The sequence below is a fragment of the Tinamus guttatus genome, unplaced genomic scaffold (genome assembly GCF_059628265.1).
Source record: "Tinamus guttatus ecotype Peru unplaced genomic scaffold, ASM5962826v1 Tinamus_guttatus_pri_ptg000404l, whole genome shotgun sequence".
Classification (NCBI taxonomy): Eukaryota; Metazoa; Chordata; class Aves; order Tinamiformes; family Tinamidae; genus Tinamus; species Tinamus guttatus.
Window position 1 is genome coordinate 8,039 of NW_028288938.1, and position 144,179 is coordinate 152,217.

The 144,179-nt window shown below is 40.4% G+C and overlaps 1 protein-coding gene across 1 annotated transcript; it reads left to right on the top strand.

Annotated features, from left to right (window-relative positions):
• Positions 1–3,237: 3,237 nt before the first annotated feature.
• TBX15 (T-box transcription factor 15) lies at positions 3,238–98,742 on the top strand. Its single transcript, XM_010225827.2, has 8 exons — positions 3,238–3,510; positions 62,802–63,015; positions 69,421–69,522; positions 71,038–71,209; positions 71,561–71,728; positions 77,341–77,405; positions 84,670–84,767; positions 97,958–98,742. The coding sequence occupies exons 1-8, from the start codon at positions 3,309–3,311 to the stop codon at positions 98,740–98,742; spliced, it is 1,806 nt and encodes a 601-aa protein (XP_010224129.2). The 5' UTR covers positions 3,238–3,308.
• The last annotated feature ends 45,437 nt before the right edge of the window (positions 98,743–144,179 follow it).

The following is a 144,179-nucleotide window of genomic DNA, read 5'->3' on the forward strand; positions in this document are numbered from 1 at the left end:
TTGCTCCTGCCACTTTATTCCAGGGAGTAGTTTCCTGGATTTAATGGGGGCTACTCCTGCGAGCCAGAGTCTGGAAGAAAGACCCAGCAAAGGGCTGCATTCATCTCTAGCGGCCAAGGGTCAGAGCGGGATCTAAGTGTCGTGTCCAAAAGCAGACTGACTCCAGGCCAGCTCCAGATTGACGCCGCTTGCAGCGGGCAGGTGGGACATGGACCTTAGCAGGGCTCTCGTCACGCAGGACCAGGTGCCTTGTGCTACTGCAGGGATGCTCTGCCCAACCGGCTTGGCCACAGAGGCACCAAGGAGGGATTGAAACTCAACTCCCTATGTGGATTTCTCTGCACGAGGCCCCTAAATGCAGAGAGCTTTCTCCCTCAAACACTCTTCATCTTCTCTCACCTCGGCTAATCTCCTGCCCCGGGTGTATGGGCCCGCACTGCTCGGGTCTGGCCAGGACGGTGCACTGGCTGTCTGCTCCTCTGCTCTTAACTTGCACATAGCGCTGCAACTTGTGCTTATTCCTTACTCTTGCCGCAAAACGCGGGCAGTGGAACCCTGATCTAGGCAGAATCTCCTGGGCGCTGGCGGAGGGACAGGAAAGGAGAGTGCGGCAATCGGTAGCCCTGAGTCGCCCCGGCCTCCACTCTGCCCCACCAGCGGCACCGTGGGGAGCTGAGCGCCGGGCCCTGCAAGACGGCCCGATCCCAGGGGTCTGCTAAGTAGCGGCCGGTCGGACATGAAAACACTGTTGCGCTTTTGCCTGCTCTTTGAGCAGTGCCTCTGCCCGAGCTGGGCAGGAGGTGGTCCCTCAAGCAACGTCGACATATTTAGATCTCGAGCAGCGGCGCGCATAACCCGTAGGTAAGACAGGGGAAAGGGATCGCGACTGCTTTAAATTGTCGGCCCGTGAAAACGTATTTTTAAGAGGAAAAAAAGTGTTTCTGGGAGTCCTTACATCAGTCCCCAAATTTCATTTATATCGCTCTGCCTTTAAACGCACAGTTTCCTCTCGCGAAAACGCTATAAATAATCCTGTGTTTTCCCTCCCTCTCTTTCTAAAAATGTTGCTGTAAGCACCTTCCTCGGTGTCTCTTTTCCCGACGAGAGTTTCCGAGGCTTTCGGAAGTGAGGAAACGCTTTTTTATTTGGGGGTCACTTCTTCGCCGCGGGAGACTCATTCGAGAGACGCGCTCGAAACGCGTGTGCCCTCTGCGGCTCCCAACTCCTCAGGCCGGTGCCGTATTTAAAATCCGAGCCTCCTCCTCAAGCGTCTTTGGCTATCCTCTTCCCCCCGCACTGCTTTCTCTGGAGCCAGGAAACAGGCTTCCTGCGCAGCGGGGCGAGATGAGAGCGGGACAGTACGAGGAGGGAAGCACCCCTCTTTCGGGAGTGCTTTCTATGCCCGGCGTGGAGCCCAGTGCAAGGGATCCGTCAAAGGCGATGTGCAAGAGGGGAGGGGAAAGAATCAGCGGGGTGGGGAAGGAGGAGGAATGATGGAGATGCACAAAATTTGCTCCTCAGTCTAGATAGACTGCTCTCAGTCACTTAGCTTTCCCGGGATTTCGCGAAGAATCCATTTTTCATCCGACATTCCCTTTGCTTCCATAGCCGTTTGAACCCGGACAGATCGCTGAATTTTAGGCTGGGAAAGCATGTCTGGAAGTATCTGATCTGCCACACAAATATGAAGATCACAGGGTGCCTCTGGCAGCTTGAGGACCTGCCCCACATTTGCTCCCTTCAGTTAGTGCTCAGCCCCATAGCTGAAAAATTAGCTCGCCCGAGGTCCCTTGCTTTCTTCAGGTCTGCTTAAAGCAACGCCGACCCTTCAGGGAGCCTGAAAGAAACAACAGTCAGAAATGCTCTATTCCGAAATAGAGCATCTCATCCTCTTTTTCTTCTTGACTTGAACCATATCCACGCCAACTTTTATTATTTCGTTATTTATTGTTTCGTTATTTATTATTTATTTTGAATCTGCATTCGATCCTGGATATTGAATTAACTCCTGACGCCTTGTTATATTTTCCCTAGATAGTGTTTTGCTTGACTTCATATATTCTTTTCCTCTTGGCCTGAACACGGGGAAAACACACGGTGCTTCACCGCTGTGAATGTGGCCCTTCCTTGTTTGTGCTATGAGTCCCCCGCACCCCGCACGATCAAGGGCTATGTGAGAAGCTACGATCCCTCCTCAGCTTGCGAGGCACAGTGAAGAGATGAGCAGAAATGAAAGGCTGAATACCCCCCAGACAACTGTCCGGCAGCTGTACCTAGTGGCTTGTACTCTCTGTAGAGCTATAGTGGCAAAAAGGAACAGTAAAGGGAGGGAAAAAAAAGTATGGCGATACTAACACTACCTATTTCCAAATAAAAGGTGCTCCTGGTGCCAGAGGCTGTCTGGACCTCTCTGTCTCTGCTGCAGCTCGCCCCGCTCCAGCACCAGCTTTGTGCCGCACCACCGGCCCGGACATACCACTTCGGACACGCATCATTTTGAAGGGAAACTTCAAAAACAGTGAGACAGCACTGTTACAAGGGCCGAGAAGGTTGGTTCCACCGGGAAACACAAGTAATACATCACATGAACGACGTTTTCCCCCTCATCCTGCAGCCCCCTTTTCGATTTTTTTTTCTTCTTAATGGGGCGGAGGTGGGGGGAGGGAAAGATTTAGTTACCCAGTAGTCTCTGGGAAACCTGGGTGAGGAGAATTGTGAGTGTTGTTACCTCTCTGTATTTAGAACTATGTGCACTAAATGGCGCCCCGGTCTTCAAATAGTTAATTCTCTCGAACGGTGTCCCAGGATTCAGATGGCCAAAATTCTTAGCCTCGAAGGCCGAGTCTCCCTCTCCTTCCCATTGGGCTGCAGCTTTTGGGTTTCTCCCGATCTCTCCCTCCTATTGGCCGGGGACACTTTTTTTTTTTTTTTTTTTTTCTCCCCTTGACAGGCGCACGCAGCCTGCCTAACTCTGGGAGAAAAAAATACCAGAAGTTTGGATCAATCAGAGAGAGACAGAAGGAAAGGGGAGAAAAAAAAAGAAAAAAAAAGAAAGATGAAATCCAGCCTACAGCCCCTCTGAGCAAGTGCTGGGGACCTAGGCTGTGCACACTCTCTCGGCTCTGCCTACGGAGTATCTGCAATCTCATGTAGTTCGTTTGGGAGACTGAGGGCTGGTTCTTCTTGGGGTGCAGCTGGGGAGAGGTGGAGGGGGAGAAAGAAGAGAGAGGTTCTGCCTCTGGTCCCCGAGCTCCGCGCTCCCAGCCACTGGTTGCTCTTCTGGCCAAGGGTCTGGGCTGGGGGATAAGATGAGCGAGAGGCGAAGATCGGCGGTGGCCCTCAGCTCCCGAGCACACGCTTTCTCAGTAGAAGCCTTGATCGGGACAAATAAAAAGAGGAAACTGCGAGACTGGGAGGACAAGGGGCTGGATTTGTCCATGGAAAGCCTCAGTCCCAATGGCCAGCTAGGAGACAATGAAGACCCGACTCAGTGCCTGGACCTCAACCCCGGTCAGTGTAACTCCTTTCTCTACGCCGACCCCCCTCCCCCACTTTCCCTGACTTTCTCCCACCGCCGACCCAGCCGCAGCCCCTTTGCTCCGTTAGCGGGGCTGGCGCGGGCGCAGCGCTCCTCCATTCTACACGGTCTCGCGTCCATGAAAATATCCGGCGTCGGGGAAACTCTTCGGAGATTACGATTATTATTTTCGGTTTACAGGGACTTTTCTCTCACCCATCGCGAGCCCCCCCCCACCGCTTCTCCCCCCCCCCCGCCTCAATTCATGACTTCCCGAGAGGGAACGGCGGGACCCCTAGCTCCTTTTCCCTTTCTCCTCCCTTTCTCCGTGTCCGCGTTCGCGTTCGCGCTGCAACTTCCTGGGTGTCTTGGGACATGCGTTTCGCCTTGCTCTGTGCAACTCCGGAAAGCTCCGACCAAGGGCGCGTCGGGGGCAAAAGTCGGGGGCCAAGATTCACATCACTGCGGGACAGATCTTATGTACGGCTCTCTGAAAGTCTGCCCCGTGGAAACCGTGCTGATCTAACCGGAGATTCTCGTGGAAGAAGAGGCGGGCTCCTCGGATCGACGTCGTCCCACTGCGCGGCTCCAGCGCTAAGCGGCGGCGAGGCCGGGGCTCCGGACTCGGGGCACCCGCGCACCCCGCGGTCCTGCGCGCCTGACTCGGACAGCGCGGGGGCTTGGGACTGGAGCTCCGGGACCTGATTCTGCCCTGCCAGGGCTGGTCGGGACCAGATCGGGTCCGCTGAGGCCCCTGCGCTCAGCGCCCGAGGGAGCGCGGCCGGAAGCTGTGTATTCCCCGCGTGCAGGGACAGGCAGCGGGCTGGCTCCGGCCTTGTCTTCGCTTTTCCTGACAGGGAAAGGCTTTTAGAAGAGGGAAGCGGGCAGCGGGGAACGGGAGGTTCCATAGAGTCCCGCTTGAAGGCAACAGGGAAAATTAAGAGAAGCGTCGGGTCCGGTCCGTAACAATTATTTGTCCATCGAGGCAAATTATTTGTCCCTTAAAACGAGAGCCCCACCGAAATAGTCGCCAAGCCGCGGGGTCTGCGAGAGGCGAAGCGAGAGCGGCGCGCGGGGATTTGCGCTGTCTCCTGTCCCGCGCAACGCCGCGCAGGGCCCGCGCTCTCGCCGTCCTCCCTCCCCGCTCCCCCATACCTTGAAACGGGACCGAGCAGGCGCCCCTGAGCACAGAAGTGCCGTGATCGGAAAAAGGGTACTGCGGGAAAAGTTCTCGTCATTTTTTTTATTTTAAATATTGAAAGTGGGAGAAAAGTTCAAGCAATTTCTCTTCGTTATCCCACAAGAGAAATGGCAGCACTTTTTAAACTCCACTTGCTCCATTCCAACCAATGTACTTGGAGAAAAAAAAAACGTGTGTGTGAGAGGTTGTCCCAGATATCGGCAAGAGCCGACTGCCCAAAACCCATCACTAAAAGCAGAGAAACAATCAGGAATCGAAGAGAGAGATAATAATAATAATAATAATAATAATAATAATAATAATAATAATAATAATAAAACAACTATTCTAAAAAATCTCTTAAGTATTTTTGGGGAGACGCTAAAGACCGGGAACTTCGGAGAGCTTCTCGCCCGGCTCCACGCTCAAGGAACCGCATTTCATTTGGCTTGTAGCAACAGCAGCTCTTCCCGATGAAGATCCAAAGGTAACATAGGAATAATCCTCTTCCCGGAGCTCTCTCTTAGTGGGGCGACAGGCGTTAAGGAAAAAGGAAAAGCGCTGTCAAAATAACAGCCGGGAAAAGGTAAAGTGTTCCAAGTAAAAAATAATAAATGGGTGACCCAAATGACGAAAAAATCGTTTTCCAAAGCAGCAGATATGTGAAAAAATTTCGTTTTTAGAACCGTTCGGCATTAATTTCCAGGTACTGCAGGATATATTTATTTTCGTTGGTCTGGAAGTTAATTCGCATATTTTTTTTTTCATGAATCCGAAATAAATAAAAAAAAAGAAAAAAAAAAAAGAAAAAAAAGAAGGAAAATGCCCTCAGGTGCCAGACCAGAAAATGGGAGAGAAAGGCTGCTAATGCCGGAGAGCTTAGAAATCAAATATGGTGTTTTTCATAATGCAAGGGAAATCAAGAACAGTTTGAGAAATAATTCTTAGGACCTTAATAGACTTTAAATAAAGTCCGCGAGTGTAATTGCACAGTCACTTCATTAAACCTAACCGCCGCAATATAACTTTGCTCCTGGGTGAAAATTGATTAGCAGATATATAATACCCACCGAATTCAATCTTTACAAGTTCCAATTAAGAATGAATTTACATCTAAAGTATTTTAAACTTGTCAAATCTCTAGTGATATAACAAAAACAACATTTGAAAGAGAAGTTTTACAATATCCTAAGCGTTCAAAACTGAAAATCGCTGCTCTCGAAGAGCATAGGAAATGAGTGGAAACGCGGGTCTTTATTTCTTTCCCCCCCCCTTTTTTTCCCGATATTATTGGTACAGGTGTGACTACAGAGAGGCCCCAGACATCACCGGGAAGAATGGAAAAAAAATAGTTTGGCCAATAGAGCCAGTCAAAAATATCGATTTATCCTAACAAAACTGTCAATTCAAATTGACAAGTCGCCTTAAGGGATCAAACGCGGGGAAAAGGAGTGACGAGTGTTCGTACTCTTTTTTCCAGATCTTCCCCGCTCAAGGAGCTGTTCGGTTCACCTAGCGGGCCCTAGGTTGCCGAGGCGAAAGGCGAGCGGCGAGCGGCACCGCGGAGGAGGGAGACCTTGGGCGCGGTTCATTGCTCCGCAGCCCGGCTTGGCACCCGTTTCTTTTGGCTTCTCTGTTTCATGAAAAACAATGCCGGGGTCTGCACTTTTAAACCTCCCCCTACACCCCCCCGCCTCCCTTTGCACGCGTTCTCTGCGTCTGTTTACGAAAGGTGGCCTTCGAGGAGGGTTCAACACGCAGCACTCCTCGCGTGCGCGTTTCTCCGTTTTGACGAAGTCCATCTCCTTGTAGCTGCGATTTCCCAGACGCGCCCAAGCCCTTGACTAGCCAGGTTTGTAGCGACTCCGAGTCTCCTCGGGCGGCCGAGGGAGCGGTAGCTTCCCGGCAGAGGCGAAGGGAATCGCAGGAAGTTGTGTGTTGGGGAGGGAGAAGATGACAGACGTGAGTGGGTGAATGCTTTGTGTTTGCAAAAATATCGCCGGCATCTCCAACTTACACGCCTGGGATGAATTTTGTCGCCGGGGTTAATGCACTGGTTTACGATGCTCGTGTAGAAGGGCGGATAGATCTGTATTTTAAGCACACGTGGGTTTTAGTCGCCAAGCTACGAAAGTCAATTCTCCATCAGAGCGGCTCCCTCAGCCCCGTGACCACTCGCGGCTCGAGGCCTGCGTGGGCCCCTGTGGTGGCTCCTGCGCGGTCTCCCGGAGATGCGGCCGGTGTCGGTCCTGGCCCCAGGACTGCGGCGGCGGCGGAGGGGAGAGGGGCCACGCGCGAACCCGATGGCCCGAGCACCGCCCTCCCTTCGCAGGTTTGATTTTCTCAGAGGGCAACAAAACAATGGGCTCGGATGTCCTCTGGGTATTTATAGTTTAAACCTAAGCCGAGAAAGGTCACGGGACGGCGCGGGGAGAGGAGAAGGGCAGGCACGGCCGTCCTCAATGTATGCACTGTTTACCATCGCCTATCGCGGTGACTTTCACTAGTCCTTGCCTCTTGCACGGCCGCAGGCCCAGTATGAGCTTTGCTGGCTCCTTGGCTCGACACAAGTTTGTCGCGGGCGTGTTGTGGAATTTGTCCCCTCCTTTGAAATGCAGTGCCTTTAGCTATGCACAAGCGCTTCAGAGGGACAGTCATACGTTGTTGGTACAAAATGCACTTTCGAGTGTCCAGAAGGGCCCTATACCTTGCAAAGAGAAAAAGGATGCAGTGATTTGGAGCCTCATAAACGAATTTTGCCAACAGGGTCTCTGCATCATGCACCGCGTGGGTATTTCTCATGGCACATATTGAAAATACACAAATCGGTTTCAAAAAACTTCTCTGGGAGTTTTTTTCTTTTTCTTTTTTTTGGTCTATCTGTAAAGAGATTGATTACAAAAGTGTGTTTTATACCCTACATTATATAAAACTATGTTAATGAATTACTGTGAGGCTTTGCAATAAGAGAAAACAATACGGCATACATTTATGACCCACAATGTGTTTATTACAACTACTTATCTGTCAGACTAGCTTCGTGACAAAGCCTTACGTTGCTGGCATGAGTAAAACTCCTATCTATTTTGCTATAGTATGAAATTTTTCAATTTAAACTGAGTCATCGTAATGCTGCCTACACTCCTGTAAGGAGTACCTGGGTCTCAAACTTACCGCAGGCAAGTCAAGACTGCCTGCAGCAAAAACAACTGGGAGAAATGTAGGCTGACTAAAAGTGCCTGGAGGTTTTGGACTGGATGTAATGTCAGCAGAGATGAATCCCAAAGAAGGAGGTGGATAACAAATTTTGAGGAAGTGCAATTGCAGGGAATGATAAAAATAGAGTGCCACATGCCACCTCATTTTATTGAAGAGCCATGTGCAGACCATATATTCCATATAAATCCATTTGCTGCATGTAGTGGACCTTGGAAAAGACAAACTAGAATTTTCAGACTACTATGATTTGCATTATCATAATTCACTTTGCATTTTATTATAATAATGCAAAATGATAATAATACTTTTTCTTCTCTTTCATATGCTATGAATATCAATATTAATGAATTCCCATTTCTGACTAATGCCTATTAGGTCTGCAAATAGTGAGGGACTTAATTTGATTCCAGATGTACTTTCTTTGTTAAACTTTTGTCTGAGTGCTCAGTGCATGGAACTAGGATTTCAGGAACTGGCAGAGGACTATTTGTCGTCTCTTTTCTCTGCTCCAGTTTTCTGAGGTAAAGTACATTGATGAACATCATCCTTTGCATGGTCTTTGAGAATTGCTGAGGAGATATGCTCCATAACACTGATGTGTAAGAGGATATTAGCTTGATTTTTGGCAGAAGAGTTTAAGATTGGAGTTTACTTATGCTATGTCTTTCTAACAGACTTTTGTGTGTCTGGGACTCCATGAGTGAATTCATCCCACTTGTTAGATCATTGGTTGCCCTCCTAAGGAGAGGATTTGGGGAGTCATGGGGGCAGCTAAGGGAGGCTCAGACCCATTTCTCCCTGATGTTTTTGATGGAAGGGAAAATAAAAACCCGACTGACATAATGCCTATACTGTTGCTATATTTTTGTCGCAGAGTTAACGATCTTGCCTTAATCAGATGACACGATTGCAGGAGGCATATGGAGCTGTCCAGATAAGGGCAAGAAGAGCTGTGAGGGGTTCAGAAAGGGGTTTGTGTTGGTCAGGTTCACACAACTTTGACCTTGGAGTCTGAGGAGACAGAGAGTGAGAAGGATTTGTTTCTGTGGTAATATGTGTCTTACTGAATCGGTGAACTCCTGCTGTTAGGTTTGTTAAACTTTTCCTGCCGAGAGAATTACTCACATTGTACGAAGACAGCAGGTAACGAAGTAATGGAGACAAATCTTACAGATTAGCAGTTTCAGAAAAAAAAAGACAACACGTTGGACAATGTTTTCTTTTCTATTTATTTTAAATCTGCAGCAATTTTATATGAGTTTATTCTATCTGCACAGAAGGGGGAAACAGCACTTTCAAAAGACATTTCTTGTCTTTAAGAAGAACTTTGGGAGAATCCAAAAAGCTTCTGTTACAAGCAAAATTCAAGTAATTCCTTACAAATCATCAATCACTTCTCCCTCCTTCCACCGGGAACTGAGCACCTATATCAAATATCAGTCCAGGTAGTCTCTCCTCAGGCAGAAGTGTACTGCTATATCTTATCTGCCTTTAAGGAAAACTGATGCTTTTTCTTTTTTTTCAGATGGAGAAGTCAAAAGAGGTCTTCCAAGAGTACTACATTCAGAAAAGAGCATTTGCATTATTTTGCAACACAGTCAGGATCACTCAAGCCACCTGTAGTCACACAGACCAGGGTTCCCATTTTAAGCTGTTGACTTCTTGTAAGAATCAGTGCTTGCAAGGCTTTAAGGGTCAAAATATGGTCTTGTTTTGTTTTGTTTTTATTTCTTTCTGGTCTACATTAATAAGCTTATGGTAGTTTAAAAAATGTGCTAAACTCAGTCTGAGAACACTGGGAAAATTCCTAGGTGGACTTGAGACCAGTTCATATAGCTTTTACACTGGTTTCTCTTTTAAACAAAATCTGTTCCAGTGCAATTTAAATCAGCCTAAGTGTATAAATTTAGATCTGTATTTTACAATGGTGATAAAAAATCAGCTTCACTGTAAGAAGCTTAAATTTTCTAAACTGACCAAGTTTAAGTGAACAAAACACTTTCGCAAGCAGACTAATCCCGCTAGTGTCTGTTTAACAACACCTGCAATGGGCTGGGAAGGTATGTTGCAATCCTGACAGTGAAAGTGCAGTGGGCAAACAGAAAAATGATCCATCTGAGAACTGTACAGCTTCATCGGTAAGCGCAGCAATGGATACTCCAGTATACATGGTAAACCAGGCAGCCATGGGCTTTTCAGCGCTCCAGTGCCAAACTTTGCCCAGAGCAGGCCAGGAGAAATGTTGTCTTTTCTGGATTCATATTTTCCACAGATAGATAGGGAGTACTGTGCAACAGCACCTGGAAATATTTTTCAGTGAAAAGATTGGTGTGCAGTAGCTCTTTGCTGTTCCTACATGAGTGAATATATTTTACGATTCCAGCCTTTCTGATTGCTAAGCAGCTGTTTTTTCCAAACACATCTTTGCCTTTGTCATGATAAGGTCTGTAGCATGCTTTGGTGAGAATAGCTAGAGAAAGATAAAGTGGTGTTATGAAAAAAATAATTTGAAATCACTTTGAAAGCTAATTAAGAAATTTTTAAACCCCAACAGGAAACACAGCACCTAGCAACACTGTTCATGCCAGTGGCATCTTTTAAAAGAGTACTCTGCAAGATCCGTGAACCAGTAAATGAAACAAGGAGTGACAAAAGCACTTGTTGCAATAATATTTTGAAAGACCATTTCCTAAGATGAGCTATTCATCTGAGGGTATTGTGAAGGTAGTGAAAGGACCATCCAAATTTCCCCTCCCCACTCGCTTTTGAAAAATTAGTTGTCTAATGTTTACTTTATAGTTGCAAACGCAAACTTGCAACTGCTAGAAGGAAGGTTGAACCTAGGAAATGTCTTAGACCAGCACATAATAATTCACACAATGGAGCAATTTAGAGAAGAATCCCCACCTAGGACTGGGCAATAAAGGATTTTGGGGACTGAGGTGAAAAAAAAAGTGAAGAGAGTGAGGAGAGTTTCATATTTTTTTCTTTATTAAGAAATAGGAAAATATAAATTCTGCATGTGTAACTATTTTTAAAATGGATTCCTTTCTCTCTCTCCTTTTTTCCCCCCTATGCTTTATATAAATAATTTGAAAATAGATTTTGAAACGAGTTTGGAATTACTAAAGACATTTTGATTTGGATAACAGTGAAATTAAGCATGTGGACATTAGAACCACTCCCAGATTTTTCTTCTTTTATCAACCAAAGTTATTTGCCAGATTCTGCATGATTTCATAAATAATTTTACATTTCCTCAAATCCTCATTCTTTAACTACTAAGAAAAAAAAAGGGGTTCAACTAAGTTTTTGCATGATAGAGTTCAGTTCCTGTCATAGCAAAGAGTTTTACTGCATCATATTGGCATCTGGTCATCCTTCTTAAGACTTCTGCTTTTAATAGGAAGTATAGGATTTTTTTTTGGTATTGTTAAACAGACATATTCAGCAATGTCCTTGCATGTATCTCTTGGAAAGAAACTTGGAAAGAAATTATTGCAAACCACCTTTAAAAGAAGCAATTTACAGGTTCTAAAGAGCACTTATGAGCTAGTTAAGGACTAACACAAATCATATTAATAATCAGCACATTTATATGAACACAGTCACAGCAAAAATTGTTTGAAAATCACTGGGACAGATCATACAGAATAATTATGAATGTCTTACAATTCTTTGACTTAATTAAGTGACTAGATGCACTCTTGGCTAACATTAACATTTTTCCCCACGACCAGTGAAATAACAAAACCAGGCCTCTGTTTCTAGGAGCTTCAGGATATAGGTAACGGCCTGATCAGAAATATACCTCCAAAGTAAGGAAAGAATTGAAGAGAGCAAGAGTCCCTTTGCTTTTACTGAGAGTAAGAATATGTGTATTACGGACTCCTTAAGAATCCACATCAGTTTAACAGCAGCATCCCTTATCAAGCTGTCAAAAGAGCTGATTGACTATCAAAACTCTAAGAACAGCAGGGTAGTCTCTAAGAACAAATTATTGCTGTTTTATCCCCCCAGGTACCTGCAGGTCGTCTGTAAGTTGGAATCTGCCAAGAAAGAAGCTACACTGAGAACAGATAGATTCATAAGCAGATTCCCCACCTTCTTGCCTCATATGATTGTCCTTGATTCTGTGAAAAGCATGATGATGAAAAATCAGTTATGAACTGATTGTTTTTGTTATGATCATTAACCATTTCATTATGATCTGTAAGCATCAGTTTGACTATGAAATTATCCCACTGCTGCCCTGCCATCCCTGTCATCTTTGCACTTAGCTGCAGTTTGCACTGATAAAGGCTTTCTTTTTTTCTTTCTTTTTTCTTTAAGCCACTCTGCTTATCAGGGTGAAAGAAACAGGAGGAAGACTGCTGTTGAGCACTCTCTTCTACATTTCAAAGGACTTTATGGCATTGATTTTTAAAAGGTGACCTTATTTTCAGTGACATTGAGAAAGTGTAATTCCCGTGGAGATCTTGACCTATTCCTTGAGTTGTGTTTATGCTCTGAGATGTCCTAGCCAGACCTTCACAACCAGAGAGCATCCTCTCCTTCAGTACAACTGTCAAGACTGGAAAATTTCTGAATTTCCCTTCTTGGTGTGCTGCGTTATCCTGGCTGAATAGAATAATTGTAACAGCGAAATCAATGCCTAGGTGTTCACTCTTACACTTTGAAAAGATCATGTTTTCCTCTGGTCTCCAGTGTGTGGCAAATTTCTGAGAGTTCAGTCCCTTATACAATGAAAACTGACAGATGAGCTCAGCTTAATGTTTATGGAATATGGCCATCTTTGCACTCCCTAAGTGTTTTTGCTTTTTTTAATGTGCAGTTCAGTACAATAACGTTCCATACAGGACGAGGCTGTTATTCTTAAACTGAAACTTTTTTTTTGTTTGTTTTGTTTTGTTTTTTAACTTTGGTCAACTTAATGTTTTTATGCTGGAAGGATGTAGAAAGCTCTAAAAATACAAGAGACAGCTCATGGATGTGGATGCCTAGTGTTTTTTATTTTGCTCTAGAAATTAAAAGATAAATAGAAGATTTATTATTTTAGGATTTGGGGCTTCCTGTGCCAGGCTCCATGGAGCGAATAGAGAGAACGTCTTCATTTACCATCAAAACAGTCTCCATCTGCCTAGTTCCAAGCTAGTCATGTTATTCACTTCAATGCTGTAGAGTGTTACTTGCATAAGACACAGTTTGGCTACGCAGGTTCCTCTAACGCTGGCTGAGCAGCAGAAAGCTTTCATTGCCCTTCTAGAAACTGCTTAGTTTATTCTGTACATAGCAATTCTGTATGTGCCATAACTCAGGAAATTGCTCTTGGGCTGGGAGGAGAGTGGCTGTGGAGATTGCTGGCTGTGTGCTATTACAGAAAGGGGCAATAATTAATACCTTTTGTGAGAATGTAATTATATAGTGGAACATCAAGAAAATTTCCCCGTCTGCTCCTTGAATGAAAGACTCAATTGTGAACCAGCTATTTATTAAGAGTGCTTCAGGTTGATTGCCTGAGTAATGTTAACATTAAAGTTCAATAATTTTTTACCTATTTGAGAATAATTTGCAATTTGGCAATAACTGTTTTTTAAAAATGAAGAGATACATAAATATATAAACCCATACGTTTATAGGATTTAACAATAACAAAAGAAAAAAACCAGTTCAGTCCCTCATACAATGAAAAATGGTGGGGGGCACTTGCTGCCTCTGTGGCTTTGCCATGGGAAATGCTATACTTCTAATTGGGTTCACGAACATCAAGTGGACTGCCGTGTTGGTGGGTGTCTGTGAGTGCTACCTCCTCCTCAGGCTGGGATGGCACACAGAGAGAATAAAGAGAAGAGTGTGCAAGTGCTGTGGAGCTAGGGAGAAGGGAAACACTCAGAACTGGGGATGAATTTGGAAGAGGAAAATGAAGATGGAGGCAGAAACGGTCAAAAAAGAAAAGGAATGGAAGCATGTAGGATTTTGTTTTTGACCCCAGCAGGCAAGTCATGGTAGAGGAATTAGAAAAAATTAGACCCTCTCTACAACACCCCTCCCCAAATGTGGGTATCCTCATGGCTTTCTTTTTCTGGATAATGAATGGCATGTTTCCTAAAGATAACATATATCAATTATGGTCCGATATGTTTTATGTAGGCCCTAGAAATCAACTCATTATTTTGTACTGGACAAATGCACAATACTTAGTTGATATGGCTTAGGCCTGGTGCAGGGAAGGAAGGAAAAATCTGAAAAAGCAAAGGCATTAATGAAAAAGAGCAAGGTTTGCTTTCCACAGCTTGGTGTGAAAAAAAAAAAAGTGAATTTCAGGAAAAATTGGAAAGGCTCATTTAGATGGAATCATCTGTCTTCCAGTGAACACTGTAGAATTTTTTAGAATAATTTTAAAAATACTGTTTATTGTTATTTCTGGTTAAGTAATTAATTACCAGTTGAATTAATGGTTAATTAAATTCAGCATAGCAAATTTCTTATTGTTAAGAACATTAAACATTCCTTGCAATAACCAACTACTGTAGATAATTCAGGTTCAGTTCTACTCTAAATCATGAATCGTGCCTTTGTCATTCTATTTATAAATAATCAGACTCTTCCTGAATATCCATGGAAATATTTGACATTGCAATATTGCAATATAAATTATTACACTATGATTTTTTTTAATATGCTGTAGCATTTACATAATGCTGTGAGTAGTACAGATACATAGGAAGAAAAAAACTTATTACTATGCCATCTAACAAAGTGAATACTAGTTATTTTGTATTGTTTTCTTGAAAAATACAAGGTTTTCATGGCTTTTTTTCCCTACTTTTCCTTTTCTTTTTACTTTACTCTGGATTCACAGCTGGAATATATATATATATATATATACACACATATATACATATATATTTACATGGCTGAGTCCCAGCTTTTTGTCTGCAAATCAGGATGCTCATCTAACTTTATCAAGGAAGAAATGATTTTTCTTTAGCATTTAGGATGTTACACATACTTAGACTGTTGACTTTTTGGAACAGCCCCATTTTTTTGTTCTATTCATGTTTAACAGCACAGTGGAGTGTCAATTCACATCGAGGGCTTCTGGACATTACAGGTCTATGAAGAATAATGTTTTGAAGGTGTTTCTGGTTAGTCACCTTCCGTTAATAAGGCAACATTTACGCCAACCGTTTACACTGTGATTGGCTTCATTTTTTTCCCATTTACATAATAAGATGTGCTCTTCAGGTCGTGTGCCAGAATCTACTGCTTTGAGCACAGAGGATCCAATGTGCTAACTGTTCCCTGGTAACTCCATGGTTAGGAGAATGGAGACTTCAACTAGACTTTGTCATTATTTTCTGAGTTTGATGTCATTTAATAATAACTTCAAAAGAACTCTTGGTATTGGAGTAGGAACTCAAAATCTTAGTGTATTGGAAACTCTAAATAAATAAATAATTTATCTGTGGATAGAATAGTTCTGTGGAGTAAAATAGAGGTCTCATGTTTTATCAGCACATGACTAATCACGGGCTAAATCTTCTTTTTCTGGTGAAGTATTTTGTGGAAAAAAAAAGAAAAACAAACAAACAAACCAAAAAAAAAAAAAAAGCAACATGAACCCAGAAATTCCTGAGATATATTTCCTCTTTGTCTGTCTCAGATATTGTGGAAAAAAAAAATCCTTAATCTGTATTTCTTAAAAATAAGTGAATAGAAAGCAGTGATTTCTCACTTGTGACTATAAAGAGCATTCTGAAAAAGAAAGTTTTAGTTTATAGAATTCTGTCATCTTTTTTAAAATCAAACAGAATTAACAATTGGTATCGTTCACTCCCAGTTTAGCAAGGAACATACAGGAATCAGTTAGTGTTTGAATCCTTCACATAAAGGACCTGAATAATTCGAGCTCTAAAAATTTCATTTTTTAAAATTAAATTTCAGCAATCCTCAGATAAAATTATTATTTTTAATGAGGATGTGAGTTGGTTTTCCTTTTTTTTGAGTTATTTTTAAAAATGTCATTTCCTTTGTTTTGTTTTGCGGAAGTCCATAGATCCTTATGTGGGGCTAGATTCAGCAATAACTGAGAAGTTCAGCCTGTTCTATTACTGAATTGAAATGAAAGCTTAGCAGCGACAATGACATTCAGCAAATATCTACTATCCTTTATTTGTAGTCCTCTTTTTATTTTTTGTTTTAGGATTTCTCTTCTTCAGGAACTGGTGATTTTTGAAGGGAAGAAATTCTGCTCTTAATAATTAAGGAGACTGAATGTTTAAGATTATCAGCAAAGAATTTGGTTGATCTACCCTGTCCCTGCCTTGCATACATGTATAAATGTATCAAGAAGAGATTTATAGTATATATACATAATTACTAATTATATATTAGCTACAAAGCCGACTATTACTAATATTATGAATTACTACAACTATAAAATATTACTAATATTTTGGATTTAATGTACTGTTTTTTTCTGTAGAATGTAGTCTAAACCTTTTCTAGGTCCACTAAAGTTCTGAATTTAATAATTTAAAATATTTTAAGCATTTTAGAATGAGCAATCTTTTCTATTTCTATTTTATTGTCTGCTATATCAATAAGTGTTTAATATTAGCACTAGGTTTGATGGCTAGAAATAGGAGACTCCTGCTCTGCAAGATATTTCAGGAATTTGATAATGAAAGCTACTTTCATTTTGGTATTTGTATTACTAAGGAATTTAAACACTTTTTTATATAGTGTAGAGAAGAACTGCCTTGTTTTTTATTAGGGAAATATCATTTTATCAATTATATTAATGCAATTAAGTAAGTTTGCACCAAGTATTTCACGCTCATGACTACTTCTAAGTAGTGCTTTTTAAGAGTGGGAGATGTTGATAGAACACTACTATATTTTCTCAGAGCCAAGCTACAAATACACCACTCCTACTTACCTATTAACTGTGCTTTAACAAAGCCAACATTTCCCTCAAGGCAAAAGTAGAGGTGAAATTCTCCCCTAGAAGGGCAATTCAAAAAATTCTGTGTTAAACAGAAGTCTGAAAAACCCTTTTAATGAAAGACAGATTGTAAGCGTTTGCCTATGATTATTACTCTGCTAAGCTCAGGCAGAAAGCTCTGTATCGTTTACATCCAGGGAATGAGGAAAGGGCAAACCTGGAGGAAAAATGTTCAATAATACAGGAGCAAACAGCTGCGAGAACAAAAAAATCTCCACTTCCAGTGGCTGAGTCTTTTAGCAAAAGAAAATAATAGTTTACTAAAAGCCAAACTAAGCAAACCCTGGGCTGTGTCATGCCATAAATCCTTAAAGGGACACTCAACTGGAATTAAAAAAAATGACCACTTCTGAAGTCTTACAATTTTTGACAGAACTTTCTTTGAATGCTTTGGATGACATTTAAAAATATATTAGGCTTGAATTTTTGTTCCTGGGAACTCTTATGCTTCCCTCTTTCCATTAGCCAAAGCAGTTTTCTGTTAGCCAGATTGCAACTTGCTATCTGAGGCCCTGATCCTTCCAAAATGTATTTGTGTTCTTTTTTTGCAGCAAATGTCCCTTTGCAATCAGTCCCAGCAGGAAAGGTGAACTCATGTTTCTGTGCCTCTAGGATCAGCACCTAACTATAAGGTAAATTGAAACTGCAGGATTCTGCCAGTGGCACAAAGCAAATGTCAGGAATGTGGCCTACAAGATATTTCTCTGATATTTCAGTTATGGAAATCCTAGATGTGAAGTGTGAGCCTCATAAGGAATAAATCTTTCAGAAATGAATGTAATTTCTCATGTTATAAGTACATACTTTTATCCAGAACTATCCACTAAAATAGCACATTTTAAAAAGGTTATTGTTGTGAGGTGAGGACTCAGATTCTTTATTTTAAATTCTACATTTTCCTTTCAATGTAAATTTGTCATCCTCTTTTATTACTTGCCTCTGAATTCCAGTGGGACTATCTTTTAATCTTCTCTGGCACATGAGATTGCTTCATATATTTGGCAAATCTGATGATGGAACTTAGAATAAGAAATTGTCATATTTATTAAATCACATTTTATGGTGTCAGGACAAGTCAAGATGTTAAACAAAATAAAATTGGGACTCAATCGATATACTTTTTTTTAAGAAAACTGTCTCACTGAACTCATAGATAGCAGGAAAATGCATCAGATGAAACACGTACATTGACTCCAAGCTATAACCCTAACTTATATTTGAAATTAAGAAATGGGTGGTTAAATTATTTCTGTGCTTTCAAAATGCTATTGAGATTTAAAGTGTGACACTGGCATGCATGAACATAATTTAAAATTGCATTTTAGCCAAAGTGTGTTGCTTTTAGCTTGCACTGCAAGCCTAGGTAAAGCCATTGCACACATCTGTGCTAGTCTGAACATGAAGAATGGTAATCAATAGGGACCAAATTTTTAACTCCCATAAAAATATCTTTCTCTCTGAGTATCTATTTGAGATAAAAGCCCAAGGTGAGGAAAGATGGTTTGCTTTTATTCCATTTTTGGACTTCAATTGCAGGAAATTTAGTGAGAAAATGGGCAATCATTATTTCTTCTCTCTCGCCTTGCACAACAGCGTGACTATTTTATTGAAAGCTATTTGCTAAGCACAAGCAAGATGTTAGTTTTTAGACTTCAATGTAGAAATCAAGAACAACTAGAGAGCAGCACTTCACGAAGGTTTTAGTAGCATTTTCCACTCCAAAGACCTAGTTTGCACTGCCACTGATCCCCGATGTCTCAATGACTTTTAAGGGCATTTCAGTAAAAAAAGGAAGCACCTGGATAAATACCTTGTCTTGACGCCCTCAGTGCAGTAATGTTAGTTTCTTCTGTTACCTTCCCAATGACTATATCAAAATTTCCAGCTCCACATATTTTACCCTGAAAGTCCCATAACAATAGTGCCATGTGAATGTAAAGCTTAAGGCTTATTTCATGTTTTAAAAAGTCCAGTATAGTAAACAATGTTATAAAAATATTTCTGGGGTTTATGAATGCCATTTCATTTGCTTGATTTTTATGGAAGGAGATAGGAGTTGCACATTCAAATGGTGCCCTGTAATGTTATCTTAATGTCTTTTCTGACAAACTGTCAAGAAGTATTTTCCCAGATGTTTCTCTGCCTTCGCCACTGCCCCTTCTGTGGGGGTGTTTTTGAAGTCCTGACAACTCAAGAGGAAGCATTTGCCTGCATTTGGTCAATGTGAACATTTTTTTCTAATGGTAATTAATCCAGAATTAACATTTCATAAAACTTTTCACTGGGTAGCTATAAATAGCCAGATCCCATGAATAAAAATCTCCCTGGTAGGCCAACACACATCAAGAAACCATTTACCACATAAAACCAATTTAAACCCCATATTAAGGGTTTAGTGCCATGTGTTGCCTCTGGTGAGAAGCCCTGGATATGAATTTCATCAGAATATTTATAGATACTGCATTCCTCCTTGTATCACCATCTGTTTGCCACCTCTGTTTCTCTGAGCTTCAGTGTCTGTACCACCACTGTTATCGGAAACTTTAAAATCTGCCATTAAAATACTAACAAGAGCAGAGATCTGCTGTTAAAATAATAGCAACAACATCCCTCAGTGGGATGCTGAGCAATATGCTACAGCGGACAGAACTGATCCAGCATTCCTTTCCTGCCCAGGGGGCTTTTTTTTTTGAGTGGGGATATAAATGCATGCACTGGTTCCATTTCTATGGACATAGGTAAAAATGTGGAACTACTTTCTCCTGTTGTTCCTCTATCTGAAGAGTGGGGGAACAATAGAGCAATGCATATAACTACACAGTGAATATTAAGAAACAGAGCTAAAACTATTGATAATGTTAATTTATAGGTTGCACGTAAGACTGTGACTAAACCAAGCTCTGTGCCTATACAGTAAATGGTAGCAGAATTAAGGTCTTATATTTGGGAACAATGGGACTGAATTTACGGTCACACGCAAAACACCTTGAAAACAGATGTACAACTGGAATAGAATAGGTTGAGGAATATTCCTGTATCACATCTCAGCACATGCACGCATCTAATGAACTCTTATCACATTCAGCAACGTGATTTTCTAGCACACTTTAACATGTTTGACTGGGAGAACTTCAGAGACATTGCAATTCTGACATGAAAGTAAGATCACAACATCATTAGCCACTAATATGTGTTTGCTTTTGATTGTTAAGAGTGAAAATTGTGCTAATATTTCTAAGTGGCATCTAAGAGAGTATTCTCAGGTGCACCCCAAAAGCTGTGAATAGCTTACCTTAATGAATTTACATCCGTAAACAAAAGGCAGTTTGTGTTGCCCGTGTACAAGCTTGAACGAACTGGAGTTCTGTAGAGGAAATGATGCTTTGTGTGCAACTTTAAGGGCTTTTTGGGGGTCTAAACAGTGGAGGACTGCCTTTTTTTTTTTCTTCTTCTCACCGCAGAACCTCTGAATCTTCTAAAATCTGGAGGATCCAAACTGTTGCTAAATATCAACTGTATGACAATAATGTGACTTAATATATGGAAATATTAGTCATATTTGGTAACTGTCATTTCAGAATAGCAATGTTGTTATTGATAAAGTGTCCTTTCTCTAAAATATTACAGATCCTGCATGGCTGTTACAAAATACAAATACCCACCCGCAGTTTCATTGCATAATAAGGATATACATTGAATTAAATAGCAAAGAGCAACAGCAAATGGCAGCATGTGGCATAGGAAGTTGATTAAAATTAAATATTATAACTATGTTGAATAGTAGCTGGAGTACTAGCTCTCTGTGATGACAATTTGCTCTTACACTGATTGCGTGTATTGTTTTTTCATTTTCAATTGCTTTTATTCTGCATTCATAGAGCATGGTTGGTAAACTGGAATATCAGATAAAGATGTGAACTGCTAACTTCTCTACTATGAGAGGGAAAAAAAAGCTGCTGCATTTTGTTTTGATTTACACTCTAAGTTTGTTAGCAGGAATAGAGGAAATGAATAAGGCACCAAAACAAAGGAATAAGGTAAGCGTTCTTCACAAGATAGGGTAGGCCAATTTATTATTTTTAATGACAGGCATATGGAAGAAAAACCATTATGACAGTGGTAATAAGAAACAGTCTATCATTTAATATGTACAGAATATGTCATTTTTAAAAATGTCATCTTAAGGGTCTGATTCAAAAATCACAGGAAACTTTGCCCTCATGAAGTCTTCAGACCAGACACATACAATACAAGGCAAGACTGGAGTTGGCTCAGTCTTTGAAGTTAGTTTTATCTGTCTTTGCAGTATCAGGTACATGAAACCTAAGAGTGCCAGAAAGCAAAATCTTAAAAAAAATAGTATGGAGAAAATACAGGATGAAAAGGAAATGAAGAAGTAGCAAAAAGGAAAACAAAGGCAAAACCCACATTTTTGTGGCTATAAATCAGTTCCAGTCACCTGAGTGAATTTTCACTTGTTGATACTATGTGAGACTGAAAGGCAGCTGGATGAAAATAGCAGCCAATTGGCCAGAATAGCAGAGAGATAGACATTATCTATGTAATCTGAGATGTTCCTTCTATTTTTGTTCAACAAACTAAGAGTTGCACAGTGAAAGCCATGCAGATGAGGTCACAGTGTCTCTTCTGTGTTCCTATGACTGCCCACCATAATCCAAAAGCATTTGAGACATGAGTTCAAAACTTTATTTCCATCTTGCACATTTAATGCCTCTGGCTTCCCTGTGTTAAGGCACATAAGGCATAAGCATATTAAAGCACTGTAGTCTATTAAGACAATGCGGATCTCTCCTACACACTACAAACAAGACATACAATATAATAATATGCCTGTTAACAGATGTAAAGGAAAGTAATATGTAAATGGAATTTTTATATGCATAATATATAAGTAGCTAGTATTATTCATTAGCTGTCAAAAATCCAAAGCAAAACAAAAAAATAGCCTATTTAGGGACTCATAATAATTACCTGGTGAAGTTCTGTCTTTTTGTATGTAAGGAACAGGATCTGTGCTTATAAGTACTTTTACTTTGACTCGCTTCTAGAAATGTGACCTGATGAAATACTCCCTGTGTTACCAAGATATCCTACAATTGGCAGGCTATGTTTTTATGCTGATTGCAGGAGAACAATTCGTATTCTCCATATGAATTCACAGTTGAGAATGGTAAAAAGAAACATCTTTTCCTTTTGCACAAAGTGAGTTTCCTTGAAAAGAGCAAGTAGTGTGGAGCACAGCAGATCTGAAGGGATAAGTGATAAATAATAACCATTGTCTGCCACATCGGTTATTACTTCGGTCAGGTCCACCCAGAATATTTGGGCCTCCAACACAATCCAAGGAGAAAAAAGGAGCTTGCCTCTCAAAAGGATCTCCACCAGGGAAAGTCACCGCTATGCACTACAGGTTGAATAGTACTGAGACCTATAGTTGAAGGCAGAACATTGTTTTATTAAAATTTTCTTTGAGCATATCATGCATGGAAGATGAATAACCTATGTCCTCTTTCTACCTCGTTTTAGCTCAATATAAAAGATACTTTATTTGCTTAGTACTCTTTTATATATACTTTTCTATTCAAGTTACATATATTTTAGAAATTATTCTATTATTTCTTGAGTTCATATATATCCATTGCTCAAAAGAGCTTAAAGATCGGATAAGACTAGCTATAAGATTATTGCTGATTGCTATTGTTGACAAAAGAGAGGGACTCTTACTTAGTTATCAGAAAATTATTTGTAATTTGTCATATCAGAAAAAGATAATCCAAATGGGTGACAGGTGTCATAATGCACACAGAGCTACACTTTAGACAGCTTTGTGTGAAAAATCATTCATTTTTAAACAAGACGGTAAATGGGAAAAGATAAAGGGAGAATAGCTTTTCTTATTTAGCTTGGTATCTCAAGGTAGCCCAAGTAAAAGAGGTGGCTTTATTTTTTTGCTTTTGTTCCTGATTTCTTTCTTATGTTGCAATCCTCTCAGAGATTTCCTCACATCTTTCTCATTCTACATCAACCCATATCTATGCATATAGCTTTGCACACATATGTAAAACATTCTTCATCTGAGTTCTGTAAAAATAGACCACTTTTTTTTTAAGGTCTCTCTGACTTCCCACTGTGGGAGGTCCTTTTACCACTAACTGTTTGATTTCGGCTTTGCATTTCCAGATGAAGCTGCCATATTATCCATTCTTCTTCAAGGCTCTCCACCATGTTTCTCCTTACATAGCATTTTGTTTTAAGCCTCCTAGGTTGATTCTGCTTTACAGATTTGTAGTAAAACCAGTCCTTCCAATACTTGTAGATTTACATTTTTTTTCCCTAAAGAAACATTTTAGAACCTTTCTGCTTACTCCAGAATAAAAGCGATTTCATCAGGCCTTTTTTTCTTCACTGGTGGTTGATTTTTTAAGGTGGGAATCTTTACTCCTTATGTTATCTTTTATCATTTTTTTGCAAGCATTCCATAGAGTTTTTTATCTCCTTGAACTTATTATTCTCTGTTAGATAATCCTGAAAAGCTGCATATACTTGTCATTCTCTAGATAGGTTATACAGCAGAGTTCTATCCAGTTACCAAAAATACAATTTGTTTTAAAATTCACAGCCTTTAAGAAACAGGCACCAGAAGTAAGGAGACCAGCCGATTACTTCCAGACATGCTGAGGTAGCATGGCTAAACAAGTTACCAGTGGCAAGGAGCACACCAGTGCTAGAATATGTTTCATATGATTGCCAAGTGTAACTGTAGCCCCTGAGAGAAGAGCCTATCATCTTTTAAACCTTGCTCAGGATCTAACAAGCTGACAAGCTCTAAGCTATCTTATGTGCAAATCTTGATCATTTGCTCTGTTAAGGGCTGGATTAATCAACTGACTGAAATGGTGTCCTCTTGCCATCACTCCTTTCCTAAATTTTATTTAAAAAATCTTTTTTTTTTTAAGAAATGAAATGAAAGAGCCTTGACCCTAAATGGGAGAATATGCAGTAAATGTTCTTTTAAGTTGCTCTCTTAGCAGCCTCTAATGAGAATATTTCTACCATCTTCAACCACTAATCATTTAAGATGAAAAGGAGATATTTGATTAATAAAACTGCCACCCTTTTCTTTTTGACTGGCCTGAGAAGCAATATTACATCTTAAGCAGATAAAATTGCTGGCCTTCTGATGAGTTTCTTCCAGTTGCACAATAGTGTTATTATTAATACTGCTTGTTTTACTTGTAAACAGCAAGAAAAGACCCTCTTTTCAAAAAGCTGCTCAGTCATTAAAGACATCATTTTAAGTGGCCAGCTAGCCAGCCTGTACTTTTTAATATTTACATTTTCATGATATTATTTTACCTCTTTAGTTGATGCTTTTATAAACTTTTCCATGCTATCTGCTACCATGCAAAAACAGGCATCCCCTCTTTTCTGATAGAAGAAATGATAATCTGTTGGATGACTTTCGAGACTTCTTAATATACTTATTTTACTTTCTTGCTTCTTACTGTTGTATTTTACATCTTTGCCCTAATATTTACTTCATTAACTACACACTGAATTTCTCCTTTCCGTTACCTCTCTATTAAATGTCCTATATCTACCCTTCTGGATCTCCAGGCTATCCCTTTGCTATATCCTGTGCCTGTTGTAGGACAATCAAAGCAAATGTTAGGTACCACCTAAAGCGCCGGCCAAGCCCTAGCAGCAATGTGTCCAATGCAGAATTTCATCTCAGCGTGTTGCCTGCCTGCTGTAAATAGAAAGACATCAACCATGAATTTTATTTCCTAAACAGCGGCCTTGTCATCTGGGATAACTTGGCAGCTCAGAAGACTTTGGGTGTCACCAAAGCTTTTGCTGTCTTTGAAAGTCAAGACAAGGAAGGCACCCTGCCTTGTCAGAGATTTCTGCTACCCAGATGGGGGAAGTGCTGCTTGTTAATAAGTTTCTTGAAACTGTGAGCGGTTGTGAAAGCATATTTGAAAGCAGGATATGCTCTACAATGCTATCCAACGTTCAAAAGAGAGTTTTAAAAGAGTTGAAAGAGGAAACTGGACCTGATCGAGAGTGTCTGAAGATGGTAATTTAACAGGGGAACTCTATACAGTTTGGGGGGTGTTGCTTTCCTGTATATTAATTTTTCTGTGATTCTGAACCGAAAAGAATGCATTAGGATATTAAAACCAGAGCTTCTGGAGTATGCTTTGGATGAAATCATTAAGTGGGAAAATATGGCAAATTTGCCCATGCAAAACCCAATGTACAATTTTGCGAAAAAAGTCACATCAAAGCCCTAAACAGTGAAAGATGTAAAACTGACAAATGTGTCAGCTGAAAAATACCTCTCCCTGCTGTATCCATCTGAACCTACAGAGGAGAGCATAGGATAAGTTAGAAGAACAAAGGCTTCAGAAAATGAAGGGGAATAGGAAAGCAACCAAACCCAGGACCTAATGCAAACACTCAATTACTGGTGCAGACTTTGTTGCAACTTGCATATTACATTGATTTGCATATCAATGCAATATTGAACCATCTACTATAGATAAATATAGAACCAAATATCATAAAATCTAGTGCGGATGTGCACTTCCAATAATTCCTTTCATGTCAAAATAGTTCCTCTGAATTCACACCATTAGCTGAGGAAGGTGAAGGGCAATATGAAATTTGGCCCATCTGTATAGGAACAAAAGGAACTTGCTTACCTTTCAGGTTTTCTTCTGCCTTATTTCTGATTCAAATTCCTGTTGCTTTTGAAGCTCAAAAAGCAGTAGGGGTAGGTAGATAGTCAAAAAGCAGTGGATAGGGTAGGTCCTTCCTGTGATGTCTGCTTCTTTTCTTATAATGAAACTCAAAGAGAATTTATGTCTTCCTCCCATTAATAATATTCTTTTCCTATAGTGGCTTTTTATTGTTAATATAACTAAATGTATGTACATTATTCACTTTGGCTTTGCAGTCTAAACTTTTTATACTGGAAGCATGGATAAGTTGCAGACAACAAGTAGAACTGGCTGCATATCATTCTAATGTTCCTAGTGGTCTTGGTAGGATTTTCTTGGTTTTCTGATGGTTAGCTACTGTCCTTTATTGTTTTCTACCAAAAATTACATGAACAGATTCTACGTCAGCAACATTTATATATTTGGTATCATATGAAATTAGGTAAATGCACATGTTGAGCTTCTATTTCTTTTTTTTTTTTTTCTCAGGGTTGAGAGGGTCAAAGCCTGACACAGAAAATAGGCTTTGAAGCACCTTTGAAGTCACTAGTGCTATCCAAAATCAGCAGCTTGCAGGACTGTACTTCTGGTGCCATCTGGCAGTTCTAGACAAATGTTCCTCTTTTTTGATGGCAAAGCTTATCCATTCCCACAGCTTAGGCTAACCTGAACAATAGGATAAGGGTTGTTCTTTCTTCTCCAACAACAGAGCGGTCATAATTAAATACTAAAATTTGCTAAGTTTAATGAGCTCAAGGTCTAGAAAAACTATGTGGGGTTATGAAATCATAAGACTTGAAACATCAGTAGTTTTATTAAATCTTTGGGTGGCATAAGGAATGGTCTTTGGTCTTCACAGCTTTCTCACGTACTTCGATGAAAATCTATGGACACCCATCTATGTTCTAATCCTAAGATTAAGAGTATGTATATACATAGAGTTTATTGACCAAAAAGACCACTAGGCCATCTCATTGTCCTTTCATGTATCACAGAATGCAGCATCACACTCCGTCTCCTTTTTAATATTTTCTGAAAAAATATGTAGGCTTCATTTCAAAATTTCAAAAACTGCACCACTGTCTTCAGCTTTTTGTTCTGAGTGTTATTACCCTGCCCTTAAGAACATGTGCCTTCTTTCTCTTAGAAAAGAGCTTCACCTTCCTGCGTTGGTTCTCATCATTCCTTCCTCCAGGAAATTGAAGAATTGTCTTGTATTTCATATTTTATGCTGTAAGCATATACCTGAATTGTAATAAACTCACTCTGTCTTCCTTCGGTATATGAAGCAGGCAGAGCTGCTTAAATCTTTAGCTAAGCATTTTACTCTATCCCTGAAGTAGTTTTGGTCTTTTTTGTCTCTATTCTCTTCAGCTTTAAAATACCCTTCTGAAAATGTGTGCACAGGACTGTATGCAGTATTCCAGCACTCATATCACTGGTACTGCATTCAGTAGCAAAACTGCGCCAGCTCCCACTTGTTACGTCCACGGTTTAGACATGGTTACTTGAATTTATCAGAGCATGGCGGTGGCAATTTGTATTGTGTTGCTTGTCACTGTGACCCCAAAACCTTTTCAGAGACATTGTTGTACGAAATAAAAAAAATCAGTTAGTAGGTTTGGCTTGCATTCTTTGGTCCTAAACATACAACTTTGCATTTGCCTGCTTTAGCATGCCTTATCTATTTAACTAGTTTTCTATTGTATGCAGTCATCTTATACAGCTTTATTTGTATCTTTATTCTTCATTTATTTTATGAATGGGACCCCTTACTAGCTTTTGAATTCTTCTGCCTTGAAGTGATACTAGGCTCATCAGCAGAGTTCATCCTCTCATTCTATCCACTTAATACTGACACTGTTCTAGTCTTCTAGGCTTCCCTTGTGTATATAAGACACACGCAAGACTAACACAGTAGGCCTGAGATGGCTTCAGCCAAGTCCTTTAGAATTCTTGTGCACACGTGATTTTGGCCTGCCAAGTTGAAAATACTTGTTCCTAGGGGGCTGATCTGATTTTACTTAACATCCTTCTCTGGTACTAATAAATATAAATGTTCTTCATCATTCTTGCATGATGCAATCTTACTTCTGAGTCCCGGGCATAAGTAATTGTTATCTTGGATTTATGTATCTGCTTGCACTGATCTTATTAATTCAGCATTCTCAGTTTTATATGCTATCAGATTAATATTTATTGCTGCTTTCTGGTGAAGAATGTTAGGCCTGTAAATTCTCTGATATCCAGTATCTACTAATGCAGACTTCCATCCTGGTGTTAGCTAATTTGTCCTTCACTAATTCAGAACCTTTAAAACTTGGCCAGAATCTCCTCCTTTTCCTATTGTTTCTTTTATGTTACTACTGCTTATAGATCCCTACTCTTTTTTTTCTCTGAAATCCACACTTGTCTAGGACATTGGAGTGAGTCACCATTAACTGCAAATTCCCAGGCAGTTCTAACCTGGTTTCAGGTCAGCCTTGAGAACAGAATTTGACTGCCACAAAAAAGTGTTAATCTTCTGCCCCCCTTCCTCCAGCAGACTATTTTTATGGAAGTGATTATCTTGAAGCAAGCAGTCACACCTGCTATCAGGAAGCTTTGGTGCATGGTAAGAGTTAGCTGTAACACTAGAATTGCAGCTGCTTCTGAACTGTGAGCTCTTGGTCTTGCTGTCATTCATGCAGACATAGGGCTTTGATTCTTTGGTCCTGTGCACAAATTTGTGACCTGGAGCTGGTAGTTACTGAGTCACCCATGCTGCATGACAGACTTTTGCCTCCTTCCTCAAGCTCTGGAGCAGATACTGATGTCTGCCCAGCAGCACTACAAGTCATTTCCACATGTTTGATTTTTTTCTGAGTATTACTGTTTACATCTGCCTCCCAGGTGATGCATTTGGGCATTGCATACATTTGAATATGTATGAGAGGGAACCATTTTTATTCAGGGTTAATGTCAGAAGAAAATGGCAGAGAAAAGGGAGAAATAGAGGAACCATTTACTTCACAAGTGTCAGCCATCTGAGGGAATATATGTTCATTTCTGGTCAGTCCCTCATAAAAAAAATGATGTCCAGAAATTATTTATGACATTCAAAAGTCTGCAGAGGCAGAGACTAAAGAATTTCAAATATTCGGTGTAAGAAGGTTTCCTGTAAGAAAAGATAATTACCAAGCAATAAGTAGAGACTGAAGGTAAATTCTTAGTTCTAGTAATAATTTTTGATCACATGAAGACAATGAGACAGATTTAAGGTCAAAATTCTTCATGCATATAGTAGACATCACAAGGGAACTGAGGGCTCCAGGTACTTCTGCAACACTATAACATAGTAGATGAAGACTAAAATAGAAGTCAGCATACTCAGGTAAGCCTGAAAAGGAAAAAGAGAGGAATAAAAAAAGCAATTTGGCAGATTTAGTAAAAGTTATCATTGTCTTAATTTTATTGAAGTTTTGTTAGGCTCAGTGTGACCTTGTGAGCACTCTCCTGCAGTGGGTGGACTCCAACCATACAGCCACCATACCTGGCAGTTGTGCTGTGAGAAAAGGTCTTGGGATGATGAAACAACAAGGATAATTACTGATTTTTCTGTTTTTTTTTTTTTTTTTTCCTAGAAGAAAGCAAGAGCTAGAAAAAGGAGATGGAAAAAATGGGGTAATGCCAGCTCATCTCATCCATTCTTTGATTTGAGCTGGATTTGCGACACTGTGTATGGATCTACATCCATTTACATGTGCACAGAACACTGAAATATAGAAAATCAGATTTTTGAGATTTTTTCCTTGCTTCTCATAAAAACAAACACTTTCCAATCCTTTTCCATGAAAATCAGTTCTCAAAGCTCCCCTTTGTTCTTAGAAACAGGTATATATTCTGCCCAAATACACTTTTTTTCACTTAAGAAAATAGCCATCTCTAAAATCAATCCAACACACACACACACAAACATAAATCATAAACGAGAGGATAACCAAGAATCTTTTCTCATTTTCTTTAACCACTAGAGGCACTTACAGTATAAGAGACTGAAAATCCTTATATTACTAAGAAAAATGTAGGGGTTGCAGGTCTGCCAGAGTGCATAACAGTGGACAACAAATTATGAAGAATGTTGAAAAAGAGAGAAATGAATTTCTGCTCTGTTTAGGCTTCACTATGTTTCAGATTACTCTGCTTTCCCCAGAATTTCTTTGAAATAATGCAAAAGTATGCAAGACTACACAGGAAGTAGGACATACAAGTGGAAGCTACAAAGTTAGTCCTAAATCCACCACCCACAAAGTGTCTAGTACTTTGAAACTTGAATATTGCCCCACCTCCTTCTGTATACGTTGTTAGGACATCAAGAACACAGTATGCAAGAGTTATGTTCACATAAAAACCTTTAAAAGACAGCTTAAAAATTACTAAAAAATTAATCAGTAGAGAAGTCTGATATCCAAATATTGGGAATATCGAACAGTAGGAGGAAAAGCTGGAGTAAATTTAGGATGATGAGTGACAGGACTTCTCTGATATCTTCCCGCCTGCAATCATGCAGGCATGTTTCACATCCAAAGTATGAAGTGGGACACACTCATGTGAGAATGAGTGTGTAATTAGTCTATAGAGTTCATGGGGCACATCTGAGCCATAGAAAAACGTTGTAGGAAGTTTCCTCTCTGCTATTGTTTTTGCTGGGACCCTCATGACTTGGGCAGGGGGTGGATTGCAGAGGAGAGGAACTGTATATGCAGTCCAGGACCTGTAGTTTTCTTGCTTGACTTGTCCTGCTGTCCCTGTCCTATGCATTCAGGACATCTGACAAAGGAGCTTTTCATCTTCTGAGATAAATTCAATGCATATATAATAAGCATTACAAGAAATGACAAGATTGAAGGACTGTTTTAAACTGTCATGGTTAAAGCAGCATGTTTAACCTACTATTCATGGTTTCACTTCATTCATACAGTTGCTAGGTACAGTTACTCAGAAATCCTTTTGAATTTTAATGGCATACAGACAGTACATTAATTTAGCACTTTACAGTCATACGCTGGAAAGTTAATCTGAATGAGTTTTTACTGGATTAACTAATTTCCATTGAAATCTTGGGTAGCTAATCTTTAGAGGTGAATCAAACAAAATCAGTCCAGATGATTGTCTTGATTCTCAACAGCATTTTCCACAGAAGCCGCTTAATGCAGTTTTGCACATTAGCCTTAAATTAACCCCTTCATTTGGTTGAGCATAATTTTCCTGAAGGGGCTCTGTGTATATAGCCTCTTGTGTATATAGCAGAAAAATTCCTGCAAAGATATTCTAAAGAAACATGAACATTTCTTCCTGTTTAAAACAGATTTATTTCTTGATATTGTATGACAAAATAAGGAACAAACTTAAGATAAAATGAAAGAATCCACTTTCCTTTACCTAGTCAGAGATCTGCCTATAGAGTTTAATGTTAACTTAGTTACATTGGTTAAATAATTCTTTCTAATAAAGTCATTCTGAGTCAAAAAAAGTATTCTTCAAATACATATTATACTCATGCAAGCTTCTGGCAATGAAAAAGGGGCTAGTATAAACAAGAAGAAAATGTACTTCAACTGCAGTAGAGCTGGAGAGAGTGTAATCTGCTATTCTGATAAAGGAGGAGAGGCACGAAAATATTGTGATTAAAATGTACAGATTTTTTCATGATGGAAAACTATTTTATAATGAAGAAAGTAAAAATTTTGTGAAAAAGGATATGAAGGGTAATAGCATCATAAAAATAATGGAAAATACAGGGCTGGAAATATTGCAGAGCAAAACGGCTCCTACAGAAAGCAAGCACAAGAAAAGCAAAATTTAGGTCGCGTTGACCAAGTAAGAGTGAATTATAGGGCAAAATTCATTCTGAATTGAAAAGATTTTCTGTGCTAATCTGGATAATGCTTGCTGGAGGTTCTAAATTGGAATTCAATTTTAGCTAATATGTTGCTGATTTTTTCCTTCTCTGTTGAATTGCTTTTCATTTTCTGGTGCACTGGAAATGTCTCTGAATGGGGTCTTACAAATACATGATCTTACAACACAACCCATTCAGGCAGCCATCCTAAGAAAGAAGGCTGGATTAAATTTTCTCCATCTTGAGGGGCTCAGAAGACAATGAGAAGCTTTCTTTTTTTTTTTTTTTTTTTTTTAAAAAAAAAGTATCTTGAATTTCACTTTTGGACTGGCCAGCTTCCCTCTCTATCTGTTTGCATTTTGCAGTATCTCTTGGCTGCAGCAATCTCTTGGCGGGAAGCAAGCTGTGAAGGTGCTTGAACTAGCACATGCTACACTGCAAAAGGATAGAATCACTATTAAAATTTACCAAAACACTCTATCCTCTAGTTGAGGTGAAAGAAAATCAAGCTAGTGCAAGGCAAAACAATCTAGCATTGGGAAAATAGGAAATTACTAGTCTATAGCCAAGGTTTGCAGCATAATGCCCATAGAGATTTTAAGAATGGAATATTATTTGTCAGAGTTCACAGAATAACCCTTATTGGCCTTTAATAAGGAAGCAATTTTGGAATAACTACTGTAAAGAAACTAAAATGTGCGGAGGCTTAACTCCAGGCTTCGGCACGTGACCTGAGCAGTCATACTGAGGAGTGGGTAGGGAAGCAGGTTGGAAGAAATGGAGAAGAGGAAACCCTGTGAACTGCTTTGAACCTTCTCTACAGAGTCCCCATAGTCTCTTTTCTACTACACAGCAGCTGAGCAGGATTTGTGGACAGTGTCTCTGTTTGTTCTCCTTGTCACCTTTTACTATAGCACCCCATAGGGACCCCAGTTGTGTGCTGAGCTCTTTCTGGGCTCACTTGCCTTTTGGAAGTGGAGTGATTCTACTGGATGAGGAGAGGTAGAATGGATTTGACTTCTGACTGCAAGCTGTGAAATATTTACACCAAGTCCTTTGGAAATTAAGTTTTTCTTTCTGAAATCTTCTGGTGGCATTGTTCCTTTTACCGCTTTTTCTGCTTTGGGTTGTTCTTTTGATTTGGTGATGTACCTCAACCAGCATTTTGTCAGCCTGGCTAGTATTTGCATTCTCTGTCTTCTGTATGGCCAAGAAACCCATCCAATACTTTGTCAATTTTACTGGTTTTCATTCAGCAGAATTCAGCAGAAAGGTGAACTCACCACCTTATACACACTAGAGTTGATACATAGTCCTGAGGCTTCTCTTTGGAAGTTGAAAATTGAAAAATGAGTGTAAAAAGCTTGCTTCGAAACAACTTCCTCAATCAATAAATCAAGGAACACATTTTTCAAAACTGCCTGTGGGTAATTTTGGAGGAAAAACCTGAAACATGGCGCAGGCATATTTGGCTTGCATAGTGTTTTATAGATTTCTCAGTGTTGCCTTAAAATTTTGGATTAATTCAATGCAAAAATCATATAAGCAAAACAGCAGTTAGAGATTAAATTCTAATTTCTGTTTGAATTGCCTTTGAATACAGTCAGAGGAGCTGTGAATACAAATAATTATGCAGACAGGATACTGTGTAATTCTGAGAACTCAGTCTGCAGAGTTTGCCTCTGAAATTCTCCATCTTTCCTTCCCTTTTTTGGTAAGAAAATAAAAAAGGTGAAGCTCTTGTTATGAATCAAGCTGCTTGTGTTGCATTGCTAAACTGTGCCTTACTTCTGCACTGGAATATTTAAATGATGCTTCTCATGACATTATTCCAGCTGCAGGGATCTGCCCAGTGAAAGAGAAGAAGGATGATGGCGACTGGCCATTTTTGTTTTCTAACTTGCATGGGTTGAAGAAAGAAAATCCCTCATGGGATTTGATTTAGATGGTTTTGGCAGCTGTAAATTACTCACAGCATGATGCAGAGTTTATGCTGAGATATTTTCAGTTCTGTAGAAATCTTATGCTAAAAAAATACAACTCACTAACTCAAACAAAAATAAGGCAGCAGGACAGGACAGGAGATTGCTGTAGATGTCTTTCAGCTGGCTCGTGGCTGCCTGTTCTGTGGGAGGAGTTTTACGGAGCTGGATTCATTACTTTGTGAGCTCTGTGAATAAAAAGCATTGAATGGCACTAAAATACTGGCTTGCACTGTTGCAGGCAATGAGAGTACTTTTCTTTAAAGATTTTATGACATTAGGGCATCCTTAGAGGAAGTACTGTCTGTTTAACTCAAGTAATGCTGCAGCACAGGTTTTTAGAGCCTTATTGAATGATGGAGCAAGTAATGAGTTAGTACTATCTAAAACATTGTTTACTTCCATGCTTATGCTATGAAGGCCATTTAAGCATGACATTCTTAGTCAGAGGTCTGAGTTGCTCCTTATAAATTGTACTTCCACAAATAAACAAAAAACTGCGCTAAAATTACAAACCTGCTGTAATTGGAGGAGCAGTGTGTTCAGATACCTCTGTTTTGCAGAGGACTGCTTCTTTTCTTAGACTAATTTCTGCCTCTTTAAAAAAAAGTGGTGTTTTTATGACTTCTTCAGCAGAGCCTCAGTAATGAGAGAAATTTATGAGAGAAGCTAGATTGCTTTGCATAAAGGGAGGTGTTTTTGCAGTTGCAAGAGCAAAATCTATTTCAGTGGAGCAGAATCTCTTAGAGAGAGGTCAGCTTGATTCGCAAGTCCCAGAACAACTTGCAAGGCAAAGCAAACAAACAAACAAACAACAAAAAATACCCAAAGAAACAACAATAAAAATATCCCCAAATTTGCTTTGTTTGTAAATTAGGGATTTTTTCAATTTGTAATCCGGGAATGATTGAAGAGCAGAGAAGGCACAGCATCCTTGCTGCCATTTTTATGTTGTTATTTTTTCAGAGCCATTTCTTTCAGGCCATTTCACACTGTAATTAACACATAAGCATTCAGCCTCTCACACATAAATAGAGCAAGCAGCAGATCAGGGAACCTGTAAAATGCTGGTGGAAAATGAGCTGCTCACCTTTCTTTCCACCTGCAGAATCATCCCAGCTTCCCCTCTTATCTTCACATCTTGGCTCAATATCTGCTTTGCTGTTCTATGTACCACTCATTATACAGTACATTTTAATGAGTGCAAATAGACAAGAAATTTTAAAAAGAAAAAAATATATTGACATGGACATATTGGCATTTTGGAGACTTTGGAATCATTAATACAAAACAGGAAATTCAATGATTTTCAATGTTTACATTAATAATATTACCTCTTTGATAAAAATCTATAATATTGCATTTTTTGGAACTATTTCCATCAATATTTTCGACCAGCTTCAGTCATTACTGTTGATGGCACCTTCTTATGTTGCTTCTCACTTTCTTGGCTCAAGAAAGAGACAAGAAAAATGCTGGTATCTTGTATTAATAAATTAGCCTTCCTGAATGCCCAGCCTCATTTTGTCTTCTTATTCTCAGTGGATCCTTTGGTGCAGGTACAAATAATGGCTTCCCTGTTTCTCTGAGTAGTCATATTTGGATGTGCAGGCTTGTGCCTTCTGCATTGGGATGGATCAATATGTCACCAGAAGTCTACACTTGTTTTTTGCAATCTCTGCTAGTTTTGTTCTCTTTTTCCTTGCTGGAGCGAGACCTGGAGTAGCCAGGCAATGTGGAGTCAAAAAGTACTGAAGTTAACCTGAGGAGAGAAGATAAAGATTTCCCAGTGATTAAAAACTCAGTCAATTGCAAGGGGGACTTGAAGCTTGAGATTGATTTGAGTATCTGAGATATAGGCACAAAAGGATGGACAAGATTATATGAAAGTGCAAAAGTTTATAAGGTAATTTTGCCCTGTGAGTCACCCTAGCATATTATCCACATTATCTTTCTCTCACCTTTAGCCCTTTCCTGCTGATTTCCCTTTCTGATCCATATATTAATTATCCTATCTATCTCCACTGTCATGGTCCTCTCTTCCTTTCTTCCCTATTTATATACAGCCAGATGCATACACACACAGCCTGTGGTTGGGCAGTGTGTAGCGTGGTAAATTTCTGGTTTTGTTGAATGACATGATCTTGGTGTGATGATCCATCCACTTTCATTCCTGGTTTCTGGGCTGTAGGAGGAATGCCACAGGAGAAATGATGCTTGATCCCTGCAGAATTCTTGCCAGGAGTTAATGAAAAACCAAAAAAACAAACAAACAAAAAAAAGGATATAAAATGTTAGGAATTCATCTCCCAATTTCACCCAAGGCAAGAACAGGACATATGCAGTTAGTTCAGTACTCTAGGTTATGAAGGGGTGTATAATGGGTAGGCATGGCCACTGCAGATCACAGTTCCATGCTTTGGCATTGAATTTTGGTTCTCAGATTTAAAGACTGCTTTAGAAACACTGGATATTTAAGTCACAATCTCTATTTTACAAAGGCTTCTAAATACTGCTACTGAGGGTAGCCATATTACCATGCAGGAGGAAGGTCTCAAGGTGTCAAGGTTTCCACGCAGCCCAGCAAGGCACCATGTCTCCAGCTCCTTGATTATATACTTATCCTAAAGAAACTAGCATTTGAGGACCAAGCCTTTTTTGTGCATGGAGCTAAATGCACACAAAGAAATACAGTTGTGGGTTAAGTCTCAGTATTGGAAAGGTATCATACATTTCCTCCATAAAGCTGCCTACATGGCTTTATGTGGTTGTATGCTTGATGCAATATGAGTATCTCAAAAAAATTAACAGAAATTATGCCTTGGGAACACAGAGAAATCATTCAAAACACTCAGCATTTCCAAATTTCAGCTTGTTTTTCATTTTTCATACTCAACTTTCTCTTTATGCTTTTGTCTTTCACCTTTTTATGTCTTTCTAATGCCTTGTAAAAGCCTTTATTTTGCTTTGTTATTTGACCTGCCTATTTTTAATGCTATATTGTTACAGATTTTGATTTGCCTTTTTTCTTCTAACCTCTTCTTATATAGAACTCTTTAACTTTCCTCCACCTTCTCTTCTGCACACTTTCTTCCCTTTCTTACTGCTATGCAATCGGCAGAGTTTATACCTATTTCCTCTGAAAACATCTGCATTCTGGGCTGGTTTTAAGAGTTTTGGGGATGGATGATTTCTTGGGAATTCCTTGGGGATTTCCTTCCTGGGAAAAAATACATTTTTCATTTTCATTATGACAGAAAGATGGCTCCTCTTTGCACTGTCTTTTGGGCCACATAGTGGAAAAAGTTTTCAGTATTTCCACTTATTGGTTAGTAAGTCTACAGTCACTGACTTGTGTTGTGTATGCGTAGGCACATTTTATCTTTTTGCTTTACTTTTTCAGTGTGCCTTTGGCTTTTTGTTTCTGTCTTTCTCTAATTTAAACTGTTTTTCTCTCCATACTTATACCACTTCTTCTATGGTCACCCACTATGCTCTTCCAGATCCTTTTAATCTTTTTGCTTCTACCCTGTTGCTTTGTATCCTGCTTATCTTATTGTTCTTATATGCTTTGCTTTCTTAAAAAGAGCAAAGAGCCCAATGCCTGTAAAGAAGTATTTAAAATAATCAAAATATAAACAGATCAACCAAAGTTTGGAGTTTTGAAGGTTACATTTCCTGAGACAGTAACTGAGTGGGATCTAAATCTACCTGCATTCCACCTGGAGTGGTCCCTCCTGGACCTGGTGGCTCCAGGAAAACAGCAAATCAATGGTCTGTCAATGGTCTGTACTCACGCCTTTGTTTATTTTTTTTTTTTGATAAAACCTCAGGTAGCACACAATCTTGGAGAGTGTCAGCTGTTGCCATGACAGATGCCTGTGGCCAAGAAATAGGGAACAGGGAGAAGGGATATTGACTGGACAAGTGGATCTGTTATGCAGACTCCTGTTCCTCCTCTGCAAAGTGAACTTTTATATCAATTTCCAGTCAGAGTCTGAGCTTTTTCCTTTCACATGTGGGAAAGCTCTGTGTGCAGTGGTACATGCCTTCCTCAAGAAAATGAGCAGATGCAAAAGTTGTTAAGCTGATATATACAGCAACCCTGCAGGTGTTGTCAGGGAGTCTGACTCTGTCACTTGTGCTAGGGTTTCACATTTATACCAGAAGCCCTTCTGCCAGTTGGTTAATGTTAATGGATTTACTGTTACTCGAGTGGTGTCAAGTGCAAATTAATCACAGCTTGTATGAAGGAATAGCTTTGATTTGAGCAATTTTGTGAAATCTCAGATTGGACTTCACTAGGGTGGTGCTAGCACAGAACAAGGTGGGAGGAGTCCCCTGATAGGGACTTGAGAGCATTACGTGAAAGGAGATGTGAATGTTTCTTCACTAGGGCACATGCAGCCCTTGTGTAAGGCCCTTCAAACTACCCTTGTTCTAAAATAAGTAAGAAATTGCTACAACTTATTGAAGACACTAGAATGTAATAGCTTTTTGTGGCAAATTTTGTATGGAATTGCATTAAATTGTACACAGTAATTAAAGCACTTAATGGGGTCGGCTACTGCAGAGCATAGGCTCTTCCTTTCTAATGGTTTGTGCTACTAACTAAACCAGCCTTCTATTTAAAGCCTGAAAGCTCTGTTCATTTTTAGGTAGACTGTATTGGTCTGTATGACTGATTTGTATAGACTGTAATGTGATTTTTGCCTAAGAGCTGTGTGTTTCTGAGAGCTTCTTCTGAGTGCTTTGCCAAGCTTTGAAATAAAAAGCTGTGTAATATTTGAGTGCATAAATAAATGGGAGGAAATCACATGCAGTAAATCAGCAGGAGTTGATAGACAATCTAAGGCTTGTGCAAAAAATAAAGTGCGAAGCAGCAATGATACTATCAAAGACATATAATAAAATAAGGAAAAAAAAACCGTGGCTCTGGCTCTAAGAGGCAAGAAGATTGTTTTATTCCAGTACAGAAACTCAATATTAGCAATTAAACAAACATTGATAGGTTGAGGCCCGCATACCTGAGTTCCTGTAAAGTGTGAAAAGGTAGTGCCCAATCCTTCTACTGACAGTCTGTGGGACACATTTAGTGGGTGGATGTTTATGGGTCTGTGTTTAGGGATGAGACAGAAGCAGTATTCACTGCACTGACATTTCTGCCTTTGGAGTCACTGCTTAATTCCCTGTCAGTTCTTGAGCTTTTCCTCTGCTTTGCAGCAAAACTGTGCGGACCATGAACAGATGGCTGAAGTTAGAGGTGAAGAGCACCTCTTGACTTAATTGGGGCAACTAACAATTATTATCATCTTTCAAACAAATTCTCTCCTTTAAGCAGTTTTCATGCTTTAGTTAGAGGAATATTACAGGAAATCAGGCAATAAAGCCAAAAATGCAGGGTGAAAGTTTACAAGCTAAGTCTCAGCTCTGCCCCCCGTGCCTGTGCATTATAGTGTGATCCCAGCATCTCTATATGAAGCCTGGCAACTAAAGAGACCAAGTGAAGTGTTTTTTTTTTTTTTTCCAGTTGATCTCCTTCACTCAAGGTTGCTGGTATGCATGTGTGTTTATGGAAATTATGGTTCCCAAAAAAGGGCACATTAGCTCTGAAATGTGTGGCTGCATAAACTGCTGAGATAACTGACACACTGTAATTACATGGATATCATTATGCCAGGATGACATAATGGGATATGCCCCATTAGACCACACTGATATATTCAATTTTTGCTCACAAATGTGCTGTTGACTCAGGTCTCAAGGCCTTCAAATAGTTATGATGTAGACAAGCTTGAAGGACAACAATGACCTGGTTGTATAGATGTTTCCTTTGGGTGTGAAGAGTGCCATGTAAGAAGGCATGGAAGTATTTGCTAACATCTATAGCAAGCTGTGAATAAAAGGCATAATTGAGAGCCTTTCAGAAGTTTCTATGGATATAGTGGAAGCAGAGAAAGGGTTAAGCCTACTCCTGAAGGAGAAGGTTTATCACTTTTGTATGATGCAGTGGAAAAAGGGAAGCTATGGAGGGATTTGATAAAGCAGAGAGATCAGGTGACAAGATGGGAAGTTTATTCCTACAATAGTGTTTTAAATACAACCATGTCAACCCTCCTCCCCCAAAACTTGGCAACAGACAAGATGCCTGTACTGAAAAGTCTTATGAATATGAGTATTGACAAATTTTACAAATATATCATAAAAAAGTATAGGTTTTGTTCGTGTTTGCATTGGCTTCATGACAGTGAAAGACTACTGTTTCTGTGTGTTTTTTAAGCAGCAAAGCCAGAGAGAAAGGACTTCTCTGGGCCCTATGGACTACTGTGTTAAGCAAGAAACCGAGAGGAAGATAGAGCTTGTCTTACAAGTCAGGAGGAGCAATCTCTGAGTAGCTGCACATCTCAGATAGGATGGGCACATTGCAGACTTGGAAATAGGAGGGAGGTGGCTATCCCTGCAAAGTTCAGTCTCATTCTATTCTCATGTGCTCTTCCTGCATAAGATATTGAATCAGTGCAGCTAGTATTATGTGTCACCCTCTGCAAGCTGACCCATGCATAATTTTTCTTTACTCTTCTACCACTGTTATACGGTACAGATGAGACTTTTATGCACCTATAGGCTTCCCTTGAAGTCTTAAATAGCAGCCTGAATAGGACTTCATATGTTTGGTAATTTTGATGTTAATTGCTAGAGAACTATGTTCTTTTAGACTCAGGAATAGAAACTTAACAATTCGATGCCCTCTGTATTCTACTAGTAAATTCATGCTTACAAATGAAGTACCACAAAATGTGGTATTGGCCTGTTCATGTAAAGACTAGCAGCATACTTTTTACCTTCTCCTCTGCTGTTTTGCTGTAATAGTAAGATCAAAGTAGAGGTAAATATAAATACTTTTAATTCAAGCCTGGCTACTCTTATTTTCCTCCTGAGTTTGACAAAAATGTGCATACATGTAAAAAAGTGGGTGTAATGTTCCTGGAATAATAATTATTAGTATTATTAGTATTATATTATTAGTAGTATCATTTTTCATCACAAATGTGAAATGTTTTTGTAGATGTTTTGTTAGTTTGTGTGTAGCATCCCTTTAAGATTATGAGTGTTGCAAACAAAGCACTTGGATTTGGAAATAATGCTGTCTGTTATGTACAGAGATTAGAAGATCATGTTTGCTAGACTCTTAAAATGTCAGCTTTGATTCAGTTCAGTCAATCCAGAAAAGTAGCCTTGGTATTGAGGGTATAATGCTAGCACTAACAGGTGCCTTAGACCATAGCTCCTGAGTCCTCTCTTCTGAGAGAACACAGATCCTGAGATCAAGCCCAGTTCAAGAGGAATCAGAATTATCTTCATTTCATGGAAGCACAGTGGGTCCTGTTTGAGATGAGTCTGATGAGACTGTTTCTCCTACTATTTCACAAGCTGGCCACTCACGCTTGTCTTCTCAAGCTTGGATGCTCTCTTTCTGTGTGTTTTGCCTGGATTCAGCATAATGACTACCTCGCTCCAGGTAGAGCCTCATATAAGAGCCTCTATCAGGGCCAAAATTACTCCATATTAGATATGAAACCCACAGAAAGCTGTCCACATCAGCCATTTTACAGTGTTTGATTCTCTGGCCTGGCAAATGAAGAATATGTAATGAGTTAGAATAGATAAAGTATGTCAGAGAAAAGCTCTGGAGTATTTTAGCTCTAAGGGTGAACTTCTAATATATGTCCTCCCAGGTAGACAGTGTTTTCAAGCTGTAGCTGCTAGATAAGGTAGTGATGCTTACTGGGGGTCAAAACGGAGGAATGCTGTTGCTGGAGAGATGGCTTGTGCCACACCTCCAAACAAAGCTTTCTTTGGACTGGCTGGTCTGTGGAGAAGGGCTTTAAAGCTTGAGTTGGTTCCAGTTTCATAAAGAGGGGAGAGCCTTGCAAAACAAGCAAATAAACAGAACTTTTGCTGAATGGCAGGAGCAGCTATCCTGCGGCACTCTCCAGTAGGCATTCCCCTTTTTTTTCTATGTTTAGTTGGCAACATTTATTGCTATACCGTTTGTTTAGGTACATGGTACCATGGGAACAATATGATGCGGCATTCAGAGGAGGAGAGCAACTGCCTAGTTGCTGCAGCATAATGTGGAAGAGGGAGGGTGGTGTCCCATGCTACTTTGCTTTCCCTAAGGGGAAGAGGACACTCTTTGTCCCAGTCCTTTCTGAAGGAGGGATCCTATGTGGCTTATGTTTCCCTGAAGAGGAGTACAGGCTGTGAGCTGTGACATAGCTACAGGCTGTATCCCTCTGCCACCTGTTGCCCTTTAGGGGAGGGGAATACTGCACGGCAGCCTACTGCTCGGAGGACCTGTGTGTTGTGATTTTGTGCACATGAGGGTGTGTGGAAAAGAGAGATGGAGGTGTGTGGGTCATCATGGGTCATCCCAGCAATAACGATGCCTTGGATACACTAACAATACACTAACTTTGTACTCCGAGGGCTTTTCTGCACTTTGGTGTACTTATTGAATATTTTTGACTGTCAGGTAAGGAATCTTTTATTCAAGAAAAAAAAAAAAAAGAAAAAAAATCCCACAACTGCATCATGATTGCTATCTAAATATCCCCAAAGCCCTATAAATCCATGTGGAGATGCCTCTGTGGATTTAGAAGCTGTAGAGATTAGGCAAAGTATGTCGTACAGATGTGACATTCTCCATTCATCCTACTCAGTAACCAAAGGAATCTGTTATTCTCTGGATGTGTCCTCCTAGCAAGAAAGGCACATTTATACAGTAAGATAAGAGAATGCAGGCTAGCTATAGCTTCCTGTAGAATATCTGATATAGTAGGATTGTGTGGGTTTTACCCTAGCTGCAGAGAAAATCACAGACACGTAGGAATGTATTACTGGATATCTTTTCCTCAATTATGGGTTACAACTTTTTGCCCCTGTTTTTCAGTAGGATTTTGTAGCTGCATAGCCAAAGGTCATTAATTTACTTTCCTGCAAGTATCTTCACTTGTTTTAGTAGTAAAAAGATACCTGTGGCTGCAGAACTCTCATTTTGCAAAGACAGCTTGAGATTCTGCCAAGAAAATAGCTATTTAATTTCAGCCAGGTCCTTTTATTTTGTTTTTGGTTGCGCCTCTGCAACTATACCCTGTTCTCAGTAAGGAGCAGTGCTGCATGCTGTCTGCTTGGAAGAGCTGGGAGAAGGAGGCTGCAGATGGGAGAAGCTTAGCATGGCTTTCCTTACTTGCAAAAGCTATAAGATTTAACCCAGAATCAGGATTTAAGACAAGATTCTGCTGCATGCAACAAAGTGAATCGTATTGAAGCAGTACCACATTTCACTATAATGTTGATATATTCCTCTGACATGAAATGGAAGTGGGCAAGCAAACTGCTGAAATAGGTTAAAAATAGGATTTGATTTGTCTAAACAGGATGAGAACAGTAGCCAGCAAAAACATCTGATAAACACTGTGGCAAGGAATAAAGAATGCTTTCACTTTTAGGACATTAGCCTGGTTTACTGTCTTTTATTCTTCTGCCCCATCTATGAGGTTTTTCATGAAGCACTATTAAGATAAAGGTTTTTAATAATTCTTTGGGGTTCCAGAGGTCTGGTTAGAGGAATGGTCTTCTCCCTAAGCATTGTAGTATTAGGTGCCAAGAAGTCATTTCCAGCAAGTTGTCCTAATCCTGAGCTTCTTCCTTCTCCTTGCTTACTCTGCATGTTTAACTGTTGTTTTATTCCAGTTTTCTTTTCTTCCCTTCCTTTCTTCCTCTGCCATCAGTAATGCATTTCACTGAAGAGCAGCCCAACTGCTCCTTAGCCCCTGCTGGGCTCCAGGCGGGAAGGGGTGGGTCACTGAGTCTCTTTGAAGCATCACTGTGGGGCTTCGCTGCTGCCCAAAGAAAGGAAATTGCTGTCTCTTCCTGTAGCCACATGGTCAAACTCAGCAGCATTAGAGACGAATTTGGGCTGCTTTTCACATCAAATTTGCCACACAAGAAGGTGACAGAAGTATGATTGAAGTATGATGAAGTATGATGAAGGTGAAGAGATGGGAGGAAATTATATTATTCTGAAAATGTCTTTTCCTCCTTTTTCACTCATGAGAGTTCATAGATCTTGTATTAGTCAGTGCTTCTCTTTGACCACTGCATGCTGTTGGATATGAAGGGCTAAAAGAAAATTGGGAGCCACAGACAACAGTATTACAGTAACAATGAGACTGCGTGAAGATGCAGAAAGCACCTGAGGTAATTAATAAAATGACCAAATACACTATTTACAGGCCTAGTAAGGGCTGCACTAACTGGCTGCTTCAGTACTTGTACTGTGTTCATCATGAAGACCCTCTGATAGGTAATACTCTGCCTCATTGCTCTTATTAGAGACTTTTGAGCTGACTAGTAAGATAAATTGTATCTGGGAAGGATGTGAGGGGACATCTGTATATCAAAAAATTGTGTTTTTTATTCATTAAGGCCTGTCTTGAGGAACATGCTAAATGGCGAAAAGCCACGGGTAGGATTCAATGATAGAACAGCACTGGTAGGACAAGCATACACTTGGATTCATGGTGAATTGGTGTTTCGTAAGTCTCTTTCCACCTTTAGGTTCTAGGGTAAATTATACTTACCACATGTTTCATGCTGTTGCACACTATTATTTTTTTCCTGTGCCATATTTTTTTTTCTGAGGGAAAACTCTAAGTGCAATTAGAGTTTATTATTATGCAAGCTCCAATGCCGGACAACAGTGAGGTTGAATGGTGATTTTTAAAAGGGACCAGGAGACTGGGACTTAAATGCATTATCTAGGTATCTGTTTATGAATGAATTAATTGATGATATTGCGATTACATTCACCATTAGATTTCATAGTTAACAGCACAGTGAGGTAAGTGAAAAAAAAAAAACACATCACTCAGAGTTGATATTGCAAGATGCCCAGGATCTTGGGAAGTTACTGTTACATTGGAGTGAATTAATTTGGCTGTAACAGATCTTTACACATCTGATATCTGGAAACATCTTTATTTTAAACCCAAATCCTGAAGGCTAATACGGAAATTCATAGTGATGTAAAATCTTGCTTTTTACTTCAAAAAGTTCTAAGAAAACTCAGGAAAATGCCCTTTCTTATTGTTATCTGTAGTAAGATACAGTAAGTCACTCTTTCCCTGTTAAAAAAATCTTTTGCAGAGAGAAGAGAGTCAGAAAAAACTCAATAAATTAAAAATTTGCAATTTTCCAAATGTAGTACATTCTTTTAAAGATTTTAGAAGGATTTAGGGTTATAAAATAGTCTAGTTCTGAATGTTTTAAAATGTGTGGATATTCATACACACAGAAAATTACTACCCCTCTTTTAACATCCATAAAGGATATTTGAGATTACAGAAGCGTTTGGGTTATTATCTATTGACATCAGTGGAATGAGAATCAGGCAAGCCTGAGACCATCCTAGCTAACTCAACCTAGCTAACTTCAGTGCTGTCAGACTGTGTACTTTCCAGCATGTTTTGCTATAACTTAGAGTTTGTTGGCAATATCCAAGTTAGGCATTCCACTCTTCCTAGCAGTCACTGAGGGCCAAACAGGGGTAAGCATTCTGAATTAAAGTATTTTTTATAAAATGCCAGAAACAAACTATCAGAACCCCATGAAGAAGTATATGTATCAACTGTGAATGGTTTAAGTCAAGAACCATTCATGTTCAGAGGGGCAGTCTAATCCAAGCAGCAAGGCTGCTCCCCCTAAAGTGAAAAGGAGCACCCGGAAGAAGCGGCGGGTGATCGTCGTGGGTGACTCCACGCTGCAGGGCACGGAGGCACCGATATGTAGACCGGACCCCTCATCCAGAGAGGTCTGCTGCTTGCCTGGGGCCAAAATAAAGGATGTCACAGAAAGGCTCCCAAGAATAGTTCAGGAGTCGGACTATTATCCTCTACTATGGATTCATGTGGGTGCTAATGATGCCATGGGGAAAATGAGGGACGTCAAGCAAGACTTCAGAGCCCTAGGGATGGCCATCAAAGGTACAGGTGCCCAGGTGGTGTTCTCCTCCATTCTGCCAATGAGGGGAATGGACTCAAGGAGGAGAAGGCGAATATGGCAGCTTAACAACTGGCTGCGCCGCTGGACCTGGCAACAGGGTTTCGGCTTCTACGACCATGGGTCTCTGTTTGATGACCAACAGCTAGTGGGGAACGATGGTACTCATCTTAGCAAGAGGGGCACACGTCTCTTTGCAAAAAGGCTGGCCAACCTGGTTAGGAGGGCTTTAAACTAGGCAAGAAGGGGGAAGGGGAGTGGCACACTGACGCGGCAAGCAGTACCGCACAGCCCAGGTCAGATGGCGTCCAGCGGGAGTATGGTAGTGGGGAAGTGAGGGTAGGAAATGATCACAGAGGGTCCTCTTTCACCCCTCCTGGGAAACCTGTGGCCTCTGTTGCTTCCCTGAAATGCCTGTATACTAATGCGCGAAGCATGGGGAATAAGCAGGATGAACTGGAGATCTGTGTGCGGTCCCAGCGTCATGATCTCATTGGAATCACAGAGACGTGGTGGGATAGCTCGCACGACTGGAGCGCTGCCATGGAAGGCTATGTGCTCTTTAGGAAGGACAGGCTGGGAAGGCGAGGTGGTGGAGTTGCTCTTTATGTGAGAGAGCAACTGGAATGCATGGAGCTCAACCTGGGAGTCGAGGATGAGCGAGTTGAGAGCTTGTGGGTAAGGATTAGAGGGCAGGCTAATGTGGGAGACACTGTGGTGGGTGTCTGCTACCGGCCACCTGACCAGGACGAGGAGGTTGATGAGGCCTTCTATAGGCAGCTGGATGTTGCCTCACGGTCACAGGCCCTGGTTCTCATGGGGGACTTCAACTACCCCGACATCAACTGGGAGGACAACACAGCCAGGCATAAGCAGCCCTGGAGGTTCCTGCAGAGTGTCGACGATAACTTTTTGACGCAGGTTGTGGAGGAGCCGACGAGGAGAGGTGGGCTACTGGACCTCGTGCTATCAAATAGGGAGGGCCTAGTAGGAGATGTTAAGGTGGGGGGTAGCCTCGGCTGCAGTGACCATGAGTTGGTGGAGTTCAGGATTCAACGAGGAGGAGGCAGGGCTGTAAGTAGCCTTGCGACGATGGACTTCAGGAGGGCCAACTTTAGCCTCTTCAGAGACCTCCTCGGTAGAATCCCATGGGCTAGTGCTCTAGAAGGCAGGGGGGCCCAAGAGAGCTGGTTAGTTTTCAAGCGGCACTTCCTCCACGTCCAGCAACAGTGCATCCCTGTGTGTAGGAAGGGAGGCAGAGGGGGCAGGCGACCTGCGTGGATGAGCCGGGAGCTTGTGGCAATGCTCAAGCAGAAGGCAGCGGTATACAGAATGTGGAAAAAAGGACAGGCCCCCTGGGAGAAATACAGGAACATAGTCAGGGAGTGCAGAGATGCGACAAGGAAAGCTAAGGCACGTCTGGAAGGCAAGCTGGCAAGGGACGTTAAAAATAACAAAAAAAAATTATTCAAATACATTAACAGCAAAAGGAAGATCAGGGAGAACGTGGGTCCGCTGGAGGACGGGATGGGCACCTTGGTTACAAATAACACAGAAAAAGCAGAGTTGCTCAATGCCTTCTTTGCTTCGGTGTTTACCAAGGGCAGCCCTTTAGAGCCCCAGGCCCTAGAGGCAAGAGAAGAAGCGGGTGGAGAGGAAGACTTGCCCTGTGTAGAGGAAGATTGGGTCAGAGAGCACCTAAGGAACCTCGATACCCACAAATCCATGGGCCCTGATGGGATGCACCCCAGAGTGCTGCGGGAGCTGGCAGATGCCATAGCTAAGCCGCTCTCCATCATCTTTGAAAGATCCTGGAGAACGGGGGAGGTGCCGGAAGACTGGAAGAAGGCCAATGTCACGCCAGTCTTCAAAAAAGGCAAGAAGGAGGACCCAGGCTACTACAGGCCAGTCAGCCTCACCTCCGTCCCCGGAAAAGTGATGGAACGGCTCATACTGGCCGTTGTCTCCAGGCACATGGAGGACAAGAAGGTGCTCAAGAGTAGTCAGCATGGATTCACCAAGGGAAAATCTTGCCTGACTAACCTGATAGCCTTCTATGATGAAATGACCGGCTGGATAGACGAGGGGAGAGCGGTGGATGTCGTCTATCTCGACTTCACCAAGGCTTTTGACACCGTCCCTCACAACATCCTCCTGGGCAAGCTCCGGAAGTGTGGGATAGATGAGTGCACAGTGAGATGGATTAGGAACTGGCTGGATGGCAGGGCCCAGAGAGTGGTGATCAGCGGTGCAGAGTCTAGTTGGAGGCCTGTGGCTAGTGGGGTCCCCCAGGGGTCAGTCCTTGGTCCAGTCCTGTTCAATTTATTCATCAATGACCTGGATGAAGGCACAGAGTGCTCCCTCAGCAAGTTTGCTGATGATACCAAACTGGGAGGAGTAGCCGATACCCCAGAGGGCTGTGCTGCCATCCAGAGGGACCTGGACAGACTGGACAACTGGGCGGTGAAAAACCTCATGCAATTCAACAAGGCCAAGTGCAAGGTCCTGCACCTGGGGAGGAATAACCCCAGACACCAGTACAGGCTGGGGACCGACCTTGTGGAGAGCAGCTCTGCAGAGAAAGACCTGGGTGTCATGGTGGACGACAAGTTGACCATGAGGCAGCAGTGTGCCCTCGTGGCCAAAAAGGCCAATGGGATCCTGGGGTGCATTAAGAAGAGCGTCTCCAGCAGGTCGAGGGAGGTGATCCTGCCCCTCTACTCAGCCCTGGTGAGGCTGCATCTGGAGTACTGTGTCCAGTTCTGGGCTCCACAGTACAAGAGGGATGTGGAGCTGCTGGAGAGAGTCCAGCGCAGGGCTACAAGGATGATCAGGGGCCTGGAACATCTGCCCTATGAGGAGAGGCTGAGGGAGCTGGGCCTGTTCAGCCTGGAGAAGAGAAGCCTGAGAGGGGATCTAATCAGTGTATATAAATACCTCAAGGGAGGGAGTGCAGAGGACGGTCATGGTCTCTTTTCAGTGGTGGCCACTGATAGGACTAGAGGAAATGGCCGGAAACTGAAACATCAAAAATTCCATAGGAACTTAAGGAAAAATTTCTTAACAGTGAGGGTGACAGAGCACTGGAACAGGCTGCCCAGAGAGGTTGTGGAGTCTCCTTCTCTGGAGATCTTCAAAACCCGCTTGGATGCAGTCCTGTGCCACGTGCTTTAGGTGTCCCTGCGTATGCAGGGGGGTTGGACTAGATGATCTCTAGAGGTCCCTTCCAACCCTAAGCATTCTATGATTCTATGATTGTATTCTATGTCCTGTTATTCAGGAAGAACAAAATATGTGCTTTAAGAATGTGTGCAAGTACTGGGTTGCATTTCTACATCTGTGATTTTGAATGTCAGGTTTAGAGCACATATTTAGTTCAGTGAAGTAGAAGAGCTTATGCACCTCTTCAATGCATGTATAGATGAAGTGCTTGTGAATTTTGTGAAGACAAAGGAAGTTACTGGAGTTATTAGTTTGCGATCTCCATACGTTGGAATATGTGTGTGTATGCATGTTGGCCCTTCTGTTGGTCAAGTTATAGTAAGTATACATGTGGGACAACTGTGCAGTACAAGTGTTATTACACTCAGGACAATAACTTTGGCAGGCATAAATCAATGTGGCTCAGTGAAAGTCAACAAAGTACACTTCCAGGAAACCGTGCGTGTGATCGCATGTAGGAATTTTGACGTGTGCGTTTGTGGATGGCAGAGCATGTCAGGATGTGAATTTGGAAGTTCGAGCTGAAGAAAGTTAGGAAAAGAATAGAGAAGAAGCCTGATACCCATCCAAGCAGCAAGGATTTTAAAGAAGAAGGAAGGAATGTATGAATTGAGGCTCATTCACCTGTCTTAAACACCAGCTGTGTGCTGGTATTCTCAATGGAAATACCTGGCAGCTCTGGGATCTTATAATATTAATCTTTCACATAAATCAGTTGCTGACAGTTCTGTAGCCTGACAAGTCATGCAGCCTGATAGGAGCAAAGCAGAAGGATGAAGTGTTTGATGTTCAAGACCTGATGCCCATCTATCTGTCCTTCTGCCTATCTGGCTTTAGGGGAGGGTTACTCTCCACATCTTGATTCTGTGGACTATGCACACGTTAGCATTTGAAACTTTAGGTGCTCCTGGAATGCATCTTTTGGTTTAGTTTCATCCAGAGGAAACTAATTTCTTGCATATCAAGATCCTTCCTTCATATGAATTGAAGGTTAATGAATGGAGATAATGAGGAAATTGTCTTCAAAAGCACTTTCCTGGTCTGAATTGAAACATCAATATAGGTGCACACATTGAATATGATTTTACCCTCTTTAAATATTGATCTAACTTTGCTTTTTTGGTGTTCTGTGCTTTTATTTGCTTTATCATATAACTGAGTGTTACTATGGTTCATTTAGTCTCTTAGAAAAGGTTCTTCCTATTCTTAACTCTTGCTATTTTCAAAATCTTTATGTCTGAAAAGCTCAAAGGACATACATTATTCTCTCTGTGTTGTCTCCTGTGCTTTGTTGCTGTCTGCTTAGTTGCCTGCAGAAGACTCGATTGGGAGAAATCCCCTTTGGGCAAGGGCAATGCTATCTCCCAAGGAGTGCAGGAGGGAGAGTGTAACCCACAAAATTATGATCTTTGATCTCTTCTCCTTGCTGTCCTGCTTCTTCAGCAGTGCAAGAAGCAAAGTTTAAGTTCCTTCTTTTCCTTTGCCTCCAAAATCTTGATGAGGTGAAGTTGGAGTGGGCAAGGAGTTGAACATGAGCTCATTCCTGGCCTCTCTGCCCCTCTGCAAGGGAACAGCTTATATGTCATCTCAGCAGGACTGCTTAGCATTCTGAGCATGGACATGAAGCTTGTGTTCTTCTGTCCCCTGCCCCTTCTTCGTTTTGTTGCTTGGTTGAGGGGAAAAGTTACTTAGAGCTTTCTTCTGCTGCTGCATTTGCAATAGGAGTTGCTAACACAGGGTTTCCTTATATCTTGGTTGCTAAATGGAATCACAGTCTGGGTCTTGTGGAAGCATTGTCTCTGCACGTGCTGCCTGGCATTGCATGGGGTTATTATGAATCGTTTTATTACATACTGTGGAAGCCCACTCACCTATCCTCTCCTACCCTTATGTCTCTTTCATCATGTCCTTTCCTGCCTTCTATTAACTACAGTTGCTGTTTATTAACTACAGTCACTGTTGATGTGCTGCCTACACCTTTCTTTTGACTCGTCCCTGCAGTGGTTCAAGCACCAATGCTTGGTATCACTCTTTGGATGTGAAGTGTAACATGAACTTTTGCAACTTTTTTGAACTTTTTTTGAAGCTTTTACAACTTCAAGGATTTATGTGAATATCCCTATTTCCCTAAGCACTGTTCACTTTTGCAAGGTCTCGCATAATTTTAACGTTATTCAGATAACTGCTTGATTTCAAATTTGGATGATGCACTTTCTTGGTTACACTTGGTAGAGATTCCATTTATGGCTTGGCATGTGCTTCTGATATATCCTTTCAAATTATTATTATTTTTTTTAATGAGACATAGTTGCCTTTTACAGCACAGACTGGATCAAAGGCCTAATACATCCTTTTCGGTCCTATGTTCCTTACTCTTATGATGCATCACCAAAACCAATTCTGCCTCTTGTCACAGTTCTGCCTCTCATGTAACTGTATCAACTCCACTCCCTGTCTTGTGTATTTTGAAAAGGAATTTTGTATGTTTCTTGCTAGGACTTGAAAAACGAGATTTTAAAGAATCAACACACAGTTCGGGCTGTTTTATTTAGAGAGAAGCAGAAAAATTGTCTGGTTTGAATGCAAGATAGGTATATGTGAAACAAATGAAAGGAATAATATGTTTATCACTTGTAGAAAATACCTTCAGCTCATCATGAATGGTTCAGTCATCTGAACATATCTGGTCACTATACAGAAGTGATCAAAATGGCAAACAGAATTTTAGACTGCAGGAAATATGAGGATGGAAGGTATTTTGCTAGGTGAGACAGTGGCAGACTGTTATTTAAAAGCCAAGGAAATTTTTAAGAGCCCAATTTCATATCTATATTTGTGTGTGAGTATATGTGTTGTGTGTCTGTAGTAAAAATAGAACAGATCTGGAAAGGCAGTGAAAATGATCTGAGATGTGGAAGAGCTTTGTTATGAATAAAGTTTGAAAGGATATTGATTATAATCAAGAAGCATAGATAGAGGACAATCAGAATTTCATTAAGGAAGATGGTTTTCCAACAAACCTGATTCAGAAGAAAGGTGGAGCATAGTTGTCCAAACAACAGACTGGACAAAACAGCATGTAGATAAAAAAAATATGGTTTAACAATTTGTCAGCTTTATAAGCCCCAAAATTCAGATATGTTTACTAGAACCAGCTGAACAAAATATTTTTTTCCCAAGAGAAAATCAGATATGACAAACAAAATTCAAAAAAAAAAATTAACTCCCCAGCAAAAAACAAAAAATTTCAGCTTAGTTCTAAAATTTTCTTGTAAAACTGTTCCCATGTAAATTTTCTAGTTAGTTCCTTTATAATTGTTTTGTATGGAATGGAAACATAAGTGATAAATATGTTGTTGCTTATCTTGTTGCAACAAAGTAGCAAAGGGATTTTTAAACAAAGAAGGCTAACAGTTTTAGATGAAGAAAGGAATGTTCTCTTAATGTATAATTACCCAGTGGAATTCTCTTGCATATGACAGCAGTGCCAAGAGATCAGTAATTCTCAGGAAAAGATTATACATTTTTCATTATTAAGCTGCCAGCTGGCTCCCAGATACTGCTGCTATGATAACCAAGATGATATAGGGAAACCTATGTAAGGTGTCTTTCTCTGCGGTTGGTAGGATACCAAATATCTTATATATTATCTTATGCATATACCAAGTGTTTAGGCTGTTAGTCTTTGTTTGAACTGTGTTCATGCCTACAAAAGAATGGTAATTATGTGGACTTTACATCATTTTCCTTTTAAATTCCTCTGGAATTTAAAATTGATCTCTGAGAGAATAGACAAATATACAGCATGAATCATGTATGCTAAAAGAGCCCTAAGATGACTACTTTTTTTCCCTTTTTACATTTTTTTCTGGTTAGTAGAGAGAAGTCCAAGCCACAGAATCCAGAAACAGACTGACCCGGAGTTTGTGCCCATTTGGACCAAGGAAGGACTGCATAGATGGGATGTAGTTTCAGATTCCTGCACAATATGTGCTTATCTAGAGCCAGCTTAGGTTGGTCTCTAAATACTTTATTTATTTTTATTTATTTATAAGAATAATGACTCTATTTTTATAGGCTACATCATCTAAAGCCTGGTGCCCTCTTTTCTTTTTTTTAAAAAAAACTTTTCCCTAACTTTCAAGTTTGTTTCCAGTCTTTAATTTTACACAAAATCTTGGACTTTGGCGAAAAAAATTCTCTGTAGTCTATGCAAGTCTATACAATTCAAGATTTTGACTAGATTAAAGTTGTCATCAATTTCACCCCCCTCTTCTTTTAACATCCCACTTTCTTTCTTGTACTTATAATATTTTGAAAGCTACCATCCTCCCCATTCTTTTGTATTTTATTTAATTTGATGCTACTGTTTTAATCCGCTTATTTAACTAAATATTTTTTTGCATGCTTTCTTTACTTCCTTTTCCATTTTAGGTATGGACTTTCTAAAAATTTGCTACTGAGCAACTGTTTTTGTGAAGATTGTGCAGCTGATTTCTTGTCAAAAGACAATGCTGAGTGTCAGCCACAGAGGTTCTCCAAAGGGATTTCAAAGAATGCTTGGATTTTCTATACTGAAATAGTAAATTATATTTTACTCAAAACTAGTCTGAGATAGTGAAGATTAAAGCTATATTTTTTTTGTTTCCTGGGAGTTAATGATACTCAGCAATATCAAATATAAAATCCAAGTTTTCTTGTAATAAGACTTTGTAAGAATTTGTAATAAGACTTGGTGTTTGCCAAGGATGACTTCAGAGCCTGACATCCAGCATCTCCATTTTTAGATGATGCACTTTGAAACTGAAGATGGTCTCTTGAATATCTGGACATAAAATATACATGAACAAAATGTGTTAGTTTCTTTTATTTTCATTTTTTTAAAAGGACCATAGATAATAGATTAAAAATCATTTTAAAGATTAACTCTGACTGATATTCTTTTCCCTGTCTGGAATGGATATTAGCTTTTGAGGGCTAAATATGCTAGTAAACTCTGGCTGCTTTGTATCTCTTTGCCAATACTGAGAAGCCATAAACCAAATATAACTTGCTAGTTAAACCAGTTTTACAGCTGTTTTACATTGCTGGAGTGAAGCAGAGCAACTGGAGCATACCAGTGAATCAGGGCAGTTTTTTTTTTCTTTGCTGGTGATTGTGTCCCTTTATTAAGTCTTATATGGAATAAGCCAGGGAATGGACAATCACTTCTTGGCAGCGAACAGTGAAATTGATACAAGACTTGCATTTAGAGCAAAGGCCCATTTTTTTTTTTTTGTCTTCATGCTTTCTTTTATGTTCTCCTACTAGTCATGGTTGCCATATAGATATGTGTAATCATTCCATGCCATACACTTTAGAACTTGCACTTAAGACTGTGTTTTAATATTATTAGTAAGGGTAATCACCATTTTGAGTGTATTTCATAAGCTCCACTGATTCAAGTGATCTTATAAAAGTACCTTTTCATTTGTGATTTGGGAGGATCTAGAAATATTTGCAGTAAAAGTGACAGAGGAATTCTTCACCTGAGAATCAGCCTAATTCTTTCACAGGTTTTGCTTGTGACTGCATCAGATCCCTTCATTTATCTATACTGCAGTTTCCCATCTGTAAACTGTGATGACAGTTCTGTCTTCCAGTTTTGTCTGTTTGAATCTTGTTCATATTAATGCCATTTTGTCCTGCTTTCATTGTATAAATGTGTCTTAGACTAGAAATTAAGTGTCTGAGTGTCTCTTCAGGCTGCTAGAGATTGTAATGTAGCATTATTGTTGATGTTCTGGATTTGTACTGTTCTTGAGGTAAAGAAAGTAGTTGCCACTTGAAACATGAATGTATTAATAATATTATAAATAATAAACACATTACACATTCCAGCTGCATATAGTTGATAGTGGGACTAATGCTTGAAGAAAGCAGAGTTAATATGCTAGGGTAAGCAAATGAATGAAAACTAGTCTAGGGAGATAAGATAATACATAAGAACATCTGCAGAATTATCTTTCCTTTGTCTGTTGTTTGCACAATGTGCATATGATTAAAATCAGCTGGGAGTGTTCAGATTCCTCTGCCTACAGCAAAGGCAATTGCCATATCAATTATGTAAAATGCAGCCCTGTTAAACTTAATGTCTCTGCTGAACTCCAACCAAGTTTTTGCTTTTCCTGCTACCTTTGACATTGTAGGACTTTCTGTATAATTCTGAGGTCAGAAGGCTTTGTGTTATCTTCTGTCCAGATACTAGTTATTGGTGAAAGCCCACTTGCATATCTGGTGTAGATGCACTAGCAGTCATCACACTTTCAAATGAACTTCGACTAATCTCGGTTGTTCAAATTCAGTCAGTTTCTGCTCCTTGATTTTCCTGGGGATGTAACATTTTGTATATGAGGTTCCAGTAATATCATACTTTTATTCTCATGCTGTTGATTTTGCGGGTGGCATTAGCCAGTCTGAAAATCAGAAATCTAAAAAGAACCACAAGATCTGTCCACTTCTGGCAGCAAAGGCGAGGAATTCTCTCTCTGTTTATTATTTCAGCTGAGTTGATTGAAAAAAAGAAGTGGTCTCCTTAACATATTCTCTAACTGTTCATGTCTACGTTTTTGCACCATTTTTGTAGTCTGCAGATCCTGACTGCCAGGAAATCAAGTGTAGGGGAGAAGGAAAGACCGCCTGTGGCACAAAATGCTCATGAACATGAAAGCAAAAATAAAGTAAGCGAAAAAAATAATTAACAGTTTTTAACAGCAGCCACATTCCACACAAGAGAAAATCTACATTAGATAGCTACACGTACAGGGGAAAAAAAAGAGATAGGGAGAGAGAAAAAGTCTTGTAAACTGCTTTGAGCTCCTCTGGGCAGGTGGTGTTTATGTATATAAGTTTTTTGCCATTATTCTCAGCACTGCATTTTACATTCCTTGACAGTTTGGAGTGTAACACCTGTTCTGTCTGGGAGCTGCATGATGTAGCCCAGGACTAAACTGAACTCTTTCCATTTTAGTGGAAAGAAGCTCAGTGTTCCTGCGACCCAACTACAGACAAAATTCTGCTGAAGGACCATCTATAAATTTGCTTAGAAAACTCATTTGTTTTAACCTTTCTAGTACCAGCTTGCTGACCTGTTCAAAGAAAAAGTGGGGCTAGCTGAGTTGTAGAAATAAGGCAGGCAATAGCAGATTGCTCTTGTATATAAAAGGGTTGTGATTGCAGCACACAGCATTGGTGCAAGAAGCCAGCTGGGGATATTGGCCATTGTCTTGGGGCCCTTGGTGGAAATCATCACCTCAGAGTTGCCATGCTTGTGAGAGTGTTTGCCTTCATATGTGCTGACTGCAAGGCAGGAAACCTGTTGATCAAAAATTATGAGTCAAGGGCAATCTGGAAATAATAGGAATCTAGAGATAGAGATAGGGAGAGATATTAAAAAAGGCTACTACTAAACCTTAAAGTAATATCCTGGGCAAGCTCCGGCAGTGTGGGATAGATGAGTGGACAGTGAGATGGATTAGGAACTGGCTGGATGGCAGGGCCCAGAGAGTGGTGATCAGCGGTGCAGAGTCTAGTTGGAGGCCTGTGGCTAGTGGGGTCCCCCAGGGGTCAGTCCTTGGTCCAGTCCTGTTCAATTTATTCATCAATGAGCTGGATGAAGGCACAGAGTGCTCCCTCAGCAAGTTTGCTGATGATACCAAACTGGGAGGAGTAGCCGATACCCCAGAGGGCTGCGCTGCCATCCAGAGGGACCTGGACAGACTGGACAACTGGGCGGTGAAAAACCTCATGCAATTCAACAAGGCCAAGTGCAAGGTCCTGCACCTGGGGAGGAATAACCCCAGACACCAGTACAGGCTGGGGACCGACCTTCTGGAGAGCAGCTCTGCGGAGAAAGACCTGGGTGTCATGGTGGACGACAAGTTGACCATGAGGCAGCAGTGTGCCCTCGTGGCCAAGAAGGCCAATGGGATCCTGGGCTGCATTAAGAAGAGCATCTCTAGCAGGTCGAGGGAGGTGATCCTGCCCCTCTACTCAGCCCTGGTGAGGCCGCATCTGGAGTACTGTGTCCAGTTCTGGGCTCCACAGTACAAGAGGGATGTGGAGCTGCTGGAGAGAGTCCAGCGCAGGGCTACAAGGATGATCAGGGGCCTGGAACATCTGCCCTATGAGGAGAGGCTGAGGGAGCTGGGCCTGTTCAGCCTGGAGAAGAGAAGGCTGAGAGGGGATCTAATCAGTGTATATAAATACCTCAAGGGAGGGAGTGCAGAGGACGGTCATGGTCTCTTTTCAGTGGTGGCCACTGATAGGACTAGAGGAAATGGCCGGAAACTGAAACATCAAAAATTCCATAGGAACTTAAGGAAAAATTTCTTAACAGTGAGGGTGACAGAGCACTGGAACAGGCTGCCCAGAGAGGTTGTGGAGTCTCCTTCTCTGGAGATCTTCAAAACCCGCTTGGATGCAGTCCTGTGCCACGTGCTTTAGGTGTCCCTGCGTATGCAGGGGGGTTGGACTAGATGATCTCTAGAGGTCCCTTCCAACCCTAAGCATTCTATGATTCTATGATTCTATGATCCACTTCACCTCTGCCAAAAAAAACCTCTCCAAAAACATAGTAGTTTATTCTTCCTCTGTAATCACAGCCAGACGTCCTCAAGCATGGTGCTCTCCAACACATCCCTGGGGGCTCCAAAAGGGACACCTGGGTCTTGTTGGTAGGCTCAAAGATTGCTGTAAGTGCTGAGAAATTTTAATTGTTATATCCCAAACCCATTTTTAGGCTACAATAGCTAGGTATGTGGCAAGTGTGTTAACAAGAGCCTTAAATGATAAGAAGCCATCTATCTAGACAAACATTTTGGCATGTTAGGCCAATTCCCATGATCAAAAAATACTTGGTCTGCCTGCTGGTCCATAAAAATACCTGTAACAAAGAACAACTTTAAAGTATTTTTTTTTCCAGGAAGAATTACTGTCTTCTTTTGGGAGAGTGTCTTATTCCAGATGGGTTGAGCATTAATATCCCCCTGTATTCCCCCTGTCCTTCTCCACACAGAATAAAATATCTGTGTTTTCTTCTGGCTACATAGACCTTCATAGAACAGCAGAAGGAAATGGTGCAAATCAGAGAAGAAAAAGAACATAAAAAACAATCAAGAGAGGGACGATTTTAGAAGAGATTTGCAAAAAGTGGAAAACAGGAATGGAATAGTGATAGAAACAGACCGTGTAGTCAGCAGGACATTGAGTGAAGATTTTCACTTGAGTACCTACAGATCAGCAGAAAGGTCTATTCTTTGAGCAGACATGCGGGTGAAAGGAACTTGTAGAGAAAAGTGTGTGAGATCAGAAGACTGTCCATGAAAACAATGAGCAACATTTTGACTTGAGTCGTCCCAAATGAAAGTCAGTGAGATACTGTGGCTTTAGAACATCAGCTTACATATACTCCCAGTTTTGTTAATTGCCAGCAAGGTGAGAGCTTGGATTTGGGGTATACTTTTTCAAGGACTGTTTTCTTCCTCAACAGGAAAGAAAAATTGAACTGTTTCCAATTAGGCCATTTGCCTAATGTATGCAGCAATTGCACAGATGACAACCTAACTCCTAAATACTATACATGACGACAGAGAACCAGCCTTTCTGCGGTAGTAGTAACAGAAGATCTCCTAAATTTAAAATGAAGTCATTGTGCGGGTGCCTCCTTTTCACCTCAGCTGGATGTTGAATTCAGCAAGTCAACTTTGTATAAGGCGTCTATTTAAGGAGAGGCAAGGAATCTTAACCTGTCCCTTTGGAGATAGAAGAAGTCATAGGAAGTTCATCTTTCTCAAAACGAAGATTCTTTTGTCGATCCTTTAGTCAGACACAGTACGTAGTAGTACCATACACAATCTGAACTTAAGGGCAGTCACAAGCCTGTTCTATTCTGATGGAGTTTCAGAAATTATTTCTTAATTCCCAGCTGCTTACAGCAACATAGGATGAAAGCCATGTCTTTGAATTTAGTGGAATTGCATGCCATTGAAGCTGGCACATGAAGAAAACCAACCTCACAAATTCTGAAAATTAGAAGTAAACTCAGATCTTCCCGTCCCATTTCACCATGAGCATCTAAGAGCAGCAGGAAAGTTTGAGCTGTGCTGATTCCATTCTCCACTATCCATTACTGCATGCTGCATCCACTCTGCACCCTATGTATGTTACTCACTTAGAATGTCGACTTCTGTCTCTTGATTAATCCATAATCCTTACATATTTAGAGAACTCTAGCTCAGAAGTTGATGTCATTGGGGCTTTCTTTTTTTATACCAGATGCACTCAACTTCAGGATTTCCTGGTTCTGGAGTGGACTCAGAAGTAGAGGAAACTAATCAGGAGGACGTAGCTTTGGAAAGACTAAGGAAAACACAAAAACCCATCTCTGCCTACTGAGACAGGACTAAGAATGGCAACACTAGTGGCTGCTCCTCTACCATCTCCAAAGTTGGAGGAAAGAGAGGTGCTTTCTGTTTTGAGCAGTAATTTGGGTCATTTGAGTCTATTGAATATAGATCACATTTCAGGGCACTAAATAATAATTCCTTGAACAATGATTTTTTTTTCCTCTTGTGCAGTACTGCATAGTTGGGTAGATACCAGCATATCAGTAGCTAGCTACCGTTGAATTTCTTTTGGAAATTGGGATTTGTGCCAAATTATATCCAACAATGTGTCTCTCTCTTCCACTTCTGTCACTGTCAATGAAAAAATAGTCAGTGGAGTGACTTCAGCATAAAACCAGTGAGAGGGAACTTTAGCCTGTGATCTCTAAGTTTCTGTAGCATGCAGTTCCAGTCAGTTTCCAGGGAACACCAAAAGTTCATCCACACCTGCAGAGTTAAAGGCTGTCCAAGAAATGCAGGAAGGATACCCATCCAAGTGCCATCTGTTGGTCGTTTACTGCGTAGCTTCAGTGGATGTAACCATAGATTTTCTGAGTGCCTGAACCAAGCACAGGTGCTGTGTCCTAAAACTGTTTTTTTTTTTTTTTCCTAGATGCAAACATGTGCTTCAGTACCTCACTCAGGAAGGAGAACTCCACAAGAGAGTTTCTTCCAGGTCCAGTTTCTTCAGACACTCCAGTGTAGTTTACCTTACCTTTCTTATAATCTTCAAGAATAGACAAGCCTTCTGATTAATGGTTCAGGACAAGCATAGACATGTGAAAAGTCTTACATTGCTTTGTGAAAAATAATCTTTTCTTTTCTTTCTTTCTTAAAGGATAAAGCGAATAATTGCCAATGAGAAAATGTGTCCTAAGTGAAGTAGTCCATACCCTAGCTCACACCCTCTAACCTCTTTAGGAAGAGTCATTTGAGTTAGAGAAAGCAGCTAAGCATCTCTTTCTTCTTGTATCACTGGGTTTCCAATGCAGGCAGCAATTGCCCCAGGCCCTATACTCCGAGACTCACACTCTGTGATGAGGTCACAGATTCCCAGCAAGTCTGTCTCGTATCTTCTTGAGTCAGCTTGTGTCCAGGATATTAGGTTTGTCTGGAGTACTGTCTTCATGTAGCAACCCTCTATTGGAAGTTTTGCACTATGCCTTTAAAGGGACAGACCCATTACATCTTCAGGCCAACTTCAAAAACAGAGAGACATAAAGGATCAGCCATTCAAAACTGGGTTGGGAACAATACAGACAAAACCTCCATACCTTACTACAGAATTTCTGAAGTGTTCAGTGCTAAATCATTGGAAAAGTTTATTGAAATTGTAAGTTTATTGTCTCTTTTAGAAGATAAAGACTTCCTGATGGCACTGAGGTCTGCAAGTTTCTTATATACTATCTGACGAGTGGTTTATCTTAATGCTGCTACTGTGGTTCTAGAAATACTTCCACGTGGCAGGAGGTGGAGCTGGTGTTTCAGCAGGTGGGCAGTCTTTACCCTCTGCTGTTTCTGAACCAGCACCCGCTTCACTGATGAGTAAGATGCTGTTGCAGACATCATTGTGTGCAGTTCTGGGCTCTTCATTACAAGAGTAACTTCTAGAGAGGGTCCAGTGCAGAGCTACAAAGGTGATTAACAGACTAGATTGACCTAAGATTAACATCTATCTTATGAGGAAATCCTAGAGAAGAGACAATTGAGAGGGGATCTTATCAACATGTACAAATACCTGCGGGGAAGATGTAAAGAGGATGGGGCCAAACTCTTCTCAGTGGTGGCCAGCGATAGGACAAATAGTTATGGGAACAAATTGAAACACAGGAAATTTCATATCCATATGAGGAAGAACTTCTTTACTGTGAGGGTGACAGAGCACTGGAACAGGCTGTCCAGAGAGGTTGTGTATCTTCTTTTGGAATACTCTAAATCTGCCTGGATGTGAACTTGTGCAATGTGTCCTAGGTGTCCCTGTTTGAGCAAAGGGGTTGGACTAGAAGATCTCTAGAGGTCCCTTCCAACTTCAGCCATTCTGTGATTCTGTGTGTATCAGAAAAAATGTAAATCTCAGACCTAGCCCACACAACCTCAAGTTTACTAAAGAGTCTGTGACACTTGCCTGGTATGGAAGGAGAATTAGCTGGGATGGTTTTATTACATTTTAACACAGATTACTACTTTTTGTTTACCTAAGTTTTTCTTGAAGCTAGAAAGCTAGAAGTCTTTTTTTTTTTTTTTTTTTTTCTTGTAAAGGGCAGGTAGTATATATAAATAGCTGTTTTGTCCCTTCATTTGGAAGCCTGTATTTAAGCGATCAATGAGTACATGTTATGTACTCAACATGTTATTTTTGTACCATCTTTGAAATTTACAGAGCTCTACTTAACATGTTATTTTTGTACCATCTTTGAAATTTACAGAGCTCTACTTAATTCCCTTTTACTGAGTGTTCCGAATCAATTTATTGCTGTCGGTCATTTATTTAATACCAATGTCAATTTGTTATAAATCAGATTCGAAACATGAAGATAGTGCTTTGCAGAATGCATTGTGAATTATTTTGTTGCAGTGTTGGCATGCATCCTGGTGTAAAATAACATAGCTATTTAGCAAATTTTCAACTTAGCCCTATCATATGAGCAAGGATCTTACATGTATCATACCTACTCAACAGGTACATGAGATATTCTTGGCAAAAAGCAATGATCATCGGGTGTGATGTGCCAGGCTGGACTTTTAAACTAGTTCAACTTCACTTTTTTTGTGTGTGTGTGTGTGTGTGTGTGTTTGCTTATTTTCTGTTCAAGTGTTACTCTTCACCACCATAAAGAGAAATGGTTGTCTCATATGGTCTTTTATGTAGTTTGCTTCAGTTGCTTTCCTTGGTAACATGTTCCATATGTTTACAATCTCCTCCTTTTGCCCTCCTCCTTTGCAGCCTAGGGCATATTCCTCACCAAAAGCTGAATGATTATTTTCTGAGGAAATGTTATTGTTCCAAAAAAAGATATTACTGGAGAAAATAAAACATATTTCCAAAGTAGTTCTGCCAAACAGTGAAATAAAAAATGCTCATTATTTTTGATGACAGGGATATTAAAAGGAAAAAAAATGTGTTATTCAAAAATAACCACCTCTGCAATAGTAGTGTGGGAGGATGTTCAATTACATGGAATGTAGTTTTTCAGTGAGCCCATCTAATCTTGTATTGAAGATATGGATTCAATTATTTTTTTTCATTTATATTTTCTTCATCTACATTTTATGCTCCATTCCCAGCATTGTGGTGATGTTTGTTACTATTTATGTTGTTGCGGGTCTTTTTTTCAGCTGTTTCTAAAGCTTTACAAAAATGCCAGATGTCATGGTGGAAACTCAAAGCCTCACATCAGGTCATAAATTATAACAAACCATTAAGAAAAAATATATATATAATAAAAGGCCACTGTACCATTCTTTAGACCTCCTCTTGCTGGCTTTCTTCTTCCCTCCCTTTTCCACTCTCAGCAGGTAGAACTAAAGTGTCTAACCTGGTATGTTTGCTTTGCAGACTCAGAGCAGAGTACTGGGTCAGACACAGAGGTACTGGCAGAAAGGACATCCTGCTCATTTGGCTCCCATTCTGACCTTACATCTGGTGGCTCGGGTCCTCAACCTCCTCCTCCTTCATCCATGGAAGAGATCCAGGTAGAGTTGCAATGTGCTGACCTCTGGAAAAGATTCCATGATATTGGGACAGAGATGATTATCACTAAAGCAGGCAGGTAAGATATCTCTTAATTTTTGTCTAGTTAAAGAAAAAAAAAACTAAATCAAAATCTTTTGGAGAATAAAGAAGCTTTTTTGATAAGCTTAAGGAATAAATATATGGGAAATAGTAATTGGTTGTCAGAGTTTCACAACTTCATCTTCCACCAGCTTTTTTAGAATAAATGGAATTGTTCACTTTTAAATCAGTGACTCCAAAGAAGAAATGGCAGATGTAGGAAGTAGTTAAGGATGGTCTTTCCTTTGAGCAAATAATTGGGAAATGAATGTTGTGTTGCTGGCTGCACTGAATTTAAGAAGAGTTAAAACCTGGGGGATGAACCATTTGAGTTTCCTTTCAAGTTCCCATAGCACTTCATAAACTAGTTCATTTAATCTCATATCTAGCCAAATTCAAGCTCACCTCTGTGCCAAACTTCTGTCTTCCTGCAAACCTAGATGGATACAATACTGATGACTTCCTGTATCAAAACTGTGCAAGCTTAATGTTTCCGAACACTATTGAATTGATTCCATGTTAGTTGTGGTTAGGGAGAGGCAATAATAGTCCAGAAGTTTTAAAAAAGAAAAACTCACTCTGCCATCCTGTTAACTATAGGATAACAGATTTCCATTATTAGTTCACTATCAAAGGAATAGCTAGAAAGTTGTAATCCAAAATACAACTTGAAACTATCTGTACATTTATCAGTCCTTCAAGCTATAAGCTATCCCAGATGTTTAGATATGTCTTCATTAAGATAATATTTTCCATATCCACTTAATGATGTTTTAATTCCAATTAATCTTATTAAAGAGAAGTCAGTACCATGGACAGAGCTGATCAGCTTGAACAGATCCATTTGCCTATCTCAGGAACCGTTCTGTCCCTTTTCAGAAATACGAATTGGAGCTTTTCCAAAGTTTTAGCCAAAATCCACACTTTTTCTTTTTTTTATATATACTTTTGTTTCATGTCTGTGCTCTCAGAGCCTGCCAGAAAAACTAGACTGTTGTTTTATATTTTTCTACTCACCACCGTTCTCTAGCCCACAAAGTTCAGATAATTTGAGGAAAGTTATCTTGGACAAACAACTCAGATGATTCCTGAGGGACATTATAAGAAAGAAATTGTCTCTTGGGTTGAGCTGTACAGTCTCATCAACACACAAGAATCTTGCATCAATACAGAAGAGGCTGCTGTAAATGCCATTATGTCGCAAATGAAAGAGGCAGAGTAATAGAAATAATACGTTTACTCTTAGAGGTATCAAAAAGACACAAAGAAAATGATTATTATGGCCAGTTCATATGAAGTGATTTGTCCAGCCTCAGGAAATATGATACTGGAAGAATCAAGTTCATTGTCCTAGTGCCTGATCCATGCTGTCTATGAGAATAAAAAAAGAAGATACATTTTTAGATGTTGAATTAATTTCAGTTAATTCTCTTACAATAAATGGAATATATAGACTTAACAGCTGTACAAATATCTCTAAGTTCACCAAAACTAGTGCACAACAAATGCCCAGAACTTAATGGCATAATATGGAGATGACTTCAGCAGTTCACACATTTCTAAATGAAATAACTGTCCCTTCTGAAAGCTTAAAAAGCCATACCATGATCACAGGCCTTTTAGAAAAAGGTCACTCAACAAGTTACAACATCAATGCTATGGCAGTTTTACAAACTGTTTAACATATCTTCTCACAAAACCTTGAGAGCAATGACAGAGGCTCTGGAGAAGGAGGGGCTAATGAAAAAAAGACGTTGAAGTATTCTAGGGGAGAGATAACATAAAGAAATGAAATATTTGTTATCAGGTGAAAAAATGGAAAGTTTCTATTTGGTAAAATCGATCCACACATCCAAAAACAGATTTTGTTTTTCCTTTAAAAGTTTTTAGAAAATGACAATATTGAAGAATTATCTATTGTAAAAATACTATTTTGCTGAAAATTTTAATCTGTTTTTTTGAGCTACAAATTATTAATTTGTTTAGAACTGTCTGCAATATATACTTTGACAGTTTTGTTATAAAACTACTGTTCTGGCACATATGAATTGAAAAGCTTAACACTGGCGATGGTTCATGGATTTGCCATTCATGTTGCCTTTCTGTTTGATGAATAGGTCCTCCCACATTGCATATCATTATAACAAATAATCAATATATCTTCCTAATTGCACAGTAATATCAGGAAACTGAGTAAGAATTACTGTGACTTGTACTTTGTTCCTTCCAGAAGGGAGAATGTGGGAACATAATGCAGCTGGATTACAATATCATTGAAGCACCATGCCAGGAAAAATGAGCCCCAAATGGTGAAGAAGCAACCCAAAATGAAAAACTCGGATTCACTTCCCCAGCCTGAAATCCTTCTGTTTGCTAAATTCTAGCCCTAAGTTAAATATTTGGTTTTGATATTCTTACTTTTGACTCAAAGATTTGGGTTCTCGAGTGTTTTTTTTTTTTTTGGTTCTCAAGAGTTTGTTTCTTTATGCTGTATGCTCCAGGAAAAACCTTGGTTTGCCTACATTTTCCAGTGAAATATCACAATCCCTATTTCAGCCAGCTGTCAGAAGTGTTTAACAGCTCATGCTAAGAAAGACAAGGGAACCAAACTCTGTTTTAAATAGCTCAATACCAATGTATTCAGGCAGTTTCAAGCAAGGAATAGACATCGGGAAATTTGTAAGAATTTTAAGGAATATTTCACTATTAGAGTTTTCTTTCTCTAACATTATTACCAGCATTCTCAAATGCCTTTGCAAGGTCCCTCCTTGATAATTTTTCCACATTAAAAAAAAGGACAGCAATACAGAAATGTAGTGTACTGAGCAAATTGTATGTTCTTTATAGGCCTAAAACATATTCTTTCTCCCCGAAAGGATATGCTTATCATTACATGAATCCTAATGGTCAATGGCTGCACATACAAAATCTATTAATCTAGCATTTTTTTTCTGATTTTTATGATACCTTCAAAGTGATATTAACAATATTGAATGGGATTTTCCCCTCTGATTGTGGGTTAGCCATTGCAAAATGTAATGAAGATTTGGGCATTTGCTTATGTGGTATATCTGTTTATTAGGGGGTTAGATAGCTAACCTCTCTGATTATTAATCTCTCTCAGTAAGCATTCTTCCTGTATAGAGGGTGTGTCTGTGATGGGTGAGATGGATGAGAGTTGAGTCTGGCATCCTGTTTTTTCATAGTGGATGCATGATATATGAAGTATCCCATAGATTAGACTCCTGAAAAGCCACAGTATGCTCTTCGGCAAGAGACTGCAACAGTGATTTTGTTGCAAAGCTCTGTTAGTGCTGAAGTCACTCAGGGAGAAGACTTCTCAGAATGAGGGCTGGGAGGCTAGCAATCTGCTGCTGCTTTGCAGTCCTGTCCCAGTAGACCAGATATGCCTGCTCCAGGGTCCAAAAAAATATATGCACCTTTGTGTGGAGCAGTTGAGAAGATCTGTTGAGCTCCCTCTCCCTTGTAAACAATAAACACTGTAACTCCCAAACCCTCATTCAGCCTTTCCTTTCAAAGGAAACATCTCTACATAATCCCGTGCAGCAGAAATAAACAGGAGGGTGTTCCTGGTTCCCCTTCCCTAGTGTCCCTCACCTCCATTCCTCACAGGTTATTTTAATAAGTAAATATATACCTGGCACAAGTCTTCAAGGCAAGGAAGTATAAGTTATAAAATACTCCTGATAACTTCAGGCTACTCTGTGAACTCATGTGCATTGTAAACACTGTGCACAATTAATCCTCAAACCTTTCAGTATTTTGTGGAGTTTCTCATTTAGATATTTTGTGACCCTGGTAGGTGACTAATCTTTCCATTACTATCAATAGAACCGTGCTATTTGGGTTGTATTAAAATGGTTCACATCTTGACACACTCTTAATTTTAGGATTTGCCTTTAGGTATCATCTTTAAGTAAACATAATCCAATTTGAACCGTATGTATATCATTACACAGTATAGTTGTGAAAACTGCATGATAAATCATGTCAGTCCTTTAAATTCTCATTTGACTCACTGACCTGTCGGTACAAGGACTATTTCCAATTTCTGAGCAGTTTCGAGAAATTATTGCTGTGTTTTGGAATAACCTGCCAGGTAGCTATTTACTTCTTATCATAGGATCATAGGATCATTAAGGTTGGAAGGGACCTTTAGAGATCATCTAGACCCCTAACAGGGAATTTCCCTCTTTAAAATTGAGCTTAGAAACAGAATAAATTTATACTGGAAAGGACCATTAGAGGTCATCTGGTTCATGCCTTTACTCAGAGCAGGGCCAGCTTCGAAGGTAGATTCAACCTGAGGCAAACCTCACATGCTGGTTCAAGAGGCCGAAAAGAGAGCTGATGCCTTGGGAATCCTAAGGGTTATAAACTAGAGCTTTAGTAGATTGGAAAATAAAAAGCATGTTACGGGTATTACTCTGTTACTCCATCTCTGAAGGGATAGACTGAGGTAGACAGTTGCTACAAAAATACTTCTAAAGAGACTTCTGAGTGATCCTAAAATAATTGTAATAGCTTACTTCATATTGTATTTCCCCTAACAGGAAACTATATATGTGCACATGGACTTCCAATGTGTCTAGCAAGACTTTTCTCCTGCTGAGTGATAAAGCTATCATATAAATAACCTGATCTTCCCAAACTGTTGTTGACATAAAACCTTCTACTAAACTATATCCAATGTCATCATGTGTTCCCTATCCAGAGAGGCTTTGTGTCTGCAACAGTTGACTGAAAACCCAGCTGACACCTTCCTAGATAAAAGGTTTATTAATACTGTTTATTGATACAGCAAAATGGAAATGGCCTGAATTCCACCCAAACTTTTAAGCCTGGGGTTTTCCTATGATGTAAGTGCCTCTGGGGGAAAAGAGGCAGCTGACACAAAGCATAGGAACTTAATCAAAATTTCACCTGTATATGTCTCTAACTTGCTATTTTTTATCTCCACCTTTTCCATTTTCTGCTTTTAATACTCTAGCGATACTGCTGGAGGCCACTGTGATACTCGCAGGCAGCATCAGTATGTCAAAGAAATTTGACACACATAGAAAAAGAAAACGGCAGTATTTTACAGACTTCGAAAATACACTTAAATCTTAGAGGAAGCAGTGGGATCAGCTGCATTCTCTTCAATTATTTTAGAGATTAGCTTCTAAGCCTGTTGAATGGTCTGTGGTAATCTTTTACAAGGTATTTCATAAGCAAATGACCCATGGGCTATACTGCCCATGTACACTGGGTTGTAGTTTTAGAGAGAGCTCCTTGGAACACACACCACATTTGATTTTCCTAATACAGTGCACAGACTTAGACTCAAAGAGACTAATATTTAATCCTGGATTTCTCATCAACCTTCTGAAACTTGACCTACCTCTCAAGTTGCTCCCAAGCCACCTTCAATTAAGGGGAGGTGGATTGTAAAATGCCACATCTTGTACCCATTTATCTTGGCAGATTTAACGATCCATTATGGCAGAAACAAGGTAATGCCCTCAAACCACCAAAGACTAATCCATTATTCCTTTTTTTATTATTTTCTCCCAGGTTGCTCAACTAGCAAACTCATGCTATCAGTTGCAGAAATCTACTTACTCATTGGAGGGTTTCTGCAGACAATTTTTCTGACAGTTCTATGTCTCTCATAACTCTAGTTAGCTGTGCTCTGGCAGATGTGGAGTGATGTTCTCCCCACCCACAAGATGAATGCCCTTTTCCAAGAGCAATTCAATTACTAATAGATCAGATATTTTTCTCTCAATGCAATGAAAAGGCAGAGTTGTAGCTAGGCAGAATGTTGAGCTGTGACCACCTCCTTTGTATGGCCCGTATCAGAAAGAATAAAATAAGTTATGGTTGCATCTTTTTGATGCTGCTTTTTAGAGATGTTTGGAGACATCATATAAATATTATATTTTCTTCTTTCTCCAGGCAGTTTCCAGTGGTAATACTCTGAGACAGACAAATGCTGGGAGGATTTGATTAAAAAAAAAAAAAGTCATAGCATCTCCTCCCTAACAGAATCAAACTAGAAAGGTCAAGCATAATGTATATTGCCCACCTGTGTATTGAAAAAACAAGAAAAAAAGCTTACTGTAAGGACAATTTTTGTCTTCTAGGAGTCTGGAACAGACAGAATACTTGTCTGAGAGTGTTTTATTGTTATCTACAGGTTGTTAATGAGTTATCCCTCTTTTTAAGTGGAAAAAAAAAATCAGAAGATTTGCACTGCTGTGAGCACAGTCCTTACTACCAGACCCAATTCAGAGAAGTCATATCAAGAAGTGCATTATTTAAAGTAACCTGCTTCCCATGTCATAGGAACCTCCTCAGCTTTCTTACAATTTTATTCCTTATTTCTATTCTTTTCTAGGAGAATGTTTCCAGCCATGAGAGTGAAAATTACAGGCTTGGATCCCCACCAGCAGTATTATATTGCCATGGATATTGTGCCTGTGGATAACAAGAGATACAGGTAAGTTTTTTGGGTGAAGAACTAGAAACATCAAGATATCTCAGTGTCAGTGAAAGCCTAGAAAATACACATACCGTTATACAGTATTCCAAAGATATCCTGGGGGAGACTGGAGAAATCCCCAAGAGGACAATACTGAAATAACCTCTCTGGCAGCAACCAAAATCTATTGGTTTACACCATTAATTGCCTTGACCATAAGAACGAATTCTGTCTTAACGAATCTCCACCACTGAACTGAAGAACAGGAAGAAAAGCTTTCTCTAGTATTAATGGTCTCTTGATCCTAAAAATATTCTGGAAAACTAATGGTCCTCTGAATCCTAAAATACAATCCAGCCAGGGGAAATTTATCTGTACCCTTTAAAAGACACCTGAGAGAAAGCATTTTCCATAAATAGCCTTGCACTCAAGGCTATTTCAAGGATTCAATAATTGATCATCTGCTAAATATTAGATTTTTTTTCTCAGATCATACAGGGTAATCCTCAGGAACATCCTTTTCATGGAAGCAGCAAAATTGTACCTGATACTCAGCTACTTGTTTTATTCCTTGCTTTGAGTATGGCTCTGACAGCATTAAAGTTGAAAATTAGTATGCTGTCTGAGAATTTGATTCTGTCCTTGTTATTTTGTGCAGCCACATATAACAAATTAGCACTAAAAGGCATAGTGCTAATTCTTTAAAAGAATATTAAAGAATTAAAATTATTCATCTCTATTAAAGGAATATTTATTTATTTATTTATTTGAAAGTACAGGAAATGAGTCATCAGTTGTAGTTAAGGACTGAGATTATTTAACAGAGCTGAGTAGAGATTGAAAGGGCAACACACCAGAAGGACAGCACAGAGCAGGACTCAGAAGGCTCAGAAAGTCTGTTCATGAGGTGCCTGAGGTTGAAGGAGCTGAAGGAGAGGAAGATAGAAAGTGTTCAGGTAGATCTGTAGTAGGAAAATTTATAGAATGGCCAGTTTGGGAATGCAAAAGATCATTTACATTTTTTCCCTCTAATCTTAGCATCTGCAATATTAAGTGGATTTCCCTATTTTGCAACTTTTTAAAACAGAAAATCTATTTTATTAAAGATTCTGGTACATTGGATTTTGCCATTTCTGGGGGAATGTACATGTGTTTTGTACCAATGCAGATACAATGCAGTTTTCTAGAAATTACAAAAAGTTTGGTAATATTTTCAGAGAGGACTTTGTTTACTAGCATTTCCTAGCCTGTTACTCCAGCTCAGAGAGAGTTAAGGAGCTGAGAAGGCACATGTGGCAGAGTTTTACAGGGAAAATAACTACAAAGGTGGTTTTAATAAGGAACCAAGCAAGTGGCTCAGAGGTGATCTGGCTTTTATTCAGAAGGCAGGAGGTTGCAATAAAGCATGTTCCCCTTCGACTGCAAATGAGAGCTTGGGGTGTGGGTAGTAGGGTAGCTGGGAAGGGAAATGGAGATGTTCTTCTGGTGGATGGGTAGTAACATTTTCTTAGTCTTTTCCTCTTTCTTTTTCAGATACGTTTATCACAGCTCCAAGTGGATGGTGGCTGGCAATGCTGATTCACCAGTGCCCCCAAGGGTTTACATCCACCCTGACTCACTGGCTTCTGGAGACACCTGGATGAGGCAGGTGGTCAGTTTTGACAAGCTCAAACTGACCAACAATGAGCTTGATGATCAAGGCCATGTAAGTTAGAGTGCATAGTGCCTGCTACCCCAAGCAACTCCTGTCAGACACAAAGGAGTCCCTTGTCCTGCCAGAAAGGTGTGCCTGTAGCCTCTCTCCAGAGAGTACTAGAGTTTCCTTCCCTACTTCGGTACTTTTTCTCAAGATGTTCCTGGCCCTATAAAACAGTAAAGACCTTTTTTTCCCTTTGATACTTTGACATGGCATGTACATGTAGGAAGAGCTTGGTCTCACACTGACTTGTGCGTGTTAAGAAGAATTTTATTCCCATAAGCCTTGTAATACTTTTGGGTGTAGCACAGAATTTTTTTGGGGAAAAGAAAATCCTTCTCCTTTTTTTTCCCTCTTCAGATAATATTACACTCAATGCATAAGTACCAGCCCCGTGTTCACATCATCCGTAAGGATTTCAGCAGTGACCTTTCTCCAACAAAACCAGTTCCTTCAGGTGATGGGGTAAAAACCTTCAACTTCCCAGAGACTGTCTTCACCACAGTGACAGCCTATCAAAATCAACAGGTAAAACTGCATGCTGGGTGCCTCCAAGCTTCTTTTATGTCTGGTCTTTATATGAAAAGAAAGGAAAAGAAATCTGTGTTGTTTGTGTTTGTAGGTCATTAACTTACAGACATTACAAACTTAATTACTTAATTACAATTACTTACAAACTTAAGTCATTAACTTACAAGGAATATGTGCACACTGTATTTTGCTGCGCAAAAAGAAAATATTTACTATGGGGCAGTGTATAGACATGAAATATCTAGCCATAGAATAATTTTGGAGGCAAGGTGCATGTAAAGCAGCTAGATGAGACTGACCACAAGCAGATGTATAGTGTTTCTTTTGCCTGTAGTGTCCTGTGTCCATCAAATTTTTACAGCAGTATAATGAATTTGTTCTTTAACAATTTGTTTTTAACAGAGAAAATGATGTTATTTAACAGAGAAAATTTATTTTTTAAAGCAGTGAATATTTTTCTCTTAGAAAACTGAAATGAAATCAGTTTATTGAAAAAAGAAATATTTGAGCATAAAAAGTAATCCATATCTTGTACATTAATTACCATTCTCATGCATATATCACCTTTAATTCAGATCCTGCAATTTCCAGGGCTACTATTGATTCCAGGTACCATAAGGGAAAAGATGTTGCCACCACGTTTGATTATAGAGTTCACTGTCTATCTCTGTCTACCCAAATAATCTGTAATAGGAAAATAATTGCTAGGGCAAAAAAAAAAAAAAAAAAAAAAAAAAGGTAAGAATGGACGCATGTGAGGCACTAGCAGAAAAATGAAGTTCTTAAAGAACTGGGACATGAATTGCATGCATTTGCTTATCCTTTTGTGACCTGTGAAAGATGGTATTCTGGTCCTCAAAGGAAGAGGTTGCCTGCTTCGTTGCTTCTGTAGGCCCTGTTCACTGCATATGCATCAAATACACCCAAGTACCCACCCATTCCTTATGTAGCCTCCCTGAATACTATTCACCTTCCAGTTGTCCTGCTTCAGGGATTCCTAGTAACATTCACACTATTTCTGTCACACTTTTGGTTCAATATGCTCTTTTTCTCTGGCGTAAATACGCACTCGGTTGTTCTCAGGCAAAACGTGCTGTGCACATTCCATTCCTCTTTCCTCCCTTTCTTCTCCTTATTGGAGAGTTTTGCATTGGCATCAGAAGCGCTCTGTAAGGTAGTTTTATCACAGCCATGTGAAACAGAATCCTAGCTGTTAAAACTTTATGTTGTGTTAGTAATGTGGTGTCAAATTATATAGCATATGGAACTGCTGCATGCAAAATGATGGCATAAACAAGCTTGAAAGTTGAAACCTGACAGATATTGTTGTCAATTGCTACAAGAAAAAAAACTACATTAAATCATTTTCTGCTGTAAATTTTTGAGGAATCTTGAACTGAAAATGGCGAGGCAATGCATTTCTCCAGGACATCAGCTGAGCTTGTGGAGAGGTACCACAAAATCTAGCTAGAATATCATTATATTCAGTATTATTGGACTGAGTGACAGTACCATATCAAGATGGCTCAGGACAGATTGTCATGTTTAGCCAGTGAAGCGTTATAATGTTTTTGTATCACAAAAACAAAATCTTTGATTCTTTATAGAAAATAAAAAGAGTCTTTTTCTATTTGTGAATAATGTACAATCTTGCTGCAGTTTCTCATCATCTAAAATTTGTTGAGAAATCAAAGGGAGACAAAATAGAGGACTGAGAAAAGCTCAGAATTCACATAATTTCCCCTCTTTCTTCCCTAGCTATCCTTCCCCTTTTATAAATTGTTATCCTGGAGTCTTTCCTCAAATCTCTTCCTCTTGCTCGTGTTTTTTAGAAGATTCCCTCTTACATGGTGGTGTGCATCACATCTATGTTTGTTACCTAGAAAGGTTAGATCTAAGACTATGGTTTTCTTTGATATGCACACCTTTAAATTATTTTCTTTGGAATTGCAGGCGAATGTACATTGAATGCAAGTTACAAGCAATGGACAGCTTTTCCTAAGCTTTTCTTAGTTAACTTGCATGAATTTTTTAAAGGACTGGCAAGTTCATCAAGCATAAATGGAAAACTTCTGGATTACTTAGTGGATAAGCATCTAGAGAGATATATACTGGTGGATATTTGGAATAGTAGCGCCGGGAAAGGGACAGGAGGGAAAAAGGCTCAGTCCTTTACTTTTTTAAGTAGATCCGAGGCTGTGGGTTGTCTTTTAAATATGTTTTTGGAAGTTCAGTGTTCAAATCCTGGCCAGGCAAATTATTTCTGACAGAGTTCTGTGGCTCCCGATATTATAGGATAAAGCATCAGTCTACATAGATTATTGTGTTGGGTCTTTTTGCTGTTAGAATCTATAACCTGGGACTACGAAAAGCTGCAGGATTTATTTTATCTATTCATACCAGCATGCTGTGAATTCTCAGGGGTTCAGGTCTGACTGACTTGTACACTCTGTAGGAAGTTTTCATTTGCCCTGATAGCAAACAGGGCATAGAGCAACAGCCTTAAGTGGAGCACAAAAATGAGTGTGTTTTTTTTCCCTGAAAGATTATTTTTGATGGGAAAAGTGTTAAAAAGAGTGTTTTAAAAACCTGATTTCCCCCTGGTCTGGTTAGCATCCCAAAAGAGCTGTCTTTCTGAGAACATCTTTCTGTTATGTTGACCTCCTGCTGCTTGAGGTCTGCAGTCTGCATCTGGTCATAACCAGAAATACAGTCACAACAGATGGGACATGGGAACAGGAAAGGGATGGAGAAAGCCCTGAATGGCAGAGGGGAAGTTAGAAAAGACCTGAGCAAGGCCTTTCCCAAAATGTGTGGTGGTGATATTAAACCTGCTGAGAAGTTGTTCAGAAATAAGAGATTTGAAATTAGCAATCCCATCAAGTCTTTTTTGCTGGGATAGAATAAAGCAGGAACTCAGGGAGCAGTCTATGAACAAATCCAGTTCAAAAAGGCCAAAAATATAGCTAGCTGGATTCTCTTGAAGCCTAAATATAACTCTGCAGATGGTGTAGAGGAAGAAGACTGCTGCTTTAGACTTGGCGCAGTGGAAGGCTGTCAGTGGATGAAGTCTTCTCATCTGTAGGTATGGACAAGAGGAGCAGGATAGGGAAAGATGGGGGATGAAATCTGAGCACCTTTGCCCATATATGCAAGCACAGAGATATAAACAATCATCTCTTTGCTTGCTAATACCTCTTCTGCTTCTACTGTGGCGGCTTTACAACAGCTGGAGTGAAGCTGAGTCACAAGAAGAGCGCAGTGAGAGTGGACAAGGATGTTGACAAGGTGGACAGTAGGCTTAGTTCTCTCTCATTTCCTTCCTTAAGTATGAGTGGTGATGCAAAATATGGAGCAGAGGCATTTTCCCATTTGCCTTCACTGCTAAAAGTGGGAAGGGAGGAAATGGAGAAGAGGAATCCACTAGAGAGACCTTACAAGTACACAGTGCATAAGGACAAATGAAAAGGGAGAAAAAGTACACTTGGGCTCAATGCAAACTTGGTTTCACTCCCAGAATCCCTTCTAGATACCAACTCCTAACTCTCTGCAATTTTGTCCCCTTGAATGGGCTTAAATCAGCATCCAAAATGGAATGAAGTATTCCAACAGAAATAAAAAAAAATATTCCTGCAATTAATCAGTGAATTTGCTACTATTTACTACCGCAGGGATTTTCCTGCACCTCCCTTCCCCCTTGTCCCCCTGCCCGCCAAATGCGTGTAATCACCAAACTTTTATCTGGACACCAAATCTGGAAAGACAGTAGAGGAAGGAGAGGAAATGACAGGAAAGAAGCCTGCTTTCTTCCTCTGTAATGGACAGACCTGTAAGATAAAATAATCAGGTAAGGGATGGGGATGTAAGGCACTGAAGATAGAATCATAGAATCATAGAATGCTTAGGGTTGGAAGGGACCTCTAGAGATCATCTAGTCCAACCCCCCTGCATACGCAGGGACACCTAGAGCACGTGGCACAGGACTGCATCCAAGCGGGTTTTGAAGATCTCCAGAGAAGGAGACTCTACAACCTCTCTGGGCAGCCTGTTCCAGTGCTCTGTCACCCTCACTGTTAAGAAATTTTTCCTTAAGTTCCTATGGAATTTTTGATGTTTCAGTTTCCGGCCATTTCCTCTAGTCCTATGAGCATGAAGAAACACTGAAATTTCTGAGTTCCAAACATTTTGGAATTTCTTCCATATACATATATATTTATGTATATATATATTTTTTATATATATATATATATATATATAAAATACAAATATGCCATACTGGTAAAACAAATATATATATTTGCCATGTTGTATTACCAGTATGGGGAATGCTCTTGAGTCGGAGAACCCTTTTCATTAAAAAATAAATCTGAAGTTCTCTGAATCCCTATGCATGCCTTCCAGTGGCCATAAAACTTTGCCTTACTGGGAGAAGTATCTCTGGAAACAATTCTAAAATGCTAGCAAATCCATCACAGGAATTCCCAAGATTCCCTCTGTTGTAATCTCATATTCCACAGAACGCACCTGTCTCATTGTACACAAGTTCCAGGACAGCTGCAAAGTCAAACTAGCAGAAATTAACTTCAGGAATTCATCTTCTGCAAAAACAGGAGATGCATTCCAGATCTGAGGTTTATATCCAGAGTAAGGGCTGATTCTGACAGAAGCAAAACACATGCAAATCCTCCTTAGATCAGTTTGTATTAAGCAACTCTCCTTTGAACAGTTTTTGAAAAAAGTATCTCCAATTCTGAAGGATCTTGAGGTCTTGCTTCTTTTTCACCCCAGAGATGAAGTCTCCTGGACAAGATGAGGCTAATGAAGGAATATTCTCCTGTCACTACTCTGGCTGCACCAAGTTGGGAAGAGCCAGGGGGAGCAGAATTACACAGTCTACATGATTATTTTACCTTTATGGAGTTCAAACTAAAAACTAAATCAGGAAGGGAGATTCCTGCCCAAAATTCAGGCTGGTTGTTGTCTTTGTTTAGAGGAGGGAGAAAAAAAAAATGTTCAGACCAGAACACCCTTGAAAGGTCACCCAGATCCTGAACTGACGCCAGCACTAGATGTATGTAATTATATGGGCAGACGCTGGGTTTCAGAAGCTGTAGGCTGTGCTTTGCTTCTGCCTTTTCTCTTTAGCATTGTTTGAAGATCAGTGAGATCAGCTGCCTGGTATCTATGGTATTGGGCCAGGGATACTTTATGTAATAACAAAACTTGAACAATTCTACTACTTGCAGACCAACGCTGTTGAGGGGTCAGCTCCTGTTTTTGTATCCAGATCTACCATGCTGCTAATCCTGGACCAGCTTGTGCTGTGTCTGTGTTGTATGGAGGCTCAGAGCCAAAGTGAGAACAGCAAATCCAAGTTTGCTCAATATAGACATGGGTGAGGTGCCATATCTGTGTCTATGGTACTGTTTAACCACCACATTGGTAGTCTACTCCTGGGTAGTAGAAGGGTGACTTTCATGTGAGCTTGGGGAAATATATATGAAAGGTGATTGTACAGATGGTTTGGGAAAGAGAAGTTATTGACAGTAATTTCACTCTGGAAAAAATCTTTTGAATAAATCACTAATTCTCTTTTTCTTCTTTTGTAGATCACCAGGTTAAAAATCGACAGAAATCCTTTTGCTAAAGGTTTCAGAGACTCTGGGAGAAACAGGTAACAGAAGTTTGTTTGTGTTTCCTTAAGATCCATTCTTTCTTTCCCTCGCTGAGCAAACTGAGGCCCAGGAAGGCGTTTTACAATATTAATTCAGTCTTACAGGAGAAGGTAGTTGTATACCAGTTCTTAGAGGGATGTTTGCCTAAAAGATTCATAGTGTAATTGTGGCTTCATTAGAAAATAATTTTCTGGTTAACCATCTAGCCATCTAACCATCTAACCTAATTGCTTTCCAGAAATCTCCTCCAGTACTTCTTTACCATCTGCCTGTAGCATTGGTCCTGCAATTGAGAGAGGATTTTAGGTATTCTTAGATAAGATGTCAGTAAAGATAGCTTTTCACTTTCCCATTATTTGACGCTATTTCCAAGTAACAACTGTACTTTTGCTGTTGTAGTATTAATTTCCTGTTCGTGTCCATGTCAATATTTCTTTCATTATCACTGCTTTCAAGGTATTTTCTTCTGTATGCATCATAGTTGGTATTTGCTGACTATGTAACAAATTTCTTTATGCTCATTTCCATTATTTCTGATTCCTCTGAAGTTTTCCACTTGCTATTTAAAATATAATCAATTTTTTGAAACATCTGTGAAATTGTTATATTGATATGGTGATATTCAAGGGATCAGGTAAAATAAGTTAATTTGTTGTAAAGATACTGTAAAGTTTCACTTCCTCTCACTCCTTCTCCTCCCAGAAGATTTGTGTTAGTGAAATGAAAAAACAGAAAACATTTTTATAAAGATGGATGAAAAATGGGAGACTGAAGATCAGGCATCAGACAAATATGTCACAGGCTAATAATCTGCAAAACAATAAAAATTGTAAGAATGGAAAATGAGACTTTTCTGCTTATAATATGTAGAGCTGGCTGGAAGGCAGCTTTTTCTTTAAATTTCTGCAGGAAATAAAAAATCTTGATGCTCCAATGGTTCTATACATTAAGAGGAAAAATGAGTTTTTCTTAGGTTTCCAAGGTAAAAGTACAAAGATTTTCTAGTTTAGAATCTTCAGTTTTTCTCCAGTAATATCAAATTGTTTCACTTTGTGTGGTTTAATTTTGTTAGGATTTTAATGAAAAAATAAAATAGAATTCATGATTTATTATTTAAAATATTTCCATTTTAATAACACACTATCTAAACAAGAACTTTCAATAAAAAATGCATTATAAGATGATATTATAGTGTTATCAAAAAGAAATAAGAAAGTCCTAATAACATTTTCAACTTTTCTTGCAATCTGTGATGCCAGTAGAGTGTAAAACAACTCTAAGGATTTCAATTTTGCAAATAATATGGATATCCTTTTAAATTAACATGACAAAAAATAATTATAGAATTGGGTGTAGATGAATACATTATAAGAATAATGGGGTAGTAAAGCCTACCCTTCAGGGGTTCAGGGCAGAATTCAGACTATGTGCACAACCTTCCTTTGCTATCCCCATAGGTATTATAATTCAATCTATAATTACTTGTACCAGGACCACTACCTCATTCATGTTTTGACAGAGGAAATGTTTAGTGAAAGGCAAATCTTCAGTGTTTCCCATCAACTGCGTAAAGCTATGATGTCACTTGCAATCAAGAGGATCTTGCTAATCTGGGTGATTTAGTAGGTCAGCTACTCATCTCTTTTAGTGTAGCTAAAAGATGTTTACCATCCTTATTGAATTCCAGCCTTGAGCATTAGTTCTAAAATTTGAGGCATATGAAACTTTTACCCTGCTCTGTTTTCCTAAGGTGGGAAGTCGTATGTCTCATATGTACACAAGTTTCTTATATACACTGAGTACTTTGTACTCAGTGATACAGCTGCAGTGGAGGCTGGGCTCAGAAAGAGAGGTTGATGCATTTCCAGATACATGGTGGGCTAGATTAATGTGGAAGGCATTAATAAAGCTTTAGTCCAGTGAACCTGGATAATTTCCTGGAAAGGCTGAGAATTACTGATCTTTGTAGCTCATTGATTTAAGAAAGAGCAGGAAATTGCAACATGGCTGCAGCTGTGGGGAGAGCTCAGTAGGGCTCTCTGCTGATGTAAAGAGGAATTAAAATCTTTAAAGTATTACACATCAAAGAGAGCAGCCCGAAGCTTTAGGAAGAAAAAACAGGGAAAGGTATTTGCAAGCATGTATAGTGGTCAGGTATCTGCCTCACAGGCAGGGGTCTGGCTAAGGTTACACAACTAGCTGGGGACACCCCCTGTAATGCTTTGCTGGTCCTGTTGATAAAGACACATACATTGCTGTGCACAAGCACACATGGGAGCACACATCCTCACAACTCATCAGCTACATAGCATTGGACTGTTTCTGGAGAACATCCCACTGGCAATGTAGGCCTCTTTTAAAAAGAAACAAGATATTTTGAAAAAGGGGCTGTTTGTAATGCAGGGAAGTATAGTATCTCTCCAAAGATTTTTCTTTTTTTTTTTTATGATGTCTTAAATTAAACAGCAAAACAGTAAGGGCCACAGAATGATGTCTGAGACTGCTTCAGGAGACAGTAACCTATGAGATTGGTATGCTGATCTTAAGCTATCCCTGTCTTAAATTTTCCAACAAAGGATGCACACAATGGGATGGTGGAAAGGCAGTGGAAAAAGCAGAATATGAAGGGAGAAGAGGAAGTGTTGAGCTACTTGTTCCTTAAGCTCTTTCTCCAAGACATTTCCTTTCTTGCTTCTGTTGAGGCTTTTCAGTGAAAAAGAGATTTTCTTATTCTCATTTCTTATTCTGTTATTGCTTTGTTTTTTCTGCCTGCTGCTGAAATTATGGGGCTGACGTGTTTTCAGAAATAGTCTCCATTTTAAACATTTGCTCTCCATCAATTCACAGCCTCCCCACACATTTCTTATGGATGTGGTCTGCCTTCAGTAGTACCAGAGAATGCTAAAAAGCCTGCTGCTTTGGGGACATATGTATCTATCTGTAGCTATCTGAGGAAGAGGTCTTTTCATGGATCCCCTCATGCCTCCTTCAGCTGTTTGCGTTGGCTATGCTGGAAGAAGAAGGAACAAAATGTTTCACAGGAAACAATACATATAGCCCCACAACTAAATACTCTTTTGGAGCCCTTGGGCAGTTATAATCTATGTTCAACAATCTAGACATCAGTTTTAACCGGTAAGGCCTGGACTTGATACCCTCTTTTATTTGACATACACTGTACCTGATTTTAGGGAAGTCATTTGGTCCCTCTTTGCTTCAGTCTTCCATATGTAAAACAGGAGAACTTGTCCTGTCTCACAAGGGTGGCGAAGGGATATCAGGTATGATTTGCTTGCTTTCCAGAACTTCAGGAGATTAAGAACTACAGTTTTGGCTTTCATTTAAAAGGTTCTTTGACGTACAGAGACCAGCTAGTGAAATGTTTGCGTAGTGAGTGTGAAGGGACAGTGCTGTGGAGGCTGTTTTGAGAGTCTGAGTAAAGTTCATTTGACAGCGGGATGCTCAAGGGAACTCCTTATCCAGGAGGAAGGTGGAAGGGACAAGAGTCTGAAAACACAGCAGGATGGTGGAAGAAAAAAAACTAAACTGGAGGCAGGCAACAGCACTCTCCTTTCAAATGTAGGCGGCTGAGGTGAATAAAAGTTGTTTGTGTTGGAAATGCTCTTAGGCCTTTTGTCTTGGGTAAGAGAGCCAGAGGAGTGCTTGGAGCCAACAGTTCGGTTTCCTCAGTGAACGATGAAAGGATGATCTGAATCCTGCATACAGCAGGAATGGCAAGGTCAGCCATATGGAATGGATTATGGAGGTGCACAGATAGCTTGTACATCTTTTTTCATTTTTCAGAAAATTGAACTGCTTTATTTGTTGCCTATTATTAAAACTTTACAGGACTAAAAATAAAGAAAAAAATGAATGGAAAAGAGTGAATTTTGGACACCTTTTAAAGGACTTACCTTATTAAAGCTGGCAGTGAGTCCTCTTCTGATGGGCTTCCTTCATAAAGATGGTGTGAGAGGGGAGGGTTTATAGCTGAATAGACAGTTTGGAGCCAAGTTTTCATTGCAGTTCTGTGTAAGAGAAAGTAGAATATCCACATGGATACTATCTAGTATCCGTGTATCCACATATCAAAGCATTCACATGGATACTATCTAGTACACTTGGTACCAGCACCTCTCACCAAAGCCCTGAAGAAGGTGAAGTTGCTGAATTTTCAGAAATGTTGATTTTTTTTTAAATCAGCATTTACTGCTACTTCTAGCTGTCTCTTCATTGGCAAACTGGGGTTTCTTTACCTTTAGAAACTGGTACACATATGTACCTCATATCCAGGGTTTCTGCAGATTAAGAGAGCACTGTCTTTACATCCTGTGATGGAGGTCTGTGATGTAACTCAGAATACTTTGACATTAAACTCATTTGATAACCTATTCTGAGAGAAAAGGTTATTAGAGTTTCCAGTGATGGATTTTCTTCATTTTTCCCCCATTTTCTTATAAAAATAATAACAGCTCACAAACAGAAGAAGATATACTTGGAAGAGAGACTAGGGGGAGATATCTTGGGAGAGACAGAGTTGCAAAGTCAGTCATTCAAGGTTGGTGTGCATTCTGACCCAAATTGTTTTTAGCCTGGTTGCACATTCTTTTTTTTTTTTCTGCAAAACTCCATGGACTGGGTGGTCAATGTTGAGCAGGTTAATGTATGAGGCAGCTGTCTCTAACACCTTGTCTTATGCATGGAAGAATTTGAAAATTCTGTATGGATGTGTTCTGTTTAGATACTATTTCAAAAACACATGCAATGTTTAGTCTGCATAGAGCAAAAAATCCAAGGGGAAAAAAAAATCTGTGTGTAGAGTGCTTTTACATGCATGCTCAAGATGTGTGGTTCTCTGCACACCTGTTGAGTAGAAAAGGACTCTGAACTGGGACAGGGAGAAGAAAGAGATGGCCGTAGGCCAAATCTGCAGTTTGGCAGCCAATCTTCAGATACTTGTGCCTGCAGGCTGCCCAGAGTATTACACGTCAGTGTTTTCAATTTAGTGAAAACAAAACTTTGCTGCCAGTAGTTGCAGTACAGGGGAAGGCCAGAAGCCACCTCCACAGTCCAGTGGCTGTTCTCCCCTTTCATTTGCTCCACTGGAGGCACATGAGCTGCTGCAGCAGCAGAAGTGAGACTCTGGTGTTCTCCCTTCCTTCTCTGGCATAAAATATAACCAGTAATATAATGGCACTTCATTTTACAGGCTGTTGTGGTATGCTCAGCACTGTCATTTACTTTATTGTTGTCTTTATTTTCTCTCATTTTTCCCATTTTTCTTTTAGAAATACAAATTACACAGTACTTGCCAGAACTGTATTGATATAGGGAATATTTGTGAGCTCAGAGCTAGAAAGTGAATTGTGAGTCAAGAAGAGCTGTGCTAGAGGCAGGCTCCTGGCAGAGGGAGTGATAATGGCTTTAACCTGTTTTAATGTTCCCTGAGCCATAGCTGGTTATGGATTGGATTTTACTGGAATGGGATAATGAACTGAACTCAGACACATGCACAGAGTGGGGTTATATGCATAGGGGTCTCAGGGATATTGGCTCAGCCAGACTCTATTTAAATGCTGGTTGTAGTGAGCTGGTGTCCTCCTTCCTTGCGGCAAATGTAAAACAACTAGACTAACACAGCTGGAACTGTCAGTTTGCATTTCTTTATATCAAGAATTTACTTGGTTTTAATTGACAAAGTAGGATCTTCCATCAATAGGTCTTGTTATATTGACTTGCTCAGGGCAATTTTATGTTCCCAGGAAGTCATCACACAGTGTTTGAAGTAGAAATTGTTCCTTGAAACTGTGAAAGGTACTGTTCTCTCCCTAAGTTTGAAAAGCAGGTGGAGCAGCACATGTGCGGTTTTCTCGGCCTGGAAGCAGAGGAAATCCTGGGGGTAGTCCACAAGATGTCCCTGCACAAAGACTCTAGCTTAGCAAATGGGTTCATGTTCTATGTTGCCATGCTGCCTCTGAGGTTCAGAAGCTGGCAAAGGCCACCATATTAACCAAATAGTTTTGTTGTAATATACTCAGAGCTAGAGTGAGACTGCTATGCAGAGATGTCTTCTGTTTCCACTTCTAACAGCTTAGCAGCTAATAAACACCACGCAGCAACCTCTCTTCTAAACCTCCTCTTAAAATACAAAGTTTAGTTTGCCAACCCCAATGTATTTAAAGTATCTGAGCTTCCGGGGAGACTTTAGAAAGTTAACTGTGTGAGTGGAGGCACGTGCAGCAAGGTATTTTCAGAAGCAAAAGTCAGCTCCAGTATCAGAACAACATTTGATGAGAGTCTCTGGGGACACTAGAGCCATTTGCATTGAAAGGGGATATGTTCTCACATTTAATAAAACACCTCTAGTTGTGGTCATTCAGAGCAAGGAGTATATCCTGCTGCTGGAAAAGAGGCAGGGATAGGCAAGGCAGTCTACAGAGAAGAATCTTTCCTGTGTTAAAAATCAGGATGATTGTCCCATAAAGAACATCAACTTATTCTGAGAGTGAACCTACATATGCACTGAGCTTGCAAAGTTAGAGATTTCAAGAGCTAATGGACTGTGGTGAAAATAAAAATAAAGCTGAGACCCAAGCCCTTTCAGAGGAAAAGTTAATTTCACTTGATTTTTGCTCTTTTTCTTTGGTATTGTCTTTGCAGTGAGTTAGAGACGCAAAGCAGAGATGCTCCCGATCTCTTTACAAAAAGCCTCTTAGCGTATTCTCAGTCAAAATTGAGAAATGGATAGCACTCAATTGCACTTTAGAATGTGAATTGGATGGTGACAGTGAAAGACAATTTACAAAAATTCTCCCTCCAAATTTCTAAGTGACATCTCAACCCTCCCTTGTTTGTATGACAACTTGCATTCATAAAGTGTGTAAGACATTTCTGTGGTAAAGTATGCCTCGAGTAACTGACTGTCAAATATTCCCTGCAAAGCAGATGAAAACCCTTCTTTGCAAAGAAAAAGGGTGGGGAGAAACACAGGCATGGAAATAACATTAGGAACTGTTAAAATCCTGGACCGGAGAAATTCCATTTTATTCTACTGGCCAACACCTGTGTGGGAAGGCTTGCTTGAGGAATTCACAGATATCAAGGTGACCTTTCAGTGGCCACTAGCAGTCTGCCAAATAAGGTCAAAGCACTCTCTCCCTGATGTGGGTATGTTTGCTGACATTCTTACTGTCAGCAAACAGTCTTACTGTACAAAATGTCTTACTGACATTCTTCTGTCTTTGTTTTATTTTCGTCCCACAGAACAGGACTGGAGGCTATCATGGAGACCTATGCATTCTGGAGGCCTCCTGTGCGCACTCTCACCTTCGAAGACTTCACTACCATGCAGAAACAGCAAGGTGAGCTTACCAAAAAGCATATAAAGGAATAAAAAAGAATTGTGCAAAGAACAAAAGTGTGTGACAGCAGAAATACTCTGGCAACTTGACTGGGTCGCACGCCTTATGTTTTGGACTGCAATGGAAGGACATAGAGCAGAGAAGACAACAACTGGGAAATGTTAGCTAGCTCATATCTTATGAGGTTCAGCACAGCCACTTAACCTCACTAGTACCTTTATAGTATATAAGAGATAGAATGAAGAGAAGGGAGGAGCCATAGTGTTGGGAGAACCCATCAAGATCACAGAGACTGAGGAAATGTTCCAGTATGTTAATGGTTTACCAGTAACAGATTACCATTTGTGTGGCTACACGAGTGGATGGAAGGAATGTCCTTTAAAAGCATTGCAAGGCCAGGAATACACCTTGTGTGTTTCCCATGCAATCACACTGCCTCCTCCTCAAAACCCTGTGGTCCTGCTTGGAGATATTCTCTATTAATATAAGACTGAATGGAACTGTTGGATAGGCCAAGTCTTTGTTCATACTGTGTCTCGCCATAGCTCCTGCCCCATACTGACCCATACTGGAGCTTTCACCTGCAGCTTCAGTAGGAAACAATAATTTTTTTCTAAACTGGACATCCCCATTCACTTCATTTGCAGCTATTCCTAGTTAAAAGCAATTATCACAGAGAATGTCATTGCAACTTAGTTCTGTTTTAATTAAGACAGAAATGCAAGAAAAGAAACAAAACAAAACTACCTTCAAATGTGATGCTTGTGAAGTTAAACAATCAAAAAAGTGAATGTATCTCTGTGGAGCAGACCACTTTTTCTAGTCTTTCCAAATTGAGCTTGACTTCAACCCAAAACTCTCATCCAAACCTTGAGTCCACCTGGGAATTATGTGATTTGCAATTTAAGAGTGTATGAGAATACTGGGGAGCAGTAGGCATAGCGGCTGCTTGCTGCCAGAGCAGAATCAGAAGGGGAGCAAATGAAGGACACTGTTCTGACCATCCATTATCCACAGCTTCCTCATGCTACGGCTCAAAACCCAGGTAACCCACTAAGCTGTTTTTCTCAAGGCACAGTGCCAAAGGAAAAAGGACCACAATTTGTCAGCTCTGTCAAACTCCTTGTGCATGTTCTTTACATGCTCATACAACACTTGTTAAACAGCACAGTCCAGAAGATGCTTTATATGAACTTGGAGGCATGTGTTCAACAACAGTTGTGGTCAGGCATGTGGTCAAAGATGGGTTAAAGCAGGGCTTCCAAAACATTTTCATCACTTGTCTAAATAGAAACATAACAGCTTCTGCTCCTGGTCATGATCGCTAAAGCAACCTCCCTCCTCTGATGACTGGCTGGACCTGCTTACCTCCTATTCAGGCTTGCACATCTCCCCTCCCCTCCCATTGGTTATCAGATAACATCCTAGTGACAACTCCAGCAATTGCTTACATGGTAAGGTAATATTAGGAAAGGAAAATATTTAATGTATTTTTAGCCTGTTTTAATATAGTTTGGCAGCTGAAAAACCAGGAAGCAAGCCAGTACTCTGTGATCAGCCAGCTCTGTACAGACCAACATCACTGTACTGTAGACCAAAAAACTTAGGCAGGCCTTAACTAAAGTTGTGTCTACAGGCCAGGCTCAAAAATTAATGACTTGCTACGGAACCACTTCTGCCTAACTCTGCATCAAGCCATGCAAACCAGCATCAAAACAAGGAATCAAAAAGACACCATCTATCCTAGTGCTCACCTTTCCTCTGAGCTCACCTAACCTCTGTGTTACTGGCACAAAGACTAAAAAATGCTGAAGTGGCTTTAAGCCGCATCTGATTCTTCTTCCCAATCTTAACATGGTCAGGATATAGAGTGTCCATAGCTCTTCACTTCCTTGCTTTTGAGTATGTAAACTACATGATTACAGTGACAGGTGAGTAAATCACTTTCATTTAATAACTGGCTGCAGCCCCATTATTGTCCCTCAGAACCTTAGCCAGTCACTTTATATAAAGGCCTGGTCTGGGATCCCACTCTGCTCCCCTACCCTGAGCTTCAGTGCTCCAAGCTGCATACCATTACCTCATACACTCACATATTGGTGAGTTGCAGGTGAGTATTATTTTAATAAACAGGCACTTTAATCACGTAATATGCTGTTGTCTCCAGAGGCAGGTGAATATGCAGCATCACTGAATAAGTAGTGGAGTGACTGCAAGTTTTATTCCTTGAATTGCTAGTTATGCACAATATGTATTTTGTTCAGGGTGAAGCTCTTTGTGACTGCCACTGAAATGAGCACTTTTAGCTAAGCTATAGATATAAGGCAAACCAACTGCTAGATAGTCCAACTCCAGTGCTACAAGGCTGCCTCTGGGAAAGTATTTTGTGGCTCCAGGGGAACTGCTGAAATGTGTGGATTATTCTTTTTGGCTTCTCATGTCTGCTGTGACTCTACTTGAAACCTAGCTGTGTCCACTGCAATTCAAGAGGAGGGAACACTTACTGCAGAGGATCAAGATGAGAGCAGTAAAAATGGTCACATGCCTAGGAAGCAACATTTTCCATGAGGAGTCATGGCTCTGGTGCTTTTCAGCCTGAAGCGGAAGCAGGGTGGGCATGCTATTGCTGGAATAAATTCCTGTAGGACAGGAAGTAATGGGCTCCAGTTACATGAAGTCTAGAAAAGTGCTGGAACAGTTTCCCTGTTGAGATTGAGGAATTCAACCCTGATTTTGTAGTGATGAGTCCACCCTTTCTACCCTTTGTGGAAGAAAAAGATGATGCCTTCTGGGACAAAAACTCAGGACTGTAACAGTGTAAATATGGTACCATGTTTCTTTCCAAAGGATTTCTACAGATTTTTTTTTAGGGTTTTGCTATGGATTCTTAGCTTTTCTTTTGCCATTTTGTGTGTGTGTGTGTGTGAAATAGAAGTGTCTTCTGCCTTTTCCAAAAGAGTTTTGTCAAACAATTCTAATTAAATTATTGTATTAGATTACAGATTTGACTGAGAGAAGTATCTCTACAGGTGTGACAGTCTTTGGGAGAACATTTAACTTGTTGCCACATGATGCCACATACCATTCTGATGAAGAAGCTATTAGTATGAAATAAGAAATGAGTAGCAGACTAATCTCAAAGCCAATAGTAAATGTGAAATCACATCAATCACAAAATCATAGTGGGGACTGTTCCAGTGGTGATCTTCAGAGACTGGTTCCAGGTTTAACTGATCCAGAAAGGAGAAAAAGGTGCACTTGATAAAAAATCGAAATCACATAATGACTGACAGCATGGACAGCAAAGGTGAGGACAAGGGCACAAAGAACAGGAAAGCTTGCTTGGTAACCTGTATTCATTCAAACAAAGTGTGGCTTTTAATTCAGCCAAATACAATATCACATATCTAGGAATAAAATATAGGACATACATACCCACAGAGTGAGGTTCTGCAATCTGGAAAGCATTGGCACTGATAGGGAATTGGAGGTCAGAGTAGGTAAGTCACTGCACATGCAAGTGTGTACAGCTGTGATAAAAAGAAACATGCAGTCTTTGATGTAGAAAAAGGAATAGTGAGAAACACTGGGGAGACAATTTCCTTACCTATGAACTGATATTATTATATGGTCTTCCACTGTACACATTTTTAAAGGGTGCAAGGAAATTGGAGAAGAATTCATAAGGAAAAAAGAAAAAAATGTTGGCTGGAGAAGATTCCTGGGAATGAGAGTTCAGTTTGCATTGTTTATCAAAAAGAAAATCAAGAGTTATGTTGATAAGATCCCCTCTCCATCTTCTCTAGCCTAATCAGGCCTAGTCTTTCCTCCTAAGAGATATGCTCCAATCCCTTAATCATCTTTGTCACTCTGCACAGGACCCTCTCTAGAAGCTGCACATCCCTCTTGTACTGGGGAGCCAGAACTGCACACAATACTCCAGATGTCGCCTCATCATTGCTGAGGAGAGGGCAGGATCCCCTCCCTCATCCTGCTAGCAACACCTCCAAATGCAGGCCAGGATCCCACTGGCCTTCCTGGCCACAAGGACACACTGCTGCCTCAGGGTTAACTTGTTGTCAGCCAGGACTCCCAAATCCTTCTCCATGGAGCTGCTTTCCAGCAGGTCAACCCCTAATCTGTGCTGGTGCCTGGGGTTATTCCTCTGCAGGTGCAGGAGCCTGCACTTGTCCTTGAACCTCATGAGGTTCCTCTCTGCCCAACTTTCCAACCTGTCTAGGTCCCTCTGAATGGCACAGCCCTCTAGAGTGTTGGCCACTCCACCCAGTTTGGTATGATCTGCGAAGTTGCTCAGGGTGCACTCTGTCCCTCGTCCAAATCATTGATAAACAAGTTGAACAGCACTGGGCCCAAGTACTGATCCCTGGCGGACACCACTGGCCACAGGCCTCCAACTAGCCTCGGTCCCATTTATCATGACCCTCTGATCTCTGCCATCCAACAGATAAGGAGAACATAAGTTTCCCATACAGTTTCTTTACATAGTCAGTTGTTCTTCAGGTTTTGTGCCCCTGTTCTGAGCTTCTCCATGGGTAGTGCTAATCTTTCCAGTTTCTCTTCAAATGGGAGGGTTTCCAGGTCCTTAATCGCTTCTTAAAAACAAGTCTTCACGGAGTATTCCAGATGCAGACACATGATACAATTATTTAAAGGTATTATATTTTTTTTCCACACTATCCTTTCTTCCATTTGACATGAATCATAGTGTTTTGTTCATTTTTTGGCCCAACCTGTCTTTTGAGTAAGGGCCACAGTGAAACACAGAATCCATATTTGAAGCACTGGATGCAACTGTTTCATATAAAGCCTAAGTGAGTTTCTAATTGACATAGTAAAGGACTTCAGGTGACCCACAAATAGATAAGTGTGATATCACAATGAGCCACACAAATGGCTGATGTGACTGACACCAGTGGTCCACAAACTTTATTTTCACTTCTCTCTGCTGAACTATATTGCATCAGTAAACTGATGTAGGTCTGAGGTTTTACTGTTCACAGTGTTGTTCTGCTAATGAGGGAGGTGGCTCCCCTGACGAGGGTTCTGTCAGTGAACCCTTTGGCACAGACAAAACCTCTGTTTTAGAGTAAGCAATCTAAAAGTCACCATAGCTTTACAAGGGCAAGCGCCATTTTAGACACAGTCACAGCAGATCTGCAGCCAATTAAAACAAACAAACAAACAAAAAACCCTAAACAGAACTTTGCAGATGCTCAGAAAGCAGTGGTTTAGGAGAGGCTGACCTTTTAGAGAATGATGTCACCCACTCTGCAGTCTACTTATTACTAGAGAAAAAGGGGCCTTCAGATTATTGAATGCACATGGCAATAAGATGTGGAGAAAGCCAAAAATCTATTAAAGTATTTAATTGGGATACATTTTCAAAATTTAGATTGAACCTCATCCAGATTCTCATTATTAAAACTATGTGGCTCTGTTTCTTGATTTTAACAGAGAACACAAAAAAAGGACGGGGGCAGGGGGAAGAAAATTAGAGTTCCAATAATTCTGGACTGTGTCACTTTCCAAGAGTGAAAAGAGCCATTGTTGGCTCTATCTGATGTGCAATAACCCACAGCTTATTGAGATGAGCATATCACTGTCAGTGAATGTACGTTTTGCCAGGACGTAGAGAGACCTGGGTGATACTGTGACCATACTGTACTAGTGCACAGTATCTGATCCTTCTGTAAAAAATGATGAGTTATGCAAGAAATTGAATTGAAGGTAGTCTAGCAGTTGGTAAAAATAATTGCCTCCTAAGCAGAAACACATAACCAGTATAAGTCACATGATGTGATATATCAACCTGCATGGTTTGCAGCATCAAATTTTACTTCTCCATGAAGTCCTCTTTTAATACTTGCACACTGCACCTTCAAGAGCCATAGATTTCAGTTCCAATTGGTGAATTCTCAAGGCAGCTCTCCTTTCAAGTGGTAATTGTTTCCCTGAATAAATGCTTTCGTTGAGGACTGTGTATCAGTTGCTTTCAATCTGTTCTCCATCAGTTTGAACATATCCATTGCTCTTGCCTTGGGTATCTCAACTAGGAAGGTCAGTGATCAGAACATCTGCATATTGTTACTAGTTATTCAGATTTACATCAAGAACGTGAAATTTGTCTAAAATTGTGCCAGAGACAAAGAGGAGAATGCTCTCTGGTAAGATATGACAGCATAACTGTCCAAACTGGAATCTGAGCACAACTCCTGCTCTTTCTCTGGGAAGGAACATCATAAATGCTGGAGTTTTGTGCTAACAAAGTTATTGTCAGAAGGCTCTTTCCTCTGGGTGGAAGACGTACAGTCTGCTCATTAACTACTGGAAAGGAACAGACAATGTTTTCTTGTAGTGAGATGAGTCCAGGCAGACTTCAAGATTGCAAGATGCACCAGTAGATAGGAGACAGGTATCCTGAACGGAAATGTTGCTGCTTTTTCACCTTCCCTCTCTGTAAATATTACTCTTTTCCTGCAGGCATCACTTCTGTCTTGCAAAAGATGCATTTGTATTGCATGTTATTCATTTCTCCTTTGCTATATTGTTGTCTATGCTAGAGATAGTGTTCAGAAAACTGCCCTGATCACATCCATCTGAAAATAAGTATTGCAAATGCACAGAAGTATATTTATGTCAAATGGTGGCAAAAGCGAGCCATTCAGAACATCACATCAGCAGCTCTTATAGGCAGAAACAAGCAAATATATGCCAAGATCCCCTAGACTTAATGTGCAGTTTCAGATCCCCAAAATAGTGTCTCCCATGAGAGTGGGGCTACTCATGTCAAAAGAAGCTGAGAAACCCATGAATGCGTCAGCTTGGCCACTTGCCTCTCAACTGCAGCCATCAGGTCCTTCAGCAATGCCACCAAGATAATCTGGATGTTGATTTCCTTTTGAAATCAGTTGTGAACTGTCTACGCTATTGGCAGAGGTCAGATATTTGACCTTGGTCACAATTATCTTCTTCGTTTGACCTTGCAAAGGGATTGGAAACAGAGCAGTTGTTGCCAAAGTTAATCTGGATGTAAGTTCTGGTTTCTGCTGCATACTTCAAATGATGAAGAGACAGAGAAACAGGGAACAACCATTTCAGCTTCGTTTGGTAAGACTTCAGCTTCGTTTTGTTTGCAGAAACTTCACAAAAATCAGACCTTTCAGGAGTGACTTGGACTGTGTCTGCCTGGACAGGCTCCTCTGTCTGTGCTCCATTCTCACCATACACATGCCAGCTCCAGGCCAGCTCCATTCGGAAAGCTGGAGAGCTCTGTGCCCAAGTGAATATAAACTGCCTCTCAAGAAGCACCAGGAGGAGAGCTGCAGCCAGATGAGTTGCTAGCATCTACAGCCCCTATTTCTCTCACCCTCGGGTAATTAGGCACATGTCTATTACAAGACAGAGATGCCTACATGTTTGGTCTCTTACCAAGTAGGAACCATCATCAGGACTCTCTTGCCTGCACTAATTACTTCCAAGCATCCAGCCTTTGGGCTACGTCCTGCTCGTGTTTGAGGGGAAAACAGCTGGACCTAGGTTGTGGGACAGACAGAATGTTCTGCTGGACTGAGTATAGCCTCTAGGCTGTAGGCTGGCCGTGTTTAATCCGGAACCAAAATCTGTGGCCCTGCTAAGATAGACTAGCTTGTAGATGGAAGCAGGCTGAACTGTTTAAGAAGCATTTGCACTCAAAGAATGAACAATTACTTTGCACTAACAATTACTTCATCATAACGAAATGTAAAGTCCTAAGATAAATCATCTTGTGGTTTCCAACCTTGTTAGAACATCAAGGGACAGGCTCTGAAGACCTTCATTGAAACCCATCCTTAATGAGATGGTCAATACCAAACTATCACTGCTGCAGCCCAACCACACTAGGTACTGGAGGCTGCAATACTGTCTGATAACGGAGAGTGATCTAGTTGGACCAGAGGATAGAGATGTCATTTACTCAGTGCTTCAGATTAAAGATTTCATTATGGGAGGTGTGCTAAACTGACCATATTTAGTCATTATTGCAATGGTCTAGAAATGCGTGTAGTTACTTTCAGCCAGTTAAGGGCAATAATATTTTACACCACACTAACGCTTGTGTGCTTGTGTGCAGATAGCTATCTGACTAGATGCTGTCAATGTCCAGAGCATGACTCTGGTGTCCAGCCATTCTTGTCCCGTCTTGTGCTTACTCCTCCTCTGCACTAAGCAAGGACTTTAAGGACTGGGAGGTTTGTATGGAGGTATTCCAGGTGATAGCAATTGATGCCAGAAACATTAGCAAGGAAAGTACATTGCAAAAGTGTGATTTATGTGCACCTCTCAAATAAAGGAGTTTGGGATGAGTTGGGAGTCAACTGACTTGTACGGTGTTATTCGTAAGAGAGATCCAAGAAAGTTTTCCGTTACTTCAGACTCCCTTGCCACTGATACTCTCTCTCTCCTGAGAGCCAGAAAGATCTCTTGGCTTTCACTGACTGCTTGGCAGGTATTTTTTCCATCTAGACTGCAAAGGTAGGCATTCCCTATGTGGCTTGCTCTGTGTGGGAGAGCTGTCCCTTACTTTTCAGATGCCCTGGCATTCTGAGTGCTTCAAGAATGCCGCAAGCCCCTATTTTAAGACATATCCTACCCTTGGGATTTCATATGTTTGTACCTGTAGTTTTTCCTGAAATTATCCTTAACAAAATCCTGGGCTAGGTAAAATCAAAAAACATTTGTAACATATGAGATAACAACACTGTGACTCATGCTTTGAACCACACATGTGACAAGAAGAAAAGAAAACCAGTCATAAGCTATTTCAGATGAATTTTTAATGACAATTTTTATTTGCATGCAAGTGACAAGCTGTAGATGCTTCCCGAATTCTTAAGATCAGGTATTTGATACTGGCAGGCATCTAGACTTTCTAGACTGTGTTCACAAGAGACAGCGCTGGGAAGGGGGAAAAGATTTGCTTTTACATCCCACTCACAGCATGAGGTTTCTCTGTGGTACGCTACAGTTTAATTCTTTTTCCTGCTTTCCCTTCTCATCAATGTTTTTTTACTTCTCAATCCAGCTTGGACAATATGAACTTTCACCCACTAGACTATTCTCCACACCATCTCTTTGGAAATGCTCCTGTCCCTTCAGCAAGACCTGTCTCGGTTATCACCTGCATGCCCAGACAGAGAACAGACTCATTTCATGGTGGCTCCAGTGCCTGGACTAAGCCATAACAACATTAGGACATTGTGGGATGGCACATTTTCATCTGTCGTGCAGGGCAGGGCTCCGATCCAGGGGCTTTGACATTACAAACATATTGTATGTGCATGTGGCTTGCTAACTGCACATACCTAGGACTGATGCCTGCAGGGCCAGAAATGATTCTCTGAAGACTGGACACAGTGGTAACCAGATCACTTTGGAATCATGTGGAGGTGAAGAATACTATGACATTAATAGTAAATGATGTTAATGTTAACAATTATTTCCAGGGGCAAGACTGGGTATTCTGGATTCTTTTTTTTTTTTTTCCCTAAACGTGGTTGCCATTGACTTAATCCTGGTCCATAACCTTGTGGATCGATTTAATAAGACTGCTTTACATCCATACTTGCCATTAACACAACATTTACAACTGCATATCTGAGGCTGTGAGTTGTTATGGATATACTTGCTAGGCTTTCTGCTATCTCTAGGGATATTTGGTTAACTTGATAATAGGTCTAGTTCAAGTTATAACCCATAAGCCCATGCTTCATCTGGTCCATACTTACTGCTTCAGCAAAGACAAATAAGACATATAATTCAGCAAATAGAGCTATTTGCTTTTTACAGAGGGTGAGCTGAGACGGATATTTTACACTGGTGGGCCTTACTCTTTATTGTCACCATTCTCCTTAAAGATGTATTCTGTAAATAGACAGAAACTTCAGTATCCTGTCTTAGGCTGTCCTGCAGCAAAAGTGCTGTGTCCTGTGTTTATCATTGAGATTTGTGACAAACTATTTTTGAAATGGAATTTTCAGATCTGGCTCCTGCCTGTAGATCTCTTAGCTCCTGATTGTTTAAAAGTCAGGGAAAAAAAAAATCTTTCTCTTTTGTGTTGTTCTTGGTTCCTGGTCTCTTCAGTTTTTTTTAGTTGGCTTGCGGGAAAAGAAAATTCAAAGCAGAATCACTTTACTACTCTTTGGGGATAATTGCAATTCAGAGTCTCAATTTTGGAACACCAGTTGTCAGTTAAGCAACATTTGCAATTCCTAATCTGAGGCCTCCACCTCCTCTTCCTCTGTGGAACCAAGGCCTCAGTTAAGGTGGGCATGACTCCACCATGGAATCCTTATCAGATGTTTAAAGCCTAAAGCTCATAGCAAGGGTGCATTAGTCTATGCATCATCTCCTGCATAGTTTTCTTAGGTTAACCAAGACATAAAGCAGACTGAAATGAAATCATTGCAGGCAATCTTTTATTCTACTTATTATTATTTCAAACAGGCCATAAAACATCCACATTTTTTTTAATTTTTTTTTATTTACTTATTGCTCAGACACTGCCAGTAAATAGATTATAATAGGTCGTGAAGGTCTGTTCACGAAGTATGTGGTGTAAAGAATAAAGTGCATGATTACTATACTGTGGATTAAATACATGATACTTAGTGTTGTATTTATTTTGTCATTAGGTGATTTTTGTAATTCTGGTCCTTGATAGATGAGCAATGATAAATAAACTAAGCTGTCCTTCCTGACCTCTTTAGAGCAGGGGTAACAGAGGAAAATAAGTCTATAGTTCAGTATGTGGGTTAGAACTCACCTTTTTCAGTGTAACAACTAAAACAGACTTTGCAAAAAGAAAGTTATTTGTGTGGAGGCATACGTTCCCTTCTGCTGACCCTGTTACGGTTTTGACAACCTGTAAAAAAGAGCCAGGGTGAAGAGCTGCAGGGGAATTAAGATCTTGATTTACCACAACAGAATTCACCAGAGGCTTTAAAAGATCTGGGGAAATGTACCTTTTACGGCCAATACAGCACCAGAACTTCACATGAGGTCTTTGTGCTATGAAGTCAAAATGTAGTAGCAGATCTGAGCATTGCAGTATACTCAATAAGGAAATATAGAGAGCCCATGCTGCTGTTTGAAACTTGACATTTCATTTATAATGGATATTTGAGGTAGGGATTCTTTTTTTGCTTCTGAATAACAGGAATAACAGGCTGAGGACTGTTAGCATTAAATATTCATCCCCTGGCTGGTAATGGGAATAACTACTTTGACTAGTAGCAACCCAAAACCAAATATTTTCATGATGCCTCCTGTGTCACTGCAGATAGTCCACACTCTGCTTATCCAAGGTTATTCTCTTTTGAGCCAAATCATTTTTTGAAAAAAGGACAAACCATGATTTTCTCAAAACTATCTTTTCACTCTAGTGCACCACTGCATTTCATTTTTGATGTCTTAGAAAGACTGATATCTCCCTTAAGTTTTCACCCTCATACACTGAAACAGAACAGGTTCTTCCAGTGCATATCTTACACAGACTCACAGACTCACAGAATGGTTGAAGTTGGAAGGGACCTCTAGAGATCATCTAGTCCAACCCCCCTGCTCCAGCAGGGACACCTAGAGCATGTGGCACAGGGTGGCATCCAGGCGGGTTTGGAAGATCTCCAGAGAAGGAGACTCCGCCACCTCTCTAGGCAGCCTGTTCCAGGGCTCTGTCATCCTCACAGGAAAGTTCTTCCTCACATGGAGATGGATCTAAGTCACTAGCAAGTCCTGTTCTCTTTTCATCACACAGTATTGCCTTCAGTTCCTCCCCCACTTTTAACTGGACATAGATTGGTCTTAAAATCTTTTTTTTATTATTCCACATGGCAACATGTAAGAAAACTGCCCTTTCCTTTTGCCCTTTCCTCTTGGCCCATAATGTGCAACCTCTGCCTTAGTTTTATTTCACTTACTCATTCTAACCAACTATTTCCAGTCCCTTTGCTTATTACCTGGCATTTTCCAGCATCTTTCAGCCGGTCCAAAATGCTATCTCGCTGGTTGTCAATCCTTTTTTCTCTGGTTCTATTGGTCCTCCAGTCAAATCCTTTCACTCCTTTTACAAGATCCTCCAGAGTAAATAGCTCTAAAACAAACAAACAAAAAGGACTCACACAAAGAGAATCATGTAACACACAAAAAAAATCACTCCAGGGAACACCAGGAAATTGTGTTCCTTTAAGTATACAATTGATTTTCCTGGTGAGTGAGTTAGCTTCCTCCAAATCATAATATTGCTTATAATAGTGTCTTCTCAATCTCAAAATTGTGCCATCACCTTTTTTATATTGTATATTTTCAGTTTGTTTCTGCTCTGTTTTAACAAAACAACACTCTGCAGTGTTTCTGCACTGTTTTAACAAAATAATTAATTATGTAACTTGTAGCATAAATCATATATGACATTAATGATATGCATATACATATACTTCAATATTTTGTTAAGAACACCAGCAATACAATGTATCAAGTACCTTTCAAAGTCAAAGTACATACTTGAAAATCCTGATACACCCCTTTTATCTGCCTTGTAGAACAGGCCGTAGCTCAAAATTGCGTTGAATCGTTTTAGTAATACTTCTAGCCTAAATCAATACTGCTGCACCATAAGCCATCCCAGAAAACTGTTGAATGGTGCAGAAGTTTAACATGCTTTCAGCCACTTCCTGACGCCAGACCCCAGAGCGGATGATAAAGTATGTAGCAGAGCCATATATCCTGCTGACTGGTGGTCTTCCTGGAGACCAGGAGAGAGGATTCAACCCTTAAAAAGAAAAAGGGACTAGATAAACATGCCCGGAAATTGCAGACCCCTTGACTGATGGAGATGTGTTTCCTTGCAACTTTTTCCACTGACTTGGAATGTTCTGTGACATACTTGCTCTTCCATTTTAAAAGGGAAGAAAATCTCAGTTTAAAAACAAAATCCTAGCAAAAAAAGTGTCAGGAAAGATCAAGGGATGTTATTAATAAAGCATGGACCCTTGCCAAGAAAGGCTGAGTTTTCCGCTGGCCATTCTACCACCCTTGTTTCTTTATTAAACTAAACTATTTTTTCCAACAGAACGTATTGCTTTGCATGTGTGTTCTTGGATTCTGAATATCATCCCATGTATTTTCTTTTCCAGGAGGCAGTACAGGTACCTCCCCAACAACCTCCAGCACAGGGACCCCATCACCCTCTGCTTCCTCTCATCTTCTCTCTCCATCCTGCTCTCCTCCAGCCTTTCATTTGGCCCCCAACACCTTCAATGTTGGCTGCCGGGAGAGCCAGCTTTGCAATCTCAACCTGTCTGATTACCCTCCATGTGCCAGGAGCAATATGGCTGCACTGCAGAGCTACCCGGGGCTGAGCGACAGCGGGTACAACCGTCTGCAGAGCAGCACCACCTCTGCCTCTCAGCCCTCAGAGACCTTCATGCCTCAGAGGACTCCGTCCTTGATCTCAGGAATGCCTACTCCTTCCTCGCTGCCCACCAACAGCAAGATGGAGGCATACAGTGGCCAGCTGGGGTCATTCCCCAGCTCCCAGTTTCAGTATGTCATGCAAGCAGGCAACCCTGCCTCCACCTCTTCTTCCTCACACATGTTTGGTGGTAGCCACATGCAGCAGAGTTCCTACAATGCCTTCTCCCTTCACAATCCCTACAATCTCTATGGATACAATTTCCCTGCCTCCCCAAGACTGGCAGCAAGCCCAGAGAAACTGACCACCTCCCAAAGCACTTTACTCTGTTCCTCCCCTTCTGGTGGGGCCTTTGGAGAGAGGCAATACCTTTCGACAGGCATGGATCATGGAATGCACATGATCAGTCCTCCATCCAGTAACCAGCAGGCAGCCAATGCCTGTGACAACAGACAGTACAGTGCTGTTCAGGGCTCTTCCTCACAGATGTCTGTGCACATGGTCTAAAGTGGCACATTTCTTTGGAAGCGAAAGCCATCGGACCTTCGTCATTACCTATCCACTTATCTTTTTGCCTTTAAACTTATAGCAGAACTAGTATTGTAATGATAAATATGATCACAAGCTGTCTAAGTATATCTTGACTAAGAGCCACTGAAGTTTATAATCCAGGACCACCGGATCTGGCATAGATCATCTGCTCTTTATGGACATTGCAGAAAGAAGGGCATAGCTTTTGAGAGAAGCTGGAGTGAAGCAGTTGAATATACAGTTTATGTATTAACTCTCGGCTAGTGTGAGCTCTTAGTGTGGAGGGAGATGTGACCCTGCACTGTCTCCTCCAGGTGTCAAAAGAAGTCTCTGAACACCTTATCCTGCAAAGCAAATTCATGAGACGCCATGGCTTTAGAAGGCTTCCTCTTCCAGGGCCATCCCTCACTGCTGGAGTGACTCAGCTTGTTTCTGAAGCAGCCTGCAAACAGAGATGGGAGAAAGAAAGAGCGAGAGAGAGCGAGACAGAGAGAGAGAGAGAGAGAGGGAAAAAGAGAGAGAGAGAGAAGTTTTAATCCACAAGTGAACCTCTGTTGCGAGCAAAGACTGATCTTCAGAAAGATGCACATGAGGAGCAGGGGCTCAGGTCCTGTTGACATTGCCTGGAGTGATGCACCGAAAAAATAAAGAAAAGAAAGTCTTTACGTGTAACATGTCCAACTCCACTCAATGGGAGGAAACTCTCCAGACTGAGCTCATGTGGAAGAGTGATGAGGAAAAAAAACCTCTGCTCTGCAAGCAGTACAACCAGCTCCCTTTACCATGCATGCAAGAGTTGCCATAGAAAACCATTAGCATTTCAGTAACAGTGAGGTTGAGTATTCTCCAGGCTCCTACCTGCCACATGATCTCTGTTTAACCAAGCAGATCATTGCCTTTTGACATGTTTCTTTTCTGTTTTTTTTTTCTCTTTTCTTTCTTCAAATCCTTTAAAAATAAGAAAACAATTGTAGCTTGGTGAAAGCTATCATTTAAGTTGTGTGAAAATGCAAATACCAAGTAACGAAATACAGATATTATTGAGATTTGTTGTGAGGTGTTGTCGATAAATGTATTTATATGCCTAGTGGGGAATTCAATATTATGAATATAAAAGAGGGCAAGAAAATGGTATGTAAAATATGTATGAAGAAAAAAAGGTGTATAAAGATTAGCCCCATGCACGAAACTCTCTTTCTAAGTGCCAAGCACAGAATATGCTAAATAAATCTTTGCAATTGTTCCTTTTGTCTTGTTGTTGTTTTTGCCTGTGAAGCTCCTTTGCTGGTTGTCTAGTGATACAAGTTTTCAAAATTCTGCCACCTGTGTATGCACAATACATGAAAGGCAGTGCAAAGCTGTGAAGTCCAGATGTGGAGCTTAAGAGAAGACAAAGTATGTACATGTGTATAGAAGTATTTTTGAACAGAACACTCAGGAGGAATGTGTGCAAAGCAATACAGCTATGCATCTACTGGCATACTTGTTGGGAAGAATCCACTTCATGATGTCATGGTATTTCCCATAAATGAAACCCAGAATATGGATTGCAATCAGATTTCTTATAATAAAAATAAATTCTTATAATAAAAAGAAATTCTTATAATAAAAAGAAATTCTTTTTATTATAAGAAATAATTCTCACTCTCTTAAATGAGAGGCCAGCTTCAGAAAGCAGTAAACAGCAGTGTTTTCTTTCATGGAGAGAAGTGTTACAGTAAAAATAAAAAAATCAAAGTTCTCAAAAAAGATTCTAAAAATCTCATGTTTGGGATCTGTAAGTGTCTTCCTTCATAGGAAATGCATCTTATGGACACTTAGAGTTATTTTGATTGTCAAAGCCTAATAAAACTCTCTTCAGAGCCATATTCACAGTTAGTATTTAAAGTAATAGTTACAACTGATATAATTTGTATTTCATTTTAAAATATGATTTGGGGGTATTTGTCAGCTTTTCATTTTTATTTGCATTTTGCTAATATATCATCGAGACATCAGTACAAAAAGCAGCTGAAACCCTCTCAGACATGTCTGTAACACTCATGACTATAGTGTTTACAATTTTCTGTGTGCCAGTAAACTTTTATCCGAATTGAGAAAGCACTAGAAAGATAGAAAAGCTTTGAGAGAGAAATTCTACAAGCATTCTTCAATTTTATTTTTTACAGGGTAATATAAATATACAAATACCATTCCTGATTTTCTGTCTGTTCTGTCTAGCCTGGTATGCTTGGAGAGACTACAATTGGCATACATGACAGGATCTAACCCTTTCCTTCTTCTCTTCTGTTTACTCGTAATATGTAATTCTTGCTTTATCCTTGAAATAGGTAGTTTTGCAGTCTTTCTAAAATTCTTTGTACACTCTTTCAGATATACTTTTGATTCTTCTGGTTGCCAATCCAGCCTATGGCAATGATTTCTATGGAATAATAGGATGTTGTGTGAAACAGTATTTCTTGCTGTTGGCTATTTGCATTATATAACAGATATGTATGTGTATGATCAAAACATAAAAGAAATGGATCATACACACATGTAGGTCAAGAAGTGCTCCCTGCCTCCCACCTTGAGCAAAGTATTTCAAAAAGTACTTCATAAAGTATTTCCTTGCCTCAGATATCTTTTTATCTGTTTGGAGATGATGTTCCAAGAATATATATGATATTTTGCATATGAGAGAATCACTCATTTCCAATATGGTATCATGTGGCATCTTCAGTCCTTCTGTATTCGCCCCAGCTTCATTGGAGGCTTGGGGGAAATGCAGTAAGAGTGTTAGTTGATTGGTTTTAACTGCTGCTGCACATTAATGCCAAGTCTTTACCGAGTTGTCCAAACTATATCTGGACTCTTGCTGAACTGATACAATTAAAAAGCAACTTAGATGACCCATGGTCTATGAGCCATGCAGTCTTCTCTCAGTGGTCATTGCTTTGTATTTATTGACATCAAATATCATTACAGTTCCCTTTTTTCAGTATTTCAGAAGTTTCTTACAAACCTTGTTAAAGCTGACTTTTACAGTTTTGTGTCTCTTACAAATGCTGCTACATCATTTAACAAGTGTATTAGTATTGAACTTACACCAGGAATGAGCTGACCTTCAGTGCTAATATTTTGCCATGACCAAGATATGTAATAAGCAGTTTTATATAATGCTAGCAGCTCATCACACCATTCTCAAGTGCCTTCTTAATGCTTTCTGATTCACTGACTTTCAGACTGATAAGTTTGCTCTTGCATATATTTTTTCATATACCCTGATAGTGCATCTCTATGAATACTAGTGGAAAAAATGTACTGCTCAACAGCAAAGTTCTTTCTTATCCATCCCCTTTGATCTTTTGTTAGTGAGTGTGTGTTTCAGCTAATGAGAGACTATGATTTGATTAAAGCAAAAAGCCTTCTCAATATCCAAATGTACGTTTCAAAATTTGATTAAAGAAAAGAATGAATTTCATTTCAAATCACTGAAAATGGTTACTGAAAATAGTCACTGAGAATTGGAAGCCAGATGCAGGACAAACCTTTCAATATTAGAGGGCAGAACTGGACTTCCAGTTTCCATGCATTTTCCATTGAGGCTGTCATTCAAACTTTTCAGCAATATGATCTTTCAGTATAAGCCCTCTGTCCCTTACCCAGCCAAACTCTTCAACACAGATAATATTACTCTGTCCAATTGCCCTTAGCAAGAAACTTACTGATGTTAATATTAGAATTTGTCAACCATACTTAATATAAAACATAAGTGTGTTTTTTTTTTGACTCCAGATCAAACTATTCAACATCAAGAGTGAAAAAGAACATGTAAAATTGAGAGAGGTTGGCCTGTTGCAAGATGCAGTGTTGGAAGTTCATAAATATGGACTATGTGTGGAAGTTACACTGAGGATTAAAAGCAAGTTAACAGTAAAATGGAAATCCACACTTTCTTCGATCATCTCTGCACACAGCAAAAGTAGAGCAATATTGAACATAATAGACTGAAGCATGTTGAAACAATTTATTTGGTGTTCAGTTAGGTGCACAAGGGAAATTCTGCCAGTGCTAACACTCCTTGCTCGAAGGTTTGTCATCCACTCAGAAACATTCCTTAAGCATTACATTTGAAGTAGACTTAGATATGACAAAGAGATCCCATGTACAGCAGCGCCCCTCCTCCCACACACACAGAGACTCTTCAAGCACTGGCCACTTTTAAGCGATTGCCCAGATCATGTGAGACATGCATCAAGGACAGTCTGAGAGACCTGCTTGGGACTGACTCACCTAACAGGAGAGCTTGCAGTACACGGTGCAGCAACCATCTTTGGAAAACCTTTCCTTAGGTGACTGCGTAAGCTCAGGGCTAGAGAGTCACATTCACATTTGCACCTAGGAGCTCTCAACTGCTCATTTGCAAAAGGAACAACGCAAAAAAATGTGTGAGTGAGTTGGGGAAACTGTGTTTTCTCTCCCCTTCCTTCCCTTCCTACTTCACCATAGACATTTGGACCCCTTGGCCAACTTCAAAAAGCTTTGACAGAGTGGTATCAGTCCCAAAGGTACAAGTTCTTACATGTTTCCTTAGAAGAGTCAGGAGAGGAGGACTGAGCCCTCATTCATATTTTCCCAGGACAAGGAAGACCACGTCACAATTTTCAGAGAAGCCACACCAGAGACAGATGTATATCCTCTGACCCCCGCTGCAAAAAGTAAAAATAATAATAATAAAAAAATGGCACATGTCCATTGTTATACATCGAAGAAACTATGAATACTGAAGAAAAGCAGGGTTCTTTATTTCACAGATCACCCATTTAATATTGCAGATGGAATGGATATGTATCCCTAAATTAGGTGCTACAAATGCAAAAGATGAAGCAATATGTAGTGCTTTTGAAAATGGGCCGTTTATCAACAAGTCTGGTCCAAATACTAGGAAAGGTAGTGGAAATATATTCAGTAGGAGATCTGTTATCTAGCAACACATGCTGTTCTAAATGCAAACCTGGCAAATTGTTACAAAAGTAAAGAGAATAGGGACAAAAATAATGCAAATCAGTTTGTAAGCAAGCCATGCATTTTTTTTAATCTTCATTTCTTAATATATTGACAGGATATAAATATCACAGTGACCACCATTGGTGCAGTTCAGCAATACTAGAACTTTGCATCCAATATGACATAGTGTTCTTGAGGGGAATGTGAATACTGTGTGTTAAAGCAAAATGCTTAGGGTAGAACTACAAACACAAATAGAGATATACAGTCTGTGACATTACGTTAAAATCACAGAGGGTGACAGACAGTCATTTGGGATAAAATTAAAAAATATATATTTATATTTCTATATTTATTTTTATTTCTATATTATTTATTTGTCCAGACGACACAACCTGCACTGGAATGAACATGGTTCTGAACAAAAACAAAACAAAATCATGGAAGCATATTCAAAGACTGGCAGGAGGCATGAGCAGGTCAATTGCGTACGGGAGAAGCATGAGAAATACAGCTATTGGAGCCATGAGTGAACTTTGTGTGCAGGGTACTGGGGTGGCCAAGTGCAAGCTCACTATAAATAAGCTAGTTCCCACCCAAAGAACATCTGACTCCTTCAGCAGTCCTCCTTCTTTAGAGAAGGAGCCTGCGGAACACGGCATCTTGTATAGAATAGAACTAAAACACTGACACTCTTTTCCAGGATTGCTTTCCTATGCCAATAACTGTTGCACATTACCCTAGAAATGTAACGTGATCACAAACAGCAGGAGCAGTCTCCAGGCATACCTCTTTTAATATTAGCTGCCGTCCACAAAAAAAGGAAAGAAAAAGCAAACAAACAACCAATAAATCTATTCTGCCTGATTGGAGGAATTAACTGGAAAAGAGCAGTTCATACTGCTGCATGCTGTCATGTTGGAACAGTCCAGTGACACTTATCAGTATCAGCAGATTGAGAGAAGAACACGAAACTACCACAGTAGAGTTTTTGCACAATAGTCTATCTCTGGAGTATGGAACCAGTCCTAATGTGGAACTCACTGCATGCTGTGGGGGAGAAGGATTAGAAGTCTATATAACATTACACTGGTTGAAGTTCCTATTGAAGGTGTTCTTATTCCAGTAACATTCTAAATTTGTTGTGCATTTTGGAAGCTGTGTCATTCAGCTGAATAATGCCCTTTGCTGAGGCAAGGTGTCTTCCATAGGCTCCAATCAGCCACTCACAAACAGGACTACATTCTCTAGTTCTGCCTTTGAGCGCCCAACACTGTGCATGCCTCAGAGCATTCTTTCTCAGTTGACTAAATGCAGACTCACAAGGCAGAGCCAGTCTAGCTGGGGCTGTGAACAGAAAGAATGTACTAACTATCACCCCCTGTCTTACGGGCAGGGTGGTTCAGCTATCAGCCAAAAAGGGGAGACTGTCTGTAGGCCTTTTCAGTGAAGGTACCTTTGTTTAGGATAACTTTTTCCTCCAGGCCACAAAATGATGGCCCTCAGGACACGCTGCAACACTCGCTATCTTTCCTGGACTTCCTTGGTAAATATTAGACATGCTGAAGGGATGACGAGATGTGGTATTTTCTAAAGGCCTTTGGAGGGTTCCTCTTTCCTGAGCTGCTTTATAAAATTTCCTTTATGTGAATTCAGTTAATTGCACATTAATATAGTTGCATCTTCAGTTGCTGTAACAGACCTAGAAATGAGCACAAAGGAAATATTGCAGTCAAGAGGATACATTAAATATGTAATGAAATGTTGCAATTGGAGATTTGATGTAATAACTTGCTATCTGCATCTCCCAGTGAAGTTGGAAAAAGTTCCAGTGCAATTAAGACAGTTTAAGCTTAAGTGCAGCCTACCAACATTACCCAAATGAGGGTCAGTGCTGTAGTCCATGGTTTTTAGTTATTTTGTTATGAGAAGATCTGTGTATAGAAATACAAAGATTAGTTAGGATGAAGTATGAATCCATATGCGTGTGTGAAAAGTACCAGAAAAATCCTAGAACAAAAGGTCAAAGAATTGTCTATACAGATAGCCAGGGACATGATCAGCAGCAATGAAACTGATTAATGCAAAAGACGGATCTCAACAGCAACACCAAAGACTTGACAACAGAAAATCTGTAATTCGAAAACACAATGATGCCAGCTAGATTGTGGCACACTGTATGTGCCATTCCCCTTCCTGTTACCCCAACAAAAAGACAGGCTTTAACGTAAGTTACCAAAAATGAGGAAGAAGAAAATAGGCAGCAACTTTGTCAAGCATTTACGCTGGGTAATTAATCAAGATTTCAAAATAAAAGCTCATGCTTCAATACTTGTAACTTCTAAAAGCTATAAAATACTTGTCTAAAAAAGGAGTTCACTATCACCATTGAAAAGAAAGTCAGAAGATGAAGTGAGGGCTGAATAGTAAGTATCCCTTGCAAACGAATGATTTTGCCCAGACTGCTTGGATACATACATATTAGAGCTTGTGAGTTTGATGTTTAAATGAGAAGGGTCAGCTTATTTAGAAAAATAAATAAAAATCATCTTTCACTTCCATACAGTCTTGCAATGAGTTTTATTATGTCAGTCCCTATAGATTATTATCCATCCACTCAAACTCTTAACTCTGAGTTAACAATAGGAAATTGGGAGTTGTTTCAAATTTTACAGAAGGCCAGAGAAAAATCACAAAAACCTTGATGAACTGGAAAGGCAAAATTAAAAGGCATAAAGTATTCTATAAAAGGGTATTAAATAAATAAGACTGAATTGAGATATCTATACAGAAATGAACAAAACGCTAAACACATACAAGTAAGAAAGAAGTGGCCATGCACTTTTAGTAACGGGGTCACTTGGGGTCTCCAAAGCTGATCTGTGTATGGCTTAAATACATTTGTATAATGTCATTGTATAATACACTAATTTCCTTCTTGGATGGAGAACATGAACTAGTCCAAAGGAACTTGCGTGTTCTATCTTCTGGCCATGTGGATAGAAAGTGTATCAGTGAAGAGCCAGCTTTTGAAAGGAAGCACATTAATTCCCCAAACCAAAAAACAAAAAAACTGCTGTATTAAATTCTTTGCGTTAATACACTGTTTACAGCTTCTAATTATGTCAAACAATGGGGACTTATCCATTTACAATTTACATATTTACAATTAAAAGCACATACAGATTTCATTCATATACAAACATAAGTGGTTTTATGTTATGCCTAAATATTCTTTATTAATTTTTCTTCATTTATTTCCAGGATAACACAAACATTATGAAAGGTTAAAAGTTAGCTATTTCTCTCTGTTCCTGTAATAGAGGATGTTTTCCATCATTCTCTTGACCTGAGAAGGCAACTCTCTCACTGAAAGAATTTCTAGAGTTGAACACCTGTTTTAATACATGATTCCTGATATACTGCAACCATTTTTTTTGTTTGTTTTTTTGAAAAACAAAGATCCTGTCTCTTGTCTCGGATTTACTCATTGTGGAAGAATTGCTTGAAGCGGGGAACTTAAGAGAAAAACTAGGGCCTAACAGAAGTTTTGGCATTACAGAAGCTTTCTTGGGGTGATACACTGTTGCCACTTCCAGGATGGTTGGTAGGCAGGGCTCAGCTCCTCCACGGTTCCCTAGGCAACACAATCTGCCCTCCTCCCAGCTGCAAAGGGGAGTAACGGAGGCTGGAGCAGAGTGAAGGAGTGAAGGCACCACGGCCAAACTCTGTCGTACTACCTGGGCCGCTGATAAGCCGCACAGTAGCTGCCCAATGGGAGATACATGACATGGTAACATGTCTGGTGCCGAGCCAGCAAGGGTGGCAAATCACTCCTTTTGGATGAACCTTCTTGAACTTTGCTCATTATAAGCTCTTTATAATGTCAAAACACAGCTCCATCCCAAAAGTTACCTGCCTCTGAGGTATGACCACTCTTCACTGAGCATGCACTCTAGATTTTCGATTGACTGTACCTCTAAAGGAAAGCAAGAAACTTTTTCACCAATCAATAACAATATTAAGTATGACTATAGTCACTCAAGTTCCACTGGAATGTAAAGAAAAATATAAAAGGTGAACTAAGGAGCCTAAGAAGTGAGGAAGGAAGAGTCCATTATAACTCCTGAGTCAGTTGAGGGGTTGAATCCCTCCCATCCTCTTGGGTCGGGACGCTGCCTGAGGAGACTAAGAAGTGAGGAGGGAAGAATCCATCATAAATTTTGGATCAGTTGATGGCCTGATCCCCCTTTCCTCCCCTCCAGTTGAGACGCTGCCTGAGGAGACTTGAGACTGAGAGCCCTCTCCCATCTTCTGGTGTGAGTGATGATTGCACATTTGTACATCAGAGCTAGCTAAAAACTAACTAGCTGTAGTAGATAATTTCCTGTACTGACATCCAAAACTCGCTTTGTAAATATTGCATTTGCATAAATCATGCTATTTGTGAACTCAACTACTTGTTTGGAAGGCGATAGGACTTACAGTTGATAGACTGCACATGAATCCGATACTGCCAGAGTTGAGCTTATAGTTGATCATACTATTCGGGAACTTGATTCGCTCCTAGGAAGGCGATCAGACCTATGGTCAACAGACTGTTCATGAATCCGATACTGCCAGAATTGGGCATATAGCTAACACAGTTTTTGATATCTCCTTCCCCCCAGCAACACCAGGTCTTTCAAATTGCAACATTCATAAATTGGCGTAGTTGGCAGGATGTCGACAAAGGAATTCCTACAGAAGCAGAAATGTGGCCCCTAAGAAGGTGGGGAAGATTGGGCCAGAGATAATTGGTCAGATCCTGAAAAAGTTTTGAGAACAAAAAACTAAACACTACAGACTTGGTCTGCCAGACCTGCATGATACTTTTTTTTCTTTTTTTTAGTGGCCTGAAAACTAAGAACTCTAAATTACAACAGCAAATAAGCTCAGAAATTACGACATTATGTCTCCCTTATAAACTTTCATCTATTAAGGTAACTCCAGAATTTACTAATGCCTGTACCAAAGAACAAGCACAGGGTGGAAATATAAAGCAGCAGCATTGAAGATAACACTGCTTTTGCCACATTTAAGGAAGCAACTGATTGGGAAAGATTAGTGCGTGCCCACAGTGCCAGCTGAGACTGTGAAAGAAACAATTCTGCTAGATTTCCTATACACTTGGAAGCTATTGATAATAGAAGTTCAAAATTAGTGCATGATAAATATCTTCCTCTTATTCCAAATGGGGTAACCTGTTAAGCCTCACCCCATCGAGACAATTTTGTTTTCTCTTACAGTGATCCTCAAGACGGCACTGTGTCTGAGCTGCTGGACTGAAGTCTCTCTCTCTAGCATGTGCTTTTATTATTCTTGTGATTGCATTTTTCATAGTGATTTTAATGTGTAGACTCAAATCGTATTTCAAAAATAATGGTCTCTTCCAGCATATTATCTCCTGTTATTAACATACTCTGTTTAGCTCTCCATTGTTACCCTCTGCATTGCTTTAACACCATTCTTACCCTCTGCATTGCTTTAACACTGCTACTTTTAAAAAATATGCCTATTCCTTACACCCATCAGAAGAATAGAAGGTTAGTTTGCCCCCCTCCAAAATAATCATAACTTTAACTGCTCTTGGTTTGGGGCATTTCAGGTCTTCACGAGTTTTACACCATTTGGCTTAGCGTTTTCTTTTCATTCAGTATCAAACAAGCCAGTGTTATGGTATTGCCAAGATGTGATAAATTGCTCCAATTGGGCACAACACAATTGGGTCAGACACTATTGGCCAGTTTACATTTCCCCAAAAATAGGCTGTGTGTGCCGTAATGACAGCATAAAATACAAATCAGTAAGTGTACTCACTGCCTCAAATCCAGGGAAATATCTCCTCCCCACCCCCCCGCCCCCACCACTGCTTTCAAACTGCAGCATTGATGCACAAATGCAAATTAGGGAATGAAGAAATTGTGGGCTCTGTGTTTTTCATCACATGGGACAGGGTAAGGAGGTTCTGCAATGGCATAGAACACATGTAAGACTGGAAGCATGCTTGATGTGGCTGTGTGCTTATAAGCAGTGCAAAGTGGGTGAGGCAGAGAGAGAGGGAGCAGAGCTTAGCTGTCAAATGATACTATTTCTTTGCCTTCCCTTTTATTTGCCTTCTCTTTTCTATTAGGTCATATTCACAGAGTACTATGATACCTGATATGAAGGAATCTTCAAATTGCCATACTTATGGTCTAAGCTGATTGATTATGAAGTGTTTCTTGTATTGGCATCAATGAACACTGTCCATGAAATCTCTGACATTAAGTAAGTCACGAGCAACCTCAGCTCATTTCTGAAGCCCAAATGATGATTTTGATGCACACAATGCACTTAAGATGACTTGGGTTTCACAAGTCAATGAGTGTTTTCCTCACTTATAAAATGTGGGAGCCTGCATTTGCAAAGGCTGAGATGTGGATGTCTGCCATTTAATAGGTGCCAACTCCACATCTTACTGGAGAGGAGACATGCCTAGAGAAAGGTTTAATAAAGCCCAGAACTGATTATACATAGTGCAGCACTCAAGGCTGCAGGAATTCTGGTTATTAGTATTAGAAGTTCTGACCTGTCATTTTACAGAAATAAGAAATTAAAACTTAGATCAGCAACATAGATCTGTATTCTTGTGAAGTCCCAATGAGAAGTAGCAACTGAGATTTCAGGAGACATTCCTAAAAGAAACCCAACAAAGTTTCACCTAGAAGTGAGAGAGTAAAATAGAATATTTGATTAGCGAAAGCTGCCTCCAAAAAGGTAGAAGGATATTTACTAAGATATTTTATTTATTTACAAATAAAAGCAAATAAGAGACTTTATGAAAATTAATGGGAAAACGAATAGCTTTCAATGACCATAAGAGAAACAAAGAAAAACAAAATGAATCATCAGTGACTCAATTCAGTAAATGCTTTAAATGAGCTTTAAAAGTCAATGTTTTGGAAGAGTATGAAGAGCTTAAAAAATTTCCATTAACAAAACTAGTCAGTGTTGTGGGAGGAGGACCTATGGGTGCTAATGCATACCAGTCTGTGGGTTGGAAAATGAACACAACATTGAAGGAATGAAGAGGTGGGTTTTCAGAAATATAGATATTTAGAAAAGTGTCATGGTAGACAAGAGTTTGTGAAAAGATAGTCTTGTTATTCATTTGAAAAAATACACGGTAGAAACTTCCCTGACCATTGCTACTCAAATTTTCAATTTTAGTAATAAGGAAGACCCAAAATTAAATAAATAGTTATGATTCTTAACAGAAATAGAATTGATCATTGCATGCAACAAGTATCTATAACCAGCTCACCCTAACACGTCCCCATTTCTCCAGTTTGTTGTTTATCATGATCTATATGCAGTCTCTCACTCATATCTTAACTGGTGGGACCATAGCCATTTACAAATCTGTGTGACCTGTGTGTAGTTTAGCACCTCTTAATGCTGAGTTTCAGCAGTGTTTTATTTTTATTCACATACAACATGTTATGAACAGGAGATAGAGCAAGAAAAGGGAAAGTCAAGAGGAATATCAGGGAAAGTAGCTTGACAGACTGAATTTAGATGTGGAGTTTCTGTAGCTTTGAAACACAAGGTGGGCTCTCAAGCTAGGAAAAGTACTGTCAGAGCAGGTCTGGGTGGGCCTTGATTAGATGCCAAGTGTTAATGTTATTTTTCCATTTCTCAGTCCAACAGATCTACAACAGAAGGAACAACATACAGCATCCATGAGTTGCTCCTACAAAGAAAGTGAAGAGTTTACAATTTCTCAGACTAGTTGAGATGCAATTGAGCTTGAATCCAAATCCAAGAAATTCTTTAGGTTAACCCAGCTGTAATGTCTATGGTTTTTTATCATTTCACTGTTGCTACTGTGGGTTCTTTAATTCAATTCTCCGCTACATTTATACATGTTTTCCAGAATTCTAACAGCTGCAATATAATGAGATTATTTATGATTTCTAAATTTTTCTAATGTATCGCCCAAGCCAGCAAAGCAGCGGCCTAGCTAATCTCACTGAACCAGAGCTGCCTGTAACAATCGCAAAGTGTCCAGCCATCCTTTTCGATTTCTTGACTTCACTGGTACTGGTTTCACGCTTGACTTTTCAGATTTCCTTCTGTATTTTTTTAGCATAACAATAACAGGAAAAAATATTATTAGATCAATCCCAGAAGAGGTGTAGCAGCAGGACCCTCTCTTCTAGGGCTATTTCTGTGGCATATAGTGGAAAGAATACAAGTTCTGACCCAGATACAGAACTCAGACAATGACAGCACCATAAACAGGGGTGTTCCCTCACCCAGCAGCTACTGAAAGTGAGTAGGTAGTGACGTTAATAGATGAGCTCTCACAACTTTCTCTCCTGGTCTCAGCAACTGCCATTTCTTCTATTTCTCCATATTTCTCACCCACTCCAGGCCTTGCCGTTTCAGATAGGTATAATTTAGGGAGAATGTGTTTCTTATGCTACAACTATGGATTGTATCTCCTCCAGAGTGAGAGCAAGTTGACTGTTTATCAAAAAGCTAGATGGACATTTCTCTCCGTAGAAAAACTTTATATAGCAACAAAATACAATTTCAGATTTTCCATCAAATAAACTTGATTTTATTTTGGATAAATTTGATGAGATTTTACGTGCTTTATATGACCAGAAAAATACCTACAGCCTCATCTTTGCAACAGTACTTGAAAATCTGTCTGTTTCTTTCCATGGTCAAAGCACTTTTAGAGATTTGAAATAAGTAATCCCTACACCTTGCTTACTGGTCAAGGAGTAGAGTTCCATTTTACAGACTAGCAAGTTGAACAAAACCTTTGTCCCTGACCACACATTCCCTAGGCCAGTTTCTATTGAATTTTACAGCTAGTGTCTGCTCCATTTACTGCAAAACTGTAATCCCTGGTGGAAGTGATGATGAAGTCCCCATCTTTGCCCATTTGGTACTACCTTAAATGGGGTGTTGCTCCAGGCATATTTTTCCATTTAAGTCAGATGGAAGCAAGAGCCTGCAATGTGATGAGTGACACCATGTGTATTTTTCATGTTGTTGTTGTGACGTTACCCAGACATGCAGGCTTCATGGGACCAAGCTCGGTATCTTATTAAAGAGCCATGGCAAGGCTGTGGTGAAAGTGTTTCCAGGGCAGACTGTGAAGGCTATAGGTGGGAAAACATGCCCAGGGCTCTAGAGCAGTGCTACCTCTGGCCAGTGAAAATCTTTGGGGCAAAACCATAGCCCCACCTTACCAGTGCACAAAGCTGAAAGTTCACCCAAGGGAGCACACACTGTCTACCTACTCTGCTCTTCACTTTTATTCTCCCTCAGTGTGCAGATAATCATATCTATGTGCCAGCAACCTTATATAGGTGCAGAAAGAAAGAGAGAGAGAGAGAAAGAGATGGTTATCCAAACTATCAGGTATGGGAGGCCCAGGGAAAAGGCATGTTTGAAATGTAAAGGGCATTTTCCTGAAGATGTGAAAGTTATGGGAAGAGGCGAGTTACAAAATAATGAATCCTTCTAATTGCCAAATTAAACAAGACACAATGGGGGACAACTCTGCTTCCAAGGCATTTCAGAAGCCCACACCCAAGTGTTCAGGAAGTTGTGGGGGGAGAAACATGTGCCCTGGTCTTACTTAACTAGACCAAATATAAATAACTCTTTTGTGACATGCCTGTTTCTGTAAAGTTCACACCTTCCAATTCTTCCCTTTATTTCAGGATTTCACTTCCTTTTATTTCAGGATTTATTTTGGTGAGTTTCATATGCCTTTGAAAAGAAATCACTTCTTCATATTCAGAAAAATAATCAGTGGAAGAAAAGCATTAAGTAATTTCAATCATAGTATCTTGAAGGAAAGTAGATAAAATATTTTTAAAAGAATTTCAAGTGAAAATACAAAGCCTGAGGGGATTTAAATGTAGAAAATCTAAAATTCAGTCTCACCCCCTCCTTCCCCTTCCCCTATTCATGAGATCACTGTTTGTCATGTCACTGACAATGGCATATTGCTGGGATCCTGGGATCCTCTTATGCAGTTGCACCTGGAGTACTGTGTGCAGTTCTGGGCTCCCCAGTACAAAGGGGACATTGAGCTTCTAGAGGGTCCAGCATAGAGCCACGAGGATGAGTAAGGAACTGGAGCATCTATCTTATGAGGAAAGACTAAGCGAGCTGGGCCTGTTTAGTCTGGAGAAGAGAAGGCTGAGAGGAGACTTATCAACATATTCAAGTACCTAAGGGGTGATTGTAGGGAGGATGCGGCCAGGCTCTCCTCTGTGGTGGCCAGTGACAGGATGAGGGATAACGGGTGTAAGTTGAAACATAGGAAGTTTAATCTCTTTATGAGGAAGAACTTCTTTACTGTGAGGGTGACAGAGCCCTGGAATAGGCTGCCCAGAGAGGTTGTGGAGTCTCCTTCTCTGGCGATCTTCAAAACCCACCTTGATGCAACCCTGTGCCACGTGCTCTAGGTGTCACAGGCTAGGGGGGTTGGACCAGATGATCTCTAGAGGTCCCTTCCAACCTTAACCATTCTGTGATTCTGTGATTTTGTGATCCTAAGGCAGTCACCAGAGAAATTGCTTGCTTCTATAAGCACAAGCAAAGCAGGTTGAAACCAGTTATGAGAAAATAATCAGAATGGTTTCTAGAGGCTACAAAGTGAGAAAATTTGCAAGACTGTCAAGAAAAAGATATCCAGAAAACAACCATTCTTGTCTCGCAAATAATTGATGCATAAGCATTCAAAGAAAAAAGATCAAATGAAAACATGTGAAATATTAAATATACACTTACATTCGGCATTTATGCTTATAAATAGCTTGCTTCTGAAGCAAGCGTGCAAGGAAAAGTAGGAGAGAGCACCTGAACATACACCTCCAAAAGAGGGAGACCTGATGCAGTTGACATCTCCATTCTACTCCTCCTTCTGCAGCAAACTACTTTTTTTCACAGCATTATACATAGTGTCCTTGCTTAGACCTTTCACTCCCCTCAGGAGATGGCTCTTCATTTGGCCCTGGTCTTGCATGAGCAGAATTTGAGCTTTGGATCCTACATACCTCTCGGTCCACCTGGAGAGAAAATCCTCCGACACGCGAAAGACCTTGCTTAGTTACAAGTAATTCCCTTCTTTATAATAAATTGTGACACATTTGCAGGCAAATCAAGAGTAAGAGAGGAATAGGGATTATGAGTTTTTTCCTCCTATGCAGATTTTTTTTGTAGAAAGGCCAAGTAAGTTCAAAGTCCTTCTGGATATATTGATGACTCTCTGCAGTTCTGCCATAGCTTCTCAGACAACAGTGGCAAAATGAATGCTCTGATCCTTCTCAAAGTCAAGATGGAGCACAAACACTTTCAACATATCCTTCTGAGTTATATTGCTGCTACATAAATCCAGTGCAGATTTGAGCTGAAGATCCAGTTCGGAAATGTGTCTTCCTGACTATTTCCGCAGAGCAGAAAAGTAAGACCTTACAAAAAAGAGAGATTGGGACATTAGGGAGAAAAATTTGTTTGGAGACTTTTGGCTTTGGATCTGAATCTTCTCTAAGGAAAACTGATGTCATTAAGGGCTTGTAGTCAGCTCAGCTAGATGGGTTAGTTCTCTGAAAAAGCTTTTTATTAATGTACGTTCATTTAATGTATGTTTAAATGTACATATATTCATCAGCAAGCACATTCCTAATATTCTGTCCATGTGTATGTTCTTAGCCAAAGTCTGCAAAGCCTGAGTCCTCAGTTCAGTGCACACTGCGCATGGGCATGAGTCTTACTGGTGAGTAAGACTTACAGTTTTACAGACACCTAAAAAGCTGTCTCTAAAAATCATTTGGAGATTTGCCACCATACTGACTTGGTTGCATGCCACAAGAAAAGGTCAAACTGTACCTGACAAGATTTCTAGCCTGCCTGAGTTTTGTACCATCATTCAGTATAATGGTAGGGAATCTTCCTTTCCTTCCTATTCTAAAGGTCCTCACTATCCATGTTCTTACCTCCTTATGAGCAAACAGAGCTCGAAACTCTGTCCTAGACCTCCTAAAGTATAGGGGGGAATTTTTACTTTGGTTCTGCTGCTGTTGCCAGCATTTCTGAAAGCTAGATCTTCCAGGCATTATTCCTTTCTCATCCTCTGTTGCTGTTTTTTTTTTCCCAGATGAGATGAAGCTCTTCAGACTTGTAGCAGTAGTGTTTTCCTTACACCACTCATTGGGATTTGAGGATGACCACAGAGTGTCTGGCTCTGACAATGACAGATCTCATTCTGCTTCCACAGAGATGTCCAAATGTTACAAAGACAAACCATATGGGCAGACTCAGCACTCGAAGACATTAACAGGAATTTTTAAGCAATGGTGATGGATGGGGTAACTCTTACAAGTCCAAGATCAATGAAAATGAAACTTGATCTTTTGAACTCAACTCCTTAATTTTTTTTGTTCCTTTTTTCAGCAGAAAATCCCATAAAACCATTTCTGTGCAGACAAAAGCTGTCTGGGACACTTCATGCAGATTTGTCATGCATTTTCCTTTTCCCCCACCTCCCTTCCCAATTTAATATGCCGCTTGGTTTTGTGTTTTTCACCATGACTTGTGCAGGCACTTCAGGATCAACTTTTTCTACAGTTTTGTTTGGATTTTGCCTTGAAGGAATTTTCATTAGACTCATTGTTGTGACTTTATTTTTAATTTAATTAATTTACCCTTCACTATAAGCTGAACCCTGTAGAGTAAAAGTGGTAGGAAAGAAGAAATGCAGAAGTCATCAAGGACAGAGAAAAGGATGAACAACCTTAAGGAGAAAGGTTAGAACCCGAGAAAGGAACAAGAGAGAGGACATACCTCTCCGACAGTGTAACACAGGACTTAATAACTGATACTGGTATTTTTTCCTTATTATTTGTTCATCTCTCCCTTGAAAGTCAAAAATCGGCATTATTCCATCTTCTGGAATTTTCTATCAGTCTCTCAACCAAAAAAGTAGTAATTTTCCCCAAGCTTTGAAATGAGCTTGTCCTCAGCCGAGAAGGCAATAATCTACTGCATTCATTGCTAGTAGAAATGAAAACCTCCAAGATGCTGGAAGGCTACTCACAGGCAAAAGAGAATGATCCTCGAAAGGCGCTGGGAAGAGGGAGCATCTTAGAACCCAGTCAGGGAATTAGGGAGAATCTAGGGAGCAGGAGGATGAGCTAGAGAAGTGTAGGGAGTTGAAATTATGTCAGGTTACAGCTTCTGTATTCTTCCCCTTGCACACACAGCTCTGGGGAATAAAGCAGTGTGAATTACTGTGTTAGATGTTGCTTGAATAAAGGAAACAATTACTACCCCATATAAACTCACTTTAATGCAATGTCTATAAAAGAGAGTCCAGAATATGAAATGGAAGAGGAGGCCCAAAGGAGGAAAGCAATTCAAGGAGTCAGAGGGAGCATGGAGAAATGTGAGGCATAGCAAGAATGAGGGAGGAGTGGTTCAGAGGCAAAGTGAGGAAGGCAAGGGGCTGCAGAGCAAAGGAGGAAAGCGGAGCTGTAAGTTAGTACATGAAAGGCAAGGAAAGAGCCTTGGAGAGGAGAAAGGGATGCAGTCAGAGAAGCAGAGAGACAAAACAGCTACTCCAAGGAAGGGAAGAGCAGGAAATGTGGAAGCCCATGTTTTGCAGGGGAATGACAGGTTTTTTTTGAACTTGAGGCAGCCACATGCAAGTCAGGAGTTGAAAATTGTCCCTTTGGGCATGGAAATGAAGAAATAGGTGGAAGCAATGAAAGTCATGTGTTAATTCCATGATGCTTAATCTATCATCAGTGCAAAGCAACTTTGGGGAAGGAGTAGCAGGGGTAGTGTTGACTCTTGTAGTAGTAGTGCTCAAGGTGAACTTTTTTTCCTTCTACTGAGTAGCTGTGGGCCCACAGAAGTTAGTGCATTGCTCAGCATAGCCAAGTTTTAGCAGAGCATTGGGAAAGACTGTACATACTGTGCTTCCAAGAAAGATGAGGATCTGTCCCCAGAAATCCATGTTTACATGCATTTTCTAAAACACAGTAAGCTTTAACTGAGTTACAGTGTATAATGGGGAGAGAATTTTTTTGCACCTCCCCCAAATGGGCAATCTCCAGACAGGGTGGGGAGGATGTAATTACTCACCGATGGTGAGGATGTAATGCAATACGTGGGGTTATATAGCACTTCTAAAGCACAGTAAATTGCCATTCTTGCCTTTCTTAGAGGCTGTCAGTGTGAGACCCAGCTAAGAGAGAAGCAGAGAGATGGAATGAACTGGTTGAGGACAGAATGAGTCTAGGAGCTGGGATTATTCAATTTGTCTCGGTTACAGGCTTACCACACCCTGGCGTAAACTGCTTCCCTGCTTTTGGCCTGAAAGTCACCATGATTGCCAGGTAGTACCCTGGGTTCAGTGTACTCAGCCAACTGGTAAAAAGCAGTTATCAGTGTCATTGCTGGGACTGGAAACACCCAGCACTTCATCATCTATCAAAATCATGGGAAAACTGAAGCTTTTCACAGGACTCAGCAACACATAGCTGTGGGATACATAGCGGCTCCATCTCAGCTCTGGACAATTACCATAGTGACATGGGAACTTATATGATAAAATTACCTACCTAGGAAGGCTGCTACTGTAATTCTGTACCTCTGTTGCTACGGAAAGAGTCAAAACTTCCCTCTGAATAACACATGACATCCTGCCTTATTTTATCAAGTTGCCAAAATTAGACAGCAGCCCACCAGGGCTTGGTCTTGGCCAGGCAGAAGGAAGGGTGACTGCAACTGCAAGGCGGGAATGAAGGACCCAGCACACTCCTCTAGAGCTCCCATGCATGTCTGGGAAAGGGTTTTGCAACTACTAAGCAACAGAAAGTACTTGTGAACTTTCTAGATCGCAAGCACTCCAAAGTGTTCAAACACCTTGATACCTTAGAGCCATGGGCAAAGGGCCAGTAACAGTTGTCTGGAGACTCCCACCTTCAGACAAAGCCTTCAGTGGTGTTACATGGATCATTCACAAAAGAGTGACTGTACAGGACAGTCCTGCTTTAACATCTGGAACACAAAAATCTCTGTATTTTTTAGTGTGTATGTGACGAGGTGGTAGAAAGAGACACACACACACTACATGGGTCCTTCCATTAAAAGCCTTAGTGTCTGCAAAATGTAATGCTCCCTCACTAAAAATACTACATTCATTTAGTTGACAGTAATGACTCAGACATGCCACAGACTCCTGAATATGCCAATAGCAAAGCTTTTAACCAGAGTAGTTTGGATTTTAGAGTCTTTTCTTTTTAACTAATAAGTGTGATTAACAAATGTACAGTGGAGTGGTGAGACATACCAGCTTGGCATGTTTAAAAATTGGAGCTGTGTCCCCAAAGAGCAGATGCAGGCTGAAAAAACACAGGATCAGCTTTTCACACCCACACAGAGATCTGGCCAACACAGCTTGGCCTCACACTCAACCTGAAATGATGACTTTTAAGAAGTGAATAGTGAGTTCATTCTCCATGGCCTTCTCATGCAGTGTTTGCAATAACTGAGACTGCCAAAATCGTGAGAGTTTAGGTTGCTTCATTTGAAGATCAGCTTGGTTTTCAGAACTTTCTTTAATGGTCATGTTTAGTTTTTTGCCCACTGTGAAGATTAGGGGAGGACTAAATGACTGCAAGGTAGTCCCTTTCAGCCTCACTCTCTATGAGCTTCTTTTTTTTGTTGGTTTTTTTTGTTTGTTTGTTTGTTTTTGTTTTTAATAGTTTTTTTCCTATCATTTTTCCTATTTTTAAAACTCCCTTTAAAATGAAATTGACTGTGCAAGTTATAGTCACTCTTCTGGAGCTCAGTCAAAAATTCCTGCTACAAGTGACAACACTTTTCACTCTCTTTTATATATCAGCTTAACAGCCTGATAACAACTGGGCAGGTGTGGATATTCACTCTGTGTCAGTGTACTGTGCAAAGCTTGTAGTATGGCACTAGCTATATTTTTCTGCCTCCTGGTCTTGAACTGCTTTCATGGAACATTCATGGAACTGTAGCTTACTTAAAGGACTTCAAGCAGCAATTCCTGGAAGCAAAATCTTGTCTTTTCATTGTATGTCTCCACACTTCTGCCACATTATGGCAGAAAATGAGATGTGAATTTTGTGGACAAACTACAGAAGTAGTTTTAGCAGATGAGGATATAGATCCCACTTTGTTTTTCTTCTGGCATCTTTTTTAACACATTGTGGTTCATGCAGATATAGGGCAATGTTGGTATGGAAAATTTCAGTCACTTAGGGACAGTTACTTATTTTTTTTGTACTAGCTCAACATCAACCATTTGTCTTCACACAGTTGAGCATCTTCACTGAATGTTTCCTTATAAATAAGGTAAGCGTCTCATGGGACATTCCTATTACTTTGGTTTCTGTAAATTAGGATGTGTATATAAATATCCATTTTGAGGTCTAAATGACAGAATAAACTCTACTATCAGCAGTTCTGCTCCAAGCCATCCTAAGAGCTTCTGACAGAAGCTCTACTCAAATCCTATTCTCACAATCCCCGCTTCTGCTGCACTGGCCCTCCAGTTCTATTCCATCAACTTTGCTTCCCATCACTAAACCGCCTTAGCATTCTCCAGAGCATGTCTAGTGATGTGAATTGCTTCGGAATAGGCAAATACCACACCTGACATCTACCACTCCTATTCTGCACAACACCTTCTCGCAGTTGCTAAGATTTCTCTCCATTTGACAAGGATGTAGTGAGCCTCCAAAAGACAAAAGTTTTGGTTTCCATATTCCTCTGTACCGAAAAAAATCTGTCCTACTTACCATTTTGGAGAACTGTACTGATAGTCTGAAAGTTACTCTTGCACTTCAGAATTTGTTATGAAAAAAAAAAGTGATTCACCTTTCCATAGGTTTCAAGTCTTTTGTGCTTGCTTCCCTAGCATCCACAAAGGGTGTTCAAAATGCCTTTAGCACTTGGACTTTTCATTTTAAATTTTAGCAAAGGCTGGAGAGTTTGCCAGTAGTTTTGCTTTTATAGCATGAGCAAAACATGCCTGACAGATTTCTCAAGAGGAGATGTAAGATTTTCCAATTTCTAAATAGGCCAATGAAGCATAAAAATATTGAAACATAAAATGAATGTGTTTTATGAAAGGATTCTCTGTTGTCAAGGAAGGAGGGCTGGCAAACACCTGAGGGCGCCGGCATCTTTTCTTCTCTGTGACCTGAGGCTCTTGGGAAATGACCTTTAACAGCCTGGAGGTGCAAGAAAGCAGTGGTGCCAAACTTCTGCTCTGCTTCTTGTAGGTAGTTTAATGGAAAAATCCGTAAATATCGCAGAATGTTGTGAATTGTTACTATTATTACTAGGTCTTCAGATAGAGTAGGTACTGTGCATTTTATTCTCTGTAAGTTTTATTTTCCTGTTCAATTTATTCATCAATGACCTGGATGAAGGCACAGAGTGCTCCCTCAGCAAGTTTGCTGATGACACGAAACTGGGAGGAGTAGCCGATACCCCAGAGGGCTGCGCTGCCATTCAGAGGGACCTGGACAGACTGGACAACTGGGCGGTGAAAAACCTCATGCAATTCAACAAGGCCAAGTGCAAGGTTCTGCACCTGGGGAGGAATAACCCCAGACACCAGTACAGGCTGGGGACCGACCTTGTGGAGAGCAGCTCTGCGGAGAAAGACCTGGGTGTCATGGTGGACGACAAGTTGACCATGAGGCAGCAGTGTGCCCTCGTGGCCAAGAAGGCCAATGGAATCCTGGGCTGCATTAAGAAGAGCATCTCCAGCAGGTCGAGGGAGGTGATCCTGCCCCTCTACTCAGCCCTGGTGAGGCCACATCTGGAGTATTGTGTCCAGTTCTGGGCTCCACAGTACAAGAGGGATGTGGAGCTTCTGGAGAGAGTCCACAAGGATGATCAGGGGCCTGGAACATCTGCCCTATGAGGAGAGGCTGAGGGAGCTGGGCCTGTTCAGCCTGGAGAAGAGAAGACTGAGAGGGGATCTAATCAGTGTCTATAAGTACCTCAAGGGAGGGAGTGCAGAGGATGGTGATGGTCTCTTTTCAGTGGTGGCCACTGATAGGACTAGAGGAAATGGCCGGAAACTAAAACACCAAAAATTCCATAGGAACTTAAGGAAAAATTTCTTAACAGTGAGGGTGACAGAGCACTGGAACAGGCTGCCCAGAGAGGTTGTGGAGTCTCCTTCTCTGGAGATCTTCAAAACTCGCTTGGATGCAGTCCTGTGCCACGTGCTCTAGGTGTCCCTGCGTATGCAGGGAGGTTGGACTAGATGATCTCTAGAGGTCCCTTCCAACCCTAAGCATTCTATGATTCTATGATTCTATGATTCTACTTCCTCCTGGCTACCAGTTGTGTTTGTTTAAACATACCCAGTCTGTTATTCCTCACTTTGGGTGCTGTGCAGTTACTGGATAATTGCATTTTAACATATCTGCACTTGTACTGGTTCACAGCCTACCAGTGATGCCAGTGTGTCCAGAGGAGGGCTTGCTGCCCCCATTCACAAGCACTGGAGCTGGTCACCCAGATCTTCCAAACAAGCACCCAGAGTTTTGTCTGTTGCCATCTGTTTCCAGTTCTTCTTCTGTATCAAAATGTTGTTATCCATTCATGCATTTACTCCAGCACTTGTAGTAGACCAGGTTGTATATTTCCCCTTGATTACTTGGTAGAGCTGAGGAGGATGCACTCCCAGGGGACAGTTTTCACCATCATTTTCTCCGCATTAAAGTCTGGCTTTATATTTGTCAGACTTCTGTTCAGAGTTTAGGTTTCACCTAGTGACTACTTCATCTTTACACGTATGTGGCAGCTAGTTACTCTGGAAAGTTACCTGATCAGAACACATTGGAGTCCCTGGAAAACACCTTGGAAATGCCCTTCTCTCTCTGCATCTTGAAAGCTGGTTTCAATTGCCCTCCTTTCATGGCCAATGGGTTAGAGGTGGTGACATCAGTCCTTCTTTGACAGTTCCCTTTTCACAGGGAAACATGCATTCAATTAGGGGATTTTAATTAAAATGCTTTTCTGTAGCATCCTGTTTCCAGACTCTGCTGTAAATTTAACTTGACGTTCTCTCATTTAACAGGTGGGTGAGATTATTCTGAGAGCTGCCAGATGGAAGAAAGCAGAAACAGGACTGGTTGTTGAGATACAATACTGAAGAAAGGAAGAGAGAGAGAGAGCAAAAGCAAGGAGGGGGAAATATATCTGCTACATATCTGTCAATATTTACTGTGTTACATGCCATTCTTTCCTGCAGCCATTCTTTCTTTCTGTACATGCACGACTTCTTAAATTTCTTTTGAAGGTATAAGGCTGAAAATCTTATCTTTCCTTTTGGATTGGAATAACCAATGAATGTAAACTGATGCAAAATTCCATGTCCCCTTTCCTCTAGAAAGAAAAAAACCCAATCACTTTGGGAACACCCTTTTGGGAACCAAATCCTTTATTGTGGAAGCAGGAAAGCAGAGTAACAGCTGTGAGGCCAGAGCAGTAGCCATGGGAGTGAACAGCTTCCTAGTGGTCCCTTCTGTGGTTGCAGCTGTGTCATTACCAGCTTCCAGATGCAAAGGGTTAAGGGTATGGAAGGGAAGGGATTATTTCCAAGAAGTTGAAATTCAGCAGCTATCAAGATCAAGGATGGGGGATGCGGAAAATTGCCAGATGGGAGTCTGTGAGGTAGTAGGACTGGGGACAAGGGGTGGCCAAGGCAGAAAGTGAAAGAGACCAAAATAAGGGAGAAAAAAGATGAAGGATAGTCTGGGAAAGAGGAACTTCAGGGAAGAAACAATTTCTGGGGGTAAGTGGACACAAGAAGAGGGAGAAAATGATGTAAGTGAGAAGAGAAAAAAGAAGGGAAGACAAGGAAGACTGTTATGCCCTCTTATGCTCTCTGTTTTTTTTTTTTTCCCCCTTTTGGAAGCAACAAAGCTAAGGAAAATTAAGCCCTTACATCTAACTCAGGAAAGCTTTCTGCTGTGATCTCATCCCGCTTCGTTACATGGGGCTGCATTACTCTGACACATCTGCCCCACAGCATGTGATGCCAGAGCATACTGTAGATAAGATCACCAGGATTGTCCAGGGAAAGACTGGCTTAGTTAGTACAGAGGTAACCAAGGAGCGTGAAATAAGTCCTCTGAAGCATTGGACTTTAGTATCCTACCTTATAGCATGTGCTCTAGTGAACTACTCTCACTCTTGATTCAGTGGCCTGGATCAGCTGCTTTCAGAGGAGACTTTTGCAGCAGATAGAATATTCCTGGAGAAAATTTCCTACTAAGCCCTGCCTCTCCTCTCCTTGAATTGATAAAGGGTAATAAAGGCTTCTCCTCTCCTCTCAAAGTAGTGTTGTCTGTCTTTACTGCTTACATCAGGCAGAGGTTACATTTTCCCTTGAGATGGTTCTCACAACAGAGGAGGTGATAAAAGAGCAAGGAAGACTCAGTAGTTCAGAGTTCTTTTTTCTATTTCATTCCCCAGGTGTTTTAGAGATGGCACCCATGTTTTTCCCTTTCTGCTCTCTGTAGCACTCTTCTGGGAAAGGTCAGGGTTATGAGGGGAAATTGTCGTGGAATTTACCTCTCCACTTTAGAGAGGCAAGTAAAAGATCCCGAGGCACTTTCTGCAGGGCTGAAAGAACACAGTGCGAGAGTCTACTGGGTTGTTTTGTTTTGTTTTAAATACCCAATGTGGAGAAAGAGAAATGTTTAAAAATACATAACAAAAGATCAAAATGCTGACCAATATTCTCAATCCATAGGAAGTTTTTCAACATCTATAATCAAAAAGTTTTTCTCCATGATGTTGAACACTACATTTGCTGTCTGTTTACCACCTGAAGGCCACATTTCCACATGCTAGCCATTGTTGTACCTACCAACATTGCAGACTCTTGGGCTAGTCTCTTCTTCTGTACAGCATCACGCAGGTGAAAAAGTCCAATACAGGCACATTTTGAGAGATGTAATCCAATCAAAAAGCCTATGCCACAGCATGGAATAGCAAGTGCATGGGCATTTGAGAACTGCTTTTATAATTAGTTTCTCTGCTATCATGGGCAGCTACACCTTTGCTTCACTTTAGCAAATTGAAATATTTCAGTACAGACCAAAAGTAAAACATACAGTTTTGATTCTCTAAACAGGAAAAACCCTGTATTGAGCAATCTTCCAATTAAAAAAAAAAAAAAAAGTGCAAGAGCAAAAAAGAATAGAGTTTTCTGTTGAAAGATCATTTTGATGGAAGATTCTCAACCAACAGGCACAGCCTTACATTTTCTATGAGCTGAAATCCACAAAATCAAGTGCTTCATAGAGGTTTAAATATATTAGGTCTGCAAACATACTTTTATCAGTGATATTGTAATCACTCTTTAAAAAGAGATCTTTAATTTTTATAACCGGATCTCTTCTCCATATTGTTATGCCAATAGCCTTTACTTGCATCAGTATCCTTTAATTCTTTACCAGTCATATCTCGTATGGTCTTTCTGTAATTTTCCCTGGGATTGGTGCCAGGCTAATCTGACTTTGTTTATTTGAGCAATCCCATTTATCTGCTTGAACACGAGAACAACAACTTGCTTTTTTTCCAGTCATCTGGTACTGTCTAAATGTTCCAGGACATGTTAAATATCAACAGGAATAGCTCAGAGCACTCCTCAGCAAATCCCTTTAAAGCTTTCTAGTAAAATGTACTCGGTCTGAAGATTCTAAAATGTTTAACTTTAATAATTGTTTTAAAACTTCCCAAGTTACTTTTAGAAGTATTTTTTGGAGTTTCACAGAGAAGAAGCCTGTCTGTTGAGACTTCCTATATATCATTGACTTGTATATTTTATCCAGCTGCCCCAAGACTTTAGCTTCACTAAAGCCAAAGGCAAGGAACAAAAGAAACCTCAGATAATCCTCATGTCAATATCTGCACAATAGCAGGGAAGTATTCAATGAATACGAACATTAGCCCAGCAAATAAAGTATATTCTGTACTGCAGAAAAAGGTAAAAACTCCTCTAAGTCTATGCCAGCATGGGCTTGGAAAAGTTCTGTCTGCAGCTCCAGCTCAAGGACTGTGATCTTGAGCAAAATAGCATAGGGTATGCCCAGGCATCTGAAACAGAAGCTTTTCTATACCACACTGGAGCACAAATCAGCTCCCACTGAAATACCTGTCTTTGATTCTAAGTAATTTCTGAAGCCTCATAAAAAAGGTCAGGAAAAAAAAAGAAAAAAAAAGAATGAAAGAAAGAAGTTTCTTCCTTCCCCAAAAGTCAAAAAGCTGAACATCAAGGAAAACCTTCCTTCTGATATATGCAGGGAACTAGAGCAAATCCTGATGAACCCTATTTACTTTCAGTCGCGACTCATGTGAGTTAAACAGAACCAAAGGAGTTTTGAGCGTACCGAGGGTGAAGCGAAACCATTTTTCTAATCTTACAAGACATTCTCCCTTTCACACAAGCAATACTGGTCTTTTTGATCACACCAGTTCTACTGATAGTTCATGTTGATGCATGTGATCTTACCTAAGCCATTGCTTTCTAAACTACATGCTGTCATCTTGGAAAATGAATAGGCATTCATTAGTCTCATGATTTTTCCATGTCTCTGTCCTTTGCTAATTTTAGGATCTAGAGTGAGACCTCTCTAACACTTCCAAATTTTTGCAAATTCCCAAGATTTGTAATAAAAATATGGTTCAGGAAGCTCCCTTTGCTGCTCAGAGGGTCTTCTGTGTTAAGTAGCTTCCATCTCACACCCACTTTTGATAGAGATGGGGAACTCCATACTCAGTCCATATCCTTGTGAATAATAAACTCATCCTTCTGCTTTGCTTTCTATGTAGAATAGAAAGACAATAAGGACTGAATATTTCTGACTTTCATATGTTACTATTAAAACTACCTATGTCTGACCAAAGCTTTCTATTTCATGCCTAATGAATTTTTAAACACTCTCTTAAAAGACACTGTCACTTTTATTTCCAAAATTGCTTTGTTTTGACTTATCACTGACATATTCTTAATGTATAAATTTTATTAATCACCTTTTCCTTCTCCTTTTTTTCTATCTTTTAGGTAACATCTTGTTGTTTAGTCACTGTTTTCAGAGTCTTATAACCCATCTGATTTCCATTCAGCGATATTTCTAACCATATCCAACATCCACACGAGCATTCCCCCCCACATATTTCCACCCATACCTAGCAGCTGACAGGAGATCCACAAAGAAGTCCCAAGGTTATCCAGCCTTTCCCAAGCTTTTCAGCTACAAATTCTTTCGAAAATGGGCCTTTGGAATTTCAAATGTAAATTTTACTACTGCATGCCATTTGGTCTGCACATGACAAATTCACTTAACTTTGCATTGGTTCTCAGGCAGCCAATGATGCTTAAGCTAGTTACTAACTCTATCTAGCACAACAAGAGTTGGTACTGAGTTACTCCATTCCAATTGCAGGATACTGTGGAAAGCCTGCATCTATTATTTTTAGTAACTTTCAGAAGTTTTGTTAATAGTCATGAAAGTCTAGCAAATGCTCACGAGGCTCTTGTCAGCCAGACATCTGCTAATCCCTATCCTTAGTGACACCAGTTAGATCTCTAATCCACATGCATTCAAATATTTCCGGTTCTGAACATTCAGAACATCATAACCTTTCTTATGTCAAGAAACTTGCTTTCTGCTCTGCTACCTCTGCTAAACAAGCTGTAACTATCAATTTTAATATCTGTATCATGAGACTTATCTCCATTGCTGTTGTAAGACACCCAGTTTTTTAGTTCCAGTATTGATGTAGCTGAGTTCAATTATTATCTTGTATACAGGTGTAACAGACAAATCTTCCCTTCATTTATGTTCTTGGACCCTATCAGCATTTTGAGAAAAGTTCTCAGTGTCTTTACTAGTTCATGATACGTCTGACTACACAGTCATCTCAGGTCATCCATGGCCAATGTGATCCAACTTCACACTTACCCCTTACCCTTTAAAACAGATCTCTGCCTGTGGCCAAAGCTCAAGGGGTCATAACTGGAAAGATTGCCTATCATTGTGAATGTGTAAGTATCAGCTTAAAATTTTTTTTGAAGTTTAAGTGGACTCAGATCTTAGTTCTGACCTTAGTATAGTAAAAACATGGCCTACAGGATTAGTTACCCTCAAGGCTGCCTGTTCTTAAACCCTGTTTCCTGCTGCAGTTCCCTGCTCAGAGCACTACCTCTCCCATACACTTGTGGTTGTTTTTTTTTTTTTTTCCAGAGCAAAAAGGGGATAAAGTGATTTAGCAAGAGTTAATGCCCCTGAACAGATGTACCAGCAAGAGATGTGACAAAATGTCAAGCGGAATGTGCCTGAGGGCTTGGAATTTGGCCACAGATGCAGCAGATGAGTCCTCAGGATGGCATGTCCCCTAGAGGCCCAGCGTGCTTTGGTGACAGCTGTGATTTTTATGGCCCAGCTTCGATGATATTTGGGGAGGGGTCAGCTCTGCTCTTTTCTGACAGGAATTTGGTTTGTCATCAGATTCTAAAATCCTTCTGATTTATGGCATCAGCCATGGGTGGTTGTTACTCGGATGTATGTCCTCTTTCTATTCCCTGTGGATAAGAGACCGGTAGAGGTTAAGGTGCGGACATTAATGTTCAAATTAAACTAATCAGGAGAGAAAGAAAAGATCATGGTGTAATAGGAAACACTAACAATAGTGAGCTCCGAAACTCTTGCATTAAGAGCACTTTATCTGAAAATGCACTGAGCCATCTAAGTACTAGCTTTTCAATTAACCTCTATGCTGCATTCTTTCTGCATCTATTATTTGACAAATTTATGTATGTTGTCCATTAAAACACAGAGAAATACACCTGAACTGTATCCCTTGTTACTATGTCCCGTCATATTTGCCAGTGACAAAGTAACCTTCCAGAGAGATGATCTGAAGTGTGACTGGAACAAAAAGTTTAAGAATAGGTGTCGAATGCCTCCAGCCAGGCAGGGTAAGGGCCATGTCAGCAAAGTATTCCTCGGCTCCTCAGCTCCCATTCAATGTGACCTTTGTGTGCATTTTCTTAAAACTCAGCAGGGAACCCATGTGGCCCTTCCAAATGGTCATTAAGGGCACAGGTAGCTCCTGTTTCCTGCATGGATTTTCTGACAACTTAAATAATTTCTCTTCAGGGACTGTAGAATGCAGTAGCACATACAGTTTCCCTGCAAGTCAAAAGCACTGTTCCACTAGCATCAGTATTTAATTCACATCCTAAGAGAAGATGATACAGAGCAAGGTAGATCCATTCTCATGATTCTTTCTGCCACTACTATAGCTTGAAATAAGGGATGAACAAGCTTGCTTTCGCCAAAGGTCATCTTCTCACACTTATTTACCTCACAATAGGCAACCACCTGTCACCACCTGATGTTAACTGTGTCCTGCTAGGAAATCCATTTTTATTTAGACTTCAGAGTAGCTAGAAGATCCTAAGGTGCAGAGTGTTTTCTGTGTAAGTGAATAGAGAGAGCTGAGGGGAGAATTCAAATATCTGAGACAAGAAGAAAGGGCTAGTTCTGAAACAGCCTTCCTTCAACAGTGAGAGACACTACCCTCAGACTAATGCAGTTGTAATCACAACATTATAATAAATTCTTAAAATGGGTACCAGAAGCCCATGTAAGGGGTTAAGGGTTTGCTCCAATATTTGCCATAAACCATGCTGTAAGTGTGGCTGCACAAGCCTGGGATAGGGGCTGTAGAGTTTATGTTTCCCTTTCTGGGGGACAGACAACAAAAATGTCCAAAGTCACAGGACACTGAGGCTGAGTGTGGGCACTTGGGCCAAGAAAGTTTGAGTTGTGGGTACTCCCAGCATGGCATCTGAGAATTTTTTAGAAAAAATACATGTATTTACTTCCTGGAGTGAAAAAAGTACTGCAAGTATAACATTGTTCTTACATCCTCTTATCTTTGCGACATATACATTTCCCTCCCTCTTTCCTTTTTGACATTTTTAGCAGTCTGACTAAAAGTTTCTTTCACTCCTATTTACCCAGGTTCTTTGTGTGCTTGTAAAAGTCCAGTCTGCCTAATCATCTTGCAGTCCATTAGTCTTCCCAGGCACGAGTTATAAAGATGTAATTTTCTACTGTAACTTTCTAATATAAGTATGGAAATATATATATATATATTCATGATGTACATATTTTTTTCAACTATTTTATATCAGACAAGAATCAAACGAGTCCTATGCTCATATTTCTCATTGATAGTTATCTCATAACAGGGTTTTAAAGGATAAATATACTTTATATACTTTATTTCCCTATAACTGGCTAAAGGGATTTTGTGTTGGCTTTCCCACACAAGCTAAAATTTAGTGAGTTTTTCTTTGCTGAGGCAGGGGAGAAAATGTAAATATCCTAAAAAATAAGAGAAGCAGTTTAACTTGATCAAGCATTTTTTCAGCCAAATAAAAACCCTGGCTGTAGAGGAACAGCACGAGAGATCTCAAGCAAGATTCTCACCCTCAGAGGAAACAGGAGACATAGAGGTCTCACTATTCCTAGGGGTGCAGAGAAAAACCGAACTTGCCGTTATAGAGAAAATACTCCAGTTCAGCTTCAACTGTGATTTGAATCTATTGAAAACCTTATTTCAATAGGAACTGTTAAATAAAGGTCAATCAAGATGTCTCAGCACACTTCTGGCAACATGAAAAGCCTCAGTAGTTTTTCTTTATTTGACTTTACAGGGCTGCAGTAGTCATTCTGTAGCATTTCTCGAAACTAGTCATGAGAGAGAGGTATAAAATGGCAGTAGAAATACATACCAGAGGGACTATTCTGCTTTCTTTATGGCTATTTTGGTTTGTGTTACCGTTGTCGATATAAGAGTCAGAATCAGATAGGAAGATCTTTCTAAAGACCTGGGGATGTTACGTGTTATTTGGGCACAGAACTGAAACCAAAAATGTCAGTACCAAAGAATATGAAAGAATATTTTTTAATAACTGGTCATTGAATTGCAGGGGAAACAAAAGACCAACTTTCGAAGCAACAGTGCAACTGTTAACACAATCAGCATGTGTGAAATACTGGTGATAAGGTACAAAAGATTCCTGAATTCCATATCCATTTGAATAAGCAATCAGAATTTCAGGACCATCTATCTGCCTCTAGACTCTGCAACACTTAACTTTTTTTTTTCTTTTTTTTTTTTTTCCTAAGAAATGTTTTCCAGATTTTCCCTGCTCTATTTCTTGCCGGTGATAGAAATACCAAAAGAACAGTCTATCTCGAAGTGTTCTGGTGAATAATTCAGGTGTTGGCTAGGACTTCAATGTGTATTGGCTACACTGGGCTTTTGGAACATGTCAGTTAGCTTCTGATAATTACCATATGGTGATAACGACAGTCCAAGAACTGAACAAGATGGAGAAAGCGCATGTGTAAGGAGGGAATCCATCTCTGAAATGATGCTCTCATTCCTATACTTGATATAATTCACATAAAAGGAATACATTCCAAAGCCTGGACTATTAACACTGTATAAGACCCTGCTCTTCACAACCTCATACTTGTGGGTTCATCATATGCTCTCTATTTGTCACCACTATATTTCCATTCCTTTTTTTTTTTGTGCAGAGGTAGAGAGCTCAGTGCAAATCACACATCTCTTTAAAGCAGCTAATGGTCACACAGTCTACTGGAGAAGATTGATTGTGTCAAAGCAAATGAATGGCTGCTGATCAGTCTCACTGAAGACAAGGTTTGCACTAAAACTCTTTTAGTTTGAAGTTACACACCAGGTATAATTGAATACTGGGAACCTAGAAGTGTCTGACTGGACTTTGGAGAGAGTCTAACCATTCTGTTCTGCATGTCAAATTAACTACCCAGTAGTGAACTCCCCTGGCTAAATGATCACCTGTTGGCCAGCTGCCACACCACAAAGCTCCCCATACAACCGTCTTAAAAATGGAAACTTGTTATTCTGGAGTTGCCCTGTGAATACCCGTTCTGTCAAGGCTGGAGGGAAATATTTGGGGCAGGCAGGCTGAGAAAACAGAGAGGTGTTGGGTGTCAGGATTGATTTAAATGGACTGCAGTTTTGCTCAGGAGTGCTGGACCTCATCAGCCAGGGGATGGGAGGTAGCCAGCATATGGGTGTTCAGTGCAGAAGAAAATGTTTTACAGATAAGCTTTGGATGTCTGAGAGCTTCATTTGGATGAAGCTACAGAGCACTCTTGACATGTAAGGCCTTCCTAACCTTCCTAACCTTCCATTCACTGGAGGGACCAGTGTACTGCTGTTGGCAAACTAATGGAGATTGGTCCCCAGGCACTCCGCAGGCTGAACTGCCAGATGACCTGGTAATTATAAGAATGACAGATTCAGGCCTTTGCAATTGACTGTTACTGAAGCCAGTTGTAGAGTGTGCTGCACAAAACAGGCAGTGACTGCCTGCTAGGTACCATCCTTCGAAGGTGCTGAGGATTTCTGAATGCTTGTCCCCAAAAGAAACCCCCCATCCTATGCAGAACAAAAGACTTATTGGAAAACATCATATCTCACTTGTTCTAAAGGAAACTAGGCTAAAGAGGGTATTGTGAACACCAGCTTTCATCCAACCATGCAACTGGGTTGTAGCCAGAGAAGTCAGCAGCTGGAAGGTGAAAAACTGTGATCTCGCAGTAAAGATTTGCTCATGACCCAGCATCACAGAATCCTTCAGGTTGGAAAGGACTTTGGGTAATCTCCAGCCCAAAAGCCCTCCTCAGAGCAGAGTGAGCTCTGAGATCAAACTGGCTTGCTCATGGCTTGTTCCAACAAAGTATTGAAAATCTCCAAGGATGGAGAATACAGAACCTCTCGGCAGCTTGTACCACTTTTCAACTGTCCTTATAGAATGAATTTCAGTCACCTGGTAAGTTTCTGATACTTTTAGTCCCCAGAAGGCAGAGAAGAGGGAGGAGAACATATTCATGAGTTGTTATGACAGAAAATGCCCCATTGTAAAACAACTGTTGGCTCTATAGCCCTTGTATTGGCCATGACCACCCAAAATATCACAGCTAATATATCTGCTAATGTAATGCAACTAATCTAAACCTGATTTTTGCAGACCGTTAGCTGCTATCATAATGTTGTGAACTCAGCCAAATAAGTATATGGTATAGTTGCTTATGCATGGTTGAGCAGAATAACCGTGCTCTTGCCATTTAAAGTCTCAAATTTCCAGGATTAATTTGGGGTACCTCATGCAGTTACCTACTTTAAGGATGCTAGAAATAGACCATTCAGCAAATTGGTTTCCTGGGGACTAATGTCTTTACTATTGCAGTTTTGTCACCAAGAAATACTACTTTTCCTCTATCCTCTTAAAGCCACATGCTTCATTAACTCTACAGGTAAAAGCACTTGAACACTGGAAAAGGACTCCTAGATATTGAAACCAACACAGCCATAACAATACCTGTGCGGAACCACAAGAAATCTGGAGAAATTTGTGTGCATGTGAAATGCTGGCATAACGCAATGAGTCTCTGTGACCTGAGGCCTACAGGAATTAAACTGAACCTTTGTTTTTATGCCCTGTTGTATGTTGTCTGACACTGTGCAGTTACAGAGCACAGATCCTGGAAGCAGATATACCTACCTGCCATTTAGTTCAAGTACTCATATTCTATAGGAATACTTTCTTAAGATGGTACTAGTTCTTCCCACCTACATTTTCTCTGCCAGTTCTCCAATTTTTGCTCTCCATAGAATGTCACCTCTAATCTAGTAGACCATAAAAAGGGTTGGGACAACCAATAGGCACCCTAGAATAACATATTACTGCCTCTATTCATTTTATTCCACTGCCAAACTCATTCTGAAACTGTTGTCAGACTTGGCCAAGTTGCCTGCATTAAATTGTTTCCTGTCTGCCTGCATCAGATGATTTCCTTCCTGCTCTTACAATATTCTTCTCTTCCTATTCAACAGGCAGTTCCCTGAAGTTCAGAGCATTTACAGAGGGCTCTCTGGCTTACTGTACCTCACAGGACAGACCTCTTATCATATCTAATTTCTTCCTCCTTCTGATAACCAACAGTATTCCATCCAAGAGACCCTTCTAAAACCCATTTTATGTCAAGATCACACATCATGCTGTATATTGCTATGATATGTTTGCTTTTACTTTGTTTTCTTGTTAACACTACTAAAGATAACGGTTAGTTTAAATCCATTAGAGTTCATTATAGTTTATTTTTACTTTCCAAATACAAAGATGCTCATCTGTCTGTTAGTGATGCTTCTGTGCACCATCTATCATGTGACAGTCTGATCTGTCACCCCATAAACAGTCTAGCTGATTTAGTCTACGAACTGTCACCGAAAATTCTCCTGTACTCAGCGGAATTAATATAGAGTCCTTTTTGTTACTCAGCTCTGTTAGCATTCTTGGTGAATTGGTTTGTCCTTTTCAAATATGTCACTGCAGAATCTGTGAGTCTACAATAAGAGGGCCATAACTTATCAGATTTTCAGCTTTAGGGAGGCCCATCATGGCACTCTTCATATAGCATAAATAAAAATATAGCATAAATAGTTGACTCAATTATACCTTTTGAAGTTGGATATAATATGCAGGGGAGTATCAGCACTAGTAACTCTTTAATGTGGTCTGATTTTTATGCTTGAGCTGCCAGGCCACTCAGAAAGGATACCCATATATGTTTCGCTACCATCCTGAGCCTTCAGAGAATGTGAATGTTCAACAGGCTTGATAAGGCCACAGTATTAAGTAGACACTACACTGGTATGTACCGTGCAATATGTTTAAATCACATCAAAATATTTAGCTATCTATCTCTGTCATCTAAGAGATCTAGATATACCTACTCCTAACAAAATTCTGTCTGGTGTCATAGAAATTTCTAGGAAGACAAGAAATTCTAAAACTGAAGTCTTTTACCACTTCAGGAAAAAAATCTTCACACCAGCTGACCATATCTAGTACTTATATGAAGTCCCTACATCTTGAATTTCCTTGTGTTGCTCATTCAGAAAATATCATAGAATCATAGAATGCTTAAGGTTGGAAGGGACCTCTAGAGGTCATCTAGTCCAACCCCCCTGCACACGCAGGGTCACCTAGAGCACATGGCACAGGATTGCATCCAAGGGGGTTTTGAAGATCTCCGGAGAAGGAGACTCCACAACCTCTCTTGGCAACCTTTTCCAGTGCTCTGTCACCCTCACTGTTAAGAAAAATTTTTCCATAAGTTCATGTGGAAATTTATTTTTTCAGTCTGTGGCTGTTTCCTCTAGTCCTATTGCTGGCCACCACCGAAAAGAGGCCAGCCCCATCCCCTCCTCTCTCCCTCCCTTGAGGTATTTATAGACACTGATCAGGTCCCCTCTCAGCCTTCTCTTCTCCAGGCTGAACAGGCCCAGCTCTCCCAGCCTTTCCTCACAGGGCAGAAGTTCCAGGCCTCTGATCATTCTTGTAGCCCTGCGCTGCACTCTCTCCAGTAGCTCCACATACCTCTTGTACTGGGGAGCCCAGAGCTGGACACAGTATTCCAGATGTGGACTCACCAGGGCTCAGGAGAGGAGGAGGATCATGTCCTTCGACCTGCTGGAGACGCTCTCTTTAACGCACCCTGAGATCCCATTGGCCCTCTTAGCCACGAGGGCACACTGCTGCCTTGTGGTCAACTTGTCATCCACCATGACACCCAGGTCCTTCTCTGCAGAAGATTCTGTTCTTCAGAAGATTAGTACACAGCATGTACTGATGTCTGGGGTTATTCCTCCGCAAGTGCAGGACCTTGCACTTGCCCTTGTTGAACTTCATGAGGTTCCTCACTGCCCAGCTGTCCAAAAAAATGTACTCTAACGTCAGAGACAGCCTGAAGAAATTATTCAACAAAATCAACATCTGAAGCTATGCGACAAAAAGACTGATAAGAACAATGTGAAGGCAAGATGGTTGTAGGATTTTGCGTGGAATGACAAACACAGATCACATGGATCATGTTCAGCCTTGAAGGTCTAGAGTGGTATTTTGGTATGGTAACACATCCACAAATGGGATTGAAGCAGAAGAATCAAGGATTCTGCTTGTTTGCCCCGAAGCTGTAAAATTCGAATGCTATAAGCTTGTGTGCAAGCAAGCTATGCAGAGTATGAGTGGCAAGCTATACAGGGTATGTGTGTGTGAACTTGCCATTGATATGGGTTAAGGGTCTGATGGTTATCTCTGCCTCCAAAACATAATTATAAGGATGGAAAATAGTACTTCTCCTTCCTCCCCCAGCAATACTATACTTGCAGAATAGCAGGTGCAAGTTTCAGGGACAGGTCAAGGTCTCTTTCAAAATGTGGTGCTTCCTGTTAGCTTATCAAACCTATCTTCTCCTTCCTAAAAGTCCATGGCAACACAGACTCCTACCAACAACATAATTATCTTGCCTTTGCCAGCATTATGTTTGAGTCTTAAAATAGTCTTTGTAAATAAAGCTGCAGTAGGACATTAAGTCAGCCTACTAGGGCAAATAGAGCAGAATAGAGCTCTGCATTAAGGTTGCCTTCTATACAGTCAATGATGGGATGAAGAAGCAGAAGGTGTTCCTATCCTTCCTTAGGGTTTTAATTCAGGTAGTGTCCCTGCATTTTCAGTTGATCTATATCTACCTGTTTTAGGTTGCAGTTCAGCCTGTTTGAAATACCCAGCAGTGTTGGAGATTGCAAATTCCAGTTAAAATGCTTTGAAAGGGCTAGGCTGCCCTGCAAGCCAACTCCAGTCATAGAACAGGAGGGATGAACAAAAATTCGCTTCTGTGAACTACCACCCTGAATGTCTGAGAAAAAAACTCAAAACAGGTGGTTTTCACATTGTACCACAAAGGTCAACATTGTCAGGCTAGTCCATGTTTTGAGGAAACGGTTGCAGAACCAAGTGCCTTTAACAAAGGCCCCAACCCTTTTCAAACCAGCAGATGGCTTGCTTCAGAACAGCTGATGACCTAAAGCCATTATCCATCTGGGAATGAGAGAGAGATGCCCATCAGCTCCCAACATCCTGAATACTTCCAGGTCTTATGGTCCAAGTCTTTATTCCCTGTGTGAAATAAGAACAGCAGTCACACAGACAATCCTCATTAAAGATTGCTTAATAAGAATGCGCCATGGATTAAAGTCCTCTGATGTCCCCCAACATCATGAATGCAGCTAGTCTATGCCTGTGCAATGGCAAAGAGAACTGTAGGTAGAACTAAAATGGAGGATTATGTTCTTCCTACTAGCTGTCATCCCACCCATAGAGGCCTATTTCAACTCTGTGAGGGGTACCAATTGCCACAGCTGCCTTCAGAACAGTGGCTCTACTTCTTCAGCTGAACTCCTTGAAGTAAACAGCTTTTCTTCTTGGTCACATCTTCCAGCCTTTAACCTCTGAGTCCAGGGATAGCATAGAGCTCAAGAGCACAGATACTCTAAGCAGGCTGAGTAATATAAAGGATAACAAAACCAAAATGATGGGTCTGTCTACTTCCTTTCTAGACAAAGCAATGGTCTTAGCAGTTGCTGAACTGACAGACTCAATGCCAAATAGTTTAAGTTTAGAAAATAAACTTTTTGGTTTTTAGATCTGATGCCCACTTTACTTGAGTGATTCCAGACACTTAGACAGAGCTTTATGCACAAGAAAAATATCATTCTTTCCAAATACTCTGCTTGGCCTGGCCTTTCTGGCTTCTAACTGCCTATCACCAGGGTGAATAAGGTGGCTGGTGGCTGACACATTGCATTCTCATCTCCCTGCTTCACAGATTTCCAAAGAGTTGCTTATCACATATCTCTGCCATTAACTGGAGATCCTTTCCATGGCGGCATTCTCTGAAGCAAAAGCAAGCCTGATCAATATCCTTGCTCAAATCATGCTGCCCTTTTCTTCTCCCCCCAAATACCCTGCTTCTCTCTGTAAAAAGACAAGCTTCATCCAAAGGCTACTTTCCTGTGTGAGAAGTAACAAGGTTGAAATGGTTTAGTGCTTTTGTCATCGTATATGCTCTCTCAAGTGAGGCATTCTCATGGCTTCCTTTATCAGCTAATCTGTGCAGAGCTCTTTTCAGCCAGCTAGGAGAAAGCCATCTCAAAATAGGGAAGTTCAAGAGTCTCCTTCAGGGATTTGAGGTTTCTGTGTGGCCTTTTTCACCACAGGAACTTTCACAGCTTCACAGTTCTTCTGGAGGTGCAATTCTAAATAATGACCCTGAATAATTGTCCCACCACAGCTACTCTGAGATAACTTCCCAACGCCACCACATGTGTTCTCAGGAACCACAATGGTGCTACACCAGACTGCTTCTCAGAAGGACCAGGGTGCCCACTACCTCCTCTCTGAAAGCATTCCCCCAGGGCCAGGTCCTCCCAGTTGGTGGAATTTATTTCCTCGCTTTACAAAAGTACTTTTTATAGCTTTACAAAAAGTCAAAAAAAAAGTACTTTATAACTTCCACAGTAATGCTAGAGAAGAAGAGGAGAATTTTGCAGGCAGAAATACAAACAGGCTTTAGTGCATGTCACTGGTGAGTGACATTCATATACCATGTAGCATGTCTGCACACAAATTTACAGCTTTAAGTCTGTTAAACATCATCTGCATTTTTCATCCCTATATCTGTTACTCTGTTTTCTATTTGGATATATTCCCTTATACGTTCAACAACGTTTTGAGCCTAACAAGTAACCTAGTTTTTTTTACATCATCAGGTGCTTCCATCTTCATTTACTATGCCATAAAACTGGTTCCGTAAGCTGAGTTAATTAGAAATTCTTTTTATACTTGCTTTCTGAACATTGGTTAAAGTATTCAACAGAAAAGAATTCAACTGGACCAAAACCTGTGCCCCCCCCCATTAGAAACACTTACCCCTTTGCTGCAGATTCCACATTCCTAGTTTTTAATCAGAATGCAAAGCATTTTTAAATAATCTTTTATAGAGATTTAACCACACATTAGCAGGATTAGCTTTATCAGGCAGGAACATGATCATTTCAAAGAACAATGTCAAGTTATTTTAATAGAATCCCTTCTTCATTTTGCTTCATTGGCTAACACTCATTAAATTTCTATAGTTTATGTACTAGTTCCTCAAAAGTTGAAAAAATGATTCAAATTCCAGAAAACTCCTTTATCCACTTAAAACAAAACAAAACAAAACAAATAAACAAACAACCTTTGACTACGGATCTTCTCACTTAAAGATATTCAAGCTTTCTTAATTACAATTTTACTTCCTACTCAGTTACTGCTGTACCATGCCAGTACATTTACCAGTACACTACCTTAATGCAATTCATCTTTTCTGGGGACTAGCCTTCAAGATTTGTACTACAGGAATTGCATGGGCTCTTGTCTCCTTTTCATAGGCTGATATTGTTTTTAGTCTTTGGAGTGCTCCATGTTTTGGTGTCTGGTATGATGGTCATGGCCATTTTGATTCATATTCTTCTCATGATGGTCTTTTATGTGCTACATAAAAAAAAGCTACATGGTTAAGTACTCTCCAGGGAAAGCCCACATTCTGAGAGGTATGTCACATCAAAGTGTGAACTGAGTTTCATATTCTGCTAATCATAGATTTTTCCCCTTTCCTTCCCCTCCCCCTTCACTTTTCTTTCCCCTTCCACTTTCCCTTCCCCCTCCCCTTCCTCTGTCCTCTCCCTTCTCTTTTCTCTTTCTCTTCCCCTCCCCCGTCCCCATCCCCTTTCCCTTGTACTTCTGCTTCTCCTTCCCTTTCCCTTCCTCTTTCCTTTGCTCTTCCTCTTCCCCCTTCCTATTACGCTTAGTTGACACAGTATGTGGATATTGTGCATTAGCATCATAAATAATATATTTATCTGCACAGAAATTCTCAGATTTGTTAAAACAATCTCACAGTCTGAAATTTTACTATTTTGTTGTATAATCCAAGATGTGTATCTTCCAGATGTACTAAATAATGTGTGTGGGGGGTGCACCTATGTAAACTGTATCTGACATCAATAGATTTTGCTTGCTTATCTGTATGGTAAACTTTATTTTCTCACTGCCTTTCATCTTTTTGTTTCTTTTTCTTACTGATAAGACACTTCATAAACCTAGGAGACCAGGTTTATGGACCAGTTAGGAAACAGTGAGCACAGAAAGGTGACTTGGCTCTCTTATAACACCAAGTACATAAGCACCTATCCAGGTTGGCTTCTTCCATCCTCAGTAAACCTCAGGGATCTGCTTGCTGAATTCAGTGAAGCTCACTTGTCTCACTGATCAGAAGATCTGAATCATTCCTGTTACTGCTTTAGTGCCAAGCTTTGGGTTCTGCATCATGAAATACTTCAGATGATGGCTCCTGAGAGACATGGCCTCTTCCCCAACAAATAGATGTAGAGAAAATAGAACATTCGTTCATTTGTAAAAATCAAAAGACTGAGGCCCATGGGGTGGTATGCACTAACACTCAACTGAGTGAATAAGGAAGTCTATATTTTTAATTCTCCTTTCTTAAAAGACTACTAATTAGGAGTTGTTGAAAGTATCTTTAAAAATGCTTTTTTTGTAGCAAATATTCAAAATCTTGGAGCAGGTTGAACATCTGGGGAATTCTTTGAGAGGGTCCAGCAGTAAATATTTTTTTACTGCCTTTTCACTGTAAAGTGACATTCACTAACCACAATACTACCCTGTTACACTTCAGTCCCTCTCATGCTCTTTTGGCCTCTTTCTTTCTTTTTGCAGTTGTCAGTGCTATGCATGTAACAGGACTCCGCTGAAGCCATGCAGTACTTTCCGTTCTCCCCAACAAACAGCATTATGCACATGTTCTCCTAGCCCAGCTAATCCCTGTGTTTCTTGAGAATGGAGGTCACCTCCTGGGAGAGGACTGAAGGGAGATTCCTCCTCCTCTCTGGGGATGCCAAATACAGCAACACATGGAGCCAGTTGGTGTGAGTTCATGAAAAAACTTTGACATATAAAAGAAAATCCGTGTAATGGTTATTATTTTCTGCCATTTCCAAGTCTACAAAATACAAAGTAACTATTAAAAGGTAAAATACAGACCTATTGAATTCCATGACTACTACAGAATGATAACAAGTGGGAAGAATGGAGTTTTCTGCACAATAATTTCTGATTCTAGGACAGATTTTCATCCATATTTGTATTTTCATGATGTGATACAAAGGGACTTGGCCCTCCTCCTGGCCTAGGGACACACAGCTGACTTACTGGGTTTCTGTACCATCATCCTTTATGATCCCCTATTCCATTGGTAGCATGTAAGGGATATGTAGGGGATATGTCCACTCCATTTTTTTTAGCTGTCTTTATTGATGTTCTTTAGGCATCAGTGCTTCTATTGTGATTGTTTGTACTGATCAGTATGTGCCAAAAATAGATGTAGAATTGAGGACTTCTAACCAAGCAGTCCTGGAGGCTTTCAAGCCACTTTCTTGCTTTACTGAGGCAACAATGAAACAATTAGGAACCCTCGCTCTTTCCCTTGTTCCACTTCCATACACAACCTTACCTCAGAAGGCAAACACATCTTTTGGAGAGGAAAAAAAGAAAAAAGTTTTGTTTCACAAACTGCCTCTCCCATTTATACTCAAAGAAAACAAGGTTTTTCACACTGTCAAAAGTGTGATTCTCTTCAGAAAAAGCAAATGAACTTCTCATTTCCACCACAACTTTTAACGACTTCACCTTCCAATTTCTACAATTTCATTACCTCCCAGTCAGGACCATACACATAATGATCCAATCTGCCAAACTTTGGGGGATACTGTGACACTTCTATTTCTTTTGACAAGTTGATTGTAGTGAAATGATTAACTCAAATTAGTCAGAATTATGCCTGAAGAGAGGCATAGTTGATTAGCAAATGGCCCCCTAATTTTAAACTGCCTATCCATTCATGTCACCTACAAGTGGCACCACCCAAAAAATTGTACACAACTGCTCAACCTTGCCTCCCATCCACACTGTAGCTTCATACAGTCCCACTAAAAGATGGACAAAGAGACAGAATATCTACAACAGTTTCCATTAACCAAGTTGAGTGCCTGCACTAAGTGTTACATTTGGTTGTTTCAGGCATTATAGTAGGCAACAACATCTTCCCTTTTTGCCTTTCCCTCTCCTGTGCGATTTTCACTTTTGGCTTCCAGGAGTATTGTGTGTTACGACAGAGATTGAGTTAGTCTTCTAAATAAGCACAGGTTGAGATTTGTCAAGGCTTTGAGAGTACGGGTAGTCTTAAATGAGGGGTCTATGAGGGATGCTCAGCTAGGCTGCTTTGAGTGCTTTAGCAGAAAAAAGAAGCAATGGCACTACATGAGCTTCAACTTTCTTGGGTCTGGTGTTCTCACAACCTTGGTGAGTGCATTGTAGAGGAATGGTTAGAGAGCCGCGGACATGGCTGCCCAGCAGGCCTGCTCAATTCCAGTCTTCAGGTTTCAGTGAAAGAACAAATGGACTGCTAACTAATAGGAAGGAACTAATAAGGAAGTAGACCAAAGTTAGAGGGAATAAAAGAGCTGTTGAACTAACAGGATGAGCTAAACAAGTAAGGGGGGCTGTAAGGGTCTTAGTTAGATCATTGTCTACCAATTAGGAGCCTGTGTAATTACATCACTAACTGTTAGAATCATATAAATGTACTGCATGTAAGCTAGTAAACGAAGTCAGTTCCAGCTTCTATGAAGTTGTTGTCTGGCATTCCTGACCCGCTCCAAGCTGCAACAAGTGGCGCCCGAACAGGGACCCGATTCCGAACAGGGACTCGATTCCGAACAGGGACTCGATTCCGAACAGGGACCGGTACAGGGACTTGGCACAATGGTGCGGGATTCCGGAGGACGACGTACGGGTGCAGCCGAGTGATCCAACCAAGACGGGGACCGGAGCGGGTAAGCTGGCCGTGATTGCGCACACGGAAAAGACGGCGTTGGGGGGCAAGAAGCTGGGGCCCAGGACGGAAAGACGTCATCAGGGAAGGGCTAGAAGCAGAGACCCCGGTGTACGTACAAAATGGAGCGAGAAGCTGCTGTACAACTGCTGCTGGACTTATTAGCAAAGAGGGAGGCAGCAGTGAGCATGAAGAAGCTGTATGAGCTGTATAAATGGGCTAGAGACAAGGGACACTTGCAAAGACCCAAGCTGAAGCAAGGGGGTTCTGAGCCCCACCATCGCCCAAAGGACATCACAGGGCCACCGCCGGATCGTGAGCCTCCCGAAGGTGCGAGCAGTGTACCTGTCACAGCCTTTGCGAGCACTTCAGGACCAGGACCACCACGCCACCGAAAACCGCTGGTGTCTGGAGATCCATTGCCAACCCCCCCGCCCGCGTCCTCATCTGTGCCTGTGGCGCCTGCACTGTCTGTGCCCCCACTCCCGGACAGCCCCGTCGTGCCTAAGAATGGCCCGGCTGGGTCCAGGACTTGTTAGATCACCTTGAGGAAAAAAGGAGAAGGGGGGCCGGGGAAGAAAAGGCGAATGAGATCAAGGAAACTTATGTTGCTGAGGACTTGACAACAGCCAGGAGGGAGGTGCAGGGGGATTTGATCTGTCTTTTAAAGTGGGGGTTGAAGAATTGTAATGCTTTAAATGAGGATAGAACCCGTTATTAGGGCTATTATTTCTATTTGCTATGTTCATCTCTATTATGTGTTGTATCCTTTGTATATTGATGCTGACACAAGGTATGGTTGAAAGGTGGAAATTTGTATGATCCGTAGAGTCATAAAATTATTGTACAAAATAGAATCCAGACCTTGAGAAAGATGATGTTTGCCTGCCCAGGATGAGTGATAAGGAGCACGGAGGCAGCTGCTCAGCCAGGCTCACAGCCGACCTCCTCCGAAAGCAGTTGAAGGCGGCTGCTCGACCAGGCTTGTAGCCAACTTAACTGCAATCACCCTCTGAACTAGTTTGAAGGCCAAACACCTAAGAGGGAGGAAGATGGGAGAGGCAGGACCCTCAGACTGACAGCTGGGACCACTTACTGGCATGCGCACCTGTGCACCCAGGAGGCAAGGTTATGTGACTGAAGGCGGAGTTTGTCCGCCCCCTGGTCTGCCTGCTGGCACGTACTGGCCCTACGTGGCAGGATGCACCGGGCATAAACAGACATTGCAGAGAGAAAGGCGGGGGTGAGACTCCTAGCACTGAGGCCCACGTTGTCTCTGCGGGGACGCCCGCTGAGTTAGGAGCCTGTCAGCAACCCTCTAACCTGCCAACTCGAGAGAATGTTCAGTCTCAGTGTCCTGCCGACAAGTATTAC

What these genes read in the sequence shown, in the direction of transcription:
- TBX15 (XM_010225827.2), top strand. Translation starts at nt 3,309, where the DNA reads ATGAGCGAGAGGCGAAGATCGGCGGTGGCCCTCAGCTCCCGAGCACAC. An exon ending in CAGCCTATCAAAATCAACAG is followed by an intron (nt 71,729 to 77,340) that starts GTAAAACTGCAT and finishes CTTCTTTTGTAG; the next exon opens with ATCACCAGGTTAAAAATCGA. An exon ending in TACCATGCAGAAACAGCAAG is followed by an intron (nt 84,768 to 97,957) that starts GTGAGCTTACCA and finishes TTTCTTTTCCAG; the next exon opens with GAGGCAGTACAGGTACCTCC.